General features: G+C 43.0%; 3 protein-coding genes across 4 annotated transcripts; 1 reads left to right on the forward strand and 2 right to left on the reverse strand.

The window, feature by feature from the left end:
- Positions 1–20915: 20915 nt before the first annotated feature.
- On the forward strand, positions 20916–49325 carry SNX3 (sorting nexin 3). The gene is made up of 4 exons (XM_024202605.1): positions 20916–21231; positions 43025–43120; positions 43472–43596; positions 48616–49325. Exons 1-4 carry the CDS (start codon positions 21070–21072, stop codon positions 48719–48721), a joined length of 489 nt encoding a protein of 162 aa, XP_024058373.1. The 5' UTR covers positions 20916–21069; the 3' UTR covers positions 48722–49325.
- A 6186-nt stretch (positions 49326–55511) lies between these two features.
- On the reverse strand, positions 55512–80799 carry NR2E1 (nuclear receptor subfamily 2 group E member 1). Of its 2 annotated transcripts, none has more exons than XM_024202600.1 (9): positions 80775–80799; positions 75746–75891; positions 71657–71744; positions 69044–69279; positions 66668–66814; positions 61360–61456; positions 60824–60973; positions 60490–60595; positions 55512–55674 (listed from the first exon to the last, which is right to left on the reverse strand). In XM_024202600.1, exons 1-9 carry the CDS (start codon positions 80797–80799, stop codon positions 55512–55514), a joined length of 1158 nt encoding a protein of 385 aa, XP_024058368.1. The 2 variants fall into 2 exon arrangements, with proteins under 2 accessions (XP_024058368.1, XP_024058367.1); XM_024202599.1 differs by lacking the exon at positions 80775–80799 and adding an exon at positions 80485–80545.
- Positions 80800–91849: 11050 nt separating this feature from the next.
- Positions 91850–92116, reverse strand: LOC112108470 (histone H4 type VIII-like). Its single transcript, XM_024202606.2, has one exon. The coding sequence runs from the start codon at positions 92114–92116 to the stop codon at positions 91850–91852; it is 267 nt and encodes an 88-aa protein (XP_024058374.1).
- Positions 92117–125157: the final 33041 nt, after the last annotated feature.

A 125157-nucleotide genomic window follows, 5' to 3' on the forward strand; every position in this document is an offset into this window, starting at 1 on the left:
CTTAAAACAAGGAGAAATCAATCTGGTTCTTAAAAAAGAAGGCTTTTTTAATTAAAGAAAAAGGTAAAAATCATCTCTGTAAAATCAGTATGGAAAATACTTTACAGGGTAATCAAACTTAAAGAGCTCAGAGGACCCCCCTCTGTCTTAGGTTCAAAGTACAGCAAACAAAGATACACACTCTGGTAAAAAGGTACATTTACAAGTTGAGAAAACAAAGTAAATCTAAGACGCCTTGCCTGTCTTTTACTTACTAGTTTGAAATAGGAGAGACTTGTTTAGAAAGATGGGGAGAACCTGGATTGATGTCTGGTCCCTCTCAGTCCCAAGAGCGAACCACCCCTAAAACAAAGAGCACACACACAAACCTTTCCCCCCCCAAGATTTGAAAGTATCTTGTCTCCTTATTGGTCCTTCGGGTCAGGCGTCAGCCAGGTTACCCGAGCTTCTTAACCCTTTACAGGTAAAAGGATTTGGAGTCTCTGTACACAGAGAGCTGTTACCCTTCCCTTTATAGTTATGACACAGGGCATGGGGTGTGGGGGGGTTGGGTATGTGGGGGGGGTGCAGGAGTCAGGGCAGGGGGCTGGGGAGGTGTGAGGGGGTGCAGGAGTCAGGGCAGGGGGCTGAGGGGGTGCAGGGGGCTGGGAGTGTGTGAGGGGGTTCAGGAGTCAGGGCAGGGGGCTGGGAAGGTCTGGGGGGGCAGGGGGCAGGGCAGGGGGCTGGGGGTGTGTGAGGGGGGCAGGAGTCAGGGTAGGGGACTGGGAAGATGTGAGGGGGTGCAGGGGTCAGGGCAGGGGGCTGGGTGTGTGTGAGGGGGGTGCAGGGGGCTGGGTGTGTGTGAGGGGGTGCGGGGTCAGGGAAGGGGCTGGGAAGGTGTGAGGGGTGCAGGGGGCTGGGCGTGCATGAGGGGGTGCAGGGGTCAGGGCAGGGGACTGGGGTGTGTGTGGGCAGGGGGCTGGGGAGGTGTGAGAATCATAGAATCATAGAATATCAAGGTTGGAAGGGACCTCAGGAGGTCATCTAGTCCAACCCCCTGCTCAACGGGACTTCTATGGAAGTAGCAACTGCTTACCACCGAGTGTGCCCCAAATTGAATGTGGGCTTATTTCTGTAATGCAGACTGTTGCAGCTTTGCTTCAGCATAGTGAATTTAAGAAGGATCTTTGCAGTTAATTTACATTTCTTGTTGTTAGTCAGCTTGTGGTATTTTTTTTTTCAATTATGTAGATTTTGTAACGGAAAGTGAAAGGCTAATACTTCTGGCTAGAGCAAGACCTGGGGCACAGAAATGCTGTGCAGTCTCCACTTGCATGCCAATACACTTCGATGTTGAACAGTAACACCCCACCATTTTCAGTGGGGAGCACATTTTGCTAGTTTTAAGGCAAGACACAGGGACTGATCTTGCCTTGTGCTGCATAGATGTCTTTAGTGGAAGACAGAGCATAAGGAGTCTCTTCCCTGGTGTAGTCAGGTCAGAAAACCTATCTCATACTCAAGAGAGCATGAGGGAAGGGGATGGGCTACTTCCCTAGCTTGGTATGGCCAAATCCCCAGCCAGCTAACGCAGCCTGTAGTAGCTTGGTATACATGCTACTATTTTTGTCCAAAGGAACAACAGTGGGTGTCTCACCATGCAGTGCAGCTGCCAGCCCTGATAATTCTTGTGCTTCACCAGTAAAATGGCATGTGCAATTACTGCATTGTTAGTATTTCTCTGCTCCACGTCCCATCTCCATAACTGCTACTCCACCCAGAAAGAGCAGATTTTCAACCACTAGTTTCTACTGCCATCTCATCTTTTAATGGCCTCCACAGCAGCCAACACAAACATAAACAAGTTTCAAAGTTTATCATCACGTATGTCAGCTCCTCCCATAGTTTGTTGCCTGTAGTCATTACACTGAGACCATATCTACACTGTAGAATTATGTCGACTTAAGTTATTAAGTCAACTTGGTGTTAAGCCGCTGCAGATATTACATCGCTTGTGTGTCTCCACACTATGGTCCTTGTGTCAGCAGTGCATGTCCTCACTAGGAGCGCTTGTATCGATGCCGAGAGCAGTGTACTGTGGGTAGCTATCCAAATGTGCAACTTGCCACCATGTAGCGCGGAGTGTATTGGGAAGGTTTTGCAATGCCTCATGGGACTGAAATGAGTTGCACAGTGGTGACTGGGAGCACGGCTTCAATTTTATATAATGCAGTGTTGTCCATCCCATAATGTTTCACTCCTCTTTTCAGAATCACCCACACAAACCTGTGCATCCCTCCTTGCTGTCCGCTATCTGTGACCAGGAGCGCCGCCAATTTTTCTGCCACCCTAGGCGGCGGAAGGTCCCGCCCCGAAATGCCGCCCCCCACAGAGGTGGCCGAAGGTCCCGCCGCTGAAATACCGCCACGGTCGCCGCCCCCCAAATTGTAGCTCCCTAGGCAACCGCCTAGGTCGCCTAATGGGTTGCGCCGTCCCTGTCTGTGACAGAAGTATGGATCCTGCACAGCTCTTCACTACTGTGATAAGCATTGCGAGCATGGGCTGGCTGATCCTGCAGTATTTGCAGAGCGACAAGAGGAGGCACGGGGAACATGATGATTCCTTGGAGGCTTGATTGCTGTGGGACATAGAAAGAAACTATCCAAGGTTGTTGGCGGTGTTCATGGAGCAGCTTCAGATGATGGAGCACCAGTTCTGGGCCTAAGAAACAAGCACTAATTGATGGGATCACATTGTGATGCAAGTTTGGGATGATGAGCAGCGGGTGCAGAACTTTCAGATGTGCAAGGTCATATTCCTGGATCTGTGTGCAGAGCTCACCCCAGCCTTCTGCACAGCCATACCAAAATGAGATCCACACTGACAGTGGAGAAGCAAGTGGCAATTGCTCTGTGGAAGCTTGCAATGCAATTTGAAGTTGGGAAATCCTCCGTGGGGGTTATTGTGATGCAAATGTGCAGGGCCATTAATCACCTTCTGTTATGAAGGACTATGACTCTAGGCAATGTGCAGGACATAATGGATGGCTTTGCAGCAATAGGGTTCCCAAACTGCAGTGGAGAAATAGATGGCATGCAAATTCCAATTTTGACACCAGACCACCTTGCCACTGAGTACATCAACAGAAAGGGCTACTTTTCTATGGTAATGGAAGCTTTGTGGGATCATGGGGAATGCTTTACTGATATCAGTGTGGGCTGGTCAGGGAAGGTGCATGATGCACACATCTTTAAGAACACAGGACTGTTCAGAAAGCTGTAAACAGGAATTTTCTTTCCCAACTGGTGGATTACCATTGGCAATGTTGAAATGCCAATGTGATGCTGGGAGACCCAGCCTACCCCTTGCTCCCATGGCTCATGAAGCCATACAGCAGCCACCTCGACAGCACCAAGGAGTGCTTCAACTACAGACTCAGCAGGTGCAGAGTAGCGGTTGAATGTGTCTTTTGTTGGTTGAAGGGTCGCTGGTGCTGTCTACTCAAGAGATTAGACCTCAGTGAAAAAAAATATTCCAATGGATATAGCTGCCTGCTGTGTCCTGCATAATATATGTCAAGCAAAGGGGGAAAAGTTTCTGCTGGGGTTGAGGGCACAGGTGGAGTGGCTGTCTGGTGATTTTGAGCAGCTGAACACCAGGACTATCATAAGGACTCAGTGCATAGCTATATGGCTCAGGGAGGCTTTGAAAGACCATTTTAATAGTGAGCCAGAGTAGTGTGTTGCTGTAGTTTGCACTACCTGTCCTTGGTCTTTTGCAGCCCTGTATGAACCCTTTAGTGAATGCTGTGTGTATAATAATATAACATTGCCAATGCACATTTTAATAATGTCTATAAATGATGTCAGCCCCAGCAAGCATATGTTGTGAACTAATAAAGATGAACTATGTTTCCATAAACAGACTAATTTTTCCCTGTGGGTGCTCCAGCCCCGAACCACCCACGGAGTCGGTGCCTGTGAACAGCTCCTGCAGGCATCTGTCTGCTGCCTGGGATCATATGCTTCTAGCCTGTGTGCTGGAATGGTTTCTGCTGAAGTAATCTCTGAGCAGTGTGGAAAAGCGTCCTACCGCGATAGAAGAAATAAGGCAGCCCTCCCCAGAAACCTACAGCAGAGGATTCCAAACTACCTGCAGGAAAGTTTCATTGAGATCTCTATGGAGGTTTCACAGGACATCCCGGTGCACATAAACCAATTGTTCCACAGGGCCCCCTCTGCCTAACTTTAGAGATGGATGAGAAGCAGATAGCAACTCTACCTCTGTTGTTTGTTTCACTACTTCTTCTAGCAAAAGTAAAAAAAAGAGTAAATCAAGAGATGTGTCCTGCTGGTTTGGGGGTTCCCTCCCTGTAATTTTAAAGCAAACAGCATACTTACCAGAGGTTCCTTCCCCTGCATCAAGCTTGACCATGCTGGACTGTAGGGACTATCTGGACAGTGCTGGAGTCAAAAACCTGTCCTGGGTCACCGTGCAGCTGGACCCCTGATTGCCTGTTCCTCATACTCCTCCTCCTCTTCCTCCTTCTTGCTGTTCACAGAATTGGGGGGGGCCTCCAACTCAGGCTCCTTCAAAGTATCCTCACAGTTCTTGGGGGTGGTGGTGGGGTCTTGTCTGAGGATGGCATGCAGCTCTTTGTAAAAGTGGCAGATCTGCAGTTCCACACCAGAATGATTGTTAGCCTCCCTTGCCTTCTGGTACACCTGCCGCAGCTCCTTTGGCTTTCATGCAGAACTGCTGCCTGGTCCCTCTTGTAGATCTTTTCCTCCATGCCCCAAGCAACCTGCTTGTAGATGTCGATGTTTATGTGGCTGGAACTGAGCTGTGTCTGCACAGCCTCCCACAGACCCAGGAGATCCAGCACCTCCTGTGTACTCCAGGCAGTAGTGTGTCTGAAGCGTATAGCCGGCATGGTCAGCTGAGTAGTTGCTAGATGAGCACTTCAAGATGGGCAACCACAACCAGAAAATGGAATTTCAAAAATTAATGGGGCTTTATAGGGGAGGGGTGGTTCCATGCCAGCTGGTAGCTGGGCAGCGGAGTTCACAATGATGACCACAGCGGTCAGGGTGGTGTATTGTGGAACATCTCCCAGAGGCCACTAGCATTAAATGTAAGTAACGCAGTGTGTCAGCCTAACTACATTGACCTTGACTCTGTACTGCTCGGGGAGGCGGTGTTAAGTCAGTGTAATGGGGCAGCTACGTCGGCGGGAGCAAAATTTAAATGTAGATGCATACACAGCTATGTCGATGTAAGCTGCCTTGCATCGACTTAAATGTGTAGACCAATGAGACATAACCATCATAAAAACATGAGCAACATGGCACCTCACCTGCTGCTTTTCCTTACTACCATTTATACTAGCATGAAGGCCATGGTCCAAGTATCAGAGCACATGCCTACCTTTAATATAACTGTGACAGGTTGGTCTGCCCTCTTAAGGGTAGTGGTGCCTAATGGTCAGCTCACCCCATTGTGTGGCTTGACCCTTTAAGGTTTGAAATGTCCTATCTATTTAAGGACCTTGGGGTTATTGATAAAATGGTCCTGGGAATAAGTGGTGCTTGGGAGAAAATCTTGACACTGTATCTTTAAAGGCCTGGAGCCAGGAGGCTGATTCCTCTCTCCCTCAATCAACTGAGCAGGGAGAAGGGAACAGCATAAATGCTGCCCCCTGCTTCATAGTAGGACAGATACCAGCAGGAGAAACCTGAGGATTAACTGAGGAAAAGGGCTAGCTGAGGAAGAAGCTGGCTAAATTATAACCCAGCTCCAGGAGGAGCACTGGGACAACTAACAAAGTAAGCCACACCTTGTAGAAAAAATTAATAAATCAAACCCCACAAAGGCGGTTCAGGTTTTTGAACCAACTCGAGTCTGGTAATTATTGAAAGAACCCAAGAGAGTGGTGAGTGAGATAAAGTGGAGTACTACAAGGGGGCATGTTGGAGACACTTGCCCCTTGACAATATCCCATGGGTACAGCTCATCAAACCTGAACTGTAGTTGATGGATCCGCATAAGGAGCCTTTGCAAATGAAGGAAAAGCATTTGCAAAAGTAGCCCCCAATGGGTAAAACTTCTTGTGGTGGTTCAATCAACTTAGACGTCACTGAGAAGATACACTTCTCCTTCCATGCCCTCTACCAATGCAAGAGCAATGTAGTATCATCCAGACAGAAAAGCTTAGCAGTCAAAGAAATTCCCCTAAATATGTTATAAAGGCAAAGAGAAGGTGGGTCAAGTTCAGAGGCGAGTCTAAGTAAATCTAGAGAAAGTCTAAGTTGAGGTAACTTACATCTTTGTCACCCAAATGCGAACAATATTAATAGCAGCTTAGACTTCCTTACATTTACTTACACTAATTTGCTGAGGTGTAAGTAGGTTTAAGATAGTCTTACTGCATCTGTAGAAATTTCGGTCTAAGGGACTATGAAGAAGTCTAACTTACACTATCATACATGTAACTTCTGAATCTGCTGCAGTGAATTTGAGAGCCAATAAGGAGGCTCCAGAGTGAAGACCTGCAAGGGGAAAGAGAAGTGTTGTCTTTCCATCTTAGATGGCCTCCTTATCATAGTATCTGAGCATGTCACAATCTTTAATGCATTTATTCTCACAACACCCTGTGAGGTAGGGAGAATGCTATTATCCCCCATTTTATAGACAGGGAACTGGGGTACAGAGACAATAAGTGATTTGCTCAAGGTCAGACAGAAAGTTTGTGGCAGAGCAGGGAATTGAACCTCGGTCTTCCCAGTGAATGCCATAACCACTGAACCATCTTTGCGCTCATTGTCAATCTCTACACCCTTCCAAGAATCTGCTTATTATATGTCTCTGGTCTGTTCTTCTCAGTGTATGTTAAATTTTCCAAGAGCTCTGAACTCTAGAGCATGAGCCTTGTTTGGCCTCAGGAACACCATTCTTGGTGTGATTTATCTGATTCCATCCCCATGCTTCCTAGGAGATAGAGTTTGTCACAAAAAAAGCAGAACAGGAGTGGGACTCCCAACTGAGGGTAGCCAACTATTTGGATTCCAACAGTCAAGAGAACTAGATAAAAGGATGTGATATAAAAGGACAGTGGGAATGAAGGAAGGAATCATCAACCATAACATGTGCTTCTAGGTTATTTGCATAGCTGGCTGCTAGCCCCTGGCTTGTCCTCCTTTGTTGGGGGGCATGGATCGGCGTTCACGTTGCACTCCCCGTCAGTACCTGGCCCAGGCTGGGGAAGCTAATGATCCAACCTGCGGACCTAATTCAGTGATGAATCCTGGTCCCGTGCCACCTGAGGCACAATGCGCATACGCTTAGGAGAAGTGGTCAGTGGGTTCATTCCAAAACTGACTTCCCTTCTTTTCTCTGTGTTGAAGTGTGGAGAGTGTCTGCAGTGCCCTCTGCAGGCTCTGCTGATTGTCCTTCCAGCATAGCAGAAGCACACCCAACAAGCAGATTTGGGCTTCGAGAATGTTGCCCTCTGAGTACTTCGTGTGGGGAAAAAAGCTGAGATAATTTCACAGTCATCCTAGAAACATGTAGGAAATACTTTTGATTACCACAGAGACATCAGACTGTTTTTACTGATATATAGGTTTATGACATCAATTTCCCATAAATTACTTCTGAGGTAAATTTCTGCATTTCATGGAAAAGAGAAGTCATTTTCATTGTGCATTGATCAATAATAATAAGACTGTTTACAAGCTGTACTTTAGTGCCTTTGTTTGCATTTTTGCTAGAAAGCAAAGTATGTCCTTAATGCAATTACTAATTTTTAAATAATTATTATGATATTGAAAATACTAACAATGATTAAAGTGTACTTTCTAACATACTATTTTAAAATCGTGTGGTTGCTCAAATCACATTTTCTGTGCTATATATACCTAGTTTAGTAGTGATCTAAAATGCCATTTTTATCACATCTTTAAAGAGTTGATTTTAGTGTATTTCCTTTTTACCCTGCCTTTATTGAGCAGTGACTGGTTTTGACTCATTCTAGCATGGTATATACATCAACACCTGTGCCCATTTAGCAATGAATTTCAGTACAAATCACAGTGAATTGAACAGATATCTCAAAGAAGCATTACAATTGTTGCAATATTTTTAGAAACTCAAACAAGGAAATAAACAACTTCAGTAAAAGTAATTTAAATAACAAATAACTTATCTTTATAAACTGCTTCTCTCCTTGAGAACAAAGAATAAACAAGGAGACAAGCCTTTTTTCCTTCCATTATTAACTCAGATCACAATATGAATGGGTGAAATGTCAAGAATAATTGGAGAAAATCACAGCATAATCTTCAGCAAAAACATGTGATTTATTTAAATTGTCACTGCTTTTCTTAATAGATCCTCTGTTTAACCTTGTTATCCAAGACAGCATGTAAAAAAAGGCACATTTTGATTTGTTCTGAAATTGTCAACTTAAAGGCATGTACTCTATGTACTCATTCTACTGTTGTGTTGTGAACCATAATCTAGGACACCTTCACGTTGTGAAACATCAATATATTGTATTGTGACCCTGAGGTGCTGCAATTACACCGGTGCATGCCTCCCAAAACAGTATTTTTCCATTCACGTAAGAGTATTTTGCCATTCACGGTCATGGAGATTCTCTTGGCTAAGACCATGTAATGGGTACTGTAACGAGAGACTTTGCTTTGAATGATCTGAGATACCTTGCAGCACCTTAATAGAAGCTTGCAGAAAAATCTTGGACAGGGTTTAAAAACACAGTAAAACTCACTTCTCACCATTAATATAATTAAGGTGGTGACAATATCAGGACACTTTGGCTTGCATAAAACAGCAGTTAATTTTAAGATTAAGACTTTAGATAAATAGTAATTAGTGATAGTTTAAAATGAGAAATCCAAAATGGTGGACACAATAATCCTATATGAAAGATACAGGGTTAGGGTATGGAAAGTTCCAGCAACTCAGAGGGAGGAGCTTGGCTATCTTAAAATAGGTTAGAGGGAGGAGCTCTACCCAACATGCCATGGGGGTGGGGAGGAGCTTTACTATCTAAAAATAGGAATGATGTAATAGGAAGGATCTAGAATTATGCTAATATCTGGAAGCTGATTGGCTGAGATAAGCTGACCTTGAGCGAGCAACCAGTATATAAGGCTGATAGCCAGCAGACTTAGTTGTGGGGGCCTGTGAAGATCAAAAGCCTCAAGAAGCAGCTGCTGCTGAGACAACTGCAACAGCATCTTAAGAAGATTCTGGAAAGCAGCTACCAGCACCTCCTAGAAGGCAGCAGCTTTAGAATATAGTAGCTACGAAGCCTCTAAAGCAGACAGCTTGAGGGAGATGGCGGCGGCGGCGGCGGCGGCAGCAGCAGCAGCTTTAATTGCCACTACAGTGTCAGCTCCTTCAAGACAAGCAGCTACCTCAACTCCGTGGAGACAGTACCAGCTATCATTTCTGGTGCCAACCCCACCCAACTGACAGAACAGAAGGACCCCTGAGACGAGACAGAGGGAATTGAGAAGAAAGAGTGTAAGTCTGACTTTACCATCTCCTGTTAGAGGATGTCTGGGTGTGCCTGTTAATAAAGCTGAATGCCTGTATTTAAGTGAGCTCCACCCCACCTGTCCTGCAACTGGCTGATCACTGCTCACAGGATGTCAGTGTTAAGCAAAGGACACTAACCCTTTTGTGTATGAAGGGTCTCTATATGCCTATTACCATGTAACTGCTATATGGTCTGTGTATTCTGTATATTCTCTGTTTTTTGTTTGCACTGCTTTATTATATGACTTTTAAATGTAATTCTATTGTGTTTTACTATGTTTTATGTATTCTTTCTTGCTTTATTAGATACATTTGTAACCACTTATTTCTTCTAAATAAATATTATTTTGTTTTCTAAGAATTACTGCTTGTGTGTCCATCCTTGAGCAGAAGGCTGTATCTGTATCCTTCCAAGGGCTAGCAAGATTAGCTTGCTCTGGGAAGCCCTCTGTGGGCCAGAGACAAACCTCCTGGCAATTCCTCTAGGGTGGACCACTATTTATTACCTCTTTAGATAAAGCAAATTGCGTAGTCATAGGCAAACCATCATTGGAGTGCCTGAGATCTAAATGTTGGGGTAACAGTACAGGTATATTCTTACCTGCAGTATTTTGGTATACCTCAGCCATACTGCTTGTCCTTCTCTGTTCAATTTCAAAGAATGGGATTCTAAGTGGGGAAAAATGTAGGTCATCATTAAGGGGCCACTCCCAGGTTTAAAATCATGGGACAGATTCACTCTTGCTTGCCTGTGGAGGTATAAATTATACCTCTCTGTGCCAGCCTGATCCACTGACCCCCAAAGGGGACTGGCCTGAGTGTGGTGTGGCAGCATGATCTCCACGTGTCCTCTTCTGGGTTTCTGCAGGAGGAAGCAGCTTATTTGCACTTGAGGCTCCATGGCAGCCTCACCAATGGAAGCTGATCTGGCCATGTCCCCTTTCTGTCCAGTACTTCTCCCATTTTGGACTGTGCTGTATGCCTGTTGGCAATTTGGTAGAAGGGAATTTGTAGTTGCTTTTCACTACTGCAGCTTCCTCCAGAGGACATCCTGTTGCTGGGGTCCTGTGCCTATATTTATGCCAGCAGAATCTGGGGTAAATCTGGGCTGATTTTAGCCAAATATATTCCAGAAAGAAATCAAATATTATTACTAATCTGTGTTGCTTATGATACTTAGAGTAATAAGAATTTTACAAGTCTAGTTGACTTTTCACTATTTAGGCTGTTTTGTTTACGTCTTCCATTTCACTTGGCTTGGATGGTAAAACTTGTCAGAGCTGTCCCTGAACAGTGAGCAGGAACTTTGTGGTATTTCCTGGGAGGAACAAGTAAACCACTGCAGCTTTAACACTTTGATGTCCTGTCCACAATGGCACTGCAAAGGTGAAGAATGTAATGGTGCTTAGCTGTAGTCAAAGCCAGTGCCTCACAGTAGTGGTATGAGTGCCTCTGGATTGTTGGAAGAAGATTTATGTGTGGACAGGAAGCACTTCATAGTCATGCTTTTATATGTAAGCAGGGTCTGAATGAACTCTACCCTGACAGTTAATTGGGGAGGAGGAGCGACTTCAGAAGCAAACTGTATTTACATGAACACACCTACTCTGCATATGTATCTAGCAGACAGGAACTGTGTAGCTCCAAGTGATCAGCTTTGGTTGGTATTGAGTTACAAATCACTTTAGTGCTGAATGCAGGGGTAGTGAAATATTGTTAGCAATGTTATCTTCATTGTATGAGTAAAGGGGAACAGAACTAAGCCGGGGACTCAAATGCCAGCCCCCTGTGAAAGTAAAGGGGTGGGGGACAGGTGTCCCAGCCAGGAGGTGTGGACTCTCCCTAAGGGTCCATGGTCTATTCCTCCCCACTGCTCAAAGACAGAGCTCAATAGGCTTCATTAGGAGCCTTTTGTTATTTTAAGTACTCAATAAGAGCTTAAATCATTTGTGGTGGGGCTATGTTTCTGCCTACCCTGCTGAGAGCTAAAAATCATTAAGACTGACCTACAGAGGTGGCAGCAGAAGGTGACTGCAGGCGGCCGGCAAAGGTGGCAAGGAGTCAGCTGGCAGGGCAGCCAGGCAGTGAGGAACAGCAGCCAGCGGGGTGGCCAGGTGGTGAGGAACTGTGGCTGGAGGGGCGGCTAGCCAGAGCAAGTGCTCAGATAGTGGAGCAAGCCAGGTACCGTCTTCTGCTAGTGGGGGGTGAAATCACACACATGCACTTTTGAACCCAGAGTCCTCACTGACCAAGGACAACCATAGTGAGTGGGGTATGGTGAGGGAGCAGAGAGAGGCACAGTAAAGGAACTCTTGGTTGTAGAACTCAAGAATATGAGGAAGAAGACTCTGCCCCATGCACTCAGGGGTGGGTATCCTGCTCACAGTTTTGTTTATGAAGCTTGCTTGCAGCACTTTCCCTAATTAATGTCAGGTGACTTCTCTCCTTTCATTAAAAGTTGTGTTTTTGTTTTTTGTTTTATTTTGTTTTCTACACTCCGACTCTGCTTGCGAGTGGGGTGGTGTTTAATTTTCCCAGGTTACTGGGTTGGGGCTCGAGCTGGTTCTATGTTCTATTGTTGAAAAGGAATCGCTAGATATTGAACCCGGTCCTAGTTGCTGCTGGCTCCACCTGACAGAAGGGTTACATATATAGACTAGTCAAATTAGACGCCTTAGACCTCCTTAAATCCAAGAGTCTAATTTGGTGTAATTTACACATCAAAGAGTCAGAAGGTGAAAGTTAAAGTAGAGCCTAGAGCACATCCTGGAGGAGATGTCTGAGAGAGAGGTGGAGATATGAGAATGGACCAAGTGAGAGAAGTAAGGGACAGAGAGGTAGATTTGGGAATTATTCCTGTGGGAATGGATGAGGTTGAGTAAATACAGTTTTTCTAATTTTATAGTCTCTGTGTCTGTTAGTTTATTTTTTTTCTTTGAAAGATGAGGACAGGATAAGGGCATTCAAACCTTATGCCTCAGCATTTGCTGTCTAGTGCAGGGATCGAGAACTCATTTTTCCACGACACTCTGTGCAATCGATTCAGTGTATTATGCTTTTTTTTGGGTCTTCCTCTGAGTCAGCATTCTCCATGATTGTGAAGAATCCTCAGCCAGATGTGTCATCTTGGGCAGCTGTCAGAATGCTGGAGAATCCTGAGTGGCTAATAAAGAAGTTTGGTTTCCTTTCTTATTAAATGTGACTGGATTGTTGTCTCTCCCCCCCCCACACACACTTTTTTTTAAAGACTACTACTGTAAAAACACATTGAGGGGATTAATAATATATTAATACATAATATTAGGAATATTATGGTATAAGTTTCCTCTTGTATGTATGCCAAGGCAACTTAGTTTCTGTGTAAAGTAAGTAATAATGTAGCAAATCAGGGTTTCATGGTTCCACTCTAAAGTCTTCTTTTCTCCCAGATAACTGGTGAACCTACAAACACAGCTGATCATACCCTAGACCTGAATTGTGGACCAGATGTGGAGACTGTGAACACAAAAAACATTTCTCTTCTCCTGGAATGACCACTACCTTCTCCAAGCTGATATGAGAACCCTTCTAGTTTCCAGACAAGAAGAAGCAACCATAAATAGTTCATCCTCAGAAGCTCATGGACCTAATCAAATTCAAAAACATCCTTGTGGATAAATTCAATCCACTGAAAAATTAGAGAATAGAAATCCTAGCTAATCACTTTTACCACTCACTTACCCTAAGCACTGACACACTGGTACTGAAGCATTCACTCCCTCACAATTGTCTCCACAGTTCTCAGAAGACCTGTGTCAGAAGAAGCAGGAAAAAAAGAAAACTTGAGTGTCAGTCCGAAGACAGAGTGTAAAGAAGAAAGCTGTTGAGTTCTTATCTGTTGTCAGAATTCAATTGTAAGAGGGGACAGTTTATTTTCCTGATTTATCATACACAAAAATATTAGATGCCACTTTTTTTTTAATTGAATGGAGAGAGAAACCAGATCTTTAAAAAAGGGAAGAAGGAGAATCCAGGGAACTACAGACCAGTCAGCCTCACCTCAGTCCCTGGAAAAATCATGGAGCAGGTCCTCAAGGAGGAGAGGAAGGTGACCAGGAACAGTCAGCATGGATTCATCAAGGACAAGTCATGCCTGACCAACCTGATTGCCTTCTATGATGAGATTTCCCGTATCCACAGAGCCAGTTAAGTGGTGGACGGGTGATATACCTTGAATTTAGCAAAGCTTTTGATACAGTCTCCCACAGTATTCTTGTTAGCAAGTTAAAGAAGTGTGGATTGGATGAATGGACTATAAAATGGATAGAAACCTGGCTAGATCATCAGGCTCAATGGGTAGTTCAATCAATGGTTCGATGTCTAGTTGGCAGCTGGTATCAAGGGGAGTGCCCCAGGGGTTGGTCCTGGGGTCAGTTTTGTTCAACATCTTCATTAATGATCTGGATGATGGGATGGATTGCACCTTCAGCAAGTTCACAGATGACACTAAGGTCGGGGGAGAGGTAGATATGCTCGAGGATAGGGATAGGGTCCAGAGTGACCTAGACAAACTGGAGGATTGGGCCAAAAGAAATCTGATGAGGTTCAACAAGGAGAATGCAGAGTCCTGCACTTAGGACAGAAGAATCCCATGCACTGCTACAGGGTGGAGACCAAGTGGCTAAGCGGCAGTTCTGCAGAAAAGGACCTGGAGATTACAGTGGACAAGAAGCTTGATATGAGTCAACAGTGTGCCCTTGTTGCCAAGAAGGCTAATGGCATTTTGGGCTGCATTAGTAGGAGCACTGCCAGCAGATCGAGGGAAGTGATTATTCCCCTCTATTCGGCACTGTTGAGGCCACATCTGGAGTATTATGTCCAGTTTTGGGCCCCCCACTACTGCTGCAGGGGGGACATGGTGGCCTGGCCAATGGAAGCTGCGGAGCTGGTGCTTGGGGCGGTGCCTGTGCCACAGGCAAGGGCAGCACCCCATGTCACCTCAGAACAGGATGCAGAGATAAAATTTCTTGACATCTTAAATGACTGCTTCTTGGAGCACCTAGCCCTGGAACCCACAAGAGGAGAGGCAATTCTTGATTTAGTCCTAAGTGGAGCACAGGATCTGGTCCAAGAGGTGAATGTAGCTTTACCAAGAGGTAAATTTAGCATCCCTGTGGCGGGGAAAACACAACAGCAGCCCAACACATAGCATTTAATTTCAGAAAGGGGAACTACACAAAAATGAGGAAGCTAGTGAAACAAAAATTAAAAGGTACAGCGCCCAAAGTGAAATCCCTGCAAGCTGCATGGAAATTTTTTAAAGACACGATAATAGAGGCTCAACTTAAATATATACCCCAAATTAAAAAACATAGTAAGAGAACCAAAAAAGTGCCACCATGGCTAAACAACAAAGTAAAAGAAGCAGCGAGAGGCAAAAACTCATCCTTTAAAAAGTGGAAGTTAAATCCTACTGAGGAAACTAGAAAGCAGCATAACCTCTGGCAAATGAAGTGTAAAAATATAATTAGGAAGCAGGAGCATAGCTAGGGGGGAGCAGGGGGAGTGGCCGCTCCCCCACTGAGCATATTCACCAAAGGTGGCGCCTTGCCGCTGCTGACTCTGGGTGCTCTGGGGGTGGAGGGAGCGCCCACGGGGAAAGCCTAGGCCAGCCCAGCTCCCCGAGCCCCCACCCAGCTCACCTCCGCTCCGTCGCCTCCTCCTCCTCCCCTGAGCGCCATGTTCTGCTTCTCCCCTGCCCTGGCTCCCAGCGCTTGCCCCGCGAAACTGATTTGCGGCAAGCCTGGGGGCGGGGAACGCAGTGCGCTGGGGAAGAGGCGGGGCAAGGGCGGGGATTTGGGGAGGGGTCCAATGGGGCAGGGAGGGGGCGGAGTCGGGGCGGGGCAGGGGGCAGGGATTTGGGGAGGAGTCCAATAGGGGCGGGGCGGGGCGTGGGGCAGGGATTTGGGGAGGAGTCCAATAGGGGCAGGGAGGGGGCGGAGTCGGGGCAGGGCAGGGTTGTTCTTCGGAGGCGGGCCCTTGACTTGCTCCAGGTCTTCGGCGGCACATTGGTGGCGGGCCCTGCAGAGCCGCCGAAGATCTGGAGCCAGTGAAGGGCCTGCCACCAAAGACCCGGTAGGGAACCGCCCAGTGAGTACAAGCCCCCTGCTCCCCCTCAGAACCCGCAACCCATCAACCCCTGCCCCTTGTCCCCTGACCATTCCCCCTCGAGACCCTCCAGGACCGCCCCCCCACCCAACCCCCCCGACCGCCCCCCCAGAATCTCCACCCCCTCCAACTGCTCCCTGTCCCTTATCCAACTCCTCCTCCCAGCCCTGGCCCGGCCCCGCCCCCTTACTATGCTGCTCAGGGCAGCGTGTATGGATGCCGCACGTGTAACGACAGAAAAACCTCCCTCTCCCAATTGCCCACCTCTTTAACAACCGGTTCTAAACCAGCTTCTAAATTTAACAACCGGTTCAGGCGAACCGGCTCCAGCTCACCACTGGATACAGGTGCCTCCAAATAATTTTTGAGCGGTGTCATTTTCTTCTGGACAAGCTTCTGACACCCCTCCATGCACTTGAGTATCAAGTTTTCCTTGGCATTTGGAGTGGGGGCTGAAGGAGGGGGAACGATGACCCCTTGGGTTTGTTTCAGCAACACTAATGGGTGGGAGGCAGGCAGAGTTGTAGGAGAGAGATCTTTATTGGGCACGCTGAGGCTGCAGAGTTTGTGCGACGTGTCTGGCCCCTGCTTGCGTCCCTGAGCCCCTGATGACACAGCGAACTCGGTCCTCCAGAAACATGGCCCTCTTTGGCCCAGGTCAGGGGAGATGCTGCTGTCTTGGGTCTGGACTAGAACAGTTCAGAAGCATTCTGCCATTGCAGGATGTGTGTTATAGGAGCAGTGAGAGACCGTAACAACGAGCTGGACCCCCAGTATAGTCACATGGAAAGAGACTGAGCCTGCAATCTATGTGGGCAAGACAGGCCCAGGTTGGGAGGGAAAACAGAGGCACAGAGAGGGGAAGTGACTTGCCCAAGGCCACTTAATGGGTCAGTGGCAGAGCTCAGATCAGGGCCCAGCTCTCCTGATTCCCAAGTCCAGTGCCCCATCCACTAGACCCATGCCACCTCCCACATGTATTGGGTTTGATCCCTTCTTGTTCCACTCATTCAGGTCACCTTTATGGAAGGGGGCCTATAAGGTCTGAAAAAACCCTTCTGGTATTAGGAAGGTAGCTCCTGGAGGCTCCAGCTAGATGAGGGCCCATTGTGCTAGTAAGAGACGGTCCCCTCACTCCAAACAAACAGAGGATGGAGTATTATCCCCATTTTACAGACAGGGAACTGAGGCCCAGAGAGATTAAGTGACTCATCAAAGGTCCCCCCAGGGAGTCTGTGGCAGAGGCAGGAACTGAACCTACATCTCCCAAGACCCAGTCTGTTGCCTTATGTAGAAGCCCATCCCCTAAGCTGCAGATGCCCCCTAAAGAATGGGAAATGCTCCAGAGCTCATGTCTGCGCCCCACGCTTTCCAAGATGGCAGCTGAGTTTTCTCTAGCAGCAGGTGATTGGCTGCTTTAAATGCTATATTCACAATACCCCTTGCCCCAGAGATTGTACCCTGGACCTGTAGCCCCACAAGTACCAACCCCCTTGAGCCAAGGGAACTACCTCATTGGCTGTGAGTAAGTGGAACCAGCCACTAGGGGGCACCACACTCCCATGGCCCATCCCAAGGGTTCCCCCCAAAGAGGGGGGAATTTTTTTCCCCCCCCCCCCCCCGGCACTAAAAATACATCCAGGATCAGCCCCTTCCCCCATGCCGGCACAGAAGATGGCCTGGTCCCCACTGAATCCATCTCACATATCATGCAGTCCCCCTGTATATCTGGGTTGGTGGGGTGCTCCCCAGCACCCCTCACCACAGGTTCTTTTATGCACAATGTAGGCTCCAGCAATAAAACCCAGACACCTAATTCGACCCTCAAGCATCTCTCTTGCCTCTCTGCACTAAGCCTTCAGCCACTTGGAATTGCTCACTGCCTTCCTGAATGGGTTTGTAGTTGATATTCTGCACATGTCATTGGTAATACCTTTGTCTGATCTTTTGAAGACATTTTGCTGCAGTAAATGGAATTTGGGAGGGGTTTTTTAAAGTTTTTTATTATTATTATTATTTGGACTGAATGGCGCACTGGAGAGAGGTGATGGATTGATGGCTCTGGTACCTAGAGTCACCTCTGTTCCTGTAGAACAGGAGAGTAGCAGGGCCAGCCTCCCCTCCCCCCCATGATTCCCCAATGATAAGTTCTGTAGATAAATCTCTGATAATTTTCATAAGACTTTACATTGTGCCTCTTCATATAACCTTGTAGTGGGTCTACCCATGTGTGACCTTGGTTTTCATGAAACTTCGTATCAAAGCCTCATATAGAAACCTTGTACTGATGAGCCTTGGTATATGGAAACTTTGTATCAAAGCCTCATGTAGAAACTTTGCATTGAACCTTGGTATAATGTTATAGCCTCTAAGGATAGAATAAGATAGAAGAAAAATGTCCCTTTGCTAAGAATAGACTAAGTTTTCTCCTCACCCCTTAATCAATTGCCCTGTTGAATGAATGAGGTGTGAATGAGTGAGGTGTGGAAGGCAGCACCTCCAGACAGCTGCAACAGTTGGAGAGGGGATGGAAGCCAGACCCAAGGACAATAAAACTTGGCAAGTGGGCTCACGTACTTAAAATAAAAACACAAGAATCATATTGTTTTACAAGTACAAAATAAATATGTATAACAAATTTAAAATAATGTAATTAGTAATTTGATATGTCGGGGGACGCCTTTTTTTATGTGTTCGCTCCCCCTGATGTTAGAACCTGGATACGCCACTGTTGGGAAGGCCAAAAAAGAATTTGAAGAACAACTAGCCAAAGACTCAAAAAGTAATAAAATATTTTTTGCTAAGTACATCGGAAGCAAGAAGTCTGCTAAACAACAAGTGGGGCCACTGGAAGATCCAGATGCTAAAGGAGCATTCAAGGACGATAAGGCCATTGCAGAGAAACTAAATGAATTATTTGCATCAGTCTTCACGGCTGAGGATGTGAGGGAGATTCCCAAACCTGAGCCATTCTTTTTAGGTGACAAATCTGAGGAACTGTCCCAGATTGAGGTGTCACTAGAGGAGGTTTTGGAACAAATTGATAAACTAAACAGTAATAAGTCACCAGGACCAGATGGTATTCACCCAAGAGGTCTGAAGGAACTCAAATGTGAAATTGCAGAACTACTAACTAGTGTGTAACCTACCATTTAAATCAACTTCTGTTCCAAATGACTGGAGGATAGCTAATGTGACACCAATTTTTAAAAAGGGCTCCAGAGGTGATCCTGGCAATTACAGGCCGGTAAGCCTGACTTCAGTACTGGGCAAACTGGTTGAAACTACAGTGAAGAACAAAATTGTCAGACACACAAGTTAATGTAATTTGTTGGGAAAGAGTCAACATGGTTTTTGTAAAGGGAAATCATGCCTCACCAATCTGCTCAAATTCTTTGAGGGGGTCAACAAACACATGGACAAGGGGGATCCAGTGGATATAGTATACTTAGATTTTCAGTAAGCCTTTGACAAGGTTCCTCACCAAAGGTTCTTAAGCAAAGTAAGCTGCCATGGGATAAGAGGGAAGGTCCTCTCATGGATTGGTAACTAGTTAAAAGATCGGAAACAAAGGGTAGGAATAAATGATCAGTTTTCAGAATGGAGAGAGGTAAATAGTGGTGTCCCCTGGGGTCTGTTCTGGGACCAGTCCTATTCAACATATTCATAAATGATCTGGAAAAAGGGGTGAACAGTGAGGTGGCAAAATTTGCAGATGATACAAAAGTACTCAAGATAGTTAAGTCCCAGGCAGACTGCGAAGAGCTACAAAAAGAGCTCTCAAAACTGGGTATCTGGCCAACAAAATGGCAGATGAAATTCAATGTTGATAAATGCAAAGTAATGCATATTGGAAAACATAATCCCAACTATACATATAAAATGATGGGGTCTAAATTAGCTGTTACCAGTCAAGAAAGAGATCTTGGAGTGACTGTGGCTGAAAACATCCACTCCGTGTGCAGGGGCAGTCAAAAAAGCAAACAGAATGTTGGGAATCATTAAGAAAGGGATAGAAAATAAGGCAGAAAATATCATATTGCCTCTATATAAATCCATGGTACATCCACATCTTGAATACTGTATGCAGATGTGGTCATCCCATATCAAAAAAGATATATTGGAATTGGAAAAGGTTCAGAAAAGGGCAACAATTATTAGGGGTATGGAACAGCTTCTGTATGAGGAGAGATTAATAAAACTTGGACTTTTCAGCTTGGAAAAGAGACGATTAAGGGGAGATATGATTGAGGTCTATAAAATCATGACTGGTGTAGAGAAAATAGACAAGGAAGTGTTATTTACTTCTTCTCATAACACAAGAACTAGGGGTCACCAAACTAAATTAATAGGCAACAGGTTTAAAACAAATAAAAGGAAGTATTTCTTCACACAACGCACAGTCAACCTGTGGAACTACTTGCCAGAGTCTGTTGTGAAGGCCAAGACTATAACAGGGTTCAAAAAAGAACTAGATAAATTCATGGAGGATAGGTCCATCAATGGCTATTAGCCAGAATGGGCAGGGATGGTGTCCCTAGCTTCTGTTTGCCTGATGCTGGGAATGAGCGACAGGGGATGATGATTACCTCTTTTGTTCATTCCCTCTGGGGCATGTGGCATTGGCCACTTTGGAAAACAGGATACAGGGACAGACGGACCTTTAGTCTGACCCAGTATGGCGGTTTCTAGGTTGGGCCCCTGCCCCTAAGAGCTGGCGGGACGTGCTGGCTGCTTCCGGGAGCCGCACAGAGCCGGTTGCTGCAGCCAACTGGACTTCTAGCGGCCTGATCAGCGGTGCTTACCAGAGCCATCTTGGTCCCTTTTCAACCCGGCGTTCCAGTCCAAAACCGGACGCCTGGCAACCCTACCTATAAATGAAAAAGGAGAAGTGATCGAGGAGCCTGCAACTCCCCCTTCCCCACAAATGCAGAGACTATGAACTCAGTCCTAGGGCTAGTGAAGTTCCTGTCAGTTTCCCCATAACTATTATTGGGCCTCAATTACTGATCTGGGCCTGCTCCCCCTGCCCCCCGTTGCTTTTCATTTCCCTCTGCGGACGGGCCTATGAAGATAATTTTTTCAGAGTCCTGCCTGTTGCGCCCTTTCCTGGTGCAGCATGGGAGTTGTAGTTTTCTCATCCCTTTCTGTGCTAGCTCTGAGCGAGTTCGGCGGCAGCGAAAGGACTACAAGTCCCGGGATTCCCTGCGCGAGCGGTGGGCGCATCCGCTCGTGCCGGGCGGCGGCCGGGTCGCTGCGCGTAGCTGGGGAGTCAGCTGTTCGCCGGAGAATAAGAGGGCGAGAGGGGAGTGGGGTTGGCTCGCTAAGTCCCGGCTGACTGCGAGGAGGGGCGGGGACCCGGCGCGGGCGGGCAGGGAAATGGCCGAAACCATCGCGGACACCAGGCGGCTCATGAGCAAACCGCAGAACCTGAACGACGCCTACGGGCCGCCCAGCAACTTCCTCGAGATCGACGTGAGCAACCCGCAGACCGTGGGGGTCGGCCGGGGCCGCTTCACCACCTACGAGATCAGGGTCAAGGTGAGGGGAGGATGGTCTCCTGGGGCTGCCAGCGGGCGGGGGGGGCTGTTGCTGCCGCCCAGTGACCCCCCCCAGGGTTGCGTCTCCCCTCCCCCGCCGTGTGCGTGGGGTAACGTCTTCTCTGCCCCCTCCCACTCTAGGCTGGACCTTGTCCCCATCCCCTCTGGGCTGTAACCGTGACACGGCTGGGCTGAGGTCGGACTCCACCCCCGCGCGCCGTGCTGGGGCTGCGGATACCCCCCGCGGTAGCGCCATGTCTCATTCACCATCTTGCGGCTGGGAGGGCCCGTGCTGGCGGGCGGGCCTAGGCCCCGGCCCCGGCTACGAGCCCTGCGTGAGCAGCTGAGGTGATGCTGCCTAGATTGGCGCATCAGACCACCGCTGTTACACTGGGTTCGCACCAGGTGTTAAACCTCCGCCTAGCTCGTAGTGTAAACATGTCATAAGGGGAAACATGAATTTTCCTTTCCTCCCTCTCCACCTTTTGTGGGGGTGGCACTGAGAGACCAGAGTGGGGCTTGGATCCAGTGTGAGCCACTCTGCCTTATAGAATGAGGGGAAAGCTTGATGATGGCCTTCCTATGGTTTAGCTTATCTAACTCTCCTGCTAACTGGTGTGCACTGCAGAGGGGTCTCATTTGTGCTAGTGACAAGTTTGCAGTGGTGTTGTAGCTGTGGTGGTCCTGGGATATGTGAGAGACCAGGTGGGGGAGGTAATATCTTTTATTGGACCAATTTCTGTTGGTGAGAGAGACAAGCTTTCGAGCTTACCTAGAGCTCTTCTTCAACTCTGTGAAGCTCCAATGCTTGTATTTCTCATCCACAGAAGTTAATCCAGTAAACAGTATTACTTCACCCACCTTGTCTCTTTAGTGAGATGTCAGGTTCACTTTAAGGAAGATATGCAAAACATAAAATTACAGTTAAAAAAACCAAAACAACCAGCTTGTCGTATATGTCTGGGTGTCAACAGTTTGTCAGGCTACTGAAACTGGAGCTCAGGCCTTCAGTAATCTTCTTGGCTAACATATGCATACAGATGTTTGGTAGGTGTGTGTTTGCCAGGGATGATGGTAATGACTGAATATATTTTATTGGTGTAATGGGGCTCTTCGCATGCTTCTTTCTATTAGAACTTCTTTTAGATTATAAGCTATTCCTGAGAAGTGTATTAGAGCTGTGTGGTAGTGGATCCCATCCTTATGCAGAGCAAAGGAGTTAACTTTTTTTTTTTTTGGGGGGGGGGGAGGTCTGTTGAGCTGGATACAGGCTTATTGATGGAAATAAAATACTGTAAAAACTGCAACTGGCTTTTTGCTCTTGACTAAGACAATGAAGAGACAATTTACAAATAAAAAAAATGTGCTGTCTTGTAAAGTGTTAATGTATGTGGGTGCTAATTAGATTTTTGTTGTTGTTGCTCTAGTAAATGGAGCAGTTGAGTTGCACAGTAGCAACGTAATGCTAATATCAAACTGAAATATCTTACCAAACCAAATGTCTAAAAGTGTCTATGCTTGTACTATCAAAATAATGGGCTGAAGTAAACTTGCATGATGTAACGTTCCTAATCTTCTGAATTAATTCTTAACAAACCCCAGTCAGAAATATGCTAACTGAAAATGGTGCCCACCTTGACATATGAGCAAAATATTGAATCTTGAACTTAAATTGCAATTTAAGTTAATCTTTAATGATGAATGGTGTGTATAAAACCGGGTGGGGAGAAGTAGAATTTGACACTTCAGTTACCTAGTGTGTATTCTGCATGTCTACTACACTCTAAATTGGATTTTAAAGGTACTGGAGCCTAAATTCTGAAATGCCTATGAGTTTGGATGCATCTTCTATGGAATACCCTCCTCACTCCCTTTGATTCAGAACTATTATCTTAAAACATTGGTCTCACTTGACTTGGATTAACTAACATAGACACCTGTAAAATCCTGGCCCTAGTGAAGTTGATGGGAGGTGGATTTTGCCTACAATATTGATGTAGTGCAAGACCTTTTCTTTTCTTTTTTTTTTTTAAAGTACTAGCTGGATGCCTAAAATTATTTACAGGAAGTGGGGAAAGGGGGTGGTGGTGGAATGGGTCCCACCAGCAAGGGACAGTGTTCTCCTAAACCCAGCCTTCTGCCAGGTTTGGTGGAGAGGGAAAGGGTGAGTGCTAGGATTTTTACTGGAGTGTTGTCGCGAGACTCTGTTTTGGGGCTCAGTTGCTCATAACTCTTTTTGAGTAGTAAATGGGTAGTATGTGTTATGTTGGGCTCTACCCCTTCTAGATGCTGGATGGTAAAAGGAGCCTTGTCTAGACCCTCCCCTCCATAGCCTCTTGTCTACTGTTGGGGAGGTAGAGGAATAAACTTGTGCTACTGTACTCCTCCCCAGTCTTTCCCCCCGCCCCCTTGGGGTGGGAGAGAAATCCTCTCTTGTGAATAACTCCAGGTTGCTGCTTGAAGCTGTTCTTGATGGCTTCACTACTACCCACAGGGTTATAATTAGTAGAAATGAAACTAATGATTTCTCTCAATTTTACTCTGCTGCTGTTTGGGTAAGCAGCAATGGTGGTACTGGAGCTGCCAGGCTCTAGACACAGGAAGATAACATTGTCAACCTTGCAAGTGTTATATGCATGTAAACTTAAGTCTCTAAGGTGCCCCAAAGACTCCCAGTTGTTTTTGCTGATACAGATTAACACTGCTACCACTCTGAAACCTATCTTCACAAACAATGACTAGAAACTTTAACTTTAAATGAAAGCTTTAATTATGCAGAAGCTGATGGCTTAATTCTCCATACACATACAAGAGAGCTTGCGTCAGCAGAGGAGACCTGATATAGTAGTTTTTTTATGAATTTTTACAGCTTATCTACAGTAGGGCACTCTTAGAGTTTGGAATCCAAGGTTAAAATTACTCCTAAACTACACTTTATCTGAGAGCTTGGACGCTTTGGTTGGTAGTGTTTGATATGACTGCTTGTGTAGAATCAAGTTTTTTGAGTTCACAGCCTGTCCGCCTCTTGTTTTTAAAATGTTTCTCACTTAACTAGCTAAAAAGTTGGTGGCTGAATTTCAGTTGGAAGGATCAAGTTATTTCTAGCAAGCTTAAATTTCTGATACTTAAAAGCCACTGTGTGTTAATAACCCTACTTGCCAATATTAACGTCAAGTGTTTCTTAAAGCATAGAATAAATTCCTCCAGCACCTACAAATTAAAAAAGGAACTGTTTCTGCAAACACTTCTCAGCTAACAGTTTTATTTGTAAGTTCTCATTCATGCTTTTTTGTGACTACACAGAACTCTATAGTAGTCTTACTGTCTATCAGCTTTCCACTTTTAACATTTCAATTGCTCTGACCATGACATTAGAGGCGAATAAGTGGTAGAATTTCATATTTGTTCTATACTTGCAGCACTTGTATCCCTCCTCTTCTCCCCCCCCCCCCTGAAATCCAGACAGGAAAATAATAATTGTGACTGTACTTGAAGCACACGTCTTTAATGGGTGTGCTGATACGATGTATACAGCTCGGTGAGCACTTTAGCTTTGAATTTATGAATGCTTAACCAATGGCTCAGGATGTTTCTTCATAAGCTGTGTGTGTTCAGACTCCTGTTGAACAGTACCACTTGATGTTGAGTAAAATATTTAAAAGGGCATAGGTCCCATTGTCAATTGACTTAAGCACTTAAGGTGGATAATAATCTATGCTTCAAAAAAAATGTACAGGTTTTTTTTTAGAAAAATAAACCTAATGGAAATTGACCACCTATGGTATGGTCTAAACTTACTGAGACAATGATTCAGCTTCCAGTACTTCAGTTTTTGGAAATGACTTAGGCAAGAAGAGTTTACATTGTAGATTTAATGCCAGGAGGATTAAATTTGTTGGTATATGTGATATGCCAACAGGTTGAACAATATTTGTGGGGCTCTGCAGTATGAAATATAGTATTGCAATGTTACTGCATTCTTTCATAACTAAGGGCTGGTCTACGCTGCGGGGGGGGATCGATCCAAGATGCGCAACTTCAGCTACGCGAATAGCGTAGCTGAAGTCGAAGTATCTTGGATCGAATTACCTGGGGTCCAGACGGCGCGGGATCGACGGCCGTGGCTCCCCCGTCGACTGCGCTACCGCTGCTCGCTCTGGTGGAGTTCCGGAGTCGACGGTGAGCGCGTTCGGGGATCGATATATCGCGTCTCGTTAAGACGCGATATATCGATCCCAGATAAATCGATTGTTACCTGCCGATACGGCGGGTAGTGAAGACGTACCCTAAGCAGTGAACATGTAGTGTTGTCTAGCCTTTATACATTCTCTGCAAGACATTGTGTATCTTAGAGAAATAAAGAACTCAACTGTGCTTCCTGTTGTAGTTTTCTTGTACAAGAAAAGTTCCGTGCTAGAAGCATGTTGGCTTTAATTCTAGTTAAGTTCCTCCTTTTAGTGTGTGTTGGAGGGGAGAGGGCACAAGAGAAAGCAGAAACATTAACACAATCAGCTGTAGCAGTGTTGTGTTTTACCCTTTATAGGCTTTTCAAAAACACTGATTAGCAGAGGAGGAACAAATTTGGTGCTTTTTTTTTTTTTTAATTGTATGTGTGACTTCCTTTTATTTCCTGTCTTCTATAGCTTTTTACTTAGTTGAAAGTTTTACTACTTTACTTACAATAAAACTGCATTCACAACTCTCTCCTAGACTTGCTAGAAACATACTGTTGAAAGGCAAGTGCAGAATTGAAAATATATTATAGGATACTAGCTTAAGAGAAATAACTAGAATTTCAACTTCTGAAAGGGGAAGAGATTTATAAAATAGTAACTCGTTTCAGGACAATGGGAAGCAGACAAAATATACCCATCTGTTCATTTCTGAATGATATGCGTATGAAGTCTTCTTTAGAAAAATATATCTAAATTATTACCTGCATTAAAAATCAGGATATTGCAGTGTTGTCTCCACATTCAGAATCATATAAAATCCAAGAATTCCAAACCTTTCGTTGAATTGCATTTCTTCAATGCTCCTGCTATCTGCTCCATCATTATATTGATTCTGAACACTTCGATTTGGTTTACACAAATTAATGCAGGTCTTAATGGTGTTTTGTGTTCATATAAATACTTCTACTTTGTATGTAAAATGCAGTTTTCTACTCCTAATGTTTTGTGCCATACTGATTAGAACTTAGTAAAATTAATCATTGTTACATTTGCTAGGGCAAGTAGGCATGTGATACCAGAATATTTCATATACCTCCTTGTTTTAGATAGCTTGCCAAAAACATTCTTGTCAGCTTGAACTTCATACTGTCATATTTATCTTTCCCGAAACTCAGAGCATCAAATAGAAAATAAGGAAGCCATGTAATATCAGATGTCCTAGCTAGGATGCAGCAGTGTCATGATGCTGGGAGGGAAATGCCATGGATACATGATTTTCCTGTTTGTCCGTGTCTTGTCTTTGTGTCCATGATTTTAACACACTCACCTTGCAGGGGCAGCTCCCATCCCACGGGGCTGGAGCAGGCTCACCACTCTGGGCATTGCCACCTGGCACATGGGTTCACGGCACTGTTCACACAAATTCAGCCTAGCCATCCCCCAGCCAGGCCTACTTTGAGTGAGTGGTGCTGCAACCACTTGTGCCAGGTCACAATGCCCAGAATAGTGAGCCAGGCCCAGCCTCATGGGATGGGAGACACAGGAGCTGCCCCAAGGGGTGAGTATGGGGGCAGGCTCGCTCTCCATCTCCTTCCCCTTTCTGCCCCCCCCCCCCACCACATCCCAGTGTCATTTTTATCAAAAACCCATAACTGTTACTAAATTTACTATGACTGCTCCATGATTTTCGTGTGTGTGTGTGTGGGGGGGGGGGTGTTTGATTTTTTTATTTATTTATTTTTTTATTGTTTTTGTCAGGACAAATCTGCACCCCCTACTCAGCCTTATGAAAACTTGACTTGATATTGTCAACTGCTTTATTTTAAGGAAAATAAAACTTAATTGTAAAGGAAGCAGTTTCTCTGAACTAAGTGACCATTGTAGCATCATCAGAGAGCCCTATAATTGCAAGAAGTAACTTTGTGCCTCTGCTGTCTGGCTATTTGAAAGACTTGCAATGATTACAACTCCTTGATATCAATCTTTGGGAGTTCCTCACACAATTTAGACACAAAGTGCCTGTAATGCAATCCTAACTGCACAATGGAAAATTAGCCTAGCATGGGAGAATATTCAAATGGCATAACTGGTACTTCCATCTCTGTGCCCTCTCTGATGTAGAGATGAATGTCCAACATAACCTGGAATGTGTAGTTACAAGGTAGAGCAGTGGAGAGCAGCCCTGGGGCTGCTCTAAACTATGTTGTTGACAAAGATGATGGAAAAACTGGCTCCAGGATTAAGGAACTGTAAACAACTAACTCCTTTTTGGGTCTCCAGCTGTACCCAGCACTTAAGCCCTAAGTGAACAACCTACTGGAAAATATACCAAATTAGTGCCAAAGAATTCATTCCATAGCTGATACAAACATAGTCAAAATCCCAGGATAGTTATGAAATAACAAACTGATTATCACTTTACTCTAGAGTGATCAATTTATGTTCAAGTCAGTCAGTTGGCTGGCTAAGATGTTTTTCTAATAATTACATAGATGTGAAGGGAATCTCTTAGAATTTTTAAAAAAACTAAGCATTTATGAATACCAAGTAACTTTTTTACACTAATATAGTTTCCCTAACTCCAGTTAGCTGAACATTTCATACACTCTGATTCCTGTTTGTAGGCTCATCTTGAATGCAGAAAAGGCATATGAAAATTTCTGGCCTGTCTGACTGGTATAAAACATTGTAGTAGTTCATAACCTGCAACCAAGTACTCTAGCTTTATATTTAACAGCAATGGACAGCTGTGTGAAATCATATTTTGTTTGATCATTATTGAGAATAAAGCATGTCTTGATTTAGAGTGCTGGAGATGCAAAACTGCTGCTCCCTTGTGACATAAGGGATGATGGTGTCCTTTCAGTCTTTGGGTCTCCTGAAAGCTCTTGCTATCTCAATTTATATTTGCCTTGTGTAATCATGCATTGGTGACAATCTTGTATTTTAGAGGGAAAACAAACTTAAAATGAGGCAATAAGCTCAAATGTAGAGGTTAATGGACTGAATTCTTCCCTAAGATGTTTGACTGACTTACACCAGAAAAATAGAGTAGCGTTTGGTCCTCTTTCACTGCACACAATGGTGCTGCCAAAACATACCAAACTATATACAAATAGCTGCTATAAAAGCTTGCTGTTTTAAAACTTGGGGAGCTGATGCAAGCAAAGTCAAACTATATATTATACCTATCTAGTTCATATTTTAGATACTCAAGTCTTCTCTTCCGAAGTTAGTGTTGCTAACTCTCTTGCTTATGTGGAATAGAGGCAGCTTGTGGGGGGAGACTTCAATCCGTGGGTGTTGGATATGGAGAATGACTTCTTGGTTTGGTGTGTCATGTGGAACTATGCTATAGAAGCAATGTAGCTTATACACTTTTGATACTCATCCAGGGCTGGGGGAAAACGTCCAGAAGCTAAACCCACTTGCTGTAGGCTTGCACAGAATGCTTATCCGTCAGAGGGAAGTGCTAGGACCTCTAAGGGGACTATCCCTTCCACCTTCTAGGTGGGCTTCCATCTCAGCTTCTGGGGAGAAGGTATCTGATAAAATGAAATCCCCTGTGAGAACAGTTTGCCTCCTCTTAGCACCAGCCACCCTAGAGTTCTACTCTACTTCACTGAGCCTCCTTTTTGACCTCTATGAATGTCCGTGTCTGGCTCTGCTATTGCTGATAACTTTATTTAGGAGCAGCAGAGTGAAACTGACAATTCTTAGCAGAATACGCTCTCAACAAAGTTCTGATCTAAAATGTGGGTTGTTTTTTTTTTGTTATACCCCGAGCAAGAAAGTTGCAGTGCTGTAAAGCGCCAGTATAGACAGTGCTGGGAGCCACATCCCTTGTGGGGGTGGGCTTTTTTAGAGCGCTGGGAGAGCTGTCTCTCCGAGCTCTGCTGCGACTACACAAGCCACGTTAAAGCACTGCTGCAGCAGCGCTTTAGTGTTGCCAGTGTAGACTAGCCCTAGGTCAGTGTTCTGTTGGTGTGTTAAAGCTCTGAGCAGCACCATGAGCACTGACGTAATCTACAGTCTTAAAGACAACAGTGCATTTGTAAGGCTTACTCTGCAATCAGGTGGACTAGAAGCTTATCTTAAGGGTGTCTCAATTCTGCAGAAATTGATAGTAAGTAGCTTAACTCATCAATGGCAAGTTGAAAACTTATCCTGACAAGCAGGCGTTGGTTTTTTTTCAAGCCCTAGTCCAATGTGCCATAGCTTGAAGTATGAAATTAAATAGTAATAACATTAGTGGGTGTATCCACAGAACATATTCTTATAAAGTTGAACTCCATATTTGAACTTAAAGCAAAATGCTTTCAATATAGGAATATCTTTGTAAGACTACAGCACTGTAAAAAAGTTCTTGTCAGACTTATCGCTTCTCTTCTCTTTATATCCCATTAAGTGGCAACAAGGGCAAGAAGAGGATTGTGCGATGCAGGTGTATATGTAACACTAGTTCAGAATGTTCAGAGCAAGAGAAAGCGTTCCAAAAAGTATTAAATTGTCTTGCATGGCCTTACTGGACTTGTATCTAATTGTATTTTGGAATCCAAATGCAAGACTTTCTTTTCCGGGGAGTATATTGTGTAAGGTAACTCAAGTGTAAGGGCAGGTCTAAACATCTTGGACAGTGGAAAAACTCCTGGATTTTGAGTAACAATCAATCTACTCTGGAAATTTTTCCAGGGAGACCTTTTACTGTAGCTTCTGAATTTGATTTAATAACTTGCTAGCTTTTGCCTTCCTACTTCAGAACTTTGGTAATGTCAAAATATTCACTAGATGTTTGCCATAACAATGAATGGGCTATATGTTAAAGCCCTCAATTCTTTCAGGGGTTGGCAACCTTTCAGAAGTGGTGTGCCGAGTCTTCATTCATTCACTCTAATTTAAGGTTTCGTGTGCCAGTAAAACATTTGAACATTCTTAGAAGGTCTCTTTCTATAAGTCTATAATATCTAAACTAAACTATTGTATGTAAAGTAAATAAGGTTTTTAAAATGTTTAAGAAGTTTCATTTAAAATTAAATAAAACGCAGAGCCCCTGGACTAGTGGCCAGGACCCGGGCAGTGTGAGTGCTACTGAAAATCAGCTCACGTGCCGCCTTCGGCACCCATGCCATAGATTGCCTACCCCTGCTCCAGAAGTTGACTGGCAGAAGGTAATAGATGATCATGACTCCAGGCCTGAATGTTACTGCTTTACAGTGTGTCAGAGCTCCCCTGGGATGATGCACCTTTTATTGGGGGATGATGGGAGGCTTTTTGTTGCTGAAGAAAATGTCGTTTATTTTTTTACAGGTCTGAATTCAAAGTGTTGATTCAATTTTAATTTTTCCATAAAACTCAAACTTTTTGAAAGTTAATTGCATATAAGCTTATGCCATGAAAAGTGAACTAAATCCATTTTTATGAAGACCTACCATAGCTTACTTCAAAAGACCACATCCAAAGAGGTGCTATGGCAACAAGGCAGCTCAGTGCTCCTGGCTGTTAAGAGGAGAGCGTAGGGCGGGGGACAAGTACTGCAATGTTTTTTGATGAGTTCTACTTGCAGATAATTTTTATTTTTGACTAAAACTTAACAGTAATTTTGCATTTCCTTCAGCATCTAACTCATGCAATTGTGGGGGTGAGCTGCCAGAGCATGCAGAATGACTTACAGATGGAATGTCAACTTCAGCTTTCCTTCCTTTCTGAAGTAACCCAAACAGTATACAGATTGTCTTGATGTCTTTTGCACGAATGTTTTCAAAATGCATACTTGTAGTAGGAACAAGGGTGGCTGCTGTGGAAGGGCTTCTTCAGATCAATTGAGTACTTATTTTAAACACTTTCTAAAAAGCATCTAAAGCTTGATTACTTTTACTTCTATTTACAGGCTAAATTATTAACCCTCTAAATTCAACTCCTATCTGATTTACCATATGTATAATCTTGGTTAATTCATTGTTTTTTTTTTTTTTTTAAGCCTGAAGGGCATTAGACTATATTCAAGGGCAACAGTTGGCCAAATTGCAGTTCAGTGATCAGCCTTTCTAAATTAGTATTCAGCTTTTCATTTGCATAACATAAGTTCTTCTCTTTTAAAAAAGTGCTTAAATCCTAGCCTGGGCATAGCTGGTTACCCAGGGCTACTTTTTACAACCAAGGTAATTGCATCTTGAAAAATCAGGCTTCTAGTATTGTCTCCTCATAACCAAGAGCCAGTTCTGAGATGTGCGGGAGACCTGGAACTCTCATTGAACTTGAAGTTGCAGGTACTTGGAACTCTGTAGGAGTTGGCCCGTAAGTCACTGGTTAGTGCACATGCCACTATGTAGCCTTTTTGAGAGGGGAAATTGATTGTTCCAAGTACACAAACCTGTCCTTGGCCTAAACAAACATAATCAGATTCATAGCTATACTCTTCCTACCTGCTCTATGCTGCTAGGGAAATGTTTCTTAGCAGAATTAATCTAATATATTAGAGAATAGTATTTTAGTAAATTCCATTTGACTGTAAGCCAGCAGAATGGAGCAGAGCAATGCAACAGGAGAGGGGAGTTATAGCTGATCCACAATGGATTGGAATGGGAGAGACCACTGAAGTGCTAACAATGGCAAATCTGATAAATTAAACCCCTTGTTGAGTGAGTGAAACTAATGATGATAGCTGGTAGCTACTCTTGGTTATAATGAATTTATTCCCCTTGAAGTTCTGGTGTACTGGCTCAACCATATCAAACATCAGATTTTGTTTGTGGTACAAACATAATTTACTGGCTCTCCATAAAGACTTCTTGCAACAAAAATGTAAGCTTATGGTGAAACAAAATACAGCAGGTATGACTTACTGCATATTACGCCTTTTTAGGCTTGGCTTTGAATTTTGTAGCCCTTCCATTGTGTGTAAGTGGCTTATTCATTCTGCAGTTCTCTAAAGTAATATTTATCTGTATTCCAAATGCTCCAGTTGGGACTGGGCCTCCAGTGTTCTGGATGCACAAGACAGTCCTTGACCTGAAGAGTTTACTCCAAATACAGGGTAGATGAAGGGTTTGGGAAGGAATGCAGTTTGGTTAATTCAGGTATCTAACTTGTTTTTGGTCCTTTGTACATTAGTGGAGGACAAAGGTGGGAGGGGGTGAATCAATAGGAGTGAAGGATATAGAGAGTAGGGGGGAGCTAGAATTCAGCAGGGCTGTGAGTGGATGTTCATTCCAATTTGATTAGCAAGTAGGAAAATCCTCAGATAATTTAGGAACTTTTTTGCCTCCATTTCAAAGGTGCCTCCACATTTTGCCCCATCATGTCTTAGCTTCCAGCTCCTACCAAGAGAGTGGGGAGTCCTTGTGCCCTGAGGTCAAACTCTGCCCTTGGAGCAACATGGGCTAGAGGAGGGAGTATGGGCTACAAGGAGCTGGTTATGAAAGATCTCCAGAGGCCAAAAATGCTTCAGATCCACATGGATGCAAGTTGAAACACTATTGGTGATAGTTTCTTTAATGGAACTTGTTCCATGAATTGAAATATAAATTCTTACCATTACTGCTCTTCTAAGGGGGGGGGGGGGGGACATAGCATTGGTTTGAACAGTTGTGTCCTGTGTACGCTACAATAATCATCTGATGGTGTCTCTTTGTCAAAGTAGATGGACCCAACCGAAATAAACTGGACTCCTTTGGAATCATGGTTACAATCTTTAGCAGAATAACTCTTGACGCAATTCTGTTCTGAAGTAATGTGGAGTCCAAAGATGCCTTTGTTTTTCTCCCTCTGTTGTCTGATTATTGACACACCTTTTAGTTCTTGTTAGTCTTGCAGAGCCAACATTGCTCTAAAAAAGTAAGCTGGATTGTGGTTAGTCACTCCCTCCCTGACTCGAAGTCCAGATTGCAGAATATTTGTTTGAGTGACCCAGAAAGAATGCATTTGGACTCTGATTCCAAACTGAGTTTGTGGGGCTGGCATTTTGCATCTATATTGTCATCTCAGAAGCATCTGATTGCACTTCTAGTATTCCACAATGCCACCTTTAGTTTCTTTTAGAGAACTGTGATGCTTTGGGGAATCTGTCTGTAGAATTTATGAATTCTGGTTTATTTTGTGATTTTTTTTCTTATGAAAATTGCTGTATAATGGAATGTCTGTATATCTATGTGTATCCACCTTTGCTGATAAGCCTGTAACCATATCTTTCCCAGACTAGATACAGTGGAGAGGAGTTGCCCTTAAATGACTACTCTGGGTTAATAGTTATACTAAGGAGGCTGGCTACAGCTGGGAGAAGCCATTTCCTCCAGTTTGCCTGTAAAGGGCTGGGGTTTGGAGAGTAGTCATGCTTCTGGTAATTTTCTAAAGTCCCACCACGAACAGCTGAGTCCCTTTGAGACTCTCAAAGCCACAGAGGATGCTTAGGGCAGAGGCAGGAATGCTTTTGTAGCAGTAAAAGCTTGGCATAGCTGCCGGATCAACCAAGGTCAAAGTATGCTGGCAGAGAAAGGGGTTCCATAACTAAGAAGAAAATCCATGTGCTGCAGCAGGACCCTGTACAGTCCACAGAGGACCCTGACTGCAGTCCAAAGAATTTTTCAGAGTGGTGAATAAACTGAGTTATACAAAAATACCCCCTTCATATATTTCTCTTTCTCATGCTTAAGTAAAGAGCAAGGATGGTCTAGAATCCTGTACAAAGTCTCTGTTGTGACATCTATCGCATTCCCTGATGTTAATCATAGACCCTGAACGCCCATGTGGATGGGTTCTGGGAGATGGTGTGTTTTTAAGCTATGCAGGAGTCTGGAGGTCAGTACTGATCCTGGGGGCTGGGCAACTAAAGGTTAGACCTTGAGGTCTAAACTCTCAGGATGGGGTGCTAGATGGGGAGTCTGTCTCCTGAGAGTGTCCTTAGGGACCTTAAGCAAAGGGCAGTGTGTGACATTCCCATGGTGTTATCTGGACCAGTGATCTGCTAGGTCACTCCAATCCCTGACTCTGGGATCCAGCCTTACCCTGCTCTGCTGTGAGAACCCCTGCTCCTGGGCTGTTCACGCACAGCCTCTAGCATTTAAGCTGCTCCCAGCACGTGAGTGAGCACTTTTGGCCAGCCGCTGCTTGGATTGTGCAACCGAATGACACTAGCCAATATCTCCAGTCCCAGACACAACCCTAGGAATCTTCATCTTGCATTGTCCAGATATGCCCGTTGGATGCTGCAAGCTTATGAGTTCATCAATTTCTTTGTTAAATTGATGATGTACCAGGCTTGTTCTCCCAAGGGGAGTCTCTGACATGCTTCAAACCAAACACACTGCTTCAGGTAGACTAAACAAACCAATGTATTAATTACAAAAGAGAGATTTTTTTTAAGGGATTATAAATCAAAGCACAAGTAGTCTGATTTGATCAAATGAAATAAAAGCAAAACTCATTCTAAGCTGATTTTAACACTTTCAGTGCCCTTACAAACTTATATGCTTCTCACCACAGGCTGGCTGGTTGCCGTTCAGCCAGGCTCTCCCCTTTGATCAGTGCTTCAGTCTCGTGGTGGTGGTGTCTGTAGATGGAGGTGGAAGAGAGAGCATGGCAAACGTCTCTCCCTTTCATAATGTTCTTTCCTCCCTCTTGGCTTCCGCCCCCCCCACCCCCCTTCAGAGTCAAGTGAGTATTACCTCATCGTAGCCCCAAACTGACCAAAGGAAGGGGAGTGACTCACTCAAGAGTCCAGCAGATCCTTTCTTGCTGCCCAGGCCAGTGTCCTTTGTTCCTGTGAGCCTGGGCTGGGTTTGTTCCATAGATGCCCTGATGAGGTGTGAACTGCCCCTCTGCTCCTGGAGAGTTTTGCCTGGGCTTGTTTTAAGCCATGAGGACACATTTTCAGCCTCAAACTATATACATGAAATTACAACATATAACATTACTATAACAATGCTCAGTGCATCATGAGCCTTCCGAAGACACCTAATATGACAAAGTTTGCATTGGATACCACATCTTCATATTATAAGGATGAACATGGGGGTGCAGGTTGTTCCCCTGAGGTACAAAGTGTCACATAGTGCATGAACCTTGTTCAGACTCTGGAGGTGTAAAACCGATGGGGTGTGGTGAGGTGGGTCACCCTTGCAGTAGCCTGGTGAATGCTCAAGAGGGGGCAGTCTGGTGACTATGCATTGGATAGCAGTTTGTAAGCAGTAAAGGGATCCCAATAAGTATTTAGTTGACCCTTTTGATCATAGATGGGGGGCGGGAAATAAAATAGTTTGTGTTTTTGTTTTATTATTATTAAATCCCTGAAGTACTTCAGCTTTTGTGGTCCCACTTTTTTAACATGAGCCATAGCCAGCCACACTTACTGTGCCAGCTTAGACTGATGCAAAAAAGCTGTTCCTTCTGTTTTCACCTTTTATTAGACTAAGGTTATTGCTTAATTTGATGGGTTGGCTCACCAGTCTTCATCAAATAATTTAGTGAATTTTTCTTACAGAACTAGTGCAGACTTGTGCTGAACATAGGAAACAGTTAATTGTAACAATAGCTACTGGAATCCGTGGCAGTTCTCCCTAATCTCATGGATCATGGTGGCCTGTGGCTGTTACAATTAGTAAGTGAATGAAAGGTTAACCCTGCTGCAGCTCATATTAGCCAGAGACTCTGGTAGACTTGGTTTGGATCTCTTTCTTGCTGGCATTGTTACCTGGTGCCATGGATTATGCCTCCTTGCACTGTTTTAGCAGGATCCCTCTTCATGAGCAATCTGGATCCCAGCCCTCGCCTGCTGGAAATTACAGCTTCTGTATAACTGTAGCATGAATCTTTTGGTACAATAGGCAGCTGCCTGGCTAGATCTGATGCCTGCTCTTCTTGTTTCTTCAGCAGAGGTTGAAAGGGATGCAAAAGCTATTTCACCCCTTCCAATAAGATGCATCTTGGGACTTTGGGGTCGCTCAAGAGCCCCTCTATGCAGCTCCTGTAAAGAGGCATGTGTAGCCCACTTCCACTGGAATACAAGCCAGGTTAACAGAGAGGCCATAAAGTGAGAGCTGGGTGGGTGAGAAACAGGAATGCAAAACAGTGCTTTCAGTCTGCAGACTTGCTTGAAAGGAGATCCATTCAGATGTATCAAACAGGTGTACTTCTGGGAAATGAATACTGCTGTATCAGCACTATTTAAAAAAGCTGTAACTGCTGTGATTCTACTTCCTTCAGAAGGAATGTTAAATGAAAAAAGGGGGTTAATACATTGCTAGTCCCTTTTCATAGCTTCCTTCAGGTTATGGATTGAAGTATAGTAAAAGGTGCACCTCTGAGCAGTGCACTGTCTGTCCAGTCCACGTGACTTATCCTCCTCAATAACTTTCAGTTATGAAATACTTGCTGGATGTGTAACCCATTATTTTTCTCAGGGCTTTGTGAAGTAGATTGTGAAAGTGTCTACTGGTACAAACACTAAAACTGCATCAATTAGCCACAGGGTATTTCAAAACTGGAGGAATGGGTGGAAGTTGGGAGGCACAGGAAACAAACAAAGTGTTGAAATAGTTAAACTAATGAGTCAGATTTAATCACAGTTGTGTCAAAAGTTCAAAAGGGAAAATGTGGAAGGTAAAATGAGCTGAACTGGCACTTTTACCCCAACATTGTACCTGTAAGCCTGATATGTTGTTTAGAGATTAACTTTATAGACTTCCGTACCCAGAAGTATGAAAAATCTTAGGGAACTCTTTTCATAGGCTTGATCTTAGCATTGAATAAAAGAGCAGCTAATCCCTTTTGTTAAGTAACTTGAGAGGAGGGAATCTAAAATGTGAAATCTCACCTGCAGAAAACACTCAATATTGTAAAGGCCTTTCTATCTTTAGACACTTACAAAGACTTAATATTTTAATGCGGAAGGTTGAACTCCGTTAAAAAGCCAATAGGTGAAATCAGAGAGAAATAATCCAGTGCTTTATTTCTGGGAATCTGGGGGACCTAATTTATTCCCTGCTGGGGATAAGAATACTGTTCTATACAGAAAGCCAGCATCTTTAAATATAAGCCTGACTTTTAGTATAATAAGAGTCTTGTTAGCTGCATTTTTGCTCTTAGTCATTAGTACAATGAACAATGTTGTGGTTACCTGGGAAAGAGAACTAAAGTGCTTTTAAACGTCCAGTGAGCTCAGATTTAGTGTATGAAACATGTGCAGTGTTATGCACATAAGCATCTGAAGACGGTACAAGGCTGTAAGTAGCACAGTCAGTTCATACACTTCAGAAAAGCTTAATACTAAACAGAAATGCTTTACTACATTAGGCATAATACAAGCACTTATTGACTGGCAGTTACACCTGTGTGTGCAGTGACCACTAAATAGCCTATTTCTCTTCTATATAGAAGCAGTTTCATAAGAGGTAGTGCAATTATAGGCAATTAAACTTGTCCTGAGTGGCTGAACTCTTCATTCAACCTCAAAATATCTCTTGGGTAGCCATCGAGCTTAACTGCTCACTTCCTTTCTTAAATGGAAGTTGTCGGAGTTGGGGCCCAAAATTTGACCACAGCTTACTAGTTTGTATAGTCCGTAACTGTCAACACACGTTTCAAAACCAAAATGTTTCATCAGCCCACCACTCATCTGTAATTTTAGGGTTGCTCACGACAGTGTGACAGGCTCAGGAGTCTCAGCTCTTCCTGTGTAGTACACCTGAGGATCACACACTTAGTTGCTTGTGTAGTGTGAACTATCCATACAATTGGAGCAAATTATTAAGGTGCTGTCTGTGTAGGTAGCAGCAGGGATTGCCAGAGAGAATCTTCTACCTGCAGCACAGAATAGGCACTCCATGGGCCTGGTTTTTAAATTCTCCTTCCTTCCTCTTCCCCCACCCCTAGCAGTGGAAATCAGGCTTTTCTGATTTTTTTTTTTTTTTTTTTTTTTCCAAAATAGGGCTTTTCCCATTGATGCCTAGAACACTACCTGAAACTCTCTGGAATTGATCAGATTAAAAAGCCTTCAGGCCAAAACTCATATGCTTGCAAAGGAGTCAGACTAGATCAAAGGTCATTAACAGATTGTTAATGTGTGTTAGCAGGGTGCACATGGACTGTTAGAGTGCAGCAGGCTAATGGGGCAAAGATTCACACCTTAGCTTGCCTTGAACTAAATGTTTGGGTATCTCAGGTGGAATGTCCTGCCCTCTCCTCCCCTAGGGCACCATCCACCTGAGGATATCAAAGCCTGAGAGAATTCACCCTTTCACTCTCCTGGACCAAAAAGACAAAAAAGTAAGATTAATTAGCCAGTTCCTGCTGCCTTGATCCCCCTCCTGTTCCCTCTGCCCCTGAGCTTCCCACCACCCAGGCTTGCAACCTCCATGTTGCCTTTTACTCCCCTATCTCCAGACTGCCATTGAATCCTGTTTTCTATCACCACTAAACCCTGGTCCCTCGCCTTGGTCGTTTCTCCCTATGATTCCTGTAACTGTTGCCTCTCCGGCCTTGCTCCATCTCCCTTTGCTGCCCCTTGCCCAGCCAAAGTGTCACTGTTAAAATGGTCTTCCCCATTTGCCCCTCTACTCATGTCGCTCACTATTTCAGATCCCTGCACAGCCCTCCCCTTGCATTCTGCATCTAGGGCAGACTTCTCACCTGTAAGGCCCTACCCAGCTCTTCTTGTTCCCCCACACTTTGCTCAGCCCAAGCTTCCCTTCCCACTATGCCTTCATATTCCTTCACCCAACACCTTTATGCTGCCTTTCATGCTCCTGCCTTCTGTGTGGAACAGTCTCTCTCTCTCCCTCTTTCCATATGTCACATCTCAATTCCTCCTTTATATTCCTCCCTACTGCAGCTTCTGAGGTTCCAGCACACATCACATGGTGTGCTCTGTAGGTCTGACCTGCTGACTGGATCATAAGTCCCTTGGGGCAGGGACTTATGTGCCAGTGACCGCTTCCCCAGTGCAATTCTGAACTCTTGGTACAAACCTCTGCCACTCTGAAATGGAAAATGTTGTATTGCTTATGTAGGCTGAACTGTATACCCAATGAGAGAATAGCATATTAAGCTAAGTGTAGCTCAGGAGCAGGGAATGCCAGCGATTCCTCTGTCTACAGCACCAAATAAGTATTCTGGACCCCACCAGTAAAATCAGGGTATTCCAATTTGCTAGTTTTTCACCAAAATTCTGCCCACTGATGCTTAGAACATTCCCTGAAATTTTGGAATTGATTGAATGCTGTAGTGAAAAGTTATCATGTTAGGCAAAGAGACTGCCATCAGGTTGAGTGTAGGGGCCTAGCTTTGGTTGGCTAAACCCATTCATCAGTCTGAGTGACTTATCCAGCATGGTGGGCGTAGTGAAATAGCAAAAGGGAGACCAAAATCTCAAGTGTGTAGCTGTCCAGTATCTACTATTGTGTATCAAGTATCAGGGGGTAGCCGTGTTAGTCTGAATCCACAAAAACAACAAGGAGTCTGGTGGCACCTTAAAGACTAACATTTATTTGGGCATAAGCTTTTGTGGGTAAAAAACCTCACTTCAGATGCATGGAGTGAAAGTTACAGATGCAGGCACCCTGATTGAATTGGCCCTGTCAACACTGGTTCTCCACTTGTGAGGTACTCCCTTCTCTTCATGTGTCATTATATATTTCCTGCATCTGTAACTTTCACTCCATGCGTCTGAAGTGAGGATTTTTTACCCACAAAAGCTTATGCCCAAACAAATGTTAGTCTTTAAGGTGCCACCAGACTCCTTGTTATTACTATTGTGTATGTGACCTTAGTGTCTAGGCACTGCTGTTGTCAGCAATGAGATGAGCCAGGATATTATAGACAATAAGAAGCCAATAGGATTCAGTGAAGAGGAAAGAGCTTTAATTTAACATGTCTCTAAATGTTGGCTCTGCTCTTGTTGATTGTAAATTCTCGGCATAAAAACATACAGAATCTCAAACTATGAAAGTAGGTTAATAAATTACTCTGACTTGGTAGATCTCCAGCATTGCCAGGTAATATTTCCCTTTGCCAGTTGTGAGCAAGTTTCTCAGTGCAAGTTTGTCTGATTAGTCTTGTACATAATGTGACTGTCAAACTTTTCCTCCATGTCCACTCTGTCAAGTGGCCTTAATGTGGTAGTGGGAGTCATGAATTCTCTTCCTGAGGTCTAATCCTTTCTCTGACACTTACTTGCTATGAGACAGTGTCACACACCTCTGTGTCCTGTTTCCTCATCTGTAAAATGGATACCTGCCTCTGAAGGAATGTCCAGGACTAACATCTCTACAATGATCCAACTATGAAAAGTTCTAAGGGGAAGGTTATAAATGGGGTGAAGACTTTTTGGCGGGGGGTACCGGAGGAAAGTGTCCAGTTGCCAACCTTAGAATCAAGCACCACCTCTTGGTTAAAAATAACTGCACCCAAGAAAACCTCTTCATTATCCCTTCTGCTTAAGAGCTGTTGTGGGAATCCTGATGAACAAATACATCTTACATTTGAGCTGAGTTTTGAAAGATCTGTGGGGATTCCAGTATTTCATGAGTCAGCTCTGTAGGTGTGGCATGCTCCTGAGAAGGCCTAATCAGAGAACCCGTCCTTAGAGCTCACTTAGTTAAATGACGTATGGGAGTTCTTGACCTAGGAAGTGAGCACTAATCTTGACCCTCAGTGTCATTGGAAAATATTGCTGAATGTGAACTGATGGAGACCCATTGCTAGGTTTTTCATATTTCACTGAGCTTAACAATCACAAGTTATTTATGGTCTTTTCCCTTCTCTCTCTGTCCTTAGGCAGTTTGTTGCGACCTAAGTGATATTTGCTGCCAAAAACCAGTCTTTAATACTAACTAGTAAATAATTATGTAGCCTATTACAGGAGGTGCTTGTAGTTTTGCTTGTAGTCAAGGTTGTCTAACAAGTTGTATCACAAGACCTTGTCAATTGCTTATAAGCTATACCAGGCTGAAACATCCCATGTTGTATGTCTGCCTAAGGCTGGATTTTTTTTTATTTTTTTTTTGAAAGTGTGTTTTAGCCAAAGCCATCCAGCCTTGTCAAATATCTAGGTTGGGGGGCGGGATGGGATGGGTGGAAACGCCCATGTCAAAAAATCTCAGTAGTTTCATTGGGAGGCTGTAGTGCCTCCATGCTCTGGAAGGATTTCAGATTTGGCAGGGGCATCACCCTGGAGTCAGATGCCTTTTCACATCCCTGTAAAGCAGGGGTTCTCAAACTGGGAGGGTCAGGACCCCTCAGGGGGTTACAAAGTTATTACACGGGGGGTTGAGAGCTGTCAGCCACCACCCCAAACCCTACTTTGCCTCCAGCATTTATAATGGTGTTACTTTAAAAACACATTTTTATATATTTATAAGGGGGGGGGTCGCACTCAGAGGCTTTCTGTGTGAAAGGGGTCACCAGTACAAAAGTCTGAGAACCCCTGCTGTAAAGTCTCTAATTTACCAAAAGTATAACCCTCTAAAAAATCAGCCAATGAGTGCTTGCAAGCTTGTTAAAAGCTGGCTGCTAAATTCTCTGAAGATTCAGTCTTCACTGAACATGCTTATTTCCCCCCCTCCTCCCCCCCACGCAGCTCCCACATGTGACTGGTCTGCAAATCCTTTATCCCCACAGAGCAGCTGAGCAGGACTTTCCCTGTAATTGCTGCATCTGGCTGTTGAGAGCCATTGTTGCCAGACACCAGAACAGAGAGCAGGGAGACTCTCTTCTGTTTTATTAAAGAAATGCTACTGATGTTGCCAAGTTAAGCACTTAAATTTCAGGACATGCTAGACATAAGGTTCCCTCTGCAATTTTAATTTGTATGCATTATGATAGTCTCTAATTGGTCACATTATTTTTTCCACAGGACCGTTGCCTCATTCAGTGCGCAGGATTGACTGTGCCCACTGAATGGGTAGCTATTTCATATTGTCATTCAGTGTGTGGCCCCAGTCCTATTTACCATACACCATCCAACATGTGCAGAATAGAAAGTTATTTGTCTCATGGTCCACGGTATCGATTTGAACACCCAAAAAACCAAACCCACCCATGAGGCTTTTGGTTGAAGTGACTTGCCTAGTATTGCATTACAACTCTTTTTTGCAGAGGCACAAATAGAATACTGTTCGCCACAGTGGCATTCAACTGCCGTAGCCATGAGACTCTGCTCTCTGTTCCTGCAATCCCCTGTCTCATTCACTACACACCTTCCAACTTCCTGAGGCCGGGGTCATACAAACAACACAACCATGATTCTTTCCCAGAGTGCAGTCTATCCTGTGCACAAAATGAGACTTGTGTCTTGAGGGGTGGCAGGTAAGGGAAAGTATGTGATCATGTAATTAAGGTTGTGAATTTGGATGCATTGATAGTCTTTAATACTGGTATTTTCTAACTTGAAGGTTTGACTTCGCACATCAATATTCTTTTAACTTTTAAGTTAAATAAAAAAAAAAAAGCAATGATGAGGGAAAACGTTGACTCCTTTCCTCCTCCTTTTTTAAGGAAGGGTATTGGGGATGTCATGACTCAGAACTTAGCAAGAAACTTCTACCTATTTTTGTCATTTTTCCTCCCTACTACATCACTTTGATCACTTTGAAAGTGTAGTCACTTACAGTGATCTATCTTGTATTTCAGACAAACCTTCCCATTTTCAAATTGAAAGAGTCTACAGTCAGAAGAAGATACAGTGACTTTGAATGGCTGAGAAGTGAACTTGAAAGAGAAAGCAAGGTGAGTTGAATGCTAAAATGTAAATATACAAATCTACTTGGGAAAGCTTAATTATCACAACATATTAAGCTTTAAATTCTCTACTGGGGTGCTGAAGACCATATAAAAGCTGTAAAGAGGCTTCAGGTTTTAACTCCAAATTTAAATGTAGTAATCTTACTGTGTGACACTCAAGTATAGAATTGCTTTTTCTATATGGGCTAACTTTCTTCATTGCTTCAATGTAGGCAAACAAATTCCTTTTTCACAGCCTAAATGTAATGTTTTGTGTGTGTGTGTGTGTGTGTGTGTGTGTGTTTTAATCTACATGCAGGCTGCGGTTATGGTTACCTTTTTTAAAAATTGTTTCAGGTTGTAGTACCACCCTTACCTGGAAAAGCTCTCTTCCGTCAGCTTCCTTTTAGAGGAGATGATGGAATATTTGATGATTCATTTATAGAAGAAAGGAAGCAAGGTCTTGAGCAGTTTATAAACAAGTAAGTGTGAGGTTTATTTCTTGTCTTATGAACATCTGAGTTTTATTAGCTCCTTTTCATCTTTTAGTGTTAAAAGGTGGCTACACCATGTTTTAGAACAACAAAAAAGCTCAAATCACAAGTTTGAAAATGTAAAATGTTAAAATACCCGTTTTTGAATATCATATCCGATATTCAGCACTTACTCATTCAACCATTCAGGTGTGTGTTGACCAGAGTTCTATAGGTTTTGCTTAGTTAATTTATGCAAATTACAGCATTCAGAGACGTTCTACTTATGATTCTTTTTGGAAAAAGGTACATTCCATCAGACAAACATTTAAGCTTGCAATGGACTTTCAGACACTTTGTCTTAATCTAGTGTTTACATCTTCAAAAGAACACATTTTACCATTTTACATTTACATTTTACAAAAAAAAAATGCCCTCTGACACGAGCTGATAATACCTCACATCTGCAATCAAACAATCTGGCATATTATATATATTACTTAAACTAAATATCAGTTTGAAACTACCAGTTTGAATCAGTTGTCTAAAAGCTAAAATAACCTAAAGTCTTTATGCCAGGAAGCAGAGGTGGCGCAACTTACCTTTTTTCTCTCCATATTGACCCAAACACAGCTATTTAAAGTAAGTCTAAGCTTTCTAATACCACTTACTGTAAAACAAAGTTTCAAAGGCACAGTGTGTGTAGTGTGTGGTTTATAAAAAAAAAAAAAAAAAAAGCCCCACAGCACTCCCACCCATAAAATTAGTAAAGTGTACCTCATCGGTTTTCAGAACCAGTGATGACTAAAATAAAAAAAGGTAATCTAGAAGTGATCATTCTGAAAGATGAGCATTTTTAAAGGACAACAAACAATTACATTGGCATTTAATGTCATTGAGACCTAAACTGCATGAAACTTTCAAAGCTTGGGATTAGCACAAATGTCTGACACTTTATGGCAGATTGGTTAAATGACTTGGTTTGCTCAGAGGCAAAATGTCGTTCTCCACCCCCATATATAATAGATTAGAATACTACTTTAGAATTTAAACAGCTGAGGCTAGGAACTTTCAAATGTGGCCTGTCAGTGAGGATAAAAGCTGAGGTCATGCTTTTGTTAAAGGCATCAAAGTCAAAGATGTATCTGCCAAATTCAGGTGTTCATACTCTTTTTGAAAAGTACAGAACTGAATCTGTTTTAAATCTAGTTGAGACTGGTGCTATCAGAATTTTAAATTTGGGTTTGGACAGATCAAAAACATGTCCAAGGTGCTTCAGTATTCTCTTAAGGAAACAGTACAGCTTCTTTTAATCAGGAGACATTTGGAATGAGTACTGAAGACCCTCTTTAAAAGCAAAACTATAAAGACTTGTATGTCAGACAAGATAAACACACATGCTTGCTACACTAGATCTGGACAGCGAAAGGGTGCTTTGTATGTTGTAGAAATCTGGACTTTATAACTTCATGGACATAAACATAACCCTACTAACTATGCTACTAGGATAACATGACTTAAAACTGCAACAGCTAGGTTCTTGAGGCATGCACCCCTACAAAATTTTTTCTAAGGATAGCATTGAATAATATTAAATAACAAGTGCTACTTCCCTACCCAGGTATCTTACTACTAAAATGCATTGCATCATGTCTTGAAGCTCATTTAAACTGGCTAGCAGAGTGTACAAAGGAAATAGACTTGAGAAGGAGATCGCAAATGGCTTATCTGCAGCTTAATGCTTTTAGCCTTATTAGGTATTCATAGCACAAAGTACCTCTTACGCTTTGTTCAACAAACAAAAGTTGAAGAATAGAATTCCATAGCAAGTCACCTGTCTGGAAGAAATGCATTTTAAGTTTGTAAGTGGTATGTTGTGTGCTATGTATTCAATGTGATCAACATATGCCTTGGAAAAATCTAGCTTGTTTCATTCTAACCAGCTCCAAAAGAACTTACCTTTGGAAGAGGCTGTAAATTAACATAAAGAGTAACATCTCCAGGTACAAGAGACCGCTAATCCAACTGCAAGTAGAGTACAATATTGATGCCCATAAACTTGCTGGAAAAATTAAATTCATCTTGAATAGTTAATATAGTTTGAAATTGTAGAACAAATTATTCAAAAGTCCGCTTCCCTTCTTTTGAGAGAAAAAAGCAGATTTTTAATGCAGGTATTGATGCCTCTTGAGTACAGCTGGAACAGCAGCCATTACTGTGTAAAACTCCTGATTGCTCTGAACTTCCTTGTTGATTCAAGTTTAATCTATCCTCCTTTAATGGTTTAACCTACTTTAATGAAAAGAGCTGTTTCAGTTAATAGTGTGCTGTTGCTTGACAGAGAATGACAGTGGTGAACCTTGGGAGTTGGACCCTGATCCTCTACGTTGTAAAGCAGATCTAAATATTAGCGTTACTATAAAGTACTAAAAAACAAACCGCCACATTCCCAAATTTTCTTACAGCTAAGGTTGAGTGTTTCAGTGGAGTCTCACTAGCACCCAGAGACCACACTTTCCTTACCAGAATTCTATACTTAAGTCTAAATGAATAGTTAAGGTGTTGGCTTAATGAAGGTGCCAGTAGATAATCATCAGGTTGCGCTGCTATCAACACTTTTGACTGCTGAATGCTTGAACACAGATTTTTCTGGTAGCCTGTGTCTGCACATGTGCATAATTTAAAGAACCAACTAAATGACAGCAGTGTAACTTGACTTAATTACTTCCAGCCATTCAGGGTTGTGCCTGGCCCAACCTTGAGGTTGATAGTACCATCTTTGCGCAATGGAGTTCTGACACCAATTTGGGACACAACATTCTGTGCCATACTTGCATCAAGACTGACTAGTTTCACCAGTGTGTGCAGTGCAGACATCAACATTGATAATGCAGCCTGTACTGATTTAGTATCTACTCAAAAATTCAAGGGCAAGAACAAAGTGCCTAGTCCAGGTTGCTGCACCTTCTGGATGATTTGGTGTTTAGATGTCTGTCACACCTTTAACTCTTCCTTGTCCCACTTGGTGGAAAGACTTTCCCATCCTCCATATAAGAGCAGGGTGACTAAGACTGCTATTGCCAAAGAAAGGATTGTCAAATTCCTTGCACCATGCACCAGAAATGTAAGGCTTGATGCTAGGACTTGTCTGGTAAAGTCTGTGGCCAAACTGAAGCTGCCAAGATAACAGCTTTTGCTGGTAGATTAGCTGACCTACATAGCCAAAGGTCACTTCAAAATGTGGAAGGATTGCTCTGGTGGAGAATCTTTACAGAGAATAGAGCCAAGAGCTGTGGAAGGTCTCTTGAGGCCATTGACCTCCCATGACATCAAGTTGCTTGCATGCAGTGGGAAGTGCTGGTTATCAGAAGTATGTCTAGCTGCATGGGGTGGCAAGTGTCTGGCTTCCACTCAGATCCAGAAGAAGCTCTGACTAAACTTATTCTAGAACAACATGTTCAAAAACAAGTACAGGCCGTTTTGCAGGAAGTGAGACTAAGTCCTCCATATTCTCTCAAATGATCAAAAAAATCCATCTATAATCAAAATTAAAAGATAAGCAAAGTAAGAAATAAGCCTGACTTGTTACTTTGATATAAGAATATTTACTTTGTATTTTTGGACATGTGATGTTGACAATTTGTTTTAACAGTTAGATTCAAAAAGTTAAAGCTTTATAACATCTGTTATCATTAGTCTGATCTTCCCCATAATTTCCCACACAGTGAAAACTTTATCAGTGATGATGCTTAAAACCCATAATTTTGTGCTACTGTGAAAATGTAAATAGATACCATTTTAAAAAAATTTAAAACCTTGAAATATTAAAAAAAAAAAAAAAAACCTGCCAAGTCTAGTCATGTCATAGGTCATCTGTCTTGTCCTGGATCTTGGAATTTCTATCAATTCAAAGAAAAGTTAAAGATGGTCATTCTGGGGACTCATTCCTTTCCAAGAGAAAAGGGGAATCTGACCCTTCTGATCCCTGCATGCACGTTGACCACAGGATGACTCTCCAATTTTCAGTACAATAGAACTACTAATCTTGGTCTGGAGTCAATGCTGCTCAATAATGGCAGCCTAGTTGCACAGGCTGGGAATAACGTGTTCCCTGACCTGAATGCTTGGGATGGAGGACACTACAATGGAAGGTATCTAAGAATCTGTCTCTCTGCTGCCACTACAGAGTGCTGAAATCTTAGGATGTTTCTACCCTGCAATAAAACACCCACAGCTGGCCCATGTCTGCTGACTTGGGCTTAGAGGGGTTGGGCTGTGGGGCTATAGAATTGCAATATAATCATTCAGGTGTAGGCTAGAGTTGGGCCTACAACCCTCTCCCCTCCCAGGGGCCCAAGCTCCAGCCTGAGCCCAAATGTCTACTCTGCAATTTTATACCCCCTCAGCCCAAGCCCAAGTCAGCTGGCACAGACCAGCCATGGGTGTTTTATTGCAGTGTAGACTTACCACTGATGTTGGTTGCTATACCAGGGACTCTAATCCTTACTGGACTAGAAGAATACCTACATGCACTGCTAGAACTTACTCCAAATCAAAAAACCTTCCTACATCAGGGCAGGATCAAGCATGTCTGAGGACTTGCCTGTCCCAGTGAATCAGTCCTTGTTACAAACTTTGGATTTGGCCTTATGTTTATGGTACCAGATTGACTGGTCTGTGCGGCCACTATCATGGAGATAATTAATAAAGTAACAGATTACAGCAAAGCATGTTCATGTAACTGCTTTCCCTCAATGTTTAAGACACCTGGCTCACTGGAGAACATCCTGTCATGTGCCTCCAAAATATGGTATAAACACATCTCCCAGGGGTCAGGATGGGAAATTGAGGAAACACTTGAAGTCTCATTCTTACATAATGTGTTGCATTTTTGGTGTATGCATTTCTTATCTGGGGTTGGGGATTTAACCGTCTTCAGGTTAAGAACCTGAAGAGGGTTTTAACAAAACATATTAAGCTTTTATTTCACTATATTTTTCTGGAACTAATTTTTTCTTTTCTTCCTAGAGTTGCTGGCCACCCTCTAGCACAGAATGAACGCTGTCTTCACATGTTTTTACAAGATGAAGTAATAGACAAAAGCTACACGCCATCCAAAATAAGACATGCCTGAATGCTCTAAATACCCACCTCAAAATAAATGTTAGTGATTAATACACTTGGTTTAAGAGTTTATAGTTAAGCATGCTGCAGATACTGGCACAATAAGCCTCCACTATACTAACGTGAGTACGCTGCTCAGTCTTTGCATTAATTTTATGGCAGTAAAGAACTAACTTGCTTTAGCTAAATCACTCCATAAATCTCTTATGATTATACTAGCATTAAAGCTATTTAGAGTCCATCCACACTACTGATGGAGTCCTTTCCACTCTTATCTGGAATGACCCTAACACAGTTTACTGAGTTGGCCTTACTTGAACTAGCACTGTCCCAGTGTCACATGTTCACTTGCATTTGATTAAAATCACTTGACTTTTTCTTGTTAAAATAACTGCTATATTGTTATCTGTCTAACTTTTGTGTAGAGACCCGAGGCACTCTGTTTCAAATATCCCCATGTGTAAGATAGACACTTCTGCAATTGTCTTCAAGCTTGTAAAACACTTTATACTGAAAAATGAGGGAATTATCTTTATATTCTGTAAAAAGAAAAATCAAATTTATATACTAAAATCATTTGTCAAAAGTTGTTTTGAAATAAAAGTGAAAATGCACTTCCAGTGAGTCTATTGCTCTGACGCTGACATTGAGTGGGGGAGGGAGAGTTTTCTTCCCTCACATTCATTCATCTCCTGAGCAAGTTAGCTCAGCTCTAATACACTATATAAATTTGATAGTCTCGCCACTTCTGGTGGTATCACACATACCTGTTAGCCAGTAATAGGTTACAAGTTCTTGCATTACAGTAGTGCACCCATAACAAGGTTGTGGCTCAGAATGCTTCAGCTGTATGAAAGTGGGTAAAAGGTCACATATAGAAAACAGCCAACTTGAATTGCAGAGTTGGTCACTGGCTCTAGCTGGGCTTTCTGCATTGCACCTACTGCTTACAAGAGGATGGGAGGGAGCAAAGTTCCTACAAGGTTTTCACTATAACTGAATTTTCCTTGAAAAGGAGGATGAGTTGCAGTCAAACTGAAGATGGAAGCCAGTTCATAGTTGGATACAACTAGCATGCTTACTCGTACTGAAAACTGACTTGTTCAGAAAAAAATAATTCCCTTAGTAATGTAAAAGTTTGTTTCAAACAGGTTCCTATCAGAACTGTATGATACCTGGATATCTGCAGATGCATAGAAATAGATTTAACAAGTTAATGGCATGTAAGCTGGTGTATCAGCTTGGGTTCTTAAACCCTGCAAATCTTTGACAAGCTCAAAAATACTGAAATATCTTGCCAGTCTTGGCAACTTGGACTAGAGTAGGGGCTGGTTCCTAGGAATAAATCTGAATTTTATATACTAAGAATTGCCTATTAGCGAGTCATTTGACAGAACGGCATTGGTGGTTCATTCTTTTTTTTAGTGTTACACAACTTCAGTTTTTATGTAAATGAATTATTAATCTTGGTTTGCTGAAGACTAAGTCCAAGAACAGCCATGAGCTTCAAGTAATTCTCTGGACAGTTGCAAGGGAATGAAAATACTGAAACTGTACATAGTTGACTTTTTTTAGTATAAAGATCCAATTTGTGTACATACAATCAAATTGCAACCATGTTGAAAACACTCAATATCAATCCAAATTCTGACACCTGCAGTCAAACATACCACAGTGTTCTAAGAAAACAGAATGGGTTTGTGTGGTGGCTTTAATTTAAAAAATCTGCATGGTTGCTGTTCCTTATGCTCCCCCTCTGAAGCTCCTGGACATTCTTTCAGCTGCAGAATCATGTCTTTAGAGCATTGTACAAGTTGGGCGGTTTGAGTAGCTATTACATTACTCATTATGGCGCTCCCTATTGGGAGTGAGTTGCATTAGTCTCACATTCACCTCCCCATCCTTCCAAGATGCTGGGGGCCCTTCTACAACATTGCACAAGACTTTGTGGAGCTTCAGAGGCTGAATCCATAGAATGTTGTCACTCAAATCAATTGCCTCCTTGCTTATAAGTTATTTGTACATGTAGATCACTGGATTCTATTCTAGTAGTCTTTAATATTGGATACATATTACTAGCATGTGTCAAACCTTGTTTTCAAGTATGGTCAGTTGAGATCCCAAAGGAGTTCAGTTCAACTCCTATTCAGTGTAGTAAAATGATTACTCTTAAGCTGTCTTAAAGATGCATGTTAAGATGTCAGTATTACACTTTAACAGTTTTGGGCTGAGCAACACATACTCACCTTAAAGAGGGCTGTTCATGAATAATGTCTAAAAGCCCCTCATCACACTCTTGTGCCCACCTAAGGGATCTTTAGGGAGCTGCTGAAAGCTCTCTTGTTCTCCTTGTTGCACAAAGGTCTTCCTAAAGCTTTGCAGCTCTCCCAGTGATTTAGGGGGCCAGCCTGTTAGAGCAGAGCTTCTATATTCTGTCTTTAGTTCCTTCTTTTATTGGGGCTCTGGCTGCCTTACAGGTGGAAGGAAACTGGGATGGAATTGATGCATTTGGCTTGTCTGAGTCCAGAAGAACGGGCTGGAGGCTTGAGCTGAAATAAGAGCAGAGGCAAAGTGACCCATATGATCTTATTGAAAAGCTAATTGAATCTCTACCCTTTCTGTCCCAGCCCCCCGGTGCTTTAACTCTCTCTGCTCTCTCATATCTGGGATCTGCCAAGGCCACTACCCTCCAATCTAAAGGGGTTGGTCTCCTATTCAGAAGGACCTTATCCATCCCATGCCTACTGTCATTTAAAGCCTATCTATATGAGGGGCCTGGCCATGCCCCATGCCCAGAAGGATGGGGTTTCCCAGCCTGGGGAAAAGTCAGCCCTCGTCTCCCCATCTCCTGGCACATATCCTCTTCTGGGGTGGAGAAAAACCCCTTTACTCTGCCTAAGAGTATGGTAGCTGAACCCCTTTGCCTACTGCCTGAGAGGGTGCAGGGAGTAATAAGGAAGGTGACTGAGGTTGAGTTTTGGCTAAACCTACTGCCTTAGAGGTGTGACTGGAGGCAGCGCCTCTGCAACAACTACCTGCCCTGCAAGTTGAGTTTAGAGGAGCGCTGCCCTAAGAGCTGAGTTAATTGGCTGTGGCCCCTGCAACCTCCCGTACCACTTCACCTTCCCATCTACTCTACCTGAAGCTGCATCATTCTCAAGGCAGTCACTTCCTTCTGGGGCCACTGCCACTTCTCCAGCCAGTGTGTGAAGATCCCACTGCCCTCCCATGGAGTGTCTCCTGGCCAAGGGCCTCCTGGTCCCCAAGAGAAGCATCAGGGCCACAACAGGGGGGGAAGCTCTGACTGATTTGGGGATCAGAAAGAACAAAAGTCCTTGTGTGGGAGGAAAGATGCTTTATGTGCCCCAGAACTCTGCAATTAACCAGGTTTTATGTACAAAAATAAGCAAGGACCAAATTCAGCTCTCCTTTACAATTGCATTGTCAATAGTATTGCACCGACTTATGTGAGAATGGAATTTGTCCCTTAAATATTTGTACACCAAACCTGGTGAGTTGCTGAGTTAGAGAGCAAATATATGGTAATGTGGCATTGAGACTGCCATTCTGTCATCTAAACACCTTTTCTGAATATTACAATGCAGATATAAACAAGTATCAGGTGTGAGACCATGGTTATCTTAAAATACACACAATACTTGGGGAGAATCTCAACTGATTTTCCTCAGATGACCATAACATTTTTACAAAGAAGGGTCTCAGGAGGAGTTGTAATGAAAGCAGACTGGGTTTGGGTAAGCTTCTGCTGTGCTCCTTTGGGTTTGGACTCTGGTAAGTTACTGTTTTTCCTTTCAAAGGGAAATTGTTTACTGCTTTCCTCTAAAAGCGTTAATGAACGTAAGGTATAGAACTGCAGCTCCTTTTCATGCATACTGTTTTGATGCTTCTTACAAATTAGGAGCACGATTTTCTAAATACTTAAAAGTACTTGTGCATGAGTCCCTACTCAGTTTTCTATTGCACAATTATTTAAAAAGTTCATTTAGAAGTTGCCTATTTTTTTCTCCAATACTATGAAACCGTAACTCAGTAAACCAATGTGTAGGTGCTTTATTATTTAAATAGCTCATAGAAGACTTTGAAAATTTCCTTATAGTTTTTTCAAAACTTCATTTAACATTAGTTATGGTTGGTCTGATCAATAAACTGTATCATAAATTAGGAAACTTGAAGTCAAGGATTTAAAGGTTGCAAAGTCAAGGATGCTCAAGTTAGGAAATGGCAGAATAAATGTTGCTCATGCAACCTTAATTCTCCTCCCTCCCCCCGCCACCTTTGTATTCATTATGATACTGTCTTTAATTAAATGATCCAATATTATCTTTACAAAGGAACACTGGTTCAGTCAGTGCATGGGATCAATCTGCTCTGGGGATGAATCGAGATGTTTGTATTGTGTATATAAGATTCTTGTCTAGTTTATAGTAGAAGTTGAAACATTTGTAGTGAATGAGATGGGACTGCAGGGAGAAAAAGGGTGGTCTTACATGCCACCCTAGAAACTTGGATTCTATCCTTGCCTCTGCTCCCGAGTTCCTATGTGACATTGGGTAATTCACTGGGCAACATTAATTCTGGCATTTCCAAATTTGGGAGTGCTTAACTTTGCCACCTTTTAATCTTTTTTTAATTCTTAACTTATTTCCTATTTTTATGGTTTAGTTTATTGATGAGAGAAGCCTTAATGAATGTTTAAAAAAATATTTTTGTAAATTCATAGAGTGCAATTCCAAAATGTTGGATCCTTTTATCCTACCACGAAGGCTGGCTTCTCTGTGTCTCCCTAATGACTAGAAAACTAATACTATAGAGATGGAAAGCCTCAACATCCCCAAACAGAAAAGGGATTAGTCTTGTATACTTCAATTTGGCTGGCTTGGATAGGCTGCCATGCAAGAAACTTAGACTGAACATCTGGGAAACAGATAAAATCCTAGCCCCACTGATGTCAAAGCGTGTTTTTTTGGCCAGGATTTCACCCATGGTCTTTATTCCTTGACATTAGTTTATGTAAACCTCTATATCACACTTCTAATGTATATTCTCTTCATTCACTGATCACCATATGGCCACAGTGCCTTTCCTTCATTTCTGCCTTTTCTGTTCCCACTGCCAGTTTTTCTTGCCCTCTGGGAGTTACATTCTCTGATCTTTGGATTGTTGATATAATTGCACCCCTAAAAAGAAAAAAGTCATTTTAATTGGAAAAAAAGTGGTGTTCCCCTCCATCCCATCAACAGTGCCTTGTTAGCTGTCTGGTTGGTTAGTTATTAACAATCACTTTAACATAGGAACATAAGAATTGTCCAGCTAGCTTAGACCCATGATCCATTGAGTCCAGTACTCTGTCTCCAGAAGAGGTCTATGGCAGTTGCTTCAGAGAAAGGTTAAAGAAACCCTGCAGTAGGCAGCTATATATTTGAAGAATGTTTCTCTTCTCTGGCAAGCAGTGTACAGTTTTACCTGGAGGAAACTAATCCAGGACCTGAGGGAGAGAAGTGAAAGAAACAAAGGAAGGATAATTTAAATTCAATATATTTTTATTCTTTGTAAATACAATGAGTACAACTTTTTAACTTCACAAATCAGTTAATCCACTTTGTACAAGAAAAGTTTTACTCATTCTATGATAGTTCAAGTGCTGATTTTTCTCAGTGCTAGTTCCTAATAACAAATCAAAATTTGAAAAGTACAGCAGCTATCTTTAAATGTTTTTTCTACATTTTTCATAAGTATAGTCTTATATCAAATAAGCAGCTTATAACGTGTGTGTGTGTGTGTGAGAGAGAGAGAGATCAAAGCTTTAATTAGAACCCGAAGTTTTCTAAAAAGGCATTGGAGAGTCTTGGAGACTATTAGCATTGTATCAATTGACCATCTTTATTTCTTCATAATTAAGTTCTTTCCATTGTCTTTTGTGTTATTTCACCTTTCTGCACATCTCATTGACAAAGAGTTTGGCCACCATTGCCTTTGGTTTCAGCACTATGCCAATGGGACAGCGATCAGCTCACTGAATCAATCATCTCCATTTTATTTGGTTTTGCTGTTTTAGTCTTTCTTACTTGACTTGTATTCATTTTTCTTTTTTTGTGTGTGTGTAAAGCTCTTCTGTCTTTGAGATGTTAACCAAACTGAAATTCTGATGATTTGCATCAAAGTTTACCAGTTCATTTTACAGGAAGGCCTGGCCTGTTGAATCCAAAATGTAACTGCCAGCATAAGCTACTTTTTAAATCAGTTCTGAAGGCCACTTTATGATGTATTACAACAGAAGCAATGTTTTGGTAACCTGGTTTTAGATGTTTTCTATAATGTTATGAACATATTCGCCATATAAGCTACTTTTAAAACAGATCTGAAGGCCACCTCATGACACATTATAACAGATGCAATGTTTGGTTACCCAATGTTCCAAATGAAAGAACTAAAGTACCTTCTTTTTATCTCAGATCTGCCAGCTAAATGATAGAATTGCACAGTCTTTCTTAAATATGACTGACAAATGAATTGCCACCACCCTATGGAAAGAGAAGCAGCCAAATTCCATCCAATTCACTTTTTCTGTAGAGCAAAACACTCTCTCCATGCTCTAAATCACTCTGTTCAAGGCAGCAAAATCATATCTAATGGGACTTTTTTTAAAATTTCTCAATCAATTTAAAAGTTAAACATTCCCAGGCTTATGCTTCCTGTAGATTTTGTTAGTTGAGGCTTATTCTCCATAGATAAAAGTTCTTATCAAACTGTCCGTCCTGATTGTTTATTTTTAAGGTGGTTTATATATCACTGGATTTGTACATATCTGAAAGCAGTCTTGTAATTGGCACATTCCCAATGGTCTTTTTGAAAAACACTTCTTCTATTGTAGATGGACTAATTGAACGTAAAGCTGGCAAAAGCAATAAGAGCTTTCCAAAACGGCAGGGTTGTGTGGGGTACCTAGAATACAAAATGACAAAGAATGTTACTGAGGTGTCGTATGTTTCTCCAAACAGCAAAATCACTTACCTTAATGAGCAACAAAACCAAAATTAAACAAATTGTAGGGTTTGGTTCTGGCTGGGTGAAATCCTACTTGCCTTCTCATAAAAGTAGACATGTTGACTTTAATGGGAATGCTGACTTGAGTGAGTTAAGCAGGCTTTGGGCCAATGTTTCCACATTTTGTTGTTCGGCCATTTTGTTTGATCTCTCAGATGAATAACTTATAGAAGGCCAAACTCTGCCCTGACTTACACCTCAAACAATAACCTTGAATTGGGTGTAACTCAGAGAAGAATTTGGCCCATGTTAAATAAACTGGGTTTATTAGATTGGAAATTCAATCTACCCAGTATGCTGCAGATGTTTGAGTGTAGTCACTTTTAATAATTGACATTTTGAATACAAAATTCTGAGTGAGAAGGGACATTACATTCCCCCTGAAAATATACATCTATAAAAGGCTATTTTCCATCCTCGTTAGCCACAGAATTCTTCCCAACTTTTAAAGATAAAACAATATGGGCCTAATTCTGATCTTGCTGGTGCTGATTTTTCACCAATGTAACTCTGCTGACTTTGGAGGCATTACAGCAGTGCAAAATCCAGAGTAAGTAAAAGGAGAATCAGGCCCACTATCAGAAACATTTGGAGCTCGATTCTCCAATCTTCTATCACTTTCATTAATGTAAATCAGGAGTCACCTCATTGAAATCAAAGGACTTGCACTAGGGTAAAACTAGAATGAGAGCAGAATCAGGCCTCTTTCTTCACATGATGTCACATAATAAAAATACAGGATGAAATCCTGACTCTGTTGAAGTCAACGGAGTTTTCTCATTGACGTCAATGGGGCTAGGCTTTCACCTACAAAATTTCCAACACTCTTATGAAAATATATCCACATACAATGGAAACTTCTAAGACATTCCAAGGCTATTGCATAGACAAAAGAAAATAAATGTCTTCATATGATGGGTCCTAGCTCCATCAAACACGGCCAACAATATGTTTTGCATGTCCACCTTTCCAGAAAAGTGGCATAGACTTTGATATGCCTAAAACTGTGGGGAAGAGGGGGAATTATGCTGTTCCTAATTGCTGCCTTTATTTAGACTGCAAGATTTATTTACAGTGTATAGTCATTCACTGCTCTTTACCCTTGTGGTGCAGAACTCAGCGTTCCACTCCTGCACAAATACCCATGGAAAAGTAGTATCTATCTAGTCTGTAGTACGTATTGCTTTGGCATCTATGCTGACAGGCAGCCTCTCTATATTGTTCCACTGTTCTGTGCCTTTTTGTTTACCTCAGAAACATGGATCACTCTGGAACCATGAGACTAGATTCCCAGTTCATGCCTGTTCTCACAACCCATTTGTTGGTTCTCACAAGGCCATATTCTCCTTTCACACCAGTATAAATCACTGATGTAAATAGTTATACTGGTGTAAAACTGGTGTAAGTTAGAGGACTTCCAGAGCGTTTACCAGTGGGAAAGCTGAGTTTGGAAAGAGGACCATGCCATGTAAAGCAACTGCTTCCTGGCTGCTTCTCCCACTGGCTGGTCATGTAACCCTATCTCCCACTGAGCTCCAGTGGCACACTATTCATGTGAAGGGGCTTCAATGGGGGTGGGGAGAACATGCCACACAGCTGCTGCTTTTTCCTTTTTAGTATGTACTGGACAGAACTGGCTGGTATTTTTATGTTTGCTCACATCTGCAGTGAAGGATTCTCTCTATAGTCTAAACAAAGTACGTCAAAGATTTCTGCTAGTGAGCATCATTGTTTTTAAGAGTAGGCAATTTTTTTAATACGTCCTTAGATTTGCAAAATAAATGCAGTTGGTGGTGGAACTTCAGTATAGGTTATAGCTAGGCTTGGCAGAATTCATTTCCCCCCTCTCCCCCACACAATTTCAATTGATTATATTAATGTTCATTCGTAAGCATTTTTTGTTTTTATATATTTAAATTTTTACTGTTGCATGAAATTATGGGGGCTGGGGTCAACATACAAAGTAAACATCCCTAAGTCAAACTTTGATAAGTTCTCAAGCAGCATTGTTCTTACTTTGCCGATCTGTAAATGTTGGTTATCAATGGAAATATTTTTTCATCGGTTTGTGTGTGTACAGTGAAATGGATATTTACCGATATTTATCGATTAAAAACCTAATCCTTTCAAGGATAGTTATAGCAGTACTTGGTGCTGATTGGGGGGGGGGGGCGGGATTTCCCTAGGAGTACATTGTCATCTGGATTCACACGTGTAACTCTAAGAGGATGTAATTCAGTGATCTACTGGAGATTTTATTTTATTCTATATAGGTTCTTATACCATGCTCATCACCATAGTATTTGTGTGTGTTAAGCAATATGACTAATGTCTGTCATGGTATGTGTTTGTTCTCTCATCTTCTTACTGGGGAGAAGTATGTGCAATGGAGTATTTTGTTTTGGATTTTATTTTTAAATGATACATAACATACACACACACAGACATGTTGCTATGTGTTTGTTGGAGAAGGCAAGGTAAAAGAAATGTGCCTAGCACATAGAGCGGAAGGTGATGAGATTTGTGATGGTCCTTAGTTTTTGGGAAAGTTCATACCACAGTCTTGGGTTGGCCCGCAAGAGAACCCTGTCTCCCACACAGACAGGCTTCACCCTTATTGTACAGAGTTCCATTGTGCCAGAGAAGAAAAGTTGTTAGTGGAAGTTGTAGCCTATAAAATGGGTTAGGTCAAGAAATAAATAGAAATTAGGCTTTGGCTTTGGCTTTAATTAGGCTAAGTATAGAGGAGTATGGGAAATTGAGTTTGTTAGTGTCAGTAAAAGTTAGAGACAGTAAGATGGGAAAATTGAAGTTAGCAAGGACATGACCCAGGGTTATATTGTGCTATGTTTTGGTTAGAACTGGTTTTGGAATGGTTTTTAATTAGCATTTTTGAGAAATAGGAATGTTTTACTAAAATGCTATGAACACTGATAGCATGGAAAGAACATTGGTGCAAGTGTTAATTTAAATAATGTGTAATGTGAAGAGCCAATGTAGAGGTGGAGGAAATGTGACTATGGTAATAGATAGGTTTAATGTTAATTAGTATTATCATGGGTTATCTAAGGAGTAGCCTTTTAAATTGGATGGAGCTCCAGTTAACACCAAAAGGGTACTATTAGGTTATAAGATTATAAGGCTGTGCTTTATCTGGTTGTCAGTGGACTGATCGGCTATTGATACACCATTCCATCTTTGAATGTGAGTACAATTGTTGTACTGTGTAAATGGTAATTATATGCCTGTTTGCTTAACTAATCATTTTTCTCTTTAAAGTTTTTCTATAATTCAAAGTGTCATCTACTAAATTAAATTGTCTGTAAGTGACCTTGAGGCTTGAACCTGAAAACTAAGTTTGGTTTATTATATTCTTAGCTTTAGTGATTTAACATTAATTGACAACGTTTAAAATTCAAGGTTACAAAAGTGGGAGGAGGCCCAAGTTGACAGCAGTGAGTTTAAGTGTTGCCCCTTTTCAGAATACTCGTTTAAGAAGAGGCAGTTTGGTGATATTGAGGGAAGTACATCTGATCTATGACCCTAGACAGAATCCGGCTAAAAAGTTCAATTAATATTTCAAGCTGACATTTTGGAAGGGACAGATGAGGGTAGGTGACAAAAAAGGATGGGTAAATGGAAATGCACAGACTGGAGGTTAGACCTTTTTTTCTTTTGGGTGCACCTCCATGTCCATGATGGAACCCTGAGGATTCCCCCTTCTCCCCCACCCTTGTGCCTCTACTCAAATTCCCCCTGCTCCAGGCCTTGCATTACAACCAATTTATTTCTACCTAAGGACTGGACAACACGCCTTTCAGAGCTCGTCACCATAGCTCCTGAAATGACTGGAGGAGTCACTATTGAATGAGATGCAAAGCACACCCTTCCTCTCTGTCTCCTTTCCTCCCCACCCAATTGCCTAGTGAGTTGCTTTGGCAGTAGTCCTCCTAGCCCTTGTGATCCAAGACTGGAGGATAGTTTTAAAAAGTATTCAAAGCATGGTGCTCTAAACTGTGGTCACATTAAGACACCTGCTCACATAGTGAGAATAACAGTGGTTTTCTACATAGTACATTTCACACATTCCCAGTTTTACCATTGTTAGTTTCACAAGGTGGCGACTACAGCTTTTATAGTTGGTATAAAGGTTTCTGTATCTCATACGTTTTATACTGAACAAGATTGAAATGAGGTTTTCCATATAAACTATTATTCTCATCATTCTGGTTAAGATGGCACTGAGCTAGGAGTCACAAGATCTGGGTTTTTCTATTTCCAGCTCTGCCGTGACTCTCACTATGGTCTTGGACAAGTCACTGCCTCCGTTTCCTTATCTGAAAAATGGGAATAATACAATAAAAGATTTTGAGATTCTAAAATTTAAAGCACTGTATGTGATGTTTGTTGTTGTTATTTAATACAGTAAAAGACATGCAAAATCTCCAGTTTTCTGAATGTATTATGTTCCTTTTCAGGTATCACATACCACGAAAAACTCCCTCTTTTTCATTTTCCCACTTATTTGAATACATTCCATGTTCCCCATTCCGTTTGGATAACCCAAGTTCTACTATAGGCATACAGTCACTGTGAAGATGGTATGAAATCCTGGCTCCACTGAACTCAATGGACGTTTTGCCATTGACTTCACTGAGGTCAGGATTTCACCCAGAGTGTTTGAAAAAAGTATTAAAAGAAAATATTGATCACCTGGTGTGGATGTAACTGTTCAGAGTGAGCTGAGCTTCATCTTGAAGAGCTGCAATGGCGGCAGCATTTCGAAAACTTCTCAGTTCAGAACCACTGTGTGTAGGTACTGGAAAGCAGATCAGTAACTAGTCAGGTGGACTCTTAAGAAGGTTAAAATATTTAAGATTTAATGTAAAAATAAAGATGCACTTTTAAACATTTATATCAGAATTCAACAGCAGAAAATCAATTAGCTGATGTTATCACATCTGTTTTAAAATGACAGTGTAGACTTTGAAGTGGCTAACCAGCAAAATGGCTAGTTATCGAAAAACAAGAGATTATTTCTGCTTACCAGCTTTAAAAGTGACAATGCATTTGAGACAGGCAAATTCAGTAGCATCTAGCCGAAGTTGTCTAAATCTAGCCACAACCTCCTGTAAAGCCTGTATTTCTGAAATAATTTTATTCAGCTTCTGAGAATCTGTATTGTCACCATTCATGCCTAGAATAGAAACATATGAAAAAAATACTCTCTATTAAGGTATTTGCATTAATGTATATCGATTTCTGACAATCCTCTGTATCAATATCTATTCAATTGTCACTCTTAGATATCCGATTCCATGTAAACTGACTATATTGTATGAAAGTTAATATAAAATCTTCTCTTGGATGATAACAAACACAGTAATTTGCATTTAAATGACAATGCAAGCAGTCATGAATACAACAAAACAACATTATTTGCATTTAAATATAGATTTATAAATGACAGGTATGCTCTATTGTTCAGCGGGAATTTGTTATTCTTTACATGTTGTTCTTTTTTCAGTAATGTATTTTTATGGTAATTTCTATAACAAAGTCATTAAATTGTGCAATTCTTACCAGATACAGCCAGTAGAGTGTTAGCATCAACTGGAATGGCCCATTGTGCTATTCCTAGAACAAACAGTTCTCTCCAAGCATCTTCCAAAAGCATCAGCTGCCATACAATAGATGTACAATATAACATGGTGTATAATTTATAGATTTATAAACATTTTCAATATGTAAATTTCTGTTATTTTAAAAACTGCTTTAAATGCCCGCCTTTGTATTTTCCCCTTTGAATATTTTAGCTCTTCCTTTATCTTTTTGATGAGGTGTATATGGATAAGAATATCCTGGAAGAAATATTATTAGTATTGATTATTTGTATTACTGTAGAACCTAGAGTCCCCACTCACACTCATGGCCCATTGTGCTAGGTGCTGTGCAAACATAAAGACGGAGAGAGACAGTCCCTGCCCCAAAGAGCTTACACTCTTCATAAATATCTACTCATATTTTTCAAAAGCAGGCTTGCTCAATAAGCTCTCTCTTCTCCTCCTTTGTGTCAATAGACATGTGTATTGAGAGCAGAATGGATGCCGGATAGTTCTTTTAATGATTTCTGTACTATTAGACTTTTTTACGCTGCAAACATGTGATTTGTGAAATGAGTGGATTATTAGGTGGTGGCCTGAACTGACACCATTGGATAGAGTGTCCATTCAAAGCACTACTACACAATGACAGGCATCCTCTTCTTTACATTTAATCCACTGTTGGTTAAACAAATCTATGGTCGGTTAAAAGACAATATCTAGGTATATTAAAATCTTATGTGTTTTCCTACTTTTGCTGAAAAGAGCCCTTGAAAGCTGGACACTGAAATCTGGTTACTTTAGAGTGAGGCCCAAATCCAAACTCTAGAATGTCACTGAACTTTGGGGAAGTTTGAATCCAGGTCCAAACATCTTGGATTGTCCCTCTTCACCAAGGGACGAACCCTAACTCCACAGCCAAACACCTGTGGAGGTTGGAGCCTCTTTGATTTGGATCCAGATATTGCAGCCAGTGCTATTGTTTGCTCTCCATAATCTTTCCATCCTAATTTGTTTTTGTGGATTTTTTTTTCCTTGCGAGGGCTGAGTAGCGGACTCTGTGCCCAATTCACTCTTTCATTTGCACGGAGGCAATCCCATTGATTTAAGTACAAATACACTGGTAGGCATGAGAGGAAAATTAGGCTCTTTAGGATTTACAGTGGCAAAGCCAGCAAAGAATAATTTATGTTTAAGTGCACATATGACATTTTGGCTTAGCCCACCTCCTTTGCATGGACATGGAGGGCCGTATATTCAGCTGAATCTCATCAGTTCCATGGCATGGTTTGAGGGGCACACCACAGAGATCACACACAGTTGGGACTTGATGCCTCTTTGTGGTCCACAACAAGGTGGAGGTGACTGTGTGAGAAGAGCAGGACTAGGCTCAGGAAGGATTGTCTGGTGGCTCTGATTATGATGATACATTCCCCAAAACCCCTACAAAGAAGGGAGGCATCACACAAGGGCCTGTGGCTGCTACTGTCACCCTAAGACTTCAGTAGCAGTTGCAAAGAAGTTTCACTGGTGTTATGCAGTTGGCAGGAAAAGAGAAGGGATCCCATCCTCAAGCCTCAGGATAACACACGCTTAGACTTATAGTGTTGGTCAAAGATTTTGCTGAGAAAACACTACATGGATTTTGGAAATGTAGGGTATACCAGGAAGAACACATTTTGGAACTATTGAGTATAGTGATGTCCCTTTATAAAATAGAAAAAATAGAATCCTTTCAATAGAATTTTTTTTCTTACACATCTGAATTTTAAGAGATGCATTTCAGTTGACTGAAATCATCCAACAATTGGAAATTTCTTATCTAAGGTCTAATGTTTAATACCCAGTGTTTTAAGCCATATTGTTTTAATTAGATTCAGAGAGAGCTCTCCCAGAGTCAAAAGTCATTACAGCACTACTAGAGCAACGAGGTGGGTGAGCAGTGCTTAATTTGTACTGAAAGAGATGCTGGGGCTCAAGCAATTTTTTTTACATTCATAACTGATGCAGCAAGCCTAGAGGTGCCAGGGCTATGACCTGCCAAGCCTAGAGGTGCCAGGGCTCAGCCCTGGCACAAATTAAGCACTGCGGATGAGGTAATACCTTTTAGGTCCAGTAAAAGATATTACTTCACCCCCTTTTGTCTCTTTAATATCCTGGGACCAACATGGCTACAACACCACTGCATTCCAGAACTATGACCATCATGACATCACAGTTACCTTTCTGTACCATCTACTTAGACTTTGCAGAGCTTTTATTCAACTCTAATAAAGAAATTGTGACTGAAATGTAAATGTGTGTCTCTGCACATAATATGGATTTTAATTAATTGCATTGGCTTTTATAGTAACAAACTGCCCAGCAATATGAAATTATCTGAAGTACCATACTGGTGAGAGAAACAGAACTTACATTTCACTGAACACTGAAGTCTACTAACCAGCCATTCCTTGTGCCTTATAAAGAATAGATATTTCATTTAGATATGCAGGTTTCTATGTGGTATAAATAAACTGATTCTTAGGCATTAATTGGCTTTTGTAAAACTTTTTGTCACTTGTTCAATGAATAATGGTTCCTAGATTTATATCAACAACATGCAGTTAAAGTCAGAAGATTTTAGAAATTAAAGGAACTTTCTCCTCCAACACCACTGAGGCTCTCCTCGTTCCTATGAATATGTCTTTAAAGCCTCCAGTTGGAATAGCTCATGCTGACCTTAGTGAGGGTTTATAAATGGCCTTCATTCCTCAAAGGAATTAGAAAATCCCAGGTTTTCTACAGGACCTACTTCTGCTTCAGAATCAGGCACTATCTATAAGGATAACCTGCTATTGATTACTTGTGTTTTGTCAACAGATGGGGTTCCACATTTTTCAAGACAGAAAAGTGACACACAGTTGTAGAATTGTAATGTTTTAATATTTCTAGAGGTGCCCAAAACAAAAGCAGACCCTAGGAAAAGATTTTAGACTCTTCAGCTAGATGTCAAAAGACATGCAGAGGAAATTCAGACATTTTTATCTGTGCCACTATCAAATTAAATTGAACACTAGTACTAGTGTAAGGATCATCTGTCTGATTATCTAACAATGGAATAAGGCTATTAAAATAAGAGTTATTTCCTTTGAGATTCTCCTGAATGTGAGAGGAAGCTGAGGAATCATGCTAGAGAGAGGTTCAAACCATAGTTCCATATGTGAACCTCTCTAAAATTTGGATCCAGGTCTAAACTTTACAACTCAGACCCATCTTTACAACCTGGAGGGAAGAATGGTGAAGTTGATGTTGTTAGAACTTTAAAATAGATTCAATTGATATTATAATTCGCTAACACTTGCCTTTTGTTTCAAATGTAAGCTACGCTGCTGGCTCATTTAAGATGACAGGATAAACTGATTTCTGTGGGGAGTTTAATGGGAAACATTCAACAATATGAAATGTGCATTAGCTATTTCTACTGTATTGATGGGCCTCTCTCTTGGAAGATGTTTCCTTCCTCCCACTCCCTTCACCCCATTCTTCCTGGAGGGCTGAACTCTTGGGGAATTTTTACATATTAGACCAAATTGAGCCGTGGCCTAGGTGGATGCAACTGCTGTTGATGTGAATAGTCCATGGCTGAATTTGGTGGTTGTGGCATTATGACAGAGATTGTTTTCTTTGAAATGGCAGTAGTTTTCAAAGCAAAAACCATTTTCCATGATGTCTGTATAGTAAAGTACACTCTAGGTCTGATTCTGCAGCTCCTTCATAAGACTGATCCAGCTTCCCGATCCACAGGAGTAACTGATGAACTGGGCCCACTCCCATTATCTTCATGTCAGTTGTTCCCTGTTGACTGTTAAGCCTTTGACTTATGCCAGCTCTGCCGCCTCTCAAAGATCCCACTCATCTAATGGCCCGGAATGTATATACCTAGGGTGACCAGATGTCCTGATTTTTATAGGGACAGTCCTAATATTTGGGACTTTATCTTATATAGTTGCCTATTACCCTCCACGCCCTGGCCTGATTTTTCACACTTGCTATCTGGTCACTCTATATATACCTGATTTGCTGGTGACAATACATAGAGGGAGGTGAATGAGGCCCTACATATCTAACCTCACGAAAGGGCTCTCAAAATCTGTGACTAGCTCTAGAGAAGGGACCTTTCAGTTTATCTAAGCAAATGTCTTTTTGTGCTACATGTGATAAGTATTTAGGTAGAAAACACTATTGTCATCCTAAAAATCTTTTTCTGCTCACAATATGCATTTGTTTATGTACTTATACTAACATACCACAGACTAATACAATTAGTTGTAATACAATTAGTCTAATACAATTAGTTGTAATATTTAAGATATGACTTTTTTCTTTCTAGTTATTGTATTGCAAAATTAAACTCATTGATATCAAAATATTAGATACATTTTTGTGGTTGGGGCTTTGTGTAGTTTTTTCCTTTTATTATTGTCTGATTACTTTTCAGAACTAATGCATTATATTAAATTGATCAAGTCCTCATCAAAAATCAAGTCATTACAAAATTACTTTAGTTACTATGGTTCACTCACAAGTCACTTGAGGTAAAGACAAGTTGTCACAGAGGAAAACAAGACAAATTAGGGATGATTTTAATTAGGAGGGGAAAAAAGAGTAGGCTGAATTCTGCTCTGAGTCAGATCAGTGTAAATGTGGAATAACTTCACTGAAGTCAGTGTGATACAGAGAACCATTTGGCCAGTGTACACTAGTAGGATTAAATGGTAAGAATGCTTACTGAGAATGCACTTTCATCCAGAGAGCTCAAAGCACTTTACAAAGGAGAATAAATACCAGTATACTCAGTTTGCAATTGGAGAAGCTGAGGCACACAGAGATTAAATGACTTGCAAAAGTTCAGAAAGAACGTGAAGGGAAGAGCCAGGAATAGAACTTGGAGGTGAACTTTTAGCCCCATTTAAGTCAGTGGGAGCTTTGCCATTGACTTCAGTAGGGCCACGATTTCATCCCCCGTCTCCTGACTTCCAGCCCTGTGCTCTGCAACATGCTGCCTCTTGTAATATTTGTCTTATAGCAACATCTATTTCCTATCTGAGTTTCACTATAAAATATCCATTTCAGACTGATGAAAATTGCTGTTAAAACAATATATTATTTTAGAGATGGGCCAGATCAAAAATTATGGGGGCAATATTCCTTTGGGGGGTGAAAAATCTGATCTAGATCTGAATTTTGTGGACCATCTTTAATATTGTTGCGAGACTAAGGACAATTACTCATTGTATAAGTCTTACCTGATCTTGTAACGACAGAGTGGAAAAGGCTGGAACGCTCTTGGCCCATTTGATGCTCATAAAGAGAAGCCTGGCAGCAGATTCACAAACAGATTCAGTGGCCACTTCATAGAGGTACATAGGTGTACCATTGACTTCATGTGGATACTAATATAAAAAGTAAAACAAGGAATAATAAAAAGTGACTAAGATAGCCGTAGAGTTTAAGATGGGAAGGAACCACCAGATCATCTTTTCTGACCTCCTGTATATCCCAGGCCACCACCCACGCACTAAACCCAGCAACTAACATGAGACCAAAATATTACAGCCCCCAGAAGACTAGACTATTATGTGCCACGGGCAGAGAATAGGAGGGACTGAGATGCAGCAGTGCCTGAAGCCCCTGCAAGGGTAGGGAAATGATTAAGTGAGATATTCCCAGATAATCCTGGCAAGTGACCCACAAGCACATGTTGCAGAGGAAGGTAACCCCTCCCCATCCCAAGATCATTGCCAGTCTAACCTTCTCAACTTCTAAAAATTCCTGCCCAACCCAGCATATGGCGACCCATTAGACCCTGAGCATGTGAACAAGAACCACCCCCCTGAGCATGTGAGCAAGAACTAGTCAGCCAAGAACCGGAGAGAGAGAATGCTCTTTGCCACTTCTGAGCCCTGATCCACCCCAGTCAATGTCCCATCTCCAGCCATAAGCAACTCTGATGCTTCAGAGGAAGGAGATAAAAACAAAAAATAAAATAAACTACAAAACTAAACCACCCAAACAAACAAACAACAGTATACATTGGGGCAAGGGTGAGGGAGAATCCTCTCTGCAGGTGGCTGGTTGGAACCCTGAAACATGAGGTTTCAGGAACATAAACAAAAAACAAAAACCAGGAGTGAGACCACTGGCTGCTAAGCCCTGCCCTCTTTATTCTTCACCTCAGATATGCCTGCACTTCACTAGTCATTCCTGTGTATAGATAACTGATGCAATCCCATCCTGCACCCACTGAAATTAATAGCAAAACTTCCGTTGGCTTCTGTGGGCCCTTTATAAAGAAGGTTATTTGCTTTGCTATCCATGGGGATGAATGGGATCATATAAGCATAAGATCACAGTATGGCAGACGTAAATTCTAACAATAGAAAAAACCTATTAAAAATGTAGCTTGATTCCTGGACCCTGTCTCATTACTTTATTCAGCATTCTCTGCTCTCAGAGCAGATATATAGATAATATATAATAAAATATTGATTCAAACATATATATATGTTTGAATCAATATTTTATTTTGTCACCCTTAATTCACACCCAGATTCAGCAGTCTATCCCTATTCCTCAGAGCACTTAAGCAGGTGCTTAGCCTTAGTCACATGCTTAAGTCCCATTGAGTTCAATTGGATTTAAACGTGCTTAAGTGGTTTGCAGAAAGCACCGAGTAAAATGCATTTTATTTCTAAATAATTTCTGGTTTAATATTTTTGAATTTACATTGACAAAAATAGAAATATGATTTTTACAAGCAAGTTCACAGTGGGTTTCACCGAGCAATAGACCAGGTTGATTTACAACAATTTGTCTGTAATTTGTTACTCTAAATACAAATGTGCTTATGAATATTTTGGAAAGGAGAGCATGGAAATATTTGAGTTATCAATTTAAATAACTCATAGATAAGCCTCATCCACCAAGTTTATGACAGCAATTTCCTATGCTGCTTATTAATGTCAAAGTCCAGAAATAAAAAGATAAATATACTAGATATTTGGATAGGCTGCGATAATTTGCTCAGTGCATTGTGGTCTCAGTCATTACAGAGCTGGGCCTTTTATTGTCCAGAAAGTCAATGATTCTCCAATCTTGGGTTATTTTAATAATACTGTGTCCATGATTGTAACATGTAGGTTGGCGGGTAGTCTGCAGGTGGCAGTGTCTATGAACTGTTCCACTGTATGTAGGTCTTTCTAGGGAATGCATTTATACATATACTATAACATCTCACAAATGGTGTGTGCTTATGTCTAAAATGCATTGGTGTGTATTTATCTCAATATAGCGAGAATGATTTTAACTTGCAGACAATCATTCTTTTACTCGCCACCAAAACAGTTTTTTAAGTATTGAGGGGGCCAATCATAAATTTCTTATTCAAACAAAATTCTCCTTAAAATCAACAGGAGCATTTACACTTCATAGTAGCGGGTCCGGATTTGTATTCTACTATAGAAATGACTGGATCTCACACAAACACACCCTCTGGAGACACTTAACAACCCCAGCTCTAAAACAAGACTTGCCAACCCCTGATTTCAGGTCCTAATATTTTGGCCATAATCTCTGAACACTCTCGCAGGTCCCCTGATTAGAACACAGAAGGCAGCTCTGACCTTTGGAGTTGGTTGTGCCAGGCCCACCAACGTCTGCCGCTCAGGGGTAGTCGATACAGCCGCCAGCTCTAGATTGTGGGGTTCCAGCTGCGTGACAGCCGTAAAGAAGGCCGGAGCAGGTAAAGCTGCCGAGGGAAAGTGAGGTGTAGCTCCATTCTCTTCCTTGTGTCCTCTGAAATACAGCGCGACTTGCTTCCTTATTGTGGATGTCCTTGGGCCTCTTTCGTGTTGCACAGCTGGGAATAAAGAGCTCATTGAGTGAATACATTACCCAGTTGCGGCCTGATCCCAAAGCCCATTTAAATCAATGGAAAGACTCCCATTAACTGCAAAGGGCTTTGGAACAGGGCCTCACTGACTTACTGTACTTCATTGTCCTTGGTTATTTAATGGTGCATGTAGAATTAAGTGCCTGATATTGCATACCATATCATTACTTTCAGTGCCTAATATTAGGTGGTTGGCTTTAAATGCAGCATGAACCTCCAGATTTTTTCCCAAAAACCAATGAAAATAGTTATCTGAAAGTTTGTCTGGATTTCATTTATAGGCATAGTAGCCATCTCTTCAGCATGACAATGTTATTCATTTAGTGGCAATAGGCATTTTATAGCCCTGATTTTCTTTTCCTGTGACGTCTAGTTTAGGATTGCTGTGGGGTTCTTTGCGGGGTAGCGTGGTAACTAGTTACTGGGTTATATTATGTTGAGGAGCAAATCAGTAGGACGCTAAAGTCCTGTTTTATTAGGTCACGATATTGCACAACTTTGATTGTGCTATTCCCCAGGAACTGTCTGAAATACAGGTTGAGTTTTGTAATCTGGACTCAGCAATGCATTAGCCTTGCCTAGATTTTGTTGCCTGGAGTTTTATGGGATAGCTCTAGTGAATCTGCAAGGAAATATTTGCCTGTCCCCTCAGCAATAGGGTTGCCAATTTTGGTTGGATGTATTCCTGGAGGTTTCATCACATGACATAATATTTAATTAAAGATTAATATTTAATTCCTGGAGACTCCAGGGCCATCCTGGAGGGTTGACAACCCTAGTCAGCAATGACAACACAATACTTTCCAGACTAACTCTGGCAGGCATTAGAACCCGGCCAATAGAAAACAAAAACAAAAAAACCCACTAAAAATTAAACAAGTTTAATTCAGAATTATAATGGGAAGTAGTCAAGACTCGATAAGAGTTTCAACCTAATGAGTCACTTGGAGTGTTTGCCCGATTAAACTCTGTTGCTGGTCTCCATAGGATCGGAATCGGATTCAAGTTGAGAAGATTTATGCCAATAACTGTGGCAAGTGCATCAGGAAATCTCTCTATCTCGGCATCTTCAACATACGGCCACGTGCTAATAAAACAAGTGTGAAATCCTGACCCCATCGAGGTTAAGCGGAGCTTTTGCCCAGGACTTCCCAGGAGCCAGGATTTCACTTTCCTTGTTTCGGACCGAAATGTGTTGAAAGGTTTATTGGGCACTAGAAGACAGTAGACGGTTGCACACGAGTATATTGAATGAATGCCAAGCCAGGCTGACTGCTCGTGGATTATCATTGAAAAAATCGTCATTGTTTCGGGCTACTGTTTCTTCCACAAAGACGATTTGTGGCTCATCATATTGTTTATTGTATAGGGAAATCTTACAGCTCACAGTTTGCTGACCTGTGCGAGGCCTCGCGGCTCCCAAGTGACGCACTTTAATTGATAGTTTAAGTGATTCTTAATTCTATTATTAATAGTTGCATCTCACAAAAGCTAAAGTGAAAGGCTAATTTTAACAGCATGGTTCTTAATTCTCAGGATAAAGCAAGGGATTCCTGTCTGCACTGATGGGAGTGGCAAAACTCCCATCGCCTTCAATAAGCCGAGGGTTTCACCCACTGCCTATACTTCATTCAATTGTTATAGAACGACGTTTTGGGGGGTCTGATTGAGACGTTAAAACCAAGGACTGGATTGTGTCTAACTTGATCAACGCTTAGGGCTGTGGCATAACTGGGTCATTATTACTCGGAGCTCTATGACATTTCTGTTCTCTGCACAAAAATCCTGCAGCCCCTTACCAAACGTTGGATCTGGGCATTATGGGTCAAATCCATCCCTGGCATAGCTCCGCTAACTCGAATGGATCCACGCCAAGGGCTGGATTTGGCTGAAATACATTAATTGGTGGTTTCATTGCACTTGTTTCACTGTTTTAGTTGCTTTTGTCATCAACGCAAACAATTTGCCCGGCACTGGCTTTGGGTCTATTGTACATAGTTGAATAACAGACGTTCCGATGGGAAGGAATCGGCTCCGAATTGGGTGCATGGGCGGGTCGGGGGCAGGAGGGCTAAAAGCAGTGGCAGTGTTGTTTTGGGGCAGGCGGGAAGCGTCGGGGCTGGGGCTGGGCGTGAATTGCTCCTGGGCAGGAAGGGGTCATTGAGCTGAGCCAGGCACGGTGGAAGGGAAGGGAGAATTTGCCGACAGGTGGAGGGCAGCTGGAAGGAAATACTACGGGCCGTGGGTTCCAGGCGCTTGCATTACGATGCGTTTTTTCCATACATGCGATGCATGGTTCATACTACTCAGCCAAAAGGAGAAGGGTAAAAGGATGTGCAAATACCATCTTTGTTCATGTTGACTTCCAAGCATTTCTTCAGTCGACACGCCCTGCATTGGTTCCTGTGTGTCTTATCCACGGGGCAACCTCCCTAAAACAGAGAAACGCCTTTTGTTAAGAGATGGGCTTGCACAGGGCATGGGGTGGGGAACTGACAAGCGAATGGCGGGGCAGCTAAGAACCTGCTCAGTGATCACAGCATTAGGGAGTACACCCCCCCTTTAGCACGTGGCTTGTGCCCTTTCTGCTTGTGGTCCGCCTAGGAAGGATTTGTGAACGGAGGGATGTATGGTGCCAACGATTTTCCACGGGGAACATCAGCCCGAAACCAGTGGGGAGTTCTGCTTTTAAACCGATGCCATCATATGGCCCTGTGTATTTACACTGCGTAACCTTCCCTGGGTCACCTGTGTGCACGGTCCTTACTCAGGCGAAACTCCCAGCGACGCCAAATAGGAGTTTGGCCTGAGCAAGCAGCTCAGACGTGGGCCCTTGGTCAGCGCAGTCTGTAGTTGGAGAGGACAGGAGTAGCTCGGAGGTAGAATCGTTTGGGTTTGCAGGATCCCTTCGCTTCAGCGGTTGGGTTGTAGCCTGTGCAGAAAGGAATTACTTCTACAGAAACAGACAAATGAAGGGGAGACTGTAGCGTGTGCCGAAGCGTCCCGGTGAGAAACGGAAGAAAGGGCTCGTTTGGCGGGTGTGAGTCCATGCTCTTGGAATCCGATCTAGTCACAAAGGGGTTCCTTCCTGGGGAGACTATATCGAGGGTTATACTGGTGTGTATGTAGGGTGTAACGAGGTGTAAGGGACCAAATCCTGTTGGCCTCATTCCTGGAAGCAGCCCAGGTGAAATCAATAAAGCAGAATCTGGTCTCAGTCACGTAGAGGGGAAAACCGGAGTCACTCAAAAGTGACTCCAAATGGAGTTACCAAGGATTTCCACCGGCGTAAGTAAGATTAGAATCTGGCCCAATGGGGCTACTGGAGTGAGTAAGGCGAACAGGATTTGGCCCCTAACAAATGAGTGGGCAGGTGGTTATGGACAAATCTGTTTCAGCACCTTAGACAGCTCCCCACCCCCAGAGGCTCCAGCTGCGCCCCGGAATAACAGAGCTCCCCAGGCCTGCAGATGCAGCAGGAGCCCCGGTCCGAAGAGGAGTAGTATAGACTTAGTATAGACTTAGAGACAGCCACAGTCCCAGAAAGTCACGTGCAGCCCTCGGCTCAGTAAGCCAGAAATATTCAGCCACAAAGTCAAACTTCAGCCGATACTGAGGTAGCGGACATGGAGACCTTAAGACGATGGGACAAGACGGGGGTGGGTGGATTTTGTAAATAAATGTAAATGCTGGTGACAGATATCAGAATTCTAAAAAAAGAAACTGAACCAGACACACTCTGTGTGTGTGTGGGTGTCTGTCTGTCTCTGTCTGTTTTTATACTCTAGCATCGGCTATATTCATTTAGCCCCGGAGCCTCAGATAACTTGATTTATGCAAGCAAAAGCTAGTGGTCCTTTTTTCAATCTGCCCCTTATCCTCTGTCACACTCCTGACACCATGTGTGATTATACCGCCATACCCCCACGCCTCCGGTGCCCCGTGAGACATGACAATGAAGGAAAAACCCTTCTCAGAAAGGTGGGGGCCTGGTATAAATTGTTGCTGTTAATTGTTCAGAAACAATTTGGCTGTAACTCTGCAGTTCTGACTTGCGGTGTGAGCTGGAAACCAGTTTGCACCTTCGGAGACCCTGTAGAATTTACATTCCTCGTCGGTCAATGGAAACTCGCCTTTCACAGAAGTCAGGTTGCAAAGCGAAACTTATTCCGGACTCTTATGGGGGTCTCCAGCTCACACTGAAGTAAGGTGCAAAATACCCACAGACTTCAGTTATTTAGGTTCGGGCCCAGATAGACGCTTTCTCTTCTCTAGCTCTTCAAAGTGCACTCAAACAAAAAAGCTTCCCACCTAAAACACCTTCCGAGACTATCCAATGAACAGAAGCAGAGGGCACCTAAGGCAATATTGATAGGAGTAAGGATGATTGGTAGCTGCTTCGGAAAAATCGATTTACTCTCCCTGCACGGTTCCATTGTGTAGAAGTAGAAAGCTGATGCTGTCGGGTCAATTTACTTCATTATTCTCTTTGCCATCCGCCTTTTGACATGACAGCCTTTTCCCTTTTTACTGTTACATATTAGCCAATCTTTAAATGTGTGAGGGTGAGTGGAGGTGCCACAAGTTACACAGCACCCTTGTGCATGCGCTATATAATTGTATGTGGATTCACTGCTGTCCTTCCTCGGGCATAGTTCACTGTGAAATCAGTGGGAATTCGCCTGAGACAGGACTGCAGGATTGTGTTTGTAAACACACACAGGAGACAAGGAGCACGGTGTAAAGTGAAAATTATTTTCCGCGGTGAGTGAACAGTTCAAATACTCGGAAAGGGGAAACCTCGATTCATTATTCTAGCGTTAATCCTTCAGGTATGATAGTAAATGCCGTCATATTATTTTCCACCACTCCTTATTCTATTTACAACACAGGCAATTAACCCTCTACTTGAATCTACTAGTTGCCTTTATTATAATATATTTGCAGCGTTGCTGTAGCCTTTTGGTCCCAGGATATTAGAGATCACAAGGTGGGTGAGGTCATATCTTTTATTGGGCCGATTTCTGTTGGTGAAAAAGACAAGCTTTTGAGCTCCACTGTTCTGAAGAAGAGCTATGCGGAGCTTGAAAGCCTGTCTCTTTCACCAACAGAAGTCGGTCCAGTAAAAGATATTACTTCGCCCGCCTTGTCTCTTTTATTATAATAGGTATTTATTAGATAGTTGGTGGGAGCTGGAATTTTTATTGTACTAAGTTTCATAGTGACCTGGAAAAGAAACTCTAGCGAGAGAAGCTTGTTCAAAAAGTTTGTACAAACGTCTTTTCTAGTGAGATGGGCGGGCGGAGGGGAGGGGGAGTTTTGTTTTCAAGAAATGTTCCCTGTAACTATGGTATTGGCTTGGCTTGAACTCATCAGCTCCTCCATTCACCCCCTCCCTCCCCATAACTGCGCTTTTATTTTAATTAAGGGGGGCTAGCGGTAGGGGAGACCGAAATCAAAAGCTGGGGGGGGGGTTGATTGTTCTCCGACTTGGTTATGTTTTAATAGCAAAGTTTATGTCAGAACATTGTCTTAAAATATTTGCGAGTCTCTGCCCTCTTTTCTGCTTCAATAAGCTCGGTAGGAGTACGCAGAGTGGGTCTGACCTGCACCGCCATGTAGCGAGGACAAACAGAACCTGTAGCAAGAGAAGGCCACACCAATGTATGTCACTGTCGTTAAGGTAAATTGGTTTATTGTTTGAATCTATTTTGTCTCTGTGCTGCTGAACGGAGCATTTATATACCTGGACACTTCCACATATGCGCTCAACCAGAGAGTAATCTGAACACGTGGAGACTGGGGCATTGGCCCTGGAAAACTGCCCAACCTAATGCTAATATACATTGTGTTAATTGACACATAACAATTTACTCTAATTTTGAACCCCTCTTGCTTTGAGAGGAAAGATCTGACGTGTGGAATCAGACTCTTGGTCCATGAAATCCGTTATCCTACCTCAATCCAATACCTAATGCTTCAGAGACCGTTCGGTGGCCAGTATATCTGGCGAAACTCCTCCACAATGCAGTGGATGGGGAAGGCATTTCTTCCTGACCACCGCAGGCGATCATTTTGTCCTGAAGCATGAGATTTGATTTTTGATTTGCTGTTTAAACCCCCCCAGGAAGTTGACTCCTATTCTATTATAATACGTGTCCGGAAGAAGCTTGCATTAAACGTACTGTTAAAATGTGAATATCCTTAAAATGTTTAGCAAACGTCCGGAGCTGCTTAAATCTATCACAGACAAATCCTAGTCCCCCACCACCCCGTTTCCAGAATGTATTAAGCTGGGATGGCATCCAGTTGGCAGGAAGCATATTAGATTTTGATCCATATTTCGGCATGACAGAGGGGAACTCCGGAGCGACAGTACAATAAATAACTCTTTGGAAGTGGAAGGGGAATGAGCCGGTGCTGTCACTAGTACCTGATTTCCAGATTTGCAGACGTACGTCCTGTTTCTCCTGATGCTCCGTTTGAAAAATCCTGAGCATCCATCGCAAGCGTAAACCCCATAGTGCTTGCCGGAGCTGCGGTCCCCACACACTTTACAAGGGATGTCTAATATACGACCTGAAAAAGCAGAGGCAAAGGGGGAGGGGGGGGGAGAGAGAGAGAGAACTAAGCAATCTGACCTCTGAAGGGATTAGCACCAGAGCTGCGATAAAAGCAAATAATGAAGTGATTTTATAGGCAACCTTCTTTTCCTTGAGCAAGTGTCAGTTTTCTACAATGAGAATTATTCATGCACCGCTACATTTATTTGAATCTTCTATAATCGCCAAGACCCATTTTTGGAATGAAAGATTACAGCAGCAGCAATAGGAAAAACCTTCCTGCTAGGAGAGAAAAGTTTTTGCTGGATCTGTAGTGCACTTCAAACGGGGGGAAACTACGATCTGTGTGTAGGGAGTGAAGAGAACCAAGGCACTACAACAGCTTCCAGTTGGGTTTGTTCCCGCCATTAACTTGGATGTGTTTCCCATTACCCTAAAATTTAAGCAAAACTTTCTGCATTAACTGTGGGAAAGTACAGTTTATGTACTGCCATATCTATCTATCACACAGTCTGAATTATGTTTACTTTTCAGCGACTTTTACTGTAATTGCAAATGCACTGAGTCATATAAAATTTATAGAGATTATTAAACCCCATTTCAATGAATGCACCACAAAACCACTACCAGCTCTTTTCTTTTCTTTTTGTTAGCATCCGTTCAAACAGTCTCCTTTCCCCACAGAAGTAACTCAAGCTAAAGGTGCAGCTCTCTCACAAAACCTGGGTATGAAAAACCTGGCCGATTTGGTTTATAGCAATTTGCTTTGCTTTGAATTAGCTCATAAGAGTGTCTTAAGTGTGGTGGGGAGTTAGGGGTGGAAGAGGGATGGGGGAGGGGGTTGGGAGCTGGATTCAGAGAAGTCTCTTCTGCTCCCTAGAGAATTTAGGAGCCCGGGATGCTTTCAGACATGTTTATCCGGAGGCTCTAAAACAATGCGTCCTGGCAGACAATAGGGACATTAGATAAAGTGTTAACTTAATGATTTCCCCCATTGAAACTCGTTTGACTGCCTCCAATCAGCACAAGCTGCCAGCTTCTCCCCTAAATGAAACTCGACAGCTGCTATATACAACACGGCTAGAGGAATGGGGATTAGGTGAGGGACTGGGGAAGGGAGGGGGCTGAGGAGGGAGGGTAGAGGGGTTAAAGAATAGAAAACTTTTACGCAATTAATAACAAGTCCAGCTAGGAGAGCCACCCTCCCCCCAGTCTCTGCCCCTAAAGCTTGTAACGTAAATTGTGGCTCTGGATCTGCAGGTAGGAGGAGGGTTTGGGGACAAGGAATGATTTCTGGGATTGTGTAATTACAAGCCCTCCTTGCCACCTGCCTATTGGGTCACCAGTGACCCGTCAAAAAGAGTAGCATGGGAATTCGGATATCACACAATGCCAACAGGGGCGAGCACTCGACTCACCCCACCCCCGTCAGCTTCAGCATCTACTGATAGACTTTTACACTTTTACACCCACACACACTGAAAAAAAGACAGTGAAATTATACATGCATCTGTGCCATCTCCTTGTATGTAATGTCACCGCCAAACTAAATGCAGAGTTCACAGGCACTTTGGAGTTTGATCTTAGCTATGCAAATCCCAGACGTTTCCCCCCTGGCTGTAGCTTGCAGATAAATCGTCGCTTCCCGCTCCAAATAAACCCGAACTTTGTTTTCAACCACAGCAAGGCAGTGAACCAGTGAAATTAAGGAGTGCGGTTATTCTCTTTTTTGAAAATAAATAATTCTTATCGGTAGCAGTATATGTATAACATTAGAGAGGGACTTTTATTTAGTGTGAAAGGTAGTTTTACTACGGTGCGGTTTCTATTTTGTATTTTATTTCACCAGATCTAGAGATGATAAAGTAATATTTTAAATCCTCTAGAGCTAGAGCTAATAAAATAATGCTAGAGTCAGCATTTGCCGCTGTAATTATAAAAAGAGGAGTGTGGTGATGCAAATTGCAGCCAGATATATAGTAATTCACGTAAAATATAATTCTATCCGTCGATCTCCCCACCCTCCATTCAAGACCTAACTAAACTTTCTTCTTCTCCCAATCCCAACTGTGTCCGTCTCATCTGAGCACTTTTGCAATTATTCTGACTCTCCTCCGACTAATCAACATCTTTAGTGAGTGTGAGCCCCTCAGACTATTGTAGACGTGGCTGTTGTTATGAGAAAAATCTGAGGCAGAACAAATATGAAAGAAAGAAAAAAAATAGCGAGCGAGAGAGAAATGTTAACCTGACACGGGGTCATGAGATAACTGATTCCCCCTGTTTAAAAGAGCTCCCATTTGACGAAGCAGAGCTTGGTCTCAGAAGTCCAACGTTAAGAAAATTGAATTTTGTTGATCTGGGAAACCGTTTTTTAACATCCCTCGACAGGGGGTCCTTTGCAGCTTTTTGTGTGTCATAATTGCTTAAAGATATATGGCAGCTTCGATTACTGTAATTACCATCAGAGGCTGTTGAAAGAAGTTAGTCTGGGTTTGAGGGACTGCGGGATGGGGTCTTGTTGCCACCCAGGCAGAGATCACGTTTGACATAACTATACACTCACTGGAGGGGAAGTGGAGCAAGATCCACACTGCAAACTCAGGCCAAGAAGAAAAGCCACGGAAAAAAAAAAAAAAAAAGCACCTCGTGCCTGCAGCTCCCCAGGCTATTCTGTCACCACGGCCTGAGCCTGCCTTGGGTCTTCAGCCGCAGCCCGTAGTCCTTTAGTGGCTCCAGCAGGCGCTAACACTCATCCTTTCGGGGACAGTTTGCAGATTTCCCTTTAGATCGCTCACTAACTCTCCCGATCTCTCTAAATTATAACTTCTCCCAAGAGATTCCTGGATAAAATCTTATAAATTAGACCAACTGGAAAAAAGTGCCAAGAAGCCGCGTGGACTCCTGTCAAACCTTTAACCACATCAGTTACAATATTATGGTTGGTTTCCTGAAACCATGGGATGCCCTCCCCCACCTCCTTTCTTCTTTACTAACAACCACCATCGTGTGCGTATATAGAACAATCCATCCGTTCCCCCATGCAATGGTCCCGCGCTCCACGAAGCAAATCAAGGGCACAGAAATAGCCCTAGATTTAAATTAAAATGTAGTTTGCTTCCCTGCTCCCCAAAACGGAAAGAGGAAACGGAAAATCTGGCCCGATTTTGGGAAAGGAGCTGTTGGGGAGGGGTGCAGCTGGTAACAAATCTATTTCAAACGGCAATCGGTGCCGCCAGCTCTCGCGGGAGGAAAACTCAGTAAGTAACAAGCTTCATTTGAATGGGCTCCAGGGAAAATCGTAGCCAGAAGTCAAAGCGCTATTGATTTCACGGTGTCAGAAATGAGAAAAGTAATGTGAAAAGCACAGAACGCTGGGGGAGCCGGTCCAGAACTAAGGTTCTAGATGCGTTGGGTTTTCTCTCCCCAAAAATGTTTTCTATCCCTTCAAACATATTTAGGGACACTGGGCTTTTTTCCTGCATCCCTCCCCCCGTTTTATTTTATCCTTATCTTTAAACAAATATGACAGGAAACTATTTAATTTGCTGCTTTCGCTCCCTCATCCTTTGCTACACAGTTCCCCATGGATGTGGACTTCAGCGGGAGTTTTGGGTGCGCCAGAAATGCAAGATCAAGTCCTTACATCTTCATTTTTTTTTGGCTCGGCTTTTGTTAGTGACAAATCAAGTTCCTTAGGGAGAAAAAAAGCCTTAATGCATCCGTAGGAAAATACTTAACGCAACTCTCTGTACATAGATAGAAATCAACTTCACCCGCTCGCTTTTCCAAAAGAAACCCCTAAATTCAAGACAGTATTAATTGAAGCAACAACGGCAAAACTCCGAACAAGAATGGCCAGGCAACTAGCAAAAACAGCGGCTTCTCCCTGGATGGATTCAAACCTCCAAGGGACAAAGGAGGATTAGGGGGCAAAATAATAGAGGCTAGAGGCAAAGATAACCATCATGTGTGAGTTAGAAGTACATGCAGGAGTGTGAAGATAGCAGTTATGTACATATTGTCACAAACTCACGTGTACACTCACTTTTCAGACTCCTGTTTAAATTGCCCGACACCACCATGATCCTGCTCTACACAGTGCTATTAAATAGCAAGGAATATAAATGTCCAGTCAGTCACTTGTCATACATTAAATTGGATTGCGTATTTTTTTCTTTTGTTACTGACTTCATCCATATTATAAACTCCAAAAGTGCCAGTTGGGATTAGACCGATTGAGCCGCTCTTCGCAAGAGCGGTTAGTCATACTTTAAATTCCCCAGTTATGAGGTACACGGATTTAGGATTAAGGAAAATGTGACTTTTAAGTTGTTTCTGCTTTCCTCTTTGCAGGATTATTTGGTATGACTGGAAATGGTGTGCAAAGTATTGCATTTAAATCCTCTTTCAACAGAGTTGCTTATGCGATTCGGTGTAATTTAATGATCTGAGTTTTAAACCCTTTTTAAAAATAAAAATATTGTCCTGCAGAAAAAGGTTGAGTGAATCCCATGAGAGAAGCAGCACGTTTCAGCTCTTTAATGCTGTTTTAAAACCAAACACCCCCCACCCACAAAATCACGCAGACCTCCACACAAATGCTCACCTCCAGGTGGAATACAACTAACTCGCTGCACGTATAACTGCATTTCAGACATGCTCGACATCAAAAGTGGAGCAAGATTTCATTAGAGAGCTGTACGATCAAAACAAGCTGTTGGAAATGACAAACCCAGCATTTTGCAAGAACTTGTCCCAATCTCCCCAAATTCCATCTGGGGCCTGACTGTGTATTAACTGCCGCTACAGATGGAAATATAACATGCTTTTGCAAAACACCCAGGCTGGGCCAGTTCTTCTAAAGGCGGTTAGAAACCTGCACCACATATTACCCACTTGTTGATCCTGCCGGCTTGCTCATGCTTGAATCCCTTTGGAAATCGCTAACTCTGGCTAAAGTCTTGCTGCTTTGGGGAGATCTCTATTCTCCCCTTCCTTGTTTTTCTCTCTCAGTGACAGGTGTTTCCCAAGCAGTCAGAAGTCCTTGCCCGTTGGGAATCGACACATCCTCGCGTCTCTTCCTAGCTCTGGCAGCTTCTTGGGAAGGTTTCTTGAGACAGAGACAAGTTTGCTGCGGTTTGTTGTTCCTGCAAGAAAATCCTTCCCGGAGCCGAAGAGAACCCAAAGGATTTAGACGGGGGCTCGCTATTATTGTCCTAGAAGAAAAATAATACCAGCAGCAATGAAAAGAGAAGGTAGGATGTGTGAGCTGGATTCTGTGCTGAGTGCCTCAGTGCAGCTAGGAGAGATCAGAGCCTGGAAAATAATAGAAGGGTGCGGGGGGGAAAGCGTCAGAGGAGGCAGTCTCTGGCTCTCACAAAGTGAATGGTACAAAAAGGGAAAGGTTTCCAGAAGTTCATTACACTGGATGACTTTGTGCTTTGAGCTCCAGGCTGAAGCCCCTGTAATATCCCCCGAGAAGCTCTGACAGGCAGCAGTAGGGAGGGGAATAGGACGCCCCTTGCCCACTTAGCTTCTCTTTGCTCCCCCCCCCAACTCCTGGAGGGCTGTGACGTCAGCCCTGCGCTGGGCAGGGAGTGAGTTAAATGCTAATGATATTAATGAACCCCCAAGCGGCTTCCATAGAAAACGCAGGCGTTTGCCAAGCTGATTTTCCCTTTGGTGTGTGTGTGTGTGCGCATTGCGCCTCTGCCGTAATAAAAGCGGGTTTTTACAAGTGAGGTTGGGTTGTTCTCAAAATCCGATTTCCCCTTATTCCCCCCGCCCAGTTGCTGGAGTGTGAGGTGTGTCTTCGGGTGAGGGGGGCTTGCGTTGATGTAAGAGGTGTGATCACTTTCTGAATATAAAGGTGTCAATTGAAGGCCCGTCCCTGGGGATAAAATTTGGCTTTAACACAAGGTAAGCGGACGATCCTTTGCCAGCTATGCACTGGGCCTTGTTTATGGGCAAGAGACAGGCCCGAGAAGGAGGAGTGAGTTGGTGGAGGGGGCGGGGGTGGAGGCCCAGTTGTTTTTAAAACCAGAGAACCTGTCCATCCCGCACCTACCGGGGGCGGGGCTGGCTGCAGGAATCCTTCTCAGGCCTCTCTTGATCTGTTACGAGATTAATACTGGTTTAAATCAAAATCGGAGGCTCTCGCAGCTGCTTGTTGCGCAAGATCTTGTTAACCTCTGCCAGGTGTGTGGTTTTGTTTGGAGGTTTAGGTAATTCCTTTTCCTAGGCTATCATCCTTCATCCCCATCGGGGCTGGGAGATTTAAAGGGCTCCTAACATTGTTTTACTTGCTTGTAGGGGGATGTTCTTAGCCCTGGGCGCCACAGATCTTGCTGTGTATCAGCAGTCAGTAAATTCAATTAAATCTGCGACAGTTCCCTAACGACAGAACTAGAGGGGTCGCTGGCTGTATCAAATTGGTCATGGCGTATTTATTCCTTAGGCTTTGGAGCAAATCCCTTGCTTGAAAGGGGAAAGTTTTGTTTGTGATCAACCCCATAGGTGATTCAGGTTACTTAATTTCTGCCGGTTCTAGTGGCAGGAATGTAAACCCCAGGTCATTAGCCCACCGGTGGGTATCTATATTACCCCAAACACGTGACAACGCCTTTCTGTACATATCCGTCTGGGGAAACCCACGAGAAACGGGTAGAAGGGAACTAGCATCAAAGAACGGCTGGCATCGTCACACATGTGCAGAAGAGTCACTAAACCTGCTGTTCTGGGGATCACAGCCCGATTTTACATGTGGGGTTGAGTGGGCAGTCTGAAAAGCACAAGCTAAAATCCCAGATTTCAGCGTGATCAAACCTACTTTTGTTAAAGTGTCAATAGTTTGCATTTGACTTGGGACCACAGCTTTATTATTGTGAAACCGAGTCAGATTAGCAAGGAGACTAAAGGGGGGGGGGGGGGGAGAAGACACACAAAAACCCACCAACCCTGGATAAGGAACCTAGAAAGGCACCTAGATTTAGTGTAGAAGAAAGGAGGAAGCTGAGAAATGCAAACCAAGGCAGCATGGTTTAAACCTAGCAACTATATATTGATTGTGACTTAAAAGCGCTTCTTTCTGTGTTTGAAAACTCTTGATCAAGGTCAAAGCAGATACGCCACAGCAGCAAATAGGCAGAAGCATCCGCCGGAAAAGTTGGGAGGACGGTGTGTATTTAGGCATGGGAATCCGATCAGAAATCATTTTGATTTTAGGTTTGATGTTCGGTAGGATCCAAGACCAGATTCTGAAATCGCCGAGCAGCTTTGAAATCTATGTAATGTTACTGAGCAGCACACTGTTTTCTTGTTCGGGTAACTTTCCCTGGTTTTCTTACCGTTATTGATATTTCATTTGTTGACAGCAGACTATCTTCAGAATGTGATAGCTGAATAAATCGTCCCAAAGCCTAATCGAGGTATTCTGTTCCCATGCCTTACATGAGACACACACACACCATTGTATTTTCTCTCTTCACGTCTAGCAATAATTATTCCCCAGTTTTGCATACTGAAATCATAGTCATCACTTTCTGCTCTCTATTTTTGTGCCTGATATGTCAATAACAGGGAGACGCATCCAACAGCATAAACCAAAAATGACACTGTACTATTTAGAGACACCCAAATAGGAATGTTAAGTGAATTAAATCATATGGGGAACGTATTAGGAGAGACCCAAAGCAACAAATAGATCGATCAAATCATTTAGAGCAAGACTTTCATTCCAACCCCACATAGTTATTAATTCCATGCAGTAGGCGTTTCAACCGCTTGTATTATGTCTAAATAGCCTAAACATGCAGGGCCCCAGTTCTACCCACATTTAACTCCAGTGGGGTTACCTGAGTGCAAGCCAGGGTAGAATGTAGTTCAAGGTAGACAGAGAATCTAGGAGTTACAGATTGGAACATAAAAGGTTCGAGTAGCTGCAGATGTCAGATACAAATGAAGTCGAATAGCTCAAAATTCTTCCTCCCTCAAACATCAATAGCAGAGGGCACCTACACTATACTGGTCTATTATGAGCAGGCCATAAGCACTCCTGCCTGCCTAGTTAAGCACATTAAAGCAGGATTTTCACTTTACTGATTGTGCGTGTTCCTTAGAATGCAACCCAAGGCATTTCAGGCAGACTTACATTGTTTGTTTAAATTGGAAACATTGACACTACGGGCAAAGGCTTTTGCCTATCCAAAACCATGCATACTCACAGACATTTACATTTTTGGAATGGGGTTTCTTACAGTTTATGTAACACTGCTTGGCAGGTACAATAAAATCAACTTTTTCATCTTCGCCAAGTTCACAGCATCCAGCCTTTTGGGGCTGACGGTGTCTTGATCATTGTGTTGTGATCATGAGAAGGTAGAACACAAATTGCAGGCAACAAGAACAGAAAAAGTGTTAACCCCTTTTTAAAAATATGCACAAGCCATTGTACCTTAGCTGCAAGCGGGTGAGATAGCCCCTTCGATATACTATAGAGTTCTATCACTTCTCAATGCTTTCAGTCGTGGTCACTGGACATTCCAATAGCTGATATCAATTAAATAATTTAACTTTTCTATTGTTTCTCTGAGGACTCTTTATTGTTTCTCTTATATATTCAGGGTAGTGCTCAGAAAGATTTAGGGTATGATTCTGCGGGCTTTGAAGGTAAAAGCCAAACTCCAATTATTTCAGCCAGAGCAGGACTGGATAGTTATTCTCATAGAAGTCCCTGGATGAGATCTCTCTGTTTACCTCCAAAGTTACTTTGCCTTGACTGCACCAACAGGAGGTAAAGAGACTACTATAGAAAACAGCTGCACTCACTAGAGCAAGTTTATGGCTATAACTGTGTATGTGAAAATGTATAAATTCAATTTCATTACATTGCTCTATTAGCAGAGAACTTGTATACTTTATTTAAGATTTTAAAAATTGTGTGTGTAATCTCTTGATCTAAAATAATGTAACCTAATGAGTAACAGCTCTTTTAAACCATAAGAAGAATGTGCCGAAATTCTAGTTATTCATACAGGCAGAATTGTGCATCCTTGGACACTTACACTAAAATTGTGAGCAATCACAGAAGAAAGACTTGCTAATTAAAGAATCTGGAAATCTTATTGAATCAAGCAATTTTCTGTAACATATGACATTCCTTTTCCCCATCTATGGTCAGAGTTATTAATACATTGAATGATATTTTAATAGCAAACCATTCTTTTGATAAGTAAGTTCTGTACATTTACAGATCACTTCCCATAATTCTTGGAGGGGGTGGGGAACTCAAGAAGAAATTTGAAGAAAAGTTGAGTATCAGATAAAATTGTCATTCTTGTGGATGCTCATGTCACTGCTTGAATCTATTCCTCTTGTGCAATTATTATATAGTATATTATTTGGCACAAAAAGCTGTTGTAGGAGGGGCCAATTTTGCAAACTTTTGGGTCAAGTCCCATTGAAATGAATAGGACTGGGAATGGGCGACAGGGGATGGATCACTTGATGATTATCTGTTCTGTTCATTCCCTCTGGGGCACCTGGCATTGGCCACTGTCAGAAGACAGGGTACTGGGCTAGGTGGACCTTTGGTCTGACCCACTATGGCCATTCTTATGTTGTGAGAAAAGATAATAATAAACTATATATATTGTAGTTCCTGCTTGGGAGTATAAAGAAATAGCTATTATAGAATGAAATTGGGGTTAATAAACTTTTCATCAAATTTTTTATTGGCCTTCAGCATAACATAGTTCTTACAAAAGTGATTTCTGACTCTGCTGAGCTATAACAGGGCTCTCTGTTATTTGTCAGCAATAGTCTTTCCTCTGATGGTGTCTAAGAGCAACTCATGTTAAAACCAAATGCCCTCCTCCAGCCCCCTTGACCTTATCCTTATTAGCTATTAACTTGAAATGAGCCTTAAATATCTGGAGTGAAAAAAGTTCCATTGCTGGGGAGAGGAGTATGGAGGAAAGAGGTTCAGGTTACAACAGGTAGTTTTTTTACTTTTCCTTTCCATTGAGGAAGAGCATGATTAGGCCATGAGAATCTGCTTTCATGGGTGGCTGTGTTTGTGTGTGGTGGACTTCACTGGAAAGTCGGGCTCTCATTTCTCTTTCTGGGGCAGATAGGCAGGATCAGGCACGCATAACCTATCCCTTCTCCTTTTTATGGAAGTGATGAGGAAAAAGACTGAGCCATTTTCTGCATTGGGGGAAGCCAGAACTTCTTTAACAGTGGATTAGCCCATGGGACGCACACCCAATTCACTTCTTCCTTGGGGGTATCAGATGGAAACGGCTACCTCACATCTCCCATGGGACTGAGATCTGTGCATGCGGGGAAAGTGGCCTATAAAGGGGAGCTGGTACGTAGAGGGATTAGATTAAGGTCTCCTGGATTCCTACGTCCACTCTGAGGGTTGTGGCTGCTTCCACCCACCAGCCCCCCTTCCATTTACACCTCAACCTTAAGTTACTTCACCAACAATCCCCATTCATTTTACTACCTGGGAAAGGAATTTGATCATTCATTTATTTCAAAGCATTTTGTAAGAATTTCCCAAAGGCGAGTGGATGATGACAAGAAAACCCCAATATAAGTCTGGACGAAAGGAAAAATATGCAGCAACCCTCAAACAACATTCCACACAGTCACTTACCAATTGTAGTAAACGGCTCATGCAAGGGCTGGCAAAGATTTGAATGGTGACCATTGCAAAAGTATCACCCTGGACTGAATAAGGAGTTTTGTGAGCAGACTGTTCATTTATATCTTCAGCAATCATGGCAGGCCAAAGTACAGATTCTCCAGGACACAGCAGAGTGGTGTTTGTTGTATTGTTAGAGGTTATAACTTCAGCTTCTGCAACTGGAGGCACATGCTTTCTTTGACATTTTTCTTCACTGTACTCCAGAACTTCTGTAGCTCAGTTCACTTCCTATGTTCTGTACTTGGCTGAATTTGATGTCTTAGTCTTCAATTTTTGTCCTTTAGTCATATTTTGCCTTAGTTGTGGAGTGGCAACAATGCTTTTCATTAGCCTTATTATAGTTTTAAAGCTTCTTTCTGCTCCCTTCTTTTTGAAAGCCCCTGCCCCATGATGACAGATATTCATTTTGGAGGATTATACTTTGTATGTTCAGTGTAATACACTAGCTCTATAACTCACACTGAACAATAACTATTTTAATCTTTCCAACACTCAGCATAAATTATCTCCTCCAATATGGCTGCCACCTAGGGCAGTCAAGGTGTTGCCTAGCAACACGCCTATGTGACCATTCTCAACTTTCTTGAAGTTCTCCTATGGGTGGGTTACTGAGGAAACTTTGGCTTCTCTTAGGCAATGGCCAGCTTGGAGCCCTGAAGAGCCCCAGTAAGTTGCCAGATGGTTTAAAAAAACAACAACCCAAAACACTTAGTGCCTTGTGTTGCAGAATTTCTTAAATTATTTTAAAATGCTAGTGCTGTTGTGCAGGGGAAACTTCTTCCTCTTTCCTGCTTTCTATTTTTGCTGGTTTTCTTATCAGTTTTTAGGGTACCTCAAATTTTGTGGCTGAAATCTGAGCCTGGGGGACAGGCCCTTACTCTGGCACTGGACTAGGTGTATTATGGAACGTTGGTGGCAAAATGAATATCTGTCATGTGTTTGTTCTCTCCTACTCTCTCCAGGGGGAGAAAGGTGTGCAATGGACTGATCTGTTTTGGAATTTATACGCACATTGCGGTATGTTTATGTTAGAGGAGGCAAATTCAAAGAGCTGCACATTGCACTTGGAGCAGAAGGATGGACCTCAATTCCTGTGGGAGTTCCTTCTACAATCTTGGGCCAGCTCAAGCCCAAATAGATAGACAGTACAACAGACTGTGTTTTTCACAGGGGGTATGTATGCCTTGCAGTGGAAGGAGCCATGTGTCTCAAAGGGAGTGCGCATGCTAGAGTATGTCAGAGAACCAGGCATGTGAGGGATGAGTACATATGGGGTGGGATGTTTAATGTGGGAAGAATGGGAGTCTCTGCTGTGTGACAGTGCACAGGGGAGTACCAGGAAGTGGAGGTGTGTGAGTCTAAATGGGACAAAAGGCCATCAGCAGCCGCCTCACTATGGTCATGCTTTCTCCATTCTTGGTGGGCAGGGAAGCTGGCTAGCTGCTGCCTCCCACTAAATATTCTCTCAAGCAGAGCCTGGTAGTGACGATCACTTCCTGTATCCCTTGCTGACCAGTAATCATGCTTCTAGGCAAAATCAAAACAAGTTAAAGTGAACTGTTATTAATGTGAACAGGAATCGCTAGGTCAAATTCTATGACCTGTGCTATGTGGGAAATCAGATTAGATGATCATGAATTAAATAAAACTTGATTTTTCACATTTAGTTAATCACCCCTGGGGCATGTTCAGAATATCTGGCCAAAAGTCTTTTGATGCAAGCCAAGTGTTTTCTTCAGCTGAGAAAAACAAAAGTTTCTGAGTGGAAAAATGGTAAGTGGACATGCTGCTTAAGGTTGCTCTATAAATACTATCCCTGCCCACAGAATATGCAAAATTTAATCTTATTTATTATTACATTTGTATAATTGGCACAATGTTCTTGTTGATACCGCTCTGATTCGATCTGTGGTTGATGACTTTTTTCATTATAGGGGTTCCAGTGACTATATCTCAATATCTTTGGTCATTCTTTTACTTCATTTGTTTTCAGTGAACACATTCCCTCTGGTTATCCATCAAGTAATAAGCTACAAAACACAAGGTTATACGTATCTGAGACAATTTCCAGCAGGTGCCAATGATAAGGTATTAAAATTAAACATTCTTTACCGTGCATGCTCAGTTGAATCAACTGATTACTATATTAGATGATCATATATCCTATAAGTATGATCATTATATATACTATACTGGGGTAGGCAACCTATGACACGTGTGCCAAAGGCGGCACGTGAGCTGATTTTCAGTGGCATTCACACTGCCCAGGTCCTGGCCACCGGTCCGGGGGGCTCTGCATTTTAATTTAATTTTAAATGAAGCTTCTTAAACATTTTAAAAACCTTATTTACTTTACATACAACAATAGTTTAGTTCTATATTATAGATTTATAGAAAGAGACCTTCTAACAATGTTAAAATGTATGACTGGCACGCAAAACTTTAAATTAGAGTGAATAAATGAAGACTCGGCACACCACTTCAGAAAGGTTGCTGACCCCTGTACTATACGTATATCCTATAAGTGTATGTTTATAGTGAGTGAGGATATATAATATACTGTGCATAAAGGGGGTGGGGGAGTGATATCTAGGAAAAGACTGGCCACACTAACAAAGTTTTCTAGTCATTGAACATTCTCTCATTATCTTTATTCATAGATGAAGCAGTGCAGGCAATTCAGCCCAAATTCACTTGCATCAACGAAAACCTCCATTAATCCCATATGCCTTTATACAAGGAAATGGCAGGCTTGTCTTGTATGCCCACATTGGTACCCGACCCCATCAGGACAACGTGAAGCAAAAATCCCTAGTAAAGCTGTTCTAATTAGCATCTTGATTTACTTGTTAGAAGTAAATACAAGTATTTTAGTAATCTAATAGTTACGTTCACTTTGGAGAGAATGGGCCTAATTTTGATCTGGCACTGGTACCTAAATCAGGAATAACTCAACTGAAGTCAATGGAGTTACACTGGTGTAAAACTAGTGTGAGATCAGGATCAGGCCCAATGCACTCTGATATGGGAAACGTTCAAATACTATACTTTTAAACTGTGAAGAAAAGATAACTGACTACAAGTGGTCCATGTGGTTTGCAGCCACATTTCAGCTTTTCAAAAATCATTGTACAAATGCATTAAAGCAACAACCATGGTTAAGCCCTGAGTTCTTTTTTTGGTGTGGGTGGGGGAGGGGGTTGCGTCAAATATGGCCCTGTTTAATATAGGTTAGCCTAAGATTTTTCTGTCTTGTGGACTGGTTTCACAGAGTTGGCTGCAGAAACATATTAATAACTGGATCTCTTAGGCAATCGCAGAATACATGGCATAATGCCAACATAGAAGGTCCTTCCAAAGGGCCAGATCCTTAGCTGTTGTAAATAGGTGCAGCTCCATTGATTTCAACAGAGCAGTGTCTATTTACAGTAGCTGAGGATGTGGCCCAAAGTGTCTAGTTAGGGCAGTGAATTTAGAACCAACACAAATAAATATTCCCTTAGGAAGCACAGAGCCAGCGTATGGCATTCTTGGCTGCTTGAACAGATTAAGTCCATTTCTGTGTCTGGATTTTAGAAAGGGTTTTACAATTGTGTGATCATTAGCAATGTTTATAGCTACGCAGGCTAAAATACAGGTGATCACTCGCTTCATAGAACACAAATCACATACTTCAGGCTGTAAAGTGATCGCCTGCAAGGCCAGGAAGAAAATAGCACCATGTACTGCATTGCAATATTGGTTGGGTGCTTTATGAGGTCACGCAGGGTTTGCCTTGTTGCCCAGTCACCCAGTTTTGAGAGATCCTTTTGTAGCTTTTCGCAGTCTGCCTGGGTTTTAACTATCTTTAGTAATTTTATATCATCTGCAAATGTTGCCACCTCACTGTTTACTCCTTTTTCCAGATCATTTATGAATCTGTTGAATAGGACTGGTCCCAGAACAGATCCCGGGGGACACCACTATTTACCTCTCTCCATTCTGAAAACTGACCATTTATACCTACTCTTTGTTTCAATCAGTTACCAATCCATGAGAGCACCTTCCCTCTTACCCCGTGGCAGCTTACTTTGCGTAAAAGCCTTTGGTGAGGTTCAGAGGGGACTGTCCTAAATTTTAAATAATGGTTTATAAAACCCTTTTAAAAATGGACAAAATACTGAACATGTACAGGGAGAATTAACTACAAAACCACTGCTTGATAATTAACCAGTTTTCTGTTGTCAGATACATTTGTTTAAATACTATTGTATTGTCATCTGCAGCAAGTAGCGGCTCAAACTGCTGAAGTCTTGTTAGACACCACCTAGAGTTTTTCCCTATACGAGGTTAAGTACCTAATCACCTGATGGATGAGTAAAGAACAAGTTCTTTCCTTTCACCTTTCACATCTTACACATGAGTGTCAAGCTACCCTGCAGTGGCGTAAGATCCTGCGTACCTATCTCAGGCACAAACTCCAAATTGGTTGCAAGTTCTGTATTCAGATGTTACCAGCTGTAAACTCCTCAGGCACTATAACAACGTTAACATGGAGTCACAGACAATCCTCTTGGGTACTCTGATCCATCTCACCACCCAGGTAAACCTGCCTTTGTGATAAATTCAGATTACTCCCAGTCCCAAAAGCCTAGTCACTTAACCCAGCTCAGTTGCATGCTATATCTTACACCAAAGACAATCCGTGTAACCAATCCTACAATCAACTATCTAAAGCTTTATTAACTAGGGAAAGGAAACAAGAGAGTTATTTACAAGGTTAAAGCAGGTAAACATATACACACAAATGAGTTACAGTCTTAATTTTCAAAAGGTGATAGAAGCTTCTATAATAAGCAAGCTCTATATGTCCCTTAGGGCTAACCCAGGCTAAGCTCGGGGGATCTTTTGCTTATGTTTAGTAATCCTTGCCTCTCACGGTCCAAGCGGTATAAATATATAGTTCCTCCTTGTTAGGGCTTTTTATTCCTTCCCCCCTTCTGCTACAAGTTGCAGATACTGGCATATTGCCTCTTCATGGGGGCTGAGAGTGGAGAGAGCAATCGACAAAGTCTTTTGTCCTGTCATGTTCCACAATCGTTTGTCTGGTGTCGAAGGGCCTTTTTCGCACACCTTCTGTTGGAGCCTATTGTTTCACACTAGTTCATGCTTCTCGCCTGTCTGGTGATTTACACAGTTACAGAGGCTTATCCTGTTGACTTTAGTGACCCGTTTAGCCGCCAAAACCATAGAGAGTACGACCCTGGCTCTTCAGGGCCTAAACCACACCCATAGCCATTACAGTCTTTCGCTTGGCATGTTCAGCGTAAGTGACAGCATCGCAGATCACGTTCTCCACGAACACCTTCAGCACTCCCCGGGTCTCTTCGTAGATCAACCCCGAAATACGCTTCACCCCACCGTGTCGAGCCAAGTGACGAATAGCTGGCTTGGTAATACCTTGGATATTATCCCAAAGCACTTTACGATGGCGCTTGGCACCTCCCTTCTCCAAGCCTTTACCACTCTTACCGCCACCAGACATGGCGAAATCAAGTCACACACAATGATAATGCAAACGCTCACCTTACAATATGAGATACAGATGTTAAGTGAGATTAATGCATGCGGCAACATACAAGCATTCAATACAGACTAAAGACTAAGCACATTTCTATAACTCTAATACCTGTTTTGACCATACTAACACACAGGTGAGCCAGACTAATTCTAGCTCTGTATTTGTCAGTGTTCAGTTGAGACATGGGGCCCTTGGCATGAGCTGGCACCTGGTTTGCCAGCGTCACAATAAGAAATCAACTGCTGCTCTGCAGTGGAATTATTGCACACTGTAAAACCAACTGTTTGTATTTCTGGTCTGTAAGAGATCATAAGCAAAGCCATCACCTGATGAGCAAAGTACAGCTCTGCTTATGTTAACTTCATGAGCTTGGTTTCCCCTCACGGATGCAGGGGCTGTTTTCCAGTGCTCTGCCAGGGGAAGGCGGCTTTAATTTACCATTGGACTTCCATAGGAATCCCACTAGTGGAGCTTCCCCACGAGAGATGTGGAATAAGCATCTCTCCTGGGTGTCCTGACCGCATTTGGAGTTGTGCTAGCCGGTGCCACTAGCAGAGCTTGCGGATGCCTTGGACCACTGCAACCTCCCTGGACCCCATCCTTAGGTGGATTTTCCATGTCTAGAGGCCCAAAGTCCAGGTCGCTCCAAGAGACACAGCCCCATATCTCAATGATTTTAACCAAAACAATATTTGAAAATGCAGGACTTGCTATTAAATTCAAAAGGGCGGCCTGATCCTCTGAGATACTCAGTGCCCTGGGAGTTAAGGGCACTTCTCACCTTTCAGGAAATGCTCAGCATCTCTCCGGATTGAGCCCGAGTGAGGTCAGTGTGGGCAGTCTGGTTTAAAAAAATCAACCCTCCCATCCACGCCAATCAAACAACAACAATGAAACTGAAAAGAACCACCCCAAGGTGGATATGCCTAAATTGAGCGACCACATGATTGCACTGCTGTGTAACGCTTGCCCTTCCTCAGCCTGTCCCCTTCCTACCTTTTGTCATCCTCCCATTTTGTCATCTCTAGTATTTAGACTGTTTGCTTTTGGGGACAGGTGCTGTGGACCAAATTCACAAGCATAAGGAGGTCTAAGTTAGACACACACCCATGCTTACTTTGAGAGCCATATTTTCACTTAAACCTGCTCTACTGAGGTGCAAGAGGCTCTAAAGCAGTGGCTTTCCACCTTTCCAGACTACTGTGCCCCTTTCAGGAGTCTGATTTGTCTTGCATACCCCTACGTTTCACCTCACTTAAAAACCACTTGCTTACAAAATCAGACATGAAAATACAGAAGTGTCACAGCGCACTGTTACTGAAAAATTGCTTACTTTCTCATTTTTACCATATAATATAAAATAAATCAATTGGAATATAAATATTGTATTTACGTGTCAGTGTATAGTATATAGAGCAGTATAAACAAGTCATTGTCTGTATGAAATTTTAGTTTGTATTGACTTCGCTAGTGCTTTTTAATGTAGCCTGTTGTAAAACTAGGCAAATATCTAGATGAGTTGATGTACCCCCGGGAAGACCTCTGTGTGCTCCCGCGGGTACGTGTACCCCTGGTTGAGAACGACTGCTTTGAAGGAGTGGAACTTGCCCATTGTGGAGCCAGAAGAAGGAGTTAGTTAAAGCCGTCCCAAACATCATTTAACACCTCACTTTTTATAAGCAGGCAAAAGCAGGGCTACGTGATCTTAAGTGAGTGTAAAGGGGTTGACACCATCTTACACATCACTCTGAACTTGGTCCCATATTTTTCAGTCTTCTGTGAAGTTCTTAGTAAACTTTTGAGTGCTATAAAATAGCTAACTGTAAGTCAAGCAATGCTCAAGTGTTGATGGTCTTGAATGAAGTAGATTGTCTTGCCTTATCTCTGGTAGATTTGAAGTGGTCCCATAGAAGAGCCAGACTTGTTATCTCCCAATGATGTGATTTCATTTGCTCCCTGCAAAAGTGTAGGGCCAGGATAGCTGGGTTAGATACATTTCTACTGCCCCCTCTTTGGTAGGCAGCCTGCCATGGGCCTGTCTCAGAGATCTCTGGTTTTCTTGGCTTGGTCTGTGACACAGAGCCCCCCCTCCCTCGCCTGGCCCCATGACCCAGTCCACTTTAAGGGCTGTGGATAAGGGCCCCTATTACAAAAGAACTACTTATTATTCAATGAATTGGGCATCTTTGCTGAGGATGGGCTCCTGGAATTGGGCAAATTCCATGTACATTTGCCTAATCCTGGGTTTGATACAGTTCCTTGGCATGTACAAGGCTGATCCTATGAGTCAGGCCATTGAACCCCTCCCAGCAGTTTCTGGATAAATAGAGGGCTTTAATTTCCAGCATCACAGAGCTCACATAAGCGTCACATCCACCCACGTCCTATGGGGATTGGTCCTGCTTTGAGCAGGCAGATTGGACTAGATAACCTCCTGAGTTCCCTTCCAACCCTGATATTCTATGATTCTATATGCGCAGGAAAGGGTGTTATGGGAAGGGAGGTGGAGTCATTGGTGAGATCAATCATGTGTTTCACTCTCTCTCAAACTGTTGCTCTAAACTGAGATTATTGAAACTTTATCCTTGATGATAGCCCCGCGTCCTCTAGCGTGTGCATTTCTGTATGCTTGATAGGGTGGCACAGCTCCTAAAGGCTACCCTCCAGTGGGCCTGTTCTCCTGGGCTAGGCTGTGTGCATGAGTATACTCCTCTGCTCACCGCGTCAGGTGCAAATAGCTGTTTTGCAGCCTTAGGGGGGCAGATCCTCAGCTGGTATAAATTGACTACAAGGGAGCTATGACAATTTATACCAGCAGCTGAAGACCTGCCCCAGCACAGTGAAGCAGCCCTGCTCCTGAAAAAGACTGCAAGGCTGTTTTGCCCTGCTCCTGCCCCTGCCCCTTGGGCAGTCATTCGCACCAGTGCACTGCATGTGGGAAGTGTTCCCATTCCGATGTAGTAGCATTTTACATCCAGTTGGCACTGGTGTAAATGAGGAGCCCAGGGGCTGGGCAATGGAGAACCGGGCCTGGCCTGTTGCTCCAGCCCCGCCACCAGTGTTTCTGGAGTCCGTAAAGCCTGCTTGGCCTAATGCAATGCTGTGGAGCAAGCATGCCAACGGCATGTAAAAGAACACCCTCCCCTGAAGCCTTTCAGAACTCAGCAGCCTTGGGAGCGTGTTAGCTTCCCTGTTATATCTGTCAGGAGATGAATAAGAGCCCCATCCAGGCCATTTACCCTTCCCATGATCTGTCTTGAGGCAAACAAGCGCCCCATCCAGGCCGCTTAGTTCTCCCCTACCTCAGAGCCAGACTGCGTCCCTAGCTCACCTCACCAGGCCAGATCCACAGACAGAGGGATGCACCTTTTTTTTTTTTTTTCTGGTGTGGCTTTTTGCTTTTAAAGGTTGCTGCTGACAAATCTATCTATTTGGGGCAAATTGTCAGTGAGAAACTTCCGCTCGAACTCTTTGGGACAAAACTGGTTCTTTGAAAGGGTAAATCCCATTGCATGAAGGGCTGAACAATGGGCAAATGTGTTGCTGCCGCTGCCGCCACTGCCGCTGCTGCTGCTGAGGCTGGGGCTGTGACAAAGAGCGGATTAATTGGTGCCGCGGCTGACTGGTTCGAGATGGCTCCACTCAGCCTGCGCCGCGGGGAGCCCCATTGACTGGGCCCCGAGTCCCACTTCTCACAAACTCCAAACAAAAGTCAATTTCTTTTTTATAAGGCGGGGGAAGAAAAAAAAATCAGTTCGTGTTTGAGCTCGGGAAGTTGACTTGTTGGATTATAGGGCGTTATGCTCTCTCTGTCTGTCTCTCCCATGCTTTAAAGTTGCTTCTCCCCTAAGACAAGAGTGAGAAAAAAAACAAATGAAAGGACAAACACACCATCCATACTGGTGTATGTGTGCATGCCAGCAAACCAACTGGGTCCTAGGGACCTGAGTGTGTGTACTTGTGCATGGGAGATTTAACGTGAGCTCTTGTTTAATGGTGATAAACTTTTCCATATATTATAAGGCCATTCCTGCAGTTTTCTGTAATGCTTTGTGCTCCTTGGATGCAAGGCACTGTATGATGATCATGAATAATAACATGTTCATAGAGGACATCATGGCCTACTACTACTTCTACCATTCTTCGTTTTAATTATGGAGGTTTTCCCATGTGGAAATGGACAATAAGCATTGATTACTTTGTGTCTGACTTCAGTGGTCTCTTTGGCTCACCCCAAACTCCCACTGACTTCAAGGTGAGATTTGGATGTACAAGGAATGCAGGTTAAGTCCCATGGTTGGTTGATTTAATGCATGCATGAAAACTTTGCAACTTATAAAGGAGCAGTCAGAAATAAAAAGAGAGAGAGGTGATGTATCCTTTTCAAATATCGAGCTACATACAGATCTTACTAGACATTTCAGATTCCTGCAGTCGTTCCGTGGTTAAGGTTATCTGGACATATTTTGGGGGTAGTTAATCACTTTTATGGTTGTGATGATCTCATGACACTTGATACACAATTTCGTCATATTTGGTCCTTCTTTCAGAAAAGGTGATCCTTATAATACCACACATGAAGAAGAGAGACTCTTATCAGATGGTGCTCTCCTCATTAGGGTGATATAATAGCATGATATATGCACACAAATACCAAAAAAAGTTACCTGCAGTTCATTTTCATGTATTTTTTTCTTGTAAGGGAAAATCAGAAATTAGGTTTTTTCCTCCCCCTTTGACCTAGTTATCTGATTTTCCACCTATTTGTGTGCATTGCTCTGACATATAGGGGAAGGCATACTACAACACAAAGTTAGAATTATTCCATTTAAGAGTCTTTAAAATAATATTCTAGACATAATTATTAGTAATCTAAATATTAACTTTGAAGATAAAATATGTATTTGCTATGCTAATAAATTATTACACCTCTACCCCAATATAACGCTGTCCTCGGGAGCCAAAATATCTTACCGCGTTATAGGTGAAACCACGTTATATCGAACTTGCTTTGATCCACCGGAGTGCGCAGCCCCACCCCCCCGGAGTGCTGCTTTACCGTGTTATATCCGAATTTGTGTTCTATTGGGTCGCGTTATATCAGGGTAGAGGTGTATTTGAAAATGTAGAAAACATCCAAAAATATTTAAATAAATGGTATTCTATTATTGTTTAACAGTGCAATTAATCTCGCGATTAATTTTTTTAATCACTTGACAGCCCTAATAAGAATTTCTGCTACAAACTGGGGGCTCATCAGCTGGAAGCAACAGAGGACAAGAGAGACCTGGGTGTGTGGGATGACCGCAGGATGACTATGAGCCACTAATGTGATTCCTCAACTTGTATCAGCACATTTTATTAGTACACTCCTATTTTTGTGCCAAAGTCATTAATAACAATATTAAGTAAGCTTGGTACCAATACAGATCCTTGAGGGACTCCACTAATAACCTCCCTCCAGTCCAATGACTCACCTTTCAGCACAATCCATTGCCTTCTACTCTTTAGCCAGTTTCTTATCCACTTCACAATTCTTGCACTGATCCCCATCTTTCCTAATTTAATTCCTATTTGGTACCATGTCAAATGCTTTACTGAAGTCCAAGTATAAAAAGAATCAGTTATTTTCTCAAAGAAGGAAATCAGGTTAGATTCTCCCGATGAACCTTCGGTAAGCCCAAGTTGCATTACATTCCCTTTACCATTTATCTCAGTGAATTTAATTATTCTTTCCTTCACAATTTGTTCTAAAGCTTTGCATACTTCTGAGGTCAGACTAGCAGGTCTATAACTGACCAGATCACTTTTTTCCTTTTCCTGAATATAGGTATAACATTAACTAATGTCCAGTCATATGGTACCACCTCTATATAGATTATTAAAAATCCTTGCTAGCAGACTAGCAATCTCATGTGCCAGTTCTTTCAGTATTCTGGGATGGAAATTATCTGGTTCCCACCAATTTGAGTGCATTAAACTCTTTAAGATTTTCCTCCACCTCAAAGGTGGTCATTTCCACTTCTAGACACTCATTTCCATCAGCCATACTGCCTTCATGGCTACGTTCCATATTATCAGCCTTATTGAAAATTGAGGCCAAGTATTCATTTAGTTTTTGGGCCATACCTAGATATCTTTAATCTCTTTCCCATCAATACTGCATGGGGGGAGGGATAGCTCAGTGGTTTGAGCATTGGCCTGCTTAAACCCAGGGTTGTGAGTTTAATCCTTGAGGAGGTCAGTTAGGGATCTGGGGCAAAATCAGTGCTTGGTCCTGCTAGTGAAGGCAGGGGGCTGGACTCACATGACCTTTGAGGGTCCCTTCCAGCTCTATGAGATAGGTGTCTGTGTCTCTCTCTATATATATATATATTTTAGCAGCCCAACCTCATCCATCCTTATTTTCTTATTATTTTATAACTAAAAAAACCCCTCTTATTAATTTTAATTTCTTTGGCAGGAGCTAATTCAGCTTGACTTTTAGCAATTCTCACTTTATTCCTACATTTTCTAACCTCTGCAATGAAGCTTTCTTTGCTGATCAGCCCCTTTTCCCATTCCCTGTAGGCTCTCTGCTTACTCCTAATAACCTTTTTGAGGTGGATATTCATCCGGATGGGTCTGGAGCCTTTCCCTACATGTCTTTTCCCCTTGCTTGGGATGCAAATTTCAGATAGGTTTTTTTTTTTGTATACTTGGTTTGAAGCAATTCCAAGCCTCCTCCACATTTAAGTCCTTAAGCTCTTCAATCCATATCACTTCTTTGATTAATTCTCCAAAATCTGCCCTCTTTGAAATAAAAATATCATAGCTGATGATCCGGTTTGGCTTATCCTTCCATTATCCTATAGAGATATAAGTGGAGATGGAGAGAGGGATGCATTTTTATGGAGGATGCAGGGACATGTTTAAAAACAAAAAGAAAAGGAACCCAAGGCAAGAGTGAAAGTAGAGAGCAGAAGATAGTACAAAGCCTAGGGGTTAGTGGGGACGAATAGGCAACAGGTGTCAAGTGTTGAGGAGAGCATGAAGTTATAGATAAATACAATGGAATCAATGGATTGGAGGGAGGGCGGAGAGAGTCCAAGTCTGCAGCAAAATTGGAGTGGTGAATGAACGGGAAGTCACAAACGGGGTGAGGGGAAGGTCAAGGGGGAGGGGAACAGGCAAGGCTGAAGGAGTGGAGAGAGAAGAAATGTGGAGACAGATGTTAGAACCTGAGGATAAATCGGCAAGTCAGCCAGTAGGAGAGCTGGTCCATTGCTAGAGCCCAAAACAGAGGAGGTGAGGGGTGCTGGGCTTGACTAGATAGTCAAGGTGCTGGCTCAAATCCCAGGAACCTCCAGGTAGAGACTGACACTAGAAGAAGACAGAGAGGAAGCCAAGCAACAAAAATGCAGCAGAGGGGGAGGAGGAGGTGCCCGGAAGATTGTAGATGGCAGGGAGAGAAAAGACTTGGGCATGAGGTGTTAGTCCCAGTTAGGATTATACTGAGATGAAGGGGAACTAAAGAGAGATTGGATGCCTTTCAGAACAGGAGATTTGAGACCAGAATAAATCTAGTCCCAGATATGGGATTATATTTACCAAACACTGTGTGCATCGTGAATCCAGTGCTGTTCTCTTGTATTGTTCCATTTCTTACCTGCATGTGCCAAGACCATTAAACCCCTGGGACAAGGACCCTGGTTATTTATTTGCTACACCTCCCTCACTCTATGGCCCCGTGTACACTTACAGGGCTGAACAGACAATAACATACATTATGCTGGATAACCTAGGTCACAACAGTTGACTCATAAGGTTCCAGAAACGTGTGCCCAAAGTCTACATATCACATAAAGGCAAACATCATGCAATTCCTCTGCTGGATCCTCAATCAAAGCCATGCTTTCCATTACTCAGAGTTTAGTCTGCTAAAGAGTCTGTAGTATTTTGTAGGAAGTTTCAAAAACTGGCCATAGGGGCTCACAAAGCCCAGGGTTGGGGGGTCTCCCTTTGTTTGGGGGAGCAGGAAATGTAAAGGAGAATCTCAACTTTCATTCAAAAACATAAAACTAAATCCTCACCCTCCTTGCAGAGGCAACCTTGAAACTATAACCAAAGCAAACTGATCTCTCCAGTTGAAAGGTCGTCACTGACCCCAGATTATTTGCTATCCCAGCATAGCCACTCAGAGCTGGACTATTGGTCCAGAAAAACTTGCGCCATGAGTCTCTTGAAAGCTTTAGATCCAATATTTTGTGACTATCCAGGGTGAGAAATGAGAAATCCAGGGAAAGGGACAATCTGAACTTCCCAATATATATATATATATATATAGAGAGAGAGAGAGAGATATACCTCTCTCATAGAACTGGAAGGGACCCTGAAAGGTCATCAAGTCCAGCCCCCTGCCTTCATTAGCAGGACCAAGTACTGATTTTGCCTAAGCAACCCCCTTAAAGATTGAACTCACAACCCTGGGTTTAGCAGGCCAATACTCAAACCACTGAGCTATCCCTGCTCCCCCAATGGATCACATGTAACTCGCCTCTGGCCCTGAAAGGCCCTGTGGCATTGGATTTTTAATGATGACATTTGTATGGCTAAAAAGATTCTTTAGGTTAATTTTCTAGGTGTTTTGAATGGCTTAGTTTAATTTTTTTCTGCCTCTGAACCTCAAACATCAGTGCTCTTAGTAACCAAGGCTCCTGTGTTTGCTGGGGGATGAGTATAAGAAATCTTCCTCCCTTGAGTAATCTGTACTCACATGTGTAGTCCCATTGACTTCAGTGGAGCGACTCATGTGAACAAGGACAGCCTCCTTGAGTGAGGCTGCTGGTCTCCATGACTGGGAAATCTGAGGAGATTCAGAAGGATAAAGAGCATGAAGCAAAGCATACCGCAGCTCCAGCAGCAGCTCAGGCTTGTCTCTGTATGGGAAGACTGGCCAGACTGAATACACTCAGTACTTAACAGTGGGTTTCCAAGCGACTTTATGCAAAATAACTCTCCAGGTTATTTCTTCAGTGCTGTGATATCTGATGCCATTCGCCACATACTGTGCCCCTTTTACAAACTTATCGGTGTGCTGAGATGTAGGGTAGAATTGCTTGAAGATGTGAACTCCTAGCAACTGGAGTTCTCCCGCAGGAAGAGCTGGGTGCTGACGCACCCTAGTTTGCCTCTGCTTTCCTGTCAGAACCCTGTGAGTCCCCTACTTCAAGGCCTCAATGCACGGATCACTGAAGGATAGGGCTCCCTGCAGAGCCTGGCTTTGGTGCTACTCAGTTAGCCAGAGAGGGTTGCGCTGATCCAAGTGAGGTGCTCCCTCCCAAAGGCTGAGCATGCTGCTTCCCCCACATCCCTAGCCTTGCCCACCCCGAGGCTGGGACTGGAACCTCGTCCCTAGATCCCTATCGATCCAGGTTTCTATACCTTCCCCATTTTGTCCTCCGTAACATTTCCAGCTCTGACCCTTTCACTCTGTCCATGCTGCTAAACTTTAATTCAAGCCTTTATTATCATTCCTTCCTCTTGGGCTACTGCAATCTGCTTCTCTCTGACACACTCACCTCCCACCGCCATTCACACTGCAACCACGAGACTATTTTTCTTACCTGTTGCTCTGACCATATCTCCCCCACCGCCTCTTCAGATCCCTCCACCGGCACCCCCTCTTTCGCCACATCCCAGTCAAGCTTCCTGTTCTCATCACCAAGGGCCTTTACAATGTTGTTCTGCCCTGTTGGTTGTCTCTTGTCTTTTGTGCTGTTGCTCTTCACCCGGCCTCCAGCGCTCCATCAATGAGAGAAGCTTTATACGTCAGTATGTCAGCTTCTCCCACAACCTTCTCTGTGCTGGGATGCTCTACCTTAATAAATAGATAAGGCCACTGCCCTCTCCTCCTCAAAAGCCACCCCTGCTGTGAGACCTACGAGTAGTTTAGTTGTGCATCAGTCAGGGATAGTTGACTTTATTTATTTTTTAAAAACAGAGATCTTCTGAGCCATCAAGTTATGCAATAGCCACTTAGGGAGCCAGGTGATCATATTTTCGTTATCCTTGTTCTCCCTCCCACCCCTTTCCTCCGTTTGTTTGTCCATGGCTTAGCACAATGGAGCCCTGATCTTGATGGGGCTTGTAGGCAGTACTGCAACACAAATAATAAGCAATAATACTAAGTGGAGGTTGCAAGATCAGGCCCTTGCATTGTAACTTTTTCTTCTGTGATAAGAATAGTTTCCTTCTTTCTTCATGTATAGCGCCGTTCTGCTCTGAAAAGTGACTGCATTTACGCTAAGGCCCAGATCCTCAAAGGTATTTAGGCGCCCACCTCCAATTGATTTCAATGGGAGGTAGGCACCTAAGTACCTTTGAGGATCCAGGGCTAAGCCCCTTTATATGGCTCTGGCAGTGTAAAGGGGCCTTAAAATGGGTGTGAATATAGTTTATGCCACTTTAAGGCCCCTTTACACTGCTAGAGCAGTATGACGGGGTCTTTGTGTAAGTGAGAATCGGGCTCATTACATTAGAACAACGATTCTCAAACTTTAGCAACCTGAGGACCCCCATTTTGATTTACATTTTTTCATGGACCCCCAAACCCCCACTCAGCCTCAGTCTGACAAATTTCTAAGTTTAAAGCATTTTGTTGTGTGTTATTAAAGACTAGACCTTATGTTTTACTGTAATGTTTACCTTAACTAAATATACAGAATTAATTAGCCATATCATTATTAAAACACTTTAAAGATGCACAGGCAGTTCAAAGGAAGTTTACAGTGCATCTAAGTTATTTATTTATTATTCATTATTTTGATTATAGTACCTAAATTATAGCCATCCAGACTCGGGGACCCATTGTGCTGGGTTCTGTACAGACACACAGTAAGAGACAGTCCCTGTCCCAAAGGGCTTACAGTCTAAGTTGAGAAAAGCCAAGGTTGGGAGAAGGGAAATAATATTATCTCCATTTCACAGAAGGGGAACTGAGGCACAGATAGATGAAGGGACTTGCCCAAGGACACCCGGGAAGTCTGTGTCAGAGCCAAGAACTGAACCTAGATTTCCTATGTGCCTTAACCACAAGGTCCTCCCTAAGGATCTCCTGTTTTAGGAAGAAGGCCTCTCCACAGGTGGAACCTGGCACTGGGGCCACTGAACACTTTCAGCCAAGTAAGCCACCAAGATGAAAGGGCCAGTAATAACGGATCATCTGTCTCCCCCAGAAATGTCCAACCCTACCTAATTGCCTGTGATTTTTTTAGTTACAAAGTGGCAGGGTTCTGGTCTTCCTTTTTCCTCTAGTTGCACATCACTGACATTAATAGTGTCTCTGCCTACCAATGGCAGGAGGAGAAGATGTGCTTCCATTCACATTTTTTCTTGGAAGTTTAGCTGCAATCAGCTTTCTTTTTCTTACAGAGACCCCTTGTTGAAACTCCGTTTTATGTGATCCCATCAATGGGACTGTAGCGCTCTTACTCGGAGAACCAAGCTCTAACACAGCCATGCTATAATTAAAGTGCCCATTCCAGCTGACAGTATTTCCAAGACGGCCGAATCTCTGAAGCTGAATAATATGAGGAAAAAGCAGAGCATGCAGATGCTTACCTTCTTAAACCATGCAACTTCTGGAAAAGTGTGCCATTAATTAGCGTTGTAGATGCTGCTCCAGGCACAAGTCATTTGGAGCCATGCAAGAGCAGAGCTGAACAATATCTGTGAAGACCCGTATCTTTAAAACAATTTTCTACAAATGTTGATTCTCACTGTCCAGCTCCACTCTATATGCAACTTCCTTTTTCTGAGAAAAACAGAGAAGAAACGCTTCAACAGATCGAGAAGAGCTTTGGATCTAAAATGAATCAAACTTGTTATTTATTACTTATTGTTGGGCTAAAATACATAATATATGTGAAAGGAAATATTCACCTCGATGCACAGTATTATACATCCCCCCATTGAAGGCATTCAAATCATTACCAAAAGTATATTCTCACTCGGTTATAAGATTAAAGCAGGCCAAGTTCTGTCCTTTTGAAGATCTGTGACCAACATATGTAAATGTGAGGGCCATATACTGTCCTAGATCTGTCCATACAGTTTCTACTGAGATTAGCGGAAGCTCAATATAGGGCCTAGAAGCAGTATATGGCCTGGTTAGGCCCACAGACAGAGGACAGTTTAAAGGGCTCTGTCCTGTTCCTGTTGAAATCAATGGCAAACTCCCACTGACTTAAACAATTGCAGGTTCTGGCAAGTGATGGGACAACAGGATTGATACTTTCTGTTTCCATTTGATATATATCAGTCAGTGTTGGTGTATCTGGCTGTGGATATGGTTGTTCAGAGCAGTATTTCTCTAAAACATGGTCAGTGTTTAATCCTTGCATTGATCCAGAGATGTGTCAATCTGAACAAGTTTATATCTATTATATGCATCGTTTTGACTGTCCAGTTCAGAACAGGCTCCCTAATCGTATCTTAATTTTGACTTCTATGGTTACAAAATACTTATAGTTCAGCAGCACAGCATGTCTTGCACTAATTTTTGTGAAAACAGCTTCCATTTTTTCATGTTCTCTCACACATGTGTTCTTAAGTAAAGGAAGACAATTTTAAACCATATCACTGACTTGATTATACCTGGAGTACAGCAGAACCTCAGAGTTACAAACACCAGAATTACGAACTGACCAGTCAACCACACACCTCATTTGGAAAAGGAAGCAATCAAGCAGCAGCAGAGACTTAAAAAAAAAAAAAAGCAAATACAGTCCAGTCCTGTGTTAAACGTAAACTACTAAAAAATAAAGCGAAAGCAGCATTTTTCTTCTGCATAGTAAAGTTTTAAAGCTGTATTAAGTCAATGTTCAGTTGTAAACTTTCGAAAGAACAGCCATAACGTTTTGGTCAGAGTTACAAACATTTCAAAGTTACGAACAACCTTCATTCCCGAGATGTTCGTAACTCTGAGGTTCTACTGTAATAATTAAATGAACAATATTATAAACCTCTATCTGTTGCAGAAGTAAAAGTCACATAATAGAATCATAGAATTATAGGACTGGAGGGGACATCGAGAGGTCACCTAGTCCAGTCCTCTGCACTCAAGGCAGGACTAAATAATAACCAGACCATCCCTGACAGGTGTTTGTCTAACCTGCTCTTTAAAACCTCCAAAGACAGAGATTCCACAACTTCCTTTGTCAATTTGTTCCAGTGCTTAACTACCCTGACAATTAGGAAGTTTTTGCTAATGTCCAACCTAAACAGCCCTGGCTGCAATTTAAGTCCATTGCTTCTTGTCCTATCCTCAGAGATTAACGAGAACAATTTTTCTCCCTCCTCCTTGTAACAACCTTTTATGTACTTGAAAACTCTTATCATGTCCCCTCTCAGTCTTTTCTTTTCCAGACTAAACAAACCCAATATTTTCAATCTACCCCCATAGCTCATGTTTTCTAGACCTTTCATCATTTTTATTTCTCTTCTTTGCACTTTCTCCAATTTGTCCACATCTTTCCTGAAATGTGGCACCCAGAACTGGACACGATACTCCAGTTGAGGCCTTATCAAAGTGGAGTAGAGCAGAAGAATTACTTCTCGTGCCTTGCTTACAACACTCCTGCTAATACATCCCAGAATGATGTTCGCTTTTTTTGCAAGTTTTACACTGTTGACTCATATTTAGCTTGTGGTCCACTATGACCCCCAGATCCCTTTCTGCCGTACTCCTTCCTAGGCAGTCATTTCCCATTTTGTATGTGTGCAACTGATTGTTCCTTCCTAAGTGGATTACTTTGCATTTGTGCTTATTTAATTTCATCCTATTAACTTCAGGCCATTTCTCCAGTTTGTCCAGATCATTTTGAATTTTAAGCCTATCCTAAAATCCTATCCTATCCTCCCAGCTCAGTATCACCCGCAAACTTTCTATGCCATTCTATTCTCTATGCCATTATCTAAATCATTGATGAAGATATTGAACAGAACTGGCCCCTGCAGGACTCCACTTGATATGGCCTTCCAGCATGACTGTGAACCACTGATAACTACTTTCTGGGAACAGTTTTCCAACCAGTTATGCACCTACTTTACAGTAGCTCCATCTAGGTTGTATTTCTCTAGTTTGGTCATGCGAGACGGTATCAAAAGCCTTACTGCTCCCCTGGAATTCAACAGCAGCAGGAGCTGGTCTGTGTTGCCCCTGGGTCCCAGATATTTCATCTGAATCTTTGATTTAGGTCAGAGAGATGGAAGAACTCACAAAGCCGAATAGCTGCTTATTGGCTACACAGCTGGAGAGTATCAAGATGTATGTTATTCTCAATTAAACTCAGAGGCAATTTATGCTCAATGAATTCACACCTGAGTCACCTGTTTCAGACTGTAGTTGAAAAAAAAAGTATGGGCCAAATTAACCCCAGTTACACTGGGGCGTTACGTTAGGGATGACTTTGACCTGACCCTATATACCTGATTCCCTCTTACTCCTTTTCTGTGCTGGATACAGGAAAGTATATGTGTGTGGAGGTGGAAAGAGGGGAATAAGATGGGCAAAAGTTGCTTTAAGTCACCTCTGTGTCTCCTGAATTCTGGCCTGAATTAGGGCCTCCTTGCCCCCTTCCCACTGCAACCTAGAGCAACCCAGAGCTGCTCTAAGTTGCACTGGCTTCTATGATTAATTCAAAATAGGACAGAATATCTGTGCTGCACTGTAGGGACTCCTACCTTGTTCCTGACCCTTCCCACCTCTGGCCCATCCCCTACACTGCAGTCTGTGAGAGTGGCTGGTATAAAGCCATTACTTGGGTTCTGTGCAAGCCCAGGAACCCTCCTGAGACAAAGGGATTCTGAGGGTACCATTTCTGTTTCCATTGCAGGCCCTTTATGTTACCTCAGTACAATTCACAATCTAGCCCTATGTGTATAGGGATAGCCATCCCCTTTTGAGTAAACTACATCTCCTGCTGGGCTTTGCCATCACAAATGCAGAAGACTTATCAAACCAAAGTAAACTTTAGAAAGAAGATGGAATTCTAGTGTATCAAAAGTTAAGCAGCCAGGGCCATGTACTTCCCTGGATTTGCACGGGGAATGCCTGTTGGTGAACCTGGGAGTTCTCTATATGAACCGAGGGCAGTATATAACAAAGAGGCTGCAGGCCAGACCTTACACGTGGCCTATTACAAAATTCAGTGCTATGCAATGTGCACACAGCGGCAGAATCGAACCATTGTAATAAAAGACTTAACTGTTTGAAAACCTAGATCTTCTGGTTTGTTGCTTAATATTTGGCACTGCTATTGTGCATCCCCTCTGAGGATCTCAACGTACTTTATAAACATTACGTTATTGGCACGCCTACCACAGAGATGGAGAAACCGAATCAAAGAGAATCCATGGCTAGCTCTTCACTAGAAATGTTGCAGATGCACAGCTACACCACTGTCGCGCATCAGTGTAGACACTCACTACAGTGACTGAGAGGTGGTAGCTAGGTTGATGGAAGGGGGTTAGGCCAGCTTAACTAAGGCTAGGTCTACACTACCCGCCTGAATCGGCGGGTAGAAATCGATCTCTCGGGGATTGAATTATCGCGTCTCGTCGGGACGCGACAATCGATCCCCAAATCGACGCTCTTACTCCACCAGCGGAGGTGGGAGTAAGCGCCGTCGATGGGGAGCCACAGAGGTTGATTTTGCCGCCGTCCTCACAGCGGGGTAAGTTGGCTCTGATACGTCGAATTCAGCTACGCTATTCGCGTAGCTGAATTTGCGTATCTTAAATCGACCCCCCCCTGTAGTGAAGACCTGCCCTAAGTTGCTCAGGGGTGTGGATTTTTCACACCACTGAACGACGTAGCTGGGTTGACCTAACATTTTAGTGTAGACCTGGCTTAAGTGGCTTGCCTAACATCCCACTACAAGTCAGTAGCCGATCCAGGAATCGAACGCAGATAGCTTGATTGCCAGCCCTGTGTTTTAATCACCAAATCAGACTTCCTCTTCCTCAATGCAAAACATGCTCTAAATTATCCCTCCCCAGGCAACATTTTTGAACAAGTAAATTGTTGGGGCTCTGTATTCCTGTTTATATAAGAGAAAGGAGCTGTATGTGAGTTTGTGTGTGAGTGTGCATATGTGTGTTATATTGGGAGAACTATTATTATCCTATTCTGTACTATCTTATTACTATTCTACGTTAGTTAGAGAACTGTTAATTCCATGTGTTTTCCCAAAGCCACAGAACCACTCATATTCATTACTTTTCAAGGCACCATTAATTTCAGGTTTATTAACTTCAGGTTGCCACCATGAAGTTTTATTTTTCATCCTACACCATGCACTTTAATAGCAACTTATGAAAAGAATCTGATTGACTTCAGTAGGGCTGCATGGGTGTGAAGGAGGGCAGAATTTCACTGAAAACATTGTAGACACAGGAAAAGGCCACCCAAATGCCTTCTGCCCACCCTTTTTTGGTTGCATCAGTCTGTTTGAAAGGGAACTGTGTTTATCATCTTTGATGTCTCCAGTTCAATGGTCGGTCCATATTAGATTCCACAAAAGGCAGTGGGCCAAATTCATTCTGACACGATTCCATTGATTTCAGTGGTTTTACCCTGGATAAATCTGGCCCAATATTATAGTATTAGATGGTGTGTGTGTGTGTGTGTGTGTGTGTGTGCGTACTATTAGCTCAGACTCTTTGCCTGAGATCATTCAGTAAAAAGACTGATTGCTGTTGCAGTTGCAATTTGCACAGTAAATCTAAATCCTTTTGTTGACCTGCCCAAGTTCACATTCTAAAAAGGTGTGCATCTGAATTTAGATGCATTTTGCTAATTTGTTTTATTATGCATGGAAATATTGGTATAAATGGTGTTTCAATTATTTTCTAAGGCAGGGACCTATGCATTCTCTGTAGTCACAAAGACTTTAAATGGAGTTATTTTTCTCTGCCTATAATCATTCCCCCTTTTAAGTATCCAGGCAGAAAAAGTAAGTTTACTGCTCCTAGCACAATGGCCCTCTTCACTTTTAGGTTTGGGAGACCTGGGTGACCTATGAAAGTTAATTAGAAGGTTAACAAAGACTAAGGCAGAGTAGAATACATCGCCTCTCCTCCAGCCAAAGATGTCATCCATTAATTAGGGAAATCGTTAAGGTGGCCTTTATTGAATCCATAGAAAATCGGCAGTTGGCGGTCGACAGTTTTGATCAGATTTTCCTTTCCCCAATAATGCTCCCCTTAATAGTACGAAAAGCCGAGGGCTTGGGGTGGGATGGGGGGGCTGGTCAGGGGGAAAGTGGGGGGTGGAAAGTATGTGTTTCAGCGACATTACAGTTAAACAGCCGCCAATTGTGACGGCTTTGAGTCTCAGGCTACATTGCATACTTTCTCCATGATGTAATCTTTATTGAACCTGGAAGATGGGGTTGGGGGGGAGGGCGGGGAGAAGAGCAAGAGAAACTCGCTGCTGCTGCTGCTGCTGCTGCCTCTCAGTCCTAGGAGTTAATATCCCAGTCTTCCTGGGCAGCACTCATTGCTTTTGCATGGTAAAATGCTGTCCATCCCCCTTCCTTCCTAACATGAAACCAGTCTGTGAAGCAATGGTCAGTGAACGTGCATCTGTGCCGCAACGATTTCATCCTACACTCATACAGTCACTTTAACGTTGAGGGGCCTCGATGGAGACTATGGCTTTTTTGCCCTCTTTGAACCGCTGCAGTTCCACAGTGTCGTTGCTGTGGAAAACGCCCCGTGAAACATTGTAGAATCCCCGTGTTCTAAAATGAGACGATTTTCTTTTACCTACCAGGAGCAAGGGGCGGGGATATGATTTTTGTGACTATTTTATTTATAATTTTGTACTTCACATTTTGAACGGATGAGGTGCTTTTCTGTACGTGTGTCTCTACATATCTACCCTAGCAGTTATGGAAAATCTGATGTGCCGTCATTGCCAAATAAGTCCCATTGCACATCTCTCTCTCACTGGCTCTCTCTCTCCAGTCACCCTCTCAATGTATTGCTCATCACCGTAATATCTGAGCAACACTTCACATGGACATGAGGGGCTGTCATTTTCCAGAGACTGAAGGCAGGGACAACAGTTACCCCAAAATGACATATTTATGTTTAAAGCCCCAACCCTGCATCCATTACATCTGTTGACCACAGTGAGAGTTCTGAGTACTTCAAAAATACAAGGATCAAACCTTATCTGAATGTACAGATGCCAAGTGATAGATAATGTATTAGTAATATTTAAAAAATAAAGTAGTTGCATGAATAACACTTTATTTCATTGGGTTTCTCCATGATAAACAACAAATGTATACAAATGTTCAGGCCATTAAATATTACCAGGGAATTGAAAGGATGTTGTGCCTATGCTGGCACTTCTAACTCAGACAAAACGTCTCCTGCCATCAAAAGGAATGTTGCTACTATTCCATTATACCGTGAAATAGTCTAACATTAAAAATCTATTGCTACATTTTAGAAGTAAATATTATTAAATAAGACACATGCAGGACAACACTACTTTACTGTCTATATTTGTTGTATTCAATAGCAAAAGTCAATACTATATTTTTTATCACATCTTTCATGCAAGTGGTACCTTAAAATGTTTTAGAGTTAAATAATACCATTACCATAGAAAGCAATTTGTCCAGTTGAAAAGGAACTGGCAGCATCTCTTCCATATAAATGGTGGAGAAATCTCAATATACTCACTAGAAGCTCTTCATTGCAACCTCCACTCATGTGAGTAGTCATCTTGCTTTCAAAGGAACCCCGTGGTGAGTAAGGATTACTTGGTGAGTAAGGGCTGTAAGTCTCGGGGCCTCTGAATGGACATTTTAAAATGTGATCCCAGACCTAAGCACGCTTTGCTCCATAGCAGTATTTCTCTCCAGTGGAGTGTGATCTGAAAGGGGGTTACACACCTCTTCTGTTTGGGTCCTGGCTAGAGCTGATCATAAATTATTATAGAGCTCATGGACCACATGCTGTGGGTCAAGAGGGGAATATGGGAGTAATGTAGGTAGGCCAGGGGATAGAGCACGGGGGATGGGGGATATCTTGGTTCTATTCCTGTTTCTGTCAATAACTCACCATAGACCAAACTTTTCAAAAGTGTCTTCTTATTTTGAGCATCTCAGCTGGGATATATAGAGCCTGACTTCCAGAGGGGCTGAGCATCCACAACTCCAGTTTTGGTCCTCATTGTTTTGTGTCTTTGTTTCTCACCCTGTAAAATGGAACCGATATTTCTCCACCATTGTAGAGCATGTCAAGAGAGGAAAAGTGCTATATAAATGCTCAGTATTATTACTGTATTATGTAGCAGCAGTAGGTTCCACAGTAGTAAATGAAGATTAATTAGATTTATAGATTTTTAAATCCACAAGGGACCATTATGATCATCTAATCCGACCTCCCGCATAACACAGGCCATGGAATGTTACCCAGAGATTCCTGCAGCGTGGCCATAACTTCAGGTGGAGCTCGATCTTGTTCTTTAGAAAGACGTCCAATCTTGATTTAACGACTTCAAGTGATGGGAAATCAGCCACAGCTCTGAGTAGGTTGTTCCAATGGTTAATTATTCCCACTTAAAAATTAGCACTTTATTTGTAGTCTGAACTTGTCTAGTCCCTGGATTTTGTTTATGCCTTTGTCTGCTAACCAGGTTTTCAACCCTGACCCTTAACTTCTCCCGAAAGAACCAAATTCCTCTGCCACTTCCCAACTGAAAGGAGAATTTTTTCTGGGAAGTCTGGAAAAAAATTGGAAAGCAATTTTAAAATTATGGGGTGGGGAAAGATTCCCCTTCCTGCTACACGGGCTGTGAAAGCCCCTTAGCTAGCCAGGGAGAGTTTCTTTGGGGGTGTAATCCCTGTATAGGCTGCCGTTTCCAGGCCCCAGTGTAGGGAATGTGCAAAGGGCCGAAAGGGTTGTGTCAAGGGGGGGTGGACAGTCCTTGTAGCTTGTGCAGCTATGAGGCTTCTCCACTGTTGTGGACTGTAGAGCAGTCCCTAATTAGCCCAGGAGGTTGGGCAGGGTCCTGTGACCGATAGACTCCTGGCTGCTCTGACTTATGCTGGGAGGCTGCGGTAGCTCCAGGAGGAATCCAAAATAGGGAGGACAAAAAGGTGGCCCAAGGCTGTGCCTTTCTGTGCTGCTCCTCCTGGGGCTGTCCCCCAGAATCTCACCCTTCACGTTAAAAACATTTCCTTGGTTTTTCACTTTTTGAAAAACTTCCTAATTTTTTCTGGTTTTGGCTCATCCTAGCTCCAGAAGGGTTGGTTTATAACCACCACATGCTTTCTGTTTTGCTAACCTTTCTGAGGGAAAGTAGCTCGTAGTGTTTTGAGTGGCTGTGGTGAAGTGTATACACCCCATGCTATGGTAGACCAGAAAGGAGTTTATTAGGGGCACATTAGAGCAGGGATATAAGAAGGAGACACAGTTAAAGCACCTTCTTTCTCTCACTCTGCCACCCCACCTCCACCCAGCCCAGGTAACAAACAGGGTCAGGGAGTTCCCAGGTCCAGGCAGCAAGGAAAATTGGCCATCTTGCTATGCATAGGTAAGGACTGTAGGGCAGATCATCAGCCGGGCTAAATCACTATGGCTCCATCTACTTCTATGGAACTATGCTCATCTACCTCAGCTGAAGATCTGGCCCTCTCTGCTCTTTTCATTTGGCTGAAGCAAGCCACCCTTTCCTGGCAGTTTTTCTTTTTTGTCTGGTTTTGGTCAGGATCCCAGTACTGATTCCCCATAAGTGGGGAGAAATGCTCAGAGCAGACAAGTGTGTTCTGTAAAGAGAATCTAGGGGTCGGTTACCAATATAGTTCTTTGGACACACTTTTTGTGCAGTAAATCAGGTGTGTATGTGTGTGTGTGCGTGCATGCGTGCACGAACAGCTTGCTGATCCAGAAAGGGAGCCCAGATGTTTGCATCTTTCAGCCACTGCAAATGGTTTACATCAGTTTATCTTTTCAAGGCTACTTTCAAAAGGAAAGGGCTAGAAATTACATTGATGTGCTTTTAAAACTGAAAGCTGAGATTCTCTTTCCTGGGGCCCAGAGGTTGCCTCTGCTATCAAGGAGCTCCCTCCTGCTCTTTAGTGGCACAGAGCAATGGATACAATTATTTGATAGTGTTTATAACTGTAAATTGACCTGCTGCGGACTGGCTCAATGCTATGCTTCTGCAGTTGTGGGGATGGGAAATGGATGAGGGGTAGGAGAGCAGGGAAAGATCTGGAGGGGTTGGAGTCAGGATGGGGATATGAATGAGGGGTATAAAGAAGGATCAGGGGATGACAGGGACAAATGGCAGGGACCATCTGTTTGTATTGTGTTTGGACAATATCTAGCACAATGAGGCACTGGTCCATGACTGGGGATATGTCTACACTGAAGTTAGACACTTGGGGCTGGCCCATGTCAGCTGACTTGGGCTCGCGGGGCTCAGGCTAAGGGGCTGTCTAATCGTGGTGTAGACATTAAGGTGTGGGCTGCAGCCCAAGCTCTGGGACCCTCCCATCTCGCAGGATCCTAGAACCCGGGCTCCAGCCAGAACCCGAAGGGCTACATCACAATTAAAGAGCCCCTTAGTCTGAGCCCTGCGAGCCCAAGTCAGTTGGTACAGGCCGGCCGTGGGTTTTTAATTGCAGCATAGATATACCCTTGGGCTCCTAGGTGCTACTACAATACAAATAAATACAAGCCCAATTAATAATAAACTGGAGGCAGGGTACTGGGGGCATGTAGAGGGAAGATATGGAGATCTGCTCCCCATTCGTGGAATAAGGAGATCCAGGGGTGGTAGGAAGCTGGCATGCAGGGACTATAAAGGGGGGGCTGGGAGCGTGGGGATCATAGGGAAAGGACATGGAAAGCAGAGGAGATAGGGAGTGGGGAATGGACAACTTGGCAGGAGATACAGAAGCCAGAGGTATGGAGAAGGTTGCAGGGAATTGGAGAGCATAGAGATGGGGGCAAAGGGACCAGAAGAGGTAGAGAATAGAACAGGAAAAGGCAGAGTCTCTCTCCATGTCAAACTTTACACACTTAACATTTCTAGATCTAAACATGTAAGTGGTTCACGCCTCCCTCCACTGTCCACCCACCTTCCGTTTTACCTGCCTGTCCCCACCTACCTTCTAAGGACTCACTAACATTTCCAGGAGAGAAGCCCTGCTTTGATGGGCATCCTGAGATCTGCCAGCAAGGCTTCTCTCTTGCAGACTGTAGACATGTATGCTAAGCTAATTTAAGCCCTCCCTGTTCATGAAAAAACAGGCAAATTCACAAACAAAAAACTACGTTCAGAAGAGCTAAGGTTGCGAGTGTGTGTCAGTGAAGCCCAGCTAACACACCAAAGCAAAGTTCATTTTCTCTGTATAGAATTCTACACCTTTAGAAAGTGTGGAAATGAACAGTGAAGGGATCCAGCCAGGTTCCAAGTGCCATATAAGCCTTCCCCGTGCACTATCCCCCACCTCCTTTACTCTCCCCTCCCAACCTGAACGTTGCCTCCTAAAGTTTGTAAAAATAGATGCAATGGTCCAAATAACTAGTTGTTACGGGCTCAACTGTGCCTTTTTCATAAGTGCTGAATAAGAGGCAGCACAACTAGTGAAGACCTGAAACCAGATTGTGACCCAAAGGGTCTGGTCCCTGGTTCCCTCCTTGTCCCAGAGGGGAAATGATCATTGCCAGCCCTATATCTGGTGCAGATTGCTTCCCGCTCCCCACCAGCAGCCCAGCTGTGCGTTCTGGTGCATGGGGGCAAGTGGGCAGAGCCAAGATTTCACCTACTCCCCACCCCTGGCTGCCCACCTGTGTGGGATGGGGACTAACAGCCCCAGGGAGGCTACTATCTGTCAACACTGACATCCATCCCACAGAGGAGTTACAATCTCAGCCTATATTAACATTATCATTTTTATTATTACAGTAATGCCCAGAGGCCCCAGCCAAGAGTGGAGCACCATTGTGCCTGGCACTGTAAAAAACGCCGAAAGAGAGACAGTTCCTGCCCTCAGGAGCTTACATAGCCTAAATAGACAGGCCAACAAAGGTGGGAATTCTAAACTTCCTAATCAAAGGATCTCTTTCCAACGTACTGTACAATTAATAATAATACTTACACCATAATATTACTTACTACAAAAAAATTACTACACAACACAGCAAATATATTTAAAATACAAACTTTCCAGGTCATTTACTATAGCACCGTAGAACCAACACACTTCATAACACCAAACACAGCAGTCATTCCAATTGTATTCATTAAGATAGTCTTCCACTCCACCATTGCACTGTGTTCTGTAGAAAGGGATAGAACACTGCGATTGCTTAATATACTCTGGGACGATCCAAAGCCTGCTGAAGTCACTGAGACTCTTCCATTGACTCCAGTGGGCTTTGGATCAGGGCCTGTGTTCCTTTTGAAATCTTTACAAACAAGTTTACACTGGCTGGTGTAATCAGAAACCAAAATTAAATTAAGAGGTCACCTGCCAGCAGCATAAACAAAATAAGGGAAATATTTCCTAATCAGAAACCACCAGGAATAAGAGTTTTGACATAATAGCAAAATCAGGGTTTGGATAACCGGTATTCTTCAACCAACTTTGTAGAAATATTCCCCGGAACAAGCCCGAGAAGAGAATCCTAATTTAGGCTATTCTTTTTCAGATGTAATTGAATTCACTTGCTTAGCTTTCTGCCTTCCCCCACCTTTTCATTCAGTGGTAATGTGAATTCTGCTAATCTCTCTGCACAACAGTCAGTCTCCTCTACTTTTACCAATGATCATTCACAGAGCCGGTAATGTAAAACAGCTTTAATCTGCCTCTCCCTGCCCTCCCTTTACTGCAGCTCCAAAAAATAGCCTTGTGTAAAAAAACCTTTCCTTCATAAAATCTATAATTTGAAGTGATCTCTAGGGCTAGTTTAGTATGTCTTTTCCTCTGCACTGAGTTGTTTGTGAAATTCTGAGACATTCTAAGAAAACCACACAAAGGTCCCAGAACTGTGGGATTGGATAAAAAGTGTTCTGATATAGGTGGCAAATGATTACACAAACCATGGAATGATATATGGAGGAGGGAGGGGAAAATATTGAACATTTAGGAAGCAGATTACTTGGGGAATGTCTTTGGATATGCTGCTTATCAATAAATCTCTCTTTGTCACTGATCCTTCACACTCATCAGAGTGCAACAAAAGTCCTATTGCATGCAACTACCCTGTGTAGTATTCATAAGATGTTAGTCCTGATAAATTGGCCAGTGTTTCTGATATCTATAAAGTGAAGAGACATGAAAACCATCTCCACAGGAGATAACATTACTTGCCAATCAAATATACGCTAACCAGTTTGGACACTGCCACCACGTTTGGTCAGGGTTGCTTGTTGGCAGCCTAGATGTCCTTATTTGATGCATTTTTCCACAAGATTATTTAGAAGTATTAATTTTACATCTTCTCAGTCAGGTTAAAGTATTTTCAGGGGGCAGGGAGGACACACACACATACGTCTCTACTCTGTGCTTTTCTTGGGTAAAGAATATGAAAATTCCCATTTCTCTGCATTCCATATAACACACAACTAATTTTATAAGCCACAACGGTGCACTATTTCTGCAGTGAACCCTTGCAGTCCAAGAGTGTATTTTTGTGGAATGATTTCATGGTAAATATTATTTTAATTTTCAGATCTTGGGGTCCCATTTTGTTCCGGTGAATAACACATTTTCTAACCCATGGGAACAGTGTTACTATACATTTTTAAACTTACATAGCACTCTTCAACCAAGACTCGCGGAGCATAGTGCAAACATTCACTAATAAAGCCCCACAAGACTCTTACGATACAGCTAAATCCAGGAGAATACTGTGGGTAAATCATTTAATCAACTGACATACAAATATATGTATATACACATACAAATGTGTGTGTATGTGTCCTTTTATTTTTCATAGACAAATTGGTTTTGGTTGCTTAGCCATTGTTGTCATCTTCTGGCCCTGTGCTTTATGCGTGCATTATCTGTGGCAAGGGCTGTCACTGAAGAACTAGGCTTTCTAGCCATTTGTGATGCTGCAGCAAGACACACAGGAACTGAAGGGCTTTGGCACTTACACCATTGTCTTTTGAGATGGCCAGTTGCCATTCAGAATTACACACTGCAGCGTCAGTGGCATGCAGAATTATTCACTTCCTGTCCTAAATTGTTGTGTGCAGCTAAACAGCCGTTGTGTGGTTGATGTAAATAAACTTCAACAAAATAGCTGGTTTTTAAAGTTTTTTGGCATGCGTTTAGGATGGACACGTTACTCACAACTGGCAAAACCGTGAGTGGGTTATGCAGCTCCTCCCAGATGAGACTCACTAACATCTGTCTACCACACCATACCCTTATGTACTTTGCACAAGCCACATACATTAGAGAAATGCTAACTGAGACATGTTTCAGAGTTTAAAGACCTTTCATTAGGATTATTTCTTGTATCCCTCCAGCCATAAAGCGAAGTGCCTTAGTAATCACGGGCCAAATCATCCTCTGCCTTGTCAATACCCACAGGAGGGTGGGCTAAAAGAGGGAAACTTGCCAAGAAGTCCCTCTGAGAGATTCCTCACATCACGCCACCAGTGGAAGTCAGGTTTGCCCCTCCTGGAGTAGGCCACAGGACAGAGGACTGGAGCCCCTGTGCTCCTTTGCCTCTTTGTATGTTTATCATATGGTTTTGCAATATATTGCATGGATGTTACACAGGTGCAAATCTGGTGGTGATCTGCAGGGTCATGTGATTAACAGCACTTATTGTTCCCCTTTGATTGCCTTACCTAATTAGTCCTTCTCTGCAAAGAACAGATTTCAAACCTCTGGGCAGCTTCAAACAGACACCTTTTTAAAATAACCTTCCTCCACAGTGGTTCCTTCCATTTGCACCCCAAAATGAAACTGGTCCAAGGTCCAGGGTAGACAAGATACAGGCCTGCACCAATTGCAGATGTAAGATCTGCTATGCTGAGGCCCTGCAGACTAGAATTCGCGTAATATACTTTTGTTTATAAGTTAGCACACATGTCTTTTTGTTTGCTGATATCTTTGAAGTCAATGGGAGTTAAACGGTTCAGCTGGGATTCACATATTCATTAATTTGCAGCAGTGACACATACAGAGTTTAGAGCATAGAGTAGTCTTATTAATAATGTAAACAACTTTCTGCATCACAAAGCTGTTGCAGAAATTAGGTCCCATTGTACTGAGCTGAAGGGAATGAGTTAGGAAATATTTCCTTTGCAAAGCAAGCTGTGCCCTCAGAGCTACAATATCATTACACTGAAGTAATCTTGGATGTTCTCCACCTGGCTAGCCAAAGGATTTCCGCAGTGCCACAGTTCATTGCAGCACAGCATGAATTTAGCATCTGTTAGCAGAGACTTGAAGAAGTCCTTGACTTACTACGAAATTCCTATGGAAATAGATAGGGCATCTGTAGGAATACAAAATAATATACTGATTCAAGGGCAACTCCAATTGAAATGTTACTCAGTGAAGAGAGAGTGGGCCATGGCCTTGGGAGGGTTTCTTCACGAGGAAATTGTCACAAGCACATTCTCTTGAGGAACCTCTCACGGCCAATTGGTGGGGTTTGTCTATTTGTGGAAGAGGCCATGGAACTGCCCCCACACAGTAGATCCCCTGGGACCTGAGAGAGGACAGGGCTATTTGCAGCAAAGCCCTTTGCCTCTGCCTGGCTCCTGGCTCCCTGAGACTGGTTATTGGAACTAGTGTGCTTCCCCTGGGCCCCATCCCATCCCTCTCCTTTGCCCAATCTGCTAGGTCTCCCCTGCACAGAACTCACTGATCTGAGAGGCTTTCTGGATCCCCAAGGGAAGTGAAGATGGTGCAGGGGAGGTGGTTGAACCCTCCTTCCATGACAGTGCCTCCAATTAGGAAGGGCTGGAGGGGGAGTGAATGACCCTCCTCCCAAATGTTTTAACACTTGCTCAAAGTTCCATAGGCTGCAGATGGACGCCTTGGCCTGACCATTTTAAAGCAGTGATCCCATCAGTAGGGCAGCTGCTGGTCGCAATGCTGCTGAGATTTGACCCAGCTGCCCCTCTGAAATTGTCCCCAGTGCAACTTAAGCAGCTCAAGTTGCTGCTCTACGTCGCAGCAGCACTTGCCGGGGTGCCTATAGGCATCTCTACAACCCAGAGATACCCAGAATGGCTGCAGCGGCATGGCCTATGCCCCCTTCCCTGGCACAGTCTCTGTGATCAGATTTGGAGGGGCCCTGCACAGAACAACCTATGGCTGTCTAAGGTAGTTCCTGCACTGGGAGGTTTCTTCCCCAGGGAATTAAGAGGCTTTTACTGGGCAGTAATGGAGGGCTGAATCCCCCTCAGAGACTCTAGAGCCATTCTAGAAGGGATCTATAGGACATGTTTGCTGTTATGTTATCTTAAACAGATTGTACTATCACAATTCCCTTATGTGACCTGTGCCCTGCGTTTATTGTGAAGCTACAGAACTGCAGAAAACTTACAACACAGGCATGACTCCAGTTTACTTAATTGCAGTGTAGTAAGATCCCTTTAAACATACTGTACGAAATGCTATCAAAATACATTCTCTGTGACTTTAGCAGTGGAAACAGCTAAAGGAACTCTCCCATTTTCACTAGGAAAGGCATCTTCTCTTCTTCCTGCTTTTCACTGCCCAGGCTTGCTCAGCAGACATCTGTTGCAATTTTGTGTCACAGACAGATTCCTTTCTTAAACACACTATAAAAACCCAACTCACAGTTCAGTAAGTTTCATGGGCACCTTGACCAGTCCAGGAAGGGCCATTTTAGAGCAAGACAAGAACACTCGGGCTTGGTTGAGGCAGGACCAGATTTTTTGCCCCTCTCCTCCCCCAGTCGTCTGGGGAGCACCCGACCCATTCCAAGTGACTCAGAGTGCAGAATCAGGCCCTTGGGAGTTTGGAAATGCTTTGGCTTGCTTCTCTTGAGCTCAGGGGGAGTTTTGCCATTGAGTCCATAGGAACAGGATCAGACCCATAGGAAGACAGATGGTGAAGGATCCTTTTAGGCTCTTTCTGATGCTTTCTGCGCCTTTGAGGGAGGCAGTGTGTACAGATCTGATTAGCGCTTGTACCATAGGAAATAAAGTCAGAAGCACCTAGACTGCAAGCTCTCTGGGGCCAGGACTGCCTTTCCTGTTCCTTGTCTGCAATGTGCCTAGTATAATGGGACCCTGGGTCCTTTAGTGGTGTTCCTGGGTGCTGCCACAATAGAAATAATCAGAGGGTATAAACACTGCTCCAGCTAGGTGATTATTAAATCAAAGCCTTACATCAGCTTATAAGTAAAGATGATGGATGGGCATCTCTGTAAAGGAGGTTGGCATGTTTAATATCATGAAGTGGCTTGATTGTTATCTTTTTTCTAAATGACAAGACGGGGACATCAGCGCTCGCCTCCTCCTCCCTTCACCCTTCCAGCCACCCCCGTTTTCATAGATGCTGCTTGTTTCTTCTTCTTTTGGGGAGGGGGGGTTTGAGAGAGAGAGAGACATTTTCTTTCACACGAGCCCTCAGAATTACAGTTCATGAACTATTCAGTAAACTGACCGGCGTGAACCTCCCCTTCAACGGCCTAATCTAAGGGGTGGATCTATGTGTTTTGTTGCTTGTCAAAAACAATCACTCCTCGGCCCATTACATTTACAGCACGTCGTCCTTTAATTGGTGTAACACACTGAGGGCTGAAAGGAAGAAAGTCCCACAAAAGAGCCCGAGTGAATGAACCCTGACTCACACAAAAATACTCTTCAGAAGTTCAGAGCTGGGCACTAACAAGGAGGTAGAGAGTTAGCTTGAAAAGGGGTTAAGTTCAGAAATGTGCCACCTTGAAGACCCTCCCATCAAAGCCATGATAGCATTGACGAGATGCAAGGGGGGAAAAGGTTAATATTCCAGGATTGGGGAAGGGGGGTTAATATAAGGGATCGAGGATCCCTCTATCCCCCCTCCTCGATTTCTTCATTTTCATTGTACACTTCCACCGTGCATAAGAAAAAAAAAACCCACCCTGAGCCTGTAAAGCATTAAAAATGGCCCAGATGAACAAAGCCCCCTAAAGCTGCTTGTATGTTTCATCCCCCTCGGAATATAATCTCCTTTCTCTTCCTCGCCTCTCCCCAGAGCCGCTTTCCCTGGTCCTTAATGATTCGACTAATTCAACAACATCGAGGTTTAAACATCTCAAGACACACTTCATGCGGCGGGGGGGAGAGAGTCCGGTGCAATCCGAATGCTAAGGGCCAAAGCGAAGGGTTGTCTCCTGGACCTTTAACGCTAGGAAAGCTAAACTGGACGTGATCCGAGGAAGGCAAATAAATAGCAGAGGCTGGGGGCGGGGGGAGAGAGAAAGAGGGAAGGGGGGGGGAAGTCGAGTCCTTTCTCTGACAAGTTTGATTAGTGTGATCTGCGTGGAATAATTACAACATATCTTCTGTGTCACAAAGTTCTGGGGCAAGACTTTTCTTTCTGTGAGCTCCCAGCCATCGCTTTGGGTTAGCGGCTGTCAGTGATGCTGGGGAGGGGGGGGGGGGTGTTTAAAGGGGAGGAGGGAAGAACTCGTTGCTTTTAGCCTTCGGTGCAACAGAGCTGAAAAAAAGTCAGATTCCTACATTCTGCTCATCTGTTCCTAATTTTCCACTGGGTGTCCCTGATTTTCCTTAAACACACACACACTCTCGGCCTTTGGGGCTCTTGGCTTTCGGGGTTCTGCAACGACAGCTGAGTTACAGCTCTGCCCCCGATACATCTAAGCGTGCTGTATTCATTAGTAGTAGTATTTTGTTTACCAACGTGGGTGAATTGCAAACAAACAGCCATGAGGACTGAGGCTCACTCAGGCACCTCTCCCTGAAGTCAATGAGGAGTCTGGCCTGAGTGAGGACTGCAGAATGGGATCTATAGCTGGGAGGGAGAGAGAGAGAGATCTGCAAGGCAGTTCAGGATGGGAGGAGGGGGCGGGGGTAATCAGTGTCTTCTTGTGAAACTCTGTCCTTGCTGGGGACGAAGTCAACTTCCCTTTCTCCCCAGCCTTAATGAACCTTCCCAGCAACTTGCACAGCGCCACTCAATGCATCTAAATCCCTGTCTAGATCTCAGATTGCTGGTTTTCTTTCTTTCTTTCTTTCTTTTCTCCGAGCTTTTACACGGAGTTTTGCTGCTGTAGGATTTTTCTGTCTAAAGCTACAATAACTATTTTGATGTAAATGGCAGGCTTTGGGTGGGTGCCTGGGGTAGGGAGTTAATGATTCTTCTTACACTGGACTGTTCTTTCACTTTGCCTGTGTGCACCATGTTAATAAATTAATGCACCTTTCATTACTCCTACATGCATGAAACCTCAGCTTTGTGTTTTCGGGACTGACCCTCGTTCCTATACTTTTGTGAGTAAGCTGCCCCCATGCTAAGGCTGGGGCACTTTTAAATGCAGCTCCATAGTTCTGTCAAGGTTTGTAATCCGTCAAAAAGCCGTTGATTGCTGCAAGCGTTACTTTTCATTAAGAAAACTTAGAAGCAATTTGGGAGAACCCTTCTCAATGAATACATTTACCCCCAAATGCTTTTTATTCTTCGCCTATACTTGATGAGTTTCTCTGGCACAAATCAGTTCTTACAGGCACAGAATGGGCAATCCCTTGATCCCCATCAATTGTCATCCAGAGTTTGGGCCACTTTGACCGCCAATAGTGGGGAAGTCAGAGCTAATCCGCAGAAGGAATCACGGGAAAAGAAAAGCAACAATAACCAAGTCAAGCGTAAAAAATGAAAGAGAAATCTCTATTATCACTCACTACATTTCCCAGCGATGTACTGAAAAAATCAGCTCGTTTGTCATTCGAGTCAGACACCCGGAGAAGAATATGAGGTCGTGGTGGGTTGGTAGACTCACACGACGTAAGGAGCAATATTTTAGAGCAAAAGGGCCTCTTCATGTGCCAAATCCTCCTCACATCCGCCATAACCATTAAATACAGACTGACTTTATTCTGTATGGGAAGAACAAGGGGGAAAGGAGCCCTCAGCCACAGATCTAGACAAAAAGTCCAAAGAGCGAGGGCTAGGGAGGCGAGGCAGAAGAAATAGGCAAGTCTGTAGCCTCCGCACCCGTGTGTGTGTGTGTGTGTGTGTGTGTGTGTGTATGTGACAGAGAGAATGTGTGATGCATGTGCTTCAGAGAGAAACTATCTGGGAGAGGAAATGTGTGTGTGTGTGTGCGTGCGTGCGTGTGTGTGTGCATCAAATAATAAGTGTGAGCGTGAGAAAGGGAATCGGTGTGTGTGTAAGGAGGTGTGTAAGTGAGGAGAGAATGTGTGTGTGCGAGACAGTGTTGTGTGACATGCCTGGGAGACTGTGTGTTTTCACGGGCCCCGGAGAAAGAAAATGAGAGGGAGTGAGGCTGTGTGTGTGTGTGTGTGTGTGTTTAAGTGTAAGGGAGGGAGTGTGTATGTGGGTAACAATGTGTATGTGAGAGAGAGTGAGAGGGTCTGTGCTCTGAGCGCTCCTCTTTCTGCCTGTAATCTCAACCTGATCTGATCTTTCTCAAAATCTCCCTGCGCAAACAGTGCATCTAGACGAGGAAGGGGAGACTTTTGAAAGCCCCTTTCCAGGCTGACACCTGCAATTACCCCAAATAAGGCCAGGATTCCTTTCCTTCGCAGCCAAGTGAGGGGCAAGTCAGCACCGAAGAGCTGGCTGCCCGTGCCAAGCGCTCATGGGAATGACTGGTTTTAGACAAGTAAACAACTTGACAGACCTGAAAATCACTCTTGCACGCGCTCAGTTTCCCCTACCCGCTACTGATTTCCCCCCTTAGGTCACCTCAGCGTTTGTTTGTAGTTTGCGCGGAACCCGCATGATTTATTTCCCTTGAACTTCCAGACTAGATTAATAGTTTTAATCAAACCTCCGGGGGAAACAACAAGAGCGGGCACATGTGTTGTGATCAGGCTGTTTGGAGCCGGAGCCGCTAGAAGTGGGGGGGGGGGGTATGTAACGGAAACCGACTAAGAGGAGTCTAATTTGGTGAAGAGAAAATCAGACTTGCGAGGCCAGCCTCAGCCGGGGTCCCGTGCTACTGTTACAGGACATTTCTTCCTCGCTTGTGCCCGATCGGCGGGAATGTAACAGTGATGGGGCGTATGGGCTTTCCCCCCATCTCGCAGACCAGGACTAGTGCAAACCAGTAGCAGCGCTGGTGACTCCGCTGGGAACAGACAAACCGTGGTGCACCCTCCGACCTCGCCTTCTCCTCCCGCCTTCAGGATGGACAGTTGCTGAAATGCAGCTCACTTGATTAGCACAACGATCTCTGGAGGGTGGACACAAAACCGGCTAGCCCGTTTTCCTTCAGCAACCCGGAACATTTCCAGCAAAACCAACCAACCCCCCCCCCCCCCCCGCAACAAACACCGGGAAACTCCATGTTCAGCCCCCTTCACTAAAAATGTTTTGCATGCTGTCTATTGATCATTAATATTGGCGTGTGCGGAACGGTTTTTATAGTGTTAAGGTCCTGGGGGGGGGGGGATCTCCTGCCTGGAAAACAGCTACGGTAAATGTAGCAACTTGTTAGACCTGGCTATTTAACTAATCAAAGAATCAGAGTCTGCTAGCCCTGCTTTGTATTGACATTTCCCTGTGAGTTTCTAGTACAGTACCGGAATCTTTTGTCTAAGTCATTATACACGTCTATACGTGTGTATACACCCCCGGTGTGTACATAGACACAGACACACACGTGGATACACACACACAGACTCTCACACACTCCTATTCGCACACATAGCTATGCATCTGAAACGGCGCATATCTATCTATCTATCTATCTATCTATCTATCTATCTATCTATCTATCTATCTATCTATCTATCTATC

This window comes from Terrapene carolina, unplaced genomic scaffold, assembly GCF_002925995.2.
Source record: "Terrapene carolina triunguis isolate 2854851 unplaced genomic scaffold, T_m_triunguis-2.0 Scaffold42, whole genome shotgun sequence".
NCBI lineage: Eukaryota > Metazoa > Chordata > Testudines > Emydidae > Terrapene > Terrapene triunguis.

Excerpts from the sequence above, each read along its gene's own strand:
- SNX3 (XM_024202605.1), top strand. The coding sequence starts at position 21,070 with ATGGCCGAAACCATCGCGGACACCAGGCGGCTCATGAGCAAACCGCAG. Across the intron at positions 43,121-43,471 it reads AACTTGAAAGAGAAAGCAAG|GTTGTAGTACCACCCTTACC; the intron begins GTGAGTTGAATG and ends AAATTGTTTCAG. Across the intron at positions 43,597-48,615 it reads CTTGAGCAGTTTATAAACAA|AGTTGCTGGCCACCCTCTAG; the intron begins GTAAGTGTGAGG and ends TTTTCTTCCTAG.
- NR2E1 (XM_024202599.1), bottom strand. The coding sequence starts at position 80,545 with ATGTCGAGCATGTCTGAAATGCAGTTATACGTGCAGCGAGTTAGTTGT. Across the intron at positions 66,815-69,043 it reads TGGCACAACCAACTCCAAAG|TATCCACATGAAGTCAATGG; the intron begins GTCAGAGCTGCC and ends TTTTTATATTAG. Across the intron at positions 61,457-66,667 it reads CTCTGTCGTTACAAGATCAG|CTGATGCTTTTGGAAGATGC; the intron begins GTAAGACTTATA and ends ATTGTATGGCAG.
- LOC112108470 (XM_024202606.2), bottom strand. The coding sequence starts at position 92,116 with ATGTCTGGTGGCGGTAAGAGTGGTAAAGGCTTGGAGAAGGGAGGTGCC.